This window comes from Amblyomma maculatum, chromosome 3 (assembly GCF_055883805.1).
Source record: "Amblyomma maculatum isolate TAMU_Amacu chromosome 3, ASM5588380v1, whole genome shotgun sequence".
In the NCBI taxonomy this organism is placed as follows: Eukaryota; Metazoa; Arthropoda; class Arachnida; order Ixodida; family Ixodidae; genus Amblyomma; species Amblyomma maculatum.
The window spans coordinates 128,118,437-128,239,403 of NC_139346.1; the positions used below are offsets into that span (position 1 = coordinate 128,118,437).

A 120,967-nucleotide genomic window follows, 5' to 3' on the forward strand; every position below is an offset into this window, starting at 1 on the left:
ATTACAAGCTCGTAACCATCGTGGGATTTATTCTGCAAGCAGACGCGCATGCGCTCGCCTGTGTGTTTGTTCCATAGGCTATTGCTGTAGTCAGCAACGATGCCGTTTCTGTACTGAAAAGAGTACCGCAAAAATCGGTCCGAAATATTTGGAAGCTGCGAGAAGTTGATCGCAGTGCCTTATGTCATATGAATAGGCCCGGCTCCTGGGCATTTTCGCGTTAAAAGCGACGTCGCTTCCTGAAAAGCGCCAAGCGTCAGCATGTTCTCGGGACTCACGAGTATTCGGTCTGAGGAAGGTCTGGTGCTAGATCCCTGCGGAGAGATAGCATTGCAGATTATAACAATGAGCCCCGAATATGCTTGAGTATCTATTAAATTGTGTTGCCCCGCGAATACATACATCGGATTCTCATGTGGGGCATATCCAGTTGGGCCGTAGTGCATGGTGACTTCTGAATTCTTGGAGACACAAAGACGGCAGTCCGGTGTTGGGCGACGTGGACTTCTTCTCAATCCTCCTCCTCCTCTTCTTCAATCGTCACGGAGCAGTCGCGTGTGGCTTTGCTTTTCTTCAGCGTTCTTTACTGTACTTAACTTTCCGGCCAGGTATGCAAAGTGAGCATATGTCCTAGTATTATATGTACAAGAATGCTGAATTGGGCGAGTTGGTGCGTTTGCATTTTAGGAAACGTAGCGCAAAGAAGACAAGGACAAAATAAGGGATATACACACACGAGCGCTTACTCACAAGTGAGTTTTTATTAGAAATGCTAACAGAATATATTATGTGCAAAACAAAAAACTATCAAAGACATGAAGTAAAAAAGGTGAATTGACAAAAATTGTCGAAAAAGCAAGTCTGGAAAGATGCACAAAAGACGTGAAAAAACTACTTTACAACTGATCAAGGTAAGTAATAAATGTAAACAGGCCAGAACATCTTTTCAGCGATAATGATGCATCGTTATTGCTGCTAAAAACAAAAGCACTAAGACATACGAAACTAAAAAAATAGCAGTCGCAGAATCTTCACCTAAAGAGATTAAAACACGTGGAAAAAGCTGTTTAGCAGGGTTTGGCATGATTTTGCTTGCCGCTCTATAGCATTCAGGACTGACGCAAAGAGATGGAGAAGGTATAATACGTCTTTAGCATAGTTTGGGTTTTGGGGAAAGAAAAGAGGCAGTATATGTGTCAATCATCGGTAGACACCTACACTTGCAACACAAGACAAAGAATTGGATACAAACATATCCTCGGTTCGAATCATTACAGCAACATGACTAGCATTTGAATGCAAATGTGAATCAAAATTGTATGACACGACTCTGAATACTACGCACAAAACGGCTGCCTCAGAATTAGGATCTAATGCCACGTTAGAGTTTTGTTGCTGCTTAAATGTAAATTGATTTACTTGCATCCACGGAAAACGTTACGTGTCAGACGCCACTTCCCAGCATAAACTAAGATAGCCGTCCGAAACGTTGTGCGCAGCATGCATTGAGCCCAAGAAGTAATTCGCTTCGACGTTCTCTGCGGATTAACTCCGCACGTTCATTTTTGTCGTTTCTCGATCAGATCGATTTTCAAAATCTAGATTTCTCTACAATTGCCTCGTGCTGTTGCCTCATCTGAGCAGCATGAAAAGATGGCATGGGAAACAGCGAACTGGCTGCACTTGATTTAAATGTGTATATTCGTTAACATGCGTTGACGCTTTGAATTCACAAAAAAAAAACATGTTTTGACGCCTCTTGCGGGGCTCAAGTCGCATTCATCATTTAACACAGCACTGTGGGCATCAAGCAGCCCTCATAATATTTTTCTGTTTTTATAATCCCAGAGCGATGCATGACAAAGCAAAATATGGTAAAAGACGGTTCATCAAAGAGGAACTTGATCAAAGATCCTCTGCCACTCGCGCTAGTTTACGTGCACTAATCTGCAATCGCAGGTCAATTCAAGTCTGTGTTCGATGAGAAACAGTTGCATATTGTGTGATCGCAGTGACTTAAAGAGGTTATCAAGTGTACAACCCAGGACGCCACCAAGAGCTCCTTGCAAAATCCTCTACCTAAGACTTCTTTCTCGGTAAATAAAGCTCATCCTAGTCTTCCTGAATACAAGAGGAGGCAGCATATGAATATGAAGTGCTGTTTTATTACTTCGTTTCAGTTTTTAAACAAGCAGGAATTTTTAAGGGAAGGACTTGAGGGAACGTGAGAGAGGAGGGAGCGATGAAGGTCGAGAAAGGAAGGCAAAGAATAATCTTAGAAATATGCCCTAGTGACTCGCCATCTACATTTTCCTTTCAACAAGAGTTTGCCGGGCTAGTTGGTTTAAATCTTGTAATGCCATGAAAGGCTATGGGTAAGAAAGGACAACACAAAACAGAGGAAGAGACAAGAAGAGCCCAATCATGTTGTTTCCTCTGTTTTGTGTTGTCCGTTTTTTTTTTTTTTTTTTTTTTCACATAGCCTTTTATGGCATTGTAAATTTTTCTTTCCCGCGAGCTCATCCAATACGGGCCAGTGCTGTGCGCAAAACCACTTTGAAAGTCGTTAGGTTGAGTGAGACTGTCAGCCACCCCAGCACATTAGCTGCAAAAATAGTTGCCGAGAGCAGCCATCAATTAAAACAATATAAACAAAGCACTCAGGTTTCAATGATTGTGCATACCAAGCTAAAGCATGTGATTCTAACGTGAATATGGAACACTGAATTAGAGCATGCAAGGTAAGTTGACAATTGGCGACGATGAAAGGGGTGCTGGTGAAACGCTTTTATTTGCCTGTATTTACAAGAGCTGCTCAGGGAGAGGCCACTATGTGGGTCTCACCCCCTACTTACGAGGTCGAGTCCCTCGTACCGGGATACCGTTGGACTTGTCTGCCGTTGGACCAGGGAATGTTGGGCTGATAGTTTTTGGCAGCTGAGCAGGGCGACCTCCTTGTCCTTTCAGGTAGGGAAGGGGGATGAGATGAGAGATAATTTTGCGTTTCCAAAGCCATGTGGAAAGCCATGTGGAAAAAAAGGTGAGCAGATTAGCGTAACAAAATTTAGTCGATCCAAGTAATATATATACATACGACTGTACGAACAGTCTTATGATTTATGGAAATGATGAAAAAATGTCATTTATATTCATGTGAGGTGCTTCTCCGGTTTGAAAAATGGCGCTTCTTAGCGACCCTCGACATTGTTAACGGGCATTAAGTTCTCTGTTACAGCAAAGGCGCAACGCTTAACCTGATATAGCGGGAAGGATAAAAATGTTTGAAAAACCTCTTGCGAAACCCTTTCCTCAGAGACGACCAAATCGAAGCCGCCACTGTGTCGTCATATTTTTATCGCTTGTCAAACAGTGTCACATCAGACTCAGACAATATGGGCGCCTAGCTTGGAGATATGGCAAGAAAAGCAATGGCCATTTCAGCTACAAAGGGTTCGAAATAATGGCCAGAAAATGCATTCTACTGCAGCAAACAATAGATCAAGCTGAGGTCCAATTTTTTTCGTTTTGCTGCGTGAATAAGGCGTCTAGTTGCCGATTTTCGCCTCAGGTCTACATTTTTGTAGCGCTGACATCTGTACCAGGAGCACCGGCTATTGACATGATTTGTTTTTTTCTCTCCCGCAGTTCCCATGTGAACACAGCAATCCACATCACAGCGGCGAATGCGATGAGGGCGCCGCAGATGACGAATAGCACATCATAGGCGCCGACTTGGTCCCGGAAGTGTCCTGTTTGAAGCAAAAAAGAGACAACCAACGATTAACGGTATAAGGCAATGAACGTTCATCAGCGAAAAGAAGGTAAGAAATAAGGCACTGTTTAACTCTCCCTAAACCGATTAAGACCTGCTAACCTACTGTTTTTTATGGTTTGCATGATTTTGCATCCGCGGTTTAGCATACAAAGAGTTTATCAAAAGGCTGAAGTCCTTTAGTTGGCTTGGTTTTTGGAGAAAGGGAAGGCGCAGCATCTGTCTTTCTTCTCGGTGGAGACTTCAGTTAACGGCATACAATCTTAAAAAGATGTGTTGTCAGTTGAAATCTCAATCACCTACTACTCTCCGACTTCACTGTCGATGAATGCTATATGGTAAGCCAAATGGTATGACACTTTCCTGAACGCTGCAAAAAGTAAGGTTGCTGTACAAGTTTGATAGGGAATCAAGTGAAAGTTTGGTCAAAAAATTAAATGGACTGCTAAAGCTAAGCTTAGCAGCTTAAGGCATCAATCAGTCTTTTGTAAGTATATTTTGCCGAAGAAAAGCGTTGAGTGAAAAAAGGTTGCTTGCCCAGGGAGGAAGCACAAGACTTAATTCGATATCCTGCTTCCTGCCACAGTAACCTCGTAGTACAAAAGTCCTTCTTGTCGAGATGCCACCAACTGCCCCTCTCCCCCGTCCTCCGAACTAAACTGCAAGTGCATATAAGCGGCTAATAGCTCGTATGTATCCAACCAAAACGAGCCAAAAGGCTATAAAAGCTGTGCAGTATTCTAAACAAAATTTGCAAGTTGAGATCACTCGACAGCCTTCCTTGAAGCCACTTGGCTGCCAGCGGGTAGACGTTAGAGAGTAATTATTTATTTGAAATCTCCACCTACTTCGAATATTTCCCTCAGGCATGTCAGAATGGTCACTAAATCATTTTCGTAAAGCATCCACGTGTTAAAATGAATGTGCCAGCTTGGTCTTGTTTCGGCGCTGACATGCGCACGAATGGATGTTAATAAAGACCACGATGCACTCAACGAGAAGGTGACTGTTTCACACGCGCTTTCTCGGGGGGTGAATTGTCTTCCTCAACCCCTAATCTTGCGCAGATGCGTCCTAAAGCAAGAGGAAGCAAATATCCGCAAGGCAATATTTTAAACCGTGGCCGCTTCACAAACAGCTGCGCCACTACAATATAGTTAATTAGAATATATAATGCAGTTGGAGAGGCCTTCCGCTTGTCCCCCAGAAAAGGGGCCTGTTTCGGGCTAATTTTAATAGAATGCTATCGAAGCGCCGCCATAAGCCTATAGTTTGCTATGGCGCTTAAGTATTTGCTGTATTGCTCTCAAAAACAGGTGTCCGCCAGATCTTTTAACCAAAGCTGATTCTTTTGACTCAATGTTTTCTTCACAGAATTTAATTTGAGAGCCATTTATTTCTGCGTTTACTTTTTGTATTTTGCATCTGAGCCTTGTATTTATTGTTGTATTTTGTGTTACAACTTGTATTTTAACATTTTTCAATTTTGCTAATCCTGTTCTTTTTGCATATATTATGTATTCGCCCCTCCTGCTTGGGCCTACTGTAGGCCTGCAGTATGTTCTAAATAAAATAAATAAATAAATAAAATAAAAAAACTCTCGGCGTGCTTACTATGAAGCTAAGAACAAATACTTTTTTTTAATGCTTCGCGCACTCGGCGCAACACAAGATATTATTCTTGTTTGCAAACAAAGTCGGAAACGCTATAGCCACTCGTATAAACGCGTTAAAGAGTGGTAGACAGCAGCACACCGCTTCGTGCCTCATTTGAGAGGATAGCTCATCATGGAGAATTCCCCCCGTCCACTGTACCGTGTATATTTAGTTCGCTATAACTACACCTTGTCCAATTTCCAAAGGTGGCGACGTGCAATGTTTTAAAAACAAACAACCGCTCTTACAATGTAAATAAAGTTCCAGTGATGGCGGAATTCGCATAACCCTTTGATAATGCGGAATCATGTCACGGCGTAAGTGGCAGGTGCTCTCTTAAAGTCCTGTGCAAACTTTCCCAGAGAAATGCTTGATTTCAGCAGTGAAGGAAAATGTGCGCTATGGTTTCCAGTTTACGGCAAATCAAGCACTTCACTGACCACGGGACAAGCAAGCCTTTTCTCCTAAACCCTGGTTTGAGATGTAATGTACGCCTGTATGAAGGAAAGTGAAAACTTCTTTCTGACCATCGCGTTGCCGCTTTTTAACTCTTTTACCTATTTTTAATGGACGCTTAGGAAATTAAGAGACGCCTGCTTCCGGGAAAGAGAGCCGTGGCTAGCCTTGACCGCCTACTAAAGCAGAGACATTACACTACCAACCAAGATCGGTATAACTTGTGCAATGGTCTTTCCAGTTGTGATGTATGGATGCAAGAGTTGAACTGTGAAGAAGGCTGACCGCCGAAGAATTGACTCGTTTGAATTGCGGTGCTGGCGGAGACTCTTGAGAGTTCCTTGGACTGCCAGAAGATCAAATCAGTCGATAGAGTAGACCATAAACCCTGTCTGCTCATTGGAGGGTCAAATTCTAAAGTTAAAGCTCAGCTACTTTGGTCATCTCATGAGAAGAGAGAAGTCGCTAGAGAAAGATTTGATGTTGGGAAAGGTCGAGGGTCGCCGGAGAAGGGTTAGGCAGCGAACGCGATGGTTAGATGGCATCCTAGAAGTGCTCCAGATGAAGTTATGTGATGCTAGGAAGATAGTGAGAGACCGGAAAGCGTGGCGTGATATGGACCATAGAGTCCCGAACAGTCGGACACGACTGAACGACTGAACTTAACTGACCTGCCTTTGCACAGTGCAATGCACAATATACAGAGACAGGCAAGATTACATCAAGCAAGTCTTTATACAGGTGGTTTTGGGTTACTGCTCTTATCCAATCCAGAGCACATCTCACCTTTAAATTTTGAAAAAGTAACCACAACCTTGGGCAAAAAAGACACTCAGCATCTGCTTTTATTGATTTTAGAAGACACTGAGAATTTTGGTAAGACATGACGCAGTCGAACTTACAAAAGCGCTTTGCTGCCACAGCTTATGAAAAACGAAAATTTCTTTAGGACATGCAGACGTGGATAATCGCTCTACGAGAAAATAATTCATTTAACGTGTGACTTACCCGAAAGCAAGCTATGATATTCAAAGCGAGAAACCTGAATAGCTGCCAGTTTTGACCCGACTATTTATATTTAGGCGTCTTTAAAACACCGTGCAGCCTTAGTATTCATTGCTGCTCTTTGTGATATTATACTTTGAGACTTATATACACGGTATTGTTCATTGCGACAGGTAATAAAAGAAACAGCGGCGATGGCTCTCTTTAATGCAGCTGCCAGAGAAGTTGCCCTGCGTGGTTCGAGTCACGTTACGTGCTCCATCTTATTAATATGTCTTGCATATCATTATGTCATATCCCCAACTCTGGCACGTGACGTCATACTGTGACGAACGCAAATTGACTTCAGTGCCTCGGGGCTTCGCCGGGAGTTCGCTGGCGCGCGATATTGCGCCCTCTGCATGCACTATATCATCGCACATGCGCAGAACACAAGATCGCACTTCAGCTAATGTTATGTATGCGTCAGTGCCTCACTAGTTTCCACAAAAGAGCCTCTACAATCACACGCTGCAAAGAAATGTTATTAGTTGATAAGAAGGGAGTACCAGAGTACTTCTCACACTTCCCTGTGGACACATGAACCATGCCGTAAGCGAAAGGAGGAAGGTGGGAGTGAGAGAAAGAAGAAAAATTTGCTGTAGTGAAAGGCTACAGCTAGAATACGCTGCACCTCGAAGGGATCTTTAACATGCACTGACTTAGCGCAGCATGGGGAAACCTTTACTTTTCTCCTGCCTGGAAACGCAGAAACTGCTGTTGGATTCGAATCCGGGTGAACCGGTTCAGTAGTCCGTCGTCTTAATCACTGCGCGAGCGTTGTGGGTGCTTATATCACTTCCCGATCACACTTCCTGCTCATGCCGGAAATGAGGCAAGTAAACCCTCCGTCTTAATATTAAATATTTCGTTACAGGCAACGTGTTGACCGTGCTCTCCTAACACTTGGGGAAGCGTAACTTCGTCGTCGACCTTGTCATCTGCTTTGTGCGTACAGTGTTCAGAAGCTTTACAGGAAAGCGCTATTCGTCGACTAATCACGCTGGTTAGGCACATGTGCTCCACATTTAATTCAGCATTGCTTTAAATCATAGGAATCTGCTATTTGAGAGCACATTGCAGAGCTCTCCTTTACATTGGGCGAATTTCATCTGCCGTTTGCTATATGAGGAAAGCGTTTCATAACCCATTTCTGGCTAAATGATGAAGTGCTGTTTGCCGCAAGTTCTTTCTTTCTGATAGCAAAAATTCTTATTTGATTTTACTCCTCATCTCGAGTACCAGACAGCAAACGTACAAAAGGAGTGAAAGCATGTGGGGAAGTGACCGCTCTGTTAAATAATTTATGAAATATGACTGTACTCGGAGTGGTCCCTCTGTCATGCAATCAAATTCATCATGTCTTGCCTGTGATTGCTGTCAAAATTTATTATAAATATGCTACACTACGGACATGTGGCGTGTAGAAGTTCAACCAGGGCGAGCGGTCATTGTGTTGTGCTACTGTGCGTTGAACGAAGACAATCGGTTTGGCCACTACGTCCGCCTTTTTTTTTTGGCTCTTCCTCTTCGCCTCCATTGCTATTGCAGTCCAAGTTGCTTGGAGTCTTTAATCACTATGACGTTTGGTGTTAGTCTTGGTGTATCCCTTCTTTCAACGGGGCAGGGTCTCTGGTGTTAGGGTTTTAGCTTAGCTGTTGCAGTTGGTTCGACATAATTAATCGCCTTTCTTTCTTCAGAAGAACCATTGCATCTAGGCTTAATAACAAGGTAATCCCCATAATTTCGCTGCCTGCTCATTGTTTTGTTTGAAGAGCAAAGACCGCCTATTCAGGATGCTCTTTTTCAGGAGTAATAATAATTTCGTGGTATCTTAGGTGGCTATGCAGGCCCATTTTGTTTTTTAATGAACACGTTCCGTAATCATGCGTACCTACGACTGAGGGCTTTATAAAGGACAGGATGCCCGCAGAGGCGATGACCATTCCGTAAGACATGGACATTCGCTCCAGGCCCAGGTACGTGGCGAGGATGACAGGGAAGAGCACCAGGCCAGTGCCGATGGTGTAGGCGATGACAACCGCGACGGCAAAGATGAGCCCGTGGATGTAGAGGAAGGGGAGAAGAATAAACATACAACCTTGGACGCTGAAGATGATCACTATGAGCTGCTTGTTTGTCAACCAACCACGGTCGACAGCAGCCGGTAGGGTCAGTCTTCCGAGGGCCTCGGCGATGGCCCCCAAGGAAACCATAGTGACAGCACTGGACACAGCGACTCCTCTGTCCACGGCAAAGTCGACGAAAAGAGATATATAACACTCAAATCCAAAGCTGTGGACGATGAAGCTGTACATGACGAGGTAGAATATGGGGTGCTTGAAAACGGTGAGGCCATGGCGTAGCGTCCCGTGTTTTTCAGCACCAGTTGCAGGAGAAGAGCCCTGTTTCTGTTCAGGGGGTGCACTTCTCCACTTTGGGGTGCGCGGAAAGAGACTGAAAGCGAGGCCGTTCATCACGATGGCTCCGAAGATGAGTAAGGCACCGCGCAACCCATATGACTTTGTGAGGTACTCAAGAAGCTTGGGGAATGCGAATGTGCCCATCGTAACGCCCGTGAAGTTGATGCCCATGGCGAGGCCCTTGTGCTTCACGAAGTGCTCGCTTATGATGGTGGGGGAGACCACGAACACCATGCCGGCACCTATGGCTGCAATAAACAGAAAATTACAGAAAATGTCAAGTATATATATATATCCATGGAAATATTCGATAAGTACATGCTGATACCTAATCAGGAAAACAGGCAACCTTGATAAAAGTGATCATTTTGGCTGAAAGCAAGGATATGACCAGATTAACAGCCCGCCAGCAAAGTTAGTTTCGAATGACGAGGTTCCTGTGGGATGTAAATCTGTCCAGTCAAAATGAAAACTATGGCTCTTACAAAAGCATAACTGTAGGGCTTGTAATATTTTTTATTGTTTGGTATTATTCCCAATATTGTTTTGCTTGTCATACATTGAATATATATATATATATATATATATATATATAGAAATATATATATATTTATATTATTTATATATATATATATATATATATATATATATATATATATATATATATATAGGAGAAATGAGGGTGCTCGTTATAATACATGAAGGAAAGAAGCCAACAGTCGGCGAGGCCAAGGAAAGCGTTGGGGATGGTTTTACGTCTTTTTTTTTAATGTTTACTTGGATAATAACAAAAATTAGTAATGTAATCTGTTTAGGGGAAAGATAATTAAACACAAATGAGAAGAAAAAACAACGTGCCGATGGTGGGAACCGAACCCACGACCTCCGAATATCGCGTCCGGTGCTCTTTCAACTGAGCTACATCGGCCGCTGTCCCCCCTGCTACTTGCTTGGGTATTTATGTTATCTGTATACGAACCTTGAGATTGTTCACAACTCTCAAGGTCCACTCTCAGGGAACACTCTTTTACCAACCTTGAGAGTGTTCACCGCCGCTATGGCTGAGGGTGGCGCTGGTGAACACTCTCAAGGTTCGTATACAGATAACATAAATACCCAAGCAAGTAGCAGGGGGACAGCGGCCGATGTAGCTCTGTTGGAAGAGCGCCGGACGCGATATTCGGAGGTCGTGGGTTCGGTTCCCACCATCGGCACGTTGTTTTTTCTTCTACTTTGTGTTTATCTTATTCAAGTAAACACTAAAAAAAAGACGTAAAGTACCATCCCCAACACTTTCCTTGGCCTCGCCGACTGTTGGCTTCTTTCCTTCATTTATATATATATATATATATATATATATATATATATATATATATATATATATATATATATATATATATATATATATATATATATATATATGTGTGTATAGTCCAGCACAGGATTTGTGGCATGTTAGCTACTTAATTCCTCTAAACAAGCTGTGAATAGTACTGGGGAGATTGTGTCTCCTTGCCTAACACCTTTCTTTATGGGAATTTTATTACTTTCTTTATGCAGAAATATGGTTGCGGTGCAGCCACTATATATATCTTCCAGCACTTTCACGTACGGCTCGTCTACCCCCTGATTTCGCAATGCCTGCATCACCACCGATGTTTCAACTGAGTCAAATGATTTTTCGTAATGAATGCTATGTATAAGGGCTGGTTATATTCCGAGCATTTTTCTATCACCTGATTGATGGTATGGATATGATCGATAGTAGAGTACCGTTTCCGAAACCGTGCTTGATCCTTTGCTTGATTGCAGTCTAAGGTTGTCCTGATTCTATTAGCGATTACCTTAGTAAATACCTTATACGTAACAGACAGTAAGCTGATTGGTCTGTAATTTTTAAGGTCCTTAGAGTCCCCTTTCTTATGAATGAGGATAATGTTTGCATTCTTCCATGGTTCCGGTACCGTCGATGACACCAGGCACTGCGTATACAGGGTGGCCAGTTTTTCTAGCACGATATCCCCCCCCCGTCCTTCAGCAAATCTGTAGTTATCTGATCCTCTCCAGCTGATTTCCCCCTTTTCATAGTTTCTAGTGCTTTCTTGACCTCGTCCTTTGTCAGTGGTGGAACGTCTGACTGTTTTTCCCTACCGCCAATCTCATTACGGTCCTGACTACTTTGGCTACTGTAGAGATCTGTATAGAACTCCTCGGCTACTTTGGCTATCTTGTCCATATTAGTGATGATGTTGCCCGCCTTGTCCCTTATCGCATACATCTGGTTTTTGCCTATGCCCAATTTCTTCCTGTACTCACCTATGGGGCTGAAACGTGGAGGCTAACCAAGAGAGTTATACTTAAGTTGAGGACAAGCCAGAGTGCTATGGAAGGAAAAATGGTAGGGGTAACATTAAGAGATAGAAAGCGTGCATAGTTCGTCAGAGAAATAACTCAAGTTACCGACATTCTAGTGAAAATTAAGAAGAAGAAATGGACATGGGCAGGACATGTAGTGCGAAGGGAGGATAACCGATGGTCGCTGAGGGTAACAAACTGGATTCCAAGGGAAAGAAACGTAGGAGGGGGCGGCAGAAAGTTAGGTGGGCGGATGAGATTAAGAAGTTCGCAGGGGTCAAGTGGATGCAGCTAGCACAGAACCGGGTTAAGTGGAGAAATATGGGAGAGGCCTTCGCCCTGCAGTGGGTATAATCAGGCTGATGATGATGATGATGATGAGGTACTTAATTAATCAAACGTCCCATATCCACACTCGTTATACTGGTGAATGTTTTTTTACTGTTTTAAACGTTTACTTTTACTTTAAAATCTCTATGATACCTGAGGAAGGCAGAAAACATATGCTTGGTAGCGCTCAGGTATTGGACAGTTTATTAGATAAAAGTTATCAAAAGTATGTTACGTGATTTTAAAGGGAAATATTCTGTTAATAAATTCATTGCCATAAGCATCGAAGTTTTGAAAGGGCATTTTTAAATTTCCTTAACAGGTGTTGTGGTGTGAAATATCGAACGACAAAAACAATCGGTAGAAAGGTCTTCAAGGTATACACAACAAGCGCTTGTTGTGTACCCTTCTCGTCTTTGTTTTGTGTGTGCGCAGTATACCTTGAAGATATATCTGACCGACTCGCCCAACAACGCACTCTTTTAAACGGTAGAAAGATTGTTAGGGTGTACATTTCAAATATTGTTCGGCTGTGCATAATATCGTCACTGGAATCACGTTACTGACTTAAGTGTACTGACGAACGCAACCAGGGACTACATTCTCTGCATTAGAAATACGAGAAAGCTGTTTTATACGTCTGCAAAGCAAGAAAGCCAGCTTTTCAGTCTTTCAAAGACGCTTTTCGACGTGCGATATTCTGGAACTCACTGACTAATAAAAAATCTAAAAGTAGGCCTGAGAATAGATCGCCACTTTGATATTCATAGCCATGAATTTCACAATAGAATATTGCTCTCTAAACTAAAGAAAATATTCATCGCGTATTTTAATTGATTAGCTGTGAGAATATTGATCACTATGGCGTGCGCATATAATATCCGTCTTGCTGTACAGCCTTGCTGAACAGAGCGCACTGATGTGTCTCGCATAGTATTGAAATACAATGTGTCAGCGTTAAAGAATTATCCCGCAAATGTAAATGCAAACTAGCGTGTAAACACAATAACCCACTTGAACTATTTGGCCTTATGTTGTAATTACATTAGAAACTAACAAACTAACAACTGATATCAAAATGATTAAAATAAACGTAAAAAAACAATCCTATCGCCAGAAGAATTATACGAAAACTGATTTAAATATCTCCTTATGTTCTTATTCTGCGAACGTCTGAACCACACTATTCTTGACAAACTGTGCTTTATGAGCGCAATATTTTGATACCGTATGAGTGCAGTATAGTAGTAAATATAGGCCCAGATTCACCTCTCGGGACATCTCTATTTTTCAGATATGGTTTAATAAATCGCAGCTGTATTTTTTGTAGTTTAACGGCTCGATGCGAGCGCTGGGCAAACAATAAAAGCACGACTTTGCTTTCATGAGGAGTCTTAAACATTCCCTATAGTCTGTTCACAAGGCTACCTTGTGATATTACAAAGTGTCTCACGGCTAAAATGATTCCCAAAAAGCTCGATTTAGGTAATGATGATCAATGTAACTTTTTACAAAACTGTAAAGTTACGTGAACAAAACGCATCCTATGGAGATAGCGTGAGAGGACGAGTTTTGCGAGAAATCCGGCATCGTCGTTTTGAGCGAAAATGTAAAGGCATGCCTATTACAGTTGGTGGGTGACATGGCCAGTCTCTGATTGGCCAACAGATTGCGTGAAGTCAGACAATCACAATGACACGGCTGCCAACGCGATCTGCTGCTTTGAGGTAGGAATGCACATTCCCTTTTTAAAGATGGGAGCGTACACTGTCAACCTAAAGTAGCAGGCTATACCTAAGTCATGCGTGCCTGTTCCTACGGCTTGGATAAGCGAAACCTTATACCAGTGTCGCTTGGTCATTCACATAACGTTGCAGCTTGCGACTCTATGGCAATGAGTATGTGTAAGATAACGGAGGCATTAAATGATACTTTACTGATTAGGCGAGTAGCACTGTGAAATGTACGCGAACGAGAATTCTCAAGCGGAGTCGCTGACAGGAACCATCAAAGATATTGCACCATACTTGTGAACACAGATCTTGGGTTTCATTGTAAAGTTTTGATCTGGAACTGTTTTATCTCTCTTCCGTGGATGTTTGCCTCTTCAGTATTAACAGGAGGGTGCCTATACATTATTTTTATAAGAATATAAACCCATATATGGCGAGTTATTTGCTTTGCGAAATAATATTCTGAATCATTCTCCTTTTCTTCCATATAAATCATAATCATTTACTTTCGAAGTTTTACATGTTTCTGATAAGGTGACAAAAGCTCTTATGCATTACTGCAATGATCTGTAAGATTTGAAGCCAAAGTACATGTTCAAAAGATTCTTTCGTATTCGGCTCTGCCTACGAGTTCGTGCCCCATATACGTAAAATTAGAACGCTTCCTTGGCTGCTTGCCTGGGAAACTTTAGCTTATTGAATTGTGCAAAGGCTATTGAGCCCACTTACCGCAAGCACACAGTGTGCACTCTTCTAGATATTCGGCAGTATGTTGAACTGATTATTAATTAATTGTACCCCCTATTTCGGCAGTAATCTTCGCGCGTTAGGCAAACAGCACTCAAGTGGTATGTACAACGACATTATAAATTGGTATTGGATTCATGAATATTCTGCTTGCCTTGGCAACAGAACTAAACATCATGGAGATAGATTTAAGTCGGAGCAGGCTGTTATTATTTTTTGCAGCTCTAAGTTGGCGAACACGTAGAAACAATACCACTGGCAGGCTTATAGTAGCCCCTTCGTCGAGATGGCAATATATTTTCACTTCAATATGTGTTTACCTAATCGCCCTCTTGTATTTTCTGCGTTCTACCTCAAAAAGTATAATTACCAGAAAACGCGTGGAAAGAAATACATTCAATCAGTGACCAACTCACAGCAATGTGTTCTTTCTGCCTTAATAAGCGTGCAAAGGAAAACGTAACCATTAGTTGAGGTCACTAAAGAATTATCGTTCCTGGACTCCTGCTCTCGCAGAAATGTTACTCCGAACTACAGATTGAAGAGCATCCAGCTCAAAGAGAGAACCTAACCTACAGTCCTTTCTCCCCAGTATGAGCCAGAAATGTGTATTGAGCAGTTACAGTTTCCTTGACAAACACCTTAAACAGGCGCAAAAGGGCACACATCGGCGAGCATTTAAATCAGAAAACTTTGCCATTGCACCAAGAATTATTGGGTTTGGCATTGGTCAAGAATATATATTTGCTTTATGAATATATTTTTTTGCCAACGGCACAATGCTAAATACATTTGCGGCAATTACAACTGTTTGCGATTAAGCCTTACCGTGTATTGCGCCAAGTGTCACCGTCATGGCTGTGATGGTGACGGGAAAGAAGCTGAGCATGGCGCCGACGCCAGATATCACCGCGCCCGCGATTATCACCGGCCGTGCATTGAATCGGTGAGCCAAAGGACCCGTGATGAGGCCTGAAAAAAAAAAGCATTTTGTCCGCGTGAACAGGCGTACATTGCGATGAAATAGCTTCATTATGGACCTAAATTGGCTATATTAAAGACTCATTAAAGGCCTAAATTGAAATATGCGTCTCCTACTTGGAGACCCCATCAAGGATATCGCATCAATGTACTTGAAGCCATCCAAAATCGCTCAGTCCGTTTCATTCACTCCCAGTATTCATACGAAATGAGTCTATCATTCTTGAAATTACAGTCTAGGTTACGAATGTCTTTCTTTTTTTTTCTCTTTTTTTTTTGGAATCTCCATCAAGGATATCTCATCGATGTACTTGAATAAAACCAAAATTGTGCAATCCGTTTCATTCACTCCCTGTATTCATACGAGTCAGTGTATCATTCTTGAAATCTCAGCCTATCTTACGAAGTCTTGTCGTCGAAGCACCGCCACTTTATCTCTTTTCCGCAAATTCTATTACAGCTCACTCCGCCAAAAAGCATACGTCTGCGCACCTCCGCCACGCATATCCCATCGCACGGGCCACACACTTCAAGACACTCATCTACGCGCCCTTACCGTAACCTTTTCCTCTTCCTTATTTCCACGGTCCGCGTCAGACTGGTAGGACCTGTCCCACTACATCGCTGCCATAACCTGCCCATCATTTTTCAACGCCAGCATTGGAATGCTTATATCACGTGAAAATCTGAAAAAAGTGTAACATTTGATAGTTTTCTACCACACCCCTTATGCAATAACTCGAAAGGGGCCTTCAAAGTTAATAAATAACATGAAACGAAATGAAATACGCTGGAGAAAGAAAGCGCAAAGATGTCCAAGACAGAAAGGCGGTGTTCCCACTGGGCATACAGAAAAGGCAAAGCAGATATGAAAAGAGGGACAACAATGAGAAAAAAGCTCGTCATCTCTCGGCAGCACCCACTTGACGATGGGAGTGGTATCTCGTGCGCCACTCTCCTACATTGCAATGCATCTCAGCACGTATAGGCCTGACATTTATGGGTTTGTCTTTCTCTTTTTAGTCCGAAGTAGTCAATAACCGAGCTTTTTCTGCCGCAAAGCGTCCCACCGAATGAACAGGTTGCCACAGTATAAAACTGTGACTTTTATCTGCCGTTAAAACTGATTAAATTATTGTAAAACTAGCGTACGGTGAAAAATACTATGTGTTGTCGCTGATTTATTTCAGCCGCGGCAGGTCGAGACGATGCCGATGCGGTTTGCCGCACGAAGGAAGAGCGGTGCAGAACTGCAGGACTGAGCTCGTACATTTTTGTAGTTGGATGCCTGATAGAGATCAATTGGAGTAACTGCAGTTATACGGAGTCCCCAGCGATTGATGACCAACATGTAAGTAGTTCTGTACGCGAAAAGCTGAAAGACGATTGGTGAAGCATAATTTTAGGTAATATCCTGAGTGAACAGATCTTGGTCAGCGTCCCATATCATAATATCATATTGCCAGGGGGCGCTCAGAGTGAAAGACGACGTTGAAGTGAATCGGCTCCGGACTCGCAGGACGTATCTAAACCTTGGACCGTGTGATTCTACCTGTACCGGCTCTGTTAATCTACCCCCTGTCGCCAACACCGTGACAAATCTGGTGGAGGTGCGGGGTAGATTCTGCTAGAGAATCTAACCTGGGAGTATGTAGGGCGGTGACACTCTGGTGGTGCAGGAGGAGGAGTAGGGCCAGGTTCACCGATTGCAAATGGAGGCCGGAGCGCTTGCTGTACCTCGTCGCGGACAACGCTGGCGATGGAGGAAGGAGCTGGTTGAGGTGTGCCATACATCAGTCGGAGTTCGTCGCGCACAACGGAACGTATGAGCTCCCGTAGCGCCGATGTGTCCATGCTGTGCGATGGGAACTCAGCAGAGACGGAGGCGGCGTGGATGGTGGGATCCCGTGCCGAAGCTCGCTGTTGAAGCACTTTCTCTATAGTGGATGTTTCAGCAAAGAATTCTGCAACAGTTTTCGGCGGGCTGCGCACCAGGCCAGCGAAAAGCTGCTCTTTGACGCCACGCATGAGGTAGCGCAGCTTTTTGTCCTCGGACATCGTAGGATCCGCACGCTTAAACAGGCGCGTCATGTCTTCGATATACGCCGCTACAGTTTCGTTAGGCATTTGGATCCGAGTGTGTAGAGCGCGTTCGGCCCGTTCGCGGCGATCTGAGCTTCTGTAAGTTGCCGCAAGATGACGTTTGAACTGACTCCAAGACCAGAGCTGCTCTTCATGGTTCTCGAACCACGTCCGAGCGCCATCTTCGAGGCTAAAATATACATTTCGAAGCCGTGCAGCGTAATCCCAGAGGTTAAATGTAGCTACCCTTTCGTAGTGCTGCAACCAGTCGTCGACGTCTTCATAGGTGTCCCCGTGAAAGGTCTTTGGGACGCGGGGGTTTTGCAACGTTACGTAGGTGGGGGTCGTGCCAGGCATTGCGACGACGTCGTGGCTACTGGTAGTCATGCCCGAGGGGGAATACTCAGGTGGTAGGCCTCGTTGCCTGCGGCTAGTGCGGTGAACGGGCGTTTCCACGAATATATGACCAGCACTCCTGCTTAGCGTAAGGGTACGGGACATCAGACCTGACCTCCACCAGATTCCACCAGAGAGATGTCTAGTGCCAAAACCTAATTTCACGTATTTTGTTTGTTTCATTGTGCGATCTATGCCCGAGCAAAATACAGCACTGCCCGGCCCATGTGGGTCAGAACATGGTCCAGGTACAGCGATGCATTCAGAAAAGCAGGCATAGAGCAGTCGTCACTGCAAAAACGTCGAATAGGTGTCTGATGCACCCTCGACAGCACAGACTTTCCATAATGAAGCATTTCATAATGACAGGTGTGCCTTTCGGCTCCTGCAACCGATGTATAACATTCCAGTTAAACTATAAAAGATTTGCAAGTGCCGTACGTGACGGCATACTGAAGACAACTCCGTCAATTCTTTCCTCTAGAAATGAAATTGACGACCAAACATGTGTTGCGCTCTGTCCAGGTACAGCGATGCGTTCAGGAAAGCAGGCATAGAGAAGGGCTATTGGTCGTCACTGCAAAAACGTCGGATAGGTATCTGCTGAAACCTCGACAGCACAGACTGTCCATAATGAAGCATTTCATAAAGACAGGAGTGCCTTTCGGCTCCTGCAACCGATGTATAACATTCCAGTTAAACAATAAAAGATTTGCAAGTGCCGTACGTGACGGCATACTGAAGACAACTCCGTCAATTATTTCTTCTAGAAATGAAATTGACGACCAAACATGTGTTGCGCTCTGTCCAGGTACAGCGATGCGTTCAGGAAAGCAGGCATAGAGAAGGGCTATTGGTCGTCACTGCAAAAACGTCGGATAGGTATCTGCTGAACCCTCGACAGCACAGACTGTCCATAATGAAGCATTTCATAATGACAGGTGTGCCTTTCGGCTCCTGCAACCGGTGTATAACATTCCAGTTAAACAATAAAAGATTTGCAAGTGCCGTACGTGACGGCATACTGAAGACAACTCCGTCAATTCTTTCCTCTAGAAATGAAATTGACGACCAAACATGTGTTGCGCTCTGTCCAGGTACAGCGATGCGTTCAGGAAAGCAGGCATAGAGAAGGGCTATTGGTCGTCACTGCAAAAACGTCGGATAGGTATCTGCTGAACCCTCGACAGCACAGACTGTCCATAATGAAGCCTTTCATAAAGACAGGTGTGCCTTTCGGCTCCTGTAACCGATGTATAAAATTCCAGTTAAATAAGAAAATATTTGCAAGGACCGTACATTACGGCATACTGAAGACAACTGCGCCAATTCTTTCCTCTTGAAGTGACACTGACGACCAAACATGTGTGGCACTATGTCCGTCGACACTCTCTCCATAGCACGGAAGAGACCAACGCTACCGTAAACAAAGCCTGCATAAGCTAGAAAACAGCAAAGAAGAAAAAAATATAAATAAAGGCGGTGCCGGTGGCCGCTCGCTTTGACAAGTAGGTGACTTGCTTGGGTACCGAATTTTCGGGAAGGATCCCAGAGATAACTCTACATCACCATTCATTTTAATACTGCGGCAAATAGTAACTCACGGAGGGGAAGCGAAAAGTTGGAAGGAGCAGAGAAAAAATTGCGGCACTAAAGTTTCTCTGGCAGCCATTGTGCGTCTTCTGGTGCCTATTGATAACAAGAATTGTACAGAGTTAGCCTACCTTGTCTTTGAATAAATAATTATTGTTAGGCTCTTTATACCATCGTTGACCTTTATCCAGAAGCAAGAAAAATATTTTGGTGAGAACATTCGGTTTCAATAGCTGTTTTTTATCGCACTTACTAGCTGGATCCCGCATTGTCAAGAATAAATAGTACTCAGTGACAGTATACACCATATGAACTGCAGTTAGATAACCCAGCAGTCCGCATCTCAGAAAATAAGAAACGTTCTTAAGACATCTGCGTTACTTGCGAAGACACCACAAGTGTTATTTTCTTCATGTCGCTTTTTGAGAAATGTCCATTTCGGCAGCTTCAACGATATAGCACTGGTTGGCTCTACGTGAGCTTTAGAAAGCTAGAGCCTATCTTGTTGAGTGACAGGTGGTCCAATCCTATAAAAGAATCTTTCAGAGTGCGTATAGTTTGTGTATTTTGCTTTGTATTGTAATAGTCTCGAGCGCCCAAGCCGTACACGGGTCCGAGTTAGGGCCGATAGTAGGAATAAATGAATCAAAGCGACAGATGTAGATAAGTCGGAAAAGGCGAAGTCAGGGCAATAACGGCCATTCATTCATTTCCTGATTTTGTTCACGTTGTGAGACCATTGTTTTAGTCGAAATGTTTCACTTTCATTAGAACAACCGCCAATACAATGTACACATACACTCGTAGTTCGCTTTCTTCTCCACCGGCACCAGTGTCTTACCTGCTAGGTAAACAAGTCCACCCATAAGCATAATGGGCCACGACCCTTCGCTCCTGTTCACTTGGAAGGTGTCCAAGATGGCCACGAAGAGGAAGCCCGCAGACCGGCGTCCCGCCATGGCGAAGAAGCATGCCAGGGCGCAGGCGCCTGAATTCAAATAAAGGCAGTTAAGATACCGGCATGAATTCGCGGATTGAAAACTAAATTGCGGTTAGTAGTAGTATATATGCACAAAGCAGTAACAGCACGGAATTGATGCTTCAGTCGAAATGTCAAGCCTTCAAAGTTTAAATACTGGATAACTTCACACTCCAAAAAAAAAAGAAAAGAATAAAAAGTGTCAAAGGTGCTGCCCAGTGGAGAAGGAAAACATTTTACGGTGCACTACTTGGCGAAATTCAGACCACAATGCATGTGTTTCGGGACGTTGCCGGCAGCGTTGAATAAGTTTCTGGAGAGAACTTCTCAGTACCTATAGTTCATGAAGTCACTGTCGCTGAAAAGAAACCTGCGCAGTGCAATAAAAATCGCTCTTTAGAAGATTGCTTATTAGAATATGTTTTCGTAGAACATGCTAGAAAATTTCTTATATTTTATTCCGCAGTCATACACCGAAGCGTGGCCTTGTGGTATTGCATCTGCCTCGTGTTCGGGAGGTACCAGCTTCTATCCCTGGTGCCGCTGGATACCCACCGGTTTTCAATGGGTACAAGCTTTTCCCCGGCCTGGTGTTCGGCTGTTTGGGTCGAAATGTTTGGGAAAGTGGTCATAGGTCTCAAATAGTTGCTTCGATGTGGCAGTGATCAGTTCCGTCATCGGACAACAATAAGTCCGTCAGTTTCAAAAAGCTACTTCAAAATTTAGTATTCAGCATGTTTTCGTCGAAAAAATGTTTGTATAATAATAGCCTGCGTTCTGTTCTTGTATCACGCTGAGCGCATACAGCTTGTTCGGTCAAGAAAGCATCGGTGGAGTCGGCACCACATTTCGGAAGTATTCGGGCGGAACTATTCTGATTGGTCGACGTGATTATAATGTCAAAACATCCTGACCCCGTGCGGGAATTTCAAACGCCCTCCGTCAAAAATAAAGAAACATAATTGAGGAAGGGTCCAAATGAAGTGAAAAATGGTGACTATGTTCCTCTGATTGAGGTATTTCAGAGTTTAGAAGCAATTGAATGAACCGAAATGTGTCACCCTTCGGGCTTGAACACAGGTCCTTTGAACGCCAGGCGGGCACGCAAAACCAGGTGGGGCGAGGTTAAAGGGAACCTAGTGAACGCTTTTTGACGCGTATGAGTTACTGAGGTGTGTTTTGGATGTGAACGGATATTACATTAATAATAATTTTGAAATTAAAAAATTTTAAACCACAAAAGTTAAACATTCGCGCAATAAAAATGCGGTGCAAAGGCTCTTTGCTTCTACTCTTAAGGTAAAGCCACCCTTTTTTACCATCCGCTTAATTCTTAATTTATTCACCGCTTGTTGCTTTATTTCCAGTGTTCCCTGGCATATTACTTGTCATTGTCCTGTCAGAGTATATTTCGATTTGTTTTATTCTTTATTTCTGGGCTGCTATCATTAATTCATTTCCTCTTGCGTTATTTTAATTGTTGTATTATGCTATATACTAAAGTATTGCTGTGCCAAGCTACCACTGCTGAAATTTCATAATTCATTCTACATACATCAAGAAGCACTGACAATAACAGGCAATGGCAGTAATTATGTGTCACAATTTATGCGATGTTTGATGCACTTTCATTTCCGTGTGACGTCGCAACGCTGCGTGGCCCGTCCAGATATTACCTGCGTTCTATTGAAAGCGAGTTCTCCATATATTGTGAGCTTGAACGTTACCAGCTTACTGTATGCTATAAATAGACAATTCACCATGATTTTCTTCCGTTCGTGCAGCGTCTGTGTGAATGCTAAATTTTAACGGGCACCATGAAGAAACCTAAAATGGTTTTAACGGCATTGTAAAAATGAATCCTAGAGCCAATTCTGCTGGGCGAACCAATATGAGCCGTCGACATGTGTTTCCTAATTACTCAGAGGAGAGGAATTTTACCGCACATTGCTTTGACGGCAAGCACGATGTTCCTGAGGGTCTCTTCCGCATTTGATATTACATTAAAGGATACTCACAAAGTCATTACAACGACAGAGGAATGAAAAAAAAAACATGCGAATGCGAAGAGACCGCCTTTGAAAGTACTCCCGCCTCTGGTGTCTTCCTTTGTCCCGCGTGTTTTCATGGCACAATGGGCTACCGCGATTCTGAATTTCCCTTCATAATCCGCGGGGTCCTTGCGTCAGCTCCGCTTCGAAATATGATTGCGACTTTCATAAATGCAAGGGCCTTAGCGATCGCATAGAGGGCGCTGACCCTTCTTTGCAGTTATAGGTCGTGCAGCAGCCACTCCGGCAGGAGCTAAACAGACAAAGCTAGCTAGGTGAGCGTGAATATATCATAATTCATAATGTATCCGGCGTGCGGCCAGAATGGTAGCTATCATCTTCATCTTCTCGACGCGTGACTCACCGCATTCGTCCTTGGCCCGGCATTACTAAACACAAGTGTGGCTACAGAGCTAGCTGCCCCACTATGTGCTAGAGAGTGCTTCCTTATGTGACAATCAAACCAACGGTGCCTAGATAACGTCTTTCACAGTACTTTCACAGTCACTAAAAAGCGGCCTGAACGCCACTACGATTTTGTCTGTTTCCAGCAAAGCAGGTAGTAAGTATAATTGGGACCGATATTGGTAGAAAAAATATTTCTGTAAAAGAGTTACTTCCGGAGCAATTTTTACTGGTACCGCAGTCAAGTCGGAGTTGTGAAGAACTGATCACTTATATTCGGACCGTCAATTATGGCCATCGTAAACAATTGAATTGAAGCAGGTATAGTTTGAAAACAAAACTAAAACAATGGCTGGCTATTTTTCATCCGCCCGAGCCTTAGAACGCTAGTGTCAGTTTTAAATTTGACCACATTCAGCGCGATATAACGGTAAAGGCCACTTTTGGACAAAATGTTTGGGCCATTTCTAAATGTTTTCTTAGAGTGCCATCTGAAATAAGCTTCAGTTTGAAATGCCATGACCGACGAAACAACACTGCACTACACGAACATTGTGATGTTAAACGCAATATACAAAGATTTTAATCTGCTAAAGGTAATGTTGCACAGCTACAACGCCTTTCACTTGTAGTGACAATTTTGATGTAAAGATAAAAGAAAATATGTACGCTATACTTCAGGTGAGTAAGGCGACCTCTTTCTTTCAGTAACGAAACATTTGTATGCCCTGCGCCGCATTTTCAGCAAACCCGTTGATTTTAAATTCCATCAATGTTTGTAAATATAACAGCAGGGCGTAAAACCGTTTCTATTTTTGGTACAAAACCAGCCATCACAGTTACAATTTAGGCACTTCAGGGCCCTCCTAAAAACCAGTCATTTATTATGCATTTGGACACTCTCAGTGCGCATTTCGCATAAAGATTTCTCCATTTTTCTTTCGCTTCTTGGCACGACTGTCAGCACATACCCAAGGCGAGACGCCTTGCGTGATAACCACCTGCTAATCGCTAAGCTTGCAATGTATGCCTGGAGGAGCTTCTTGAACACAGCAAGCCAAGGTCGGGTCAGGCACACAATGGGACCTCGTGATGCCACGGACATACCCTCGCCTGCTTACCTGCCACAAGCCAGCTGTGAATGCTATCCGGTCCATGCTGCGGCACATGCGCGCAGCCGTGCCAACGACGGCGGCCTTCTGGCATGGTGGGAACCGTCCTCCGGCTGTAGCGGTGGCTGCATTCGTAAGCAGCGGAACGACAGATTCAATTAAAAATTATTCTTTATCAAAACGTTAGAGTAAGATGTAAGCTTCCTTTGCATTGAACAATGTTTACGGAGTATGAATGAACAATGACAGCCTGCAAAAATTGTTGTTTTGCAGAACTGCACTTTGGTTCTTCATGCAACACGATCCGTGCAGCTCCAATCCGGAAGAAGCTAACATAATATAGACGTCACGTGCTCAGGTTTTATATTTAGCACGATTGAAACCATTACCGGGATAATGAGAAACCGGATATTGAGGTTTGCCCGTCCAGTTCTGTTCATTAAGCCGAGTGATTTGTTTTTGCAAGAACTTGTTCATACATTTAAAAGAAATGTGCCTAATAGAAGGCGAAATATCGTAATACGGGGCTGTAGTCTATCCTCATAAAGCGCACTACAGTCAACAGCGGTCTCTTAGCCCCATTGCGTGTTGATTACAAAGCAGCTCTTCGCGCATTAGAAGATTAAGCAGAATATGTACACCTTTACATTTATGGGAATACGAAATAAATACAACTCCGGTAAAATAATTCTATTGTTATCCTCATCGACATTTTGTAAATCTCTGCAGAAGCTTCAAACTGAACCACTGTTGTCAGCGAATGAACAAATATTAGTAGAGGGAAATGTCATGCCACAATATTTTCACAGCTAGGTTGAATGAAATATTGGGAAAATGTTTCAAGTACTGTGTATACACTTTCCGCTTTTGTTGATAAGAAAGAGTGACCCTGAAAGCTTTATTTATTCTCTTTAAGATAGAATTAGAGAGACGTATTCGACTATTGAGACTCGGCCTTTGCGAAAGATTACAAAGCATGATGAATGTACAAGGCGCAAGCGCATTTATTTCACGCCTCGTCCTTAGGAACGCCAGATTGCGTAGATTTATTAAGAACTTGGGGCTTGTTTAAAGAATCGTAACCCTGGAACGGTCGCATTGAACGACAGCATTCCTGCAACAAAGAACAACTGTTTCAAGATTGGGCTAATTACCGCAAATTTCAGTTGAAGTTTATCACTGCATCACCAAACAAAATGAAAAACATCTAAATGACATTTCTCAGATTTTTCTACAGCTGCATGCAACCAAACCATCAGAGCAACGATAAAAGAAGAAGGATTCTAGAGCGAATGAATGAAACTAGAGCGAATGAAATGCAGGAGATAGGCCGCTAGGACAGAAAAAAAAAAAAGGACTCGTTCCGCACAAAAGTGTGTACTTCACTTACTGCACGCTGTCCTCTTCACAAGCTGAGCAGTTATTTGCTCACTGATGAGCGAGCAGAGGTTGCTGTTTAGAGTCCATGCGGGGTACGGGAGGTGTTCTTGTGCTGCAAAACGTCGCGCAATAAAAGTTATGCTTTGGGATATACGATAGCCTTCGTCAGCGTTACACACTATGGAGCATATATAAGAAAATTCTCGTAGTCGAGTTCGACGGTACAGTGAAGCAAGTTAGTGGATTAGTCGATTTTTTGGGCTTAAAGCAATGAGCGAAATAGAAAGGGAAAGGCAAAGTGCAAGTAGAGGGCAAACACTTACCGGCAGCTAATTTTCAGTTACAAGTACAACGTGTGCAAAGTGCGCTGCTTTTATGATGTAAGCAAGAAAGCACTGATTTATCGATGTTTATGTACTATTTATTACGGCTGCATTGAGCAGATTGAGAAAGAAATGTGCAATAAAGTACTGAAACATTCGTCAGCCACGCGTGGATTCTACAGACATTAGGAGTCTGAACAAAATGCATGTGTACAACAGGTCTGTCGAAAGAGACCTGTTGACAAGGCAACTGACGACCTAAACCCAGGCACAGCGGCAGTTAAAGCTGCACTGTGGTCAGCAATATATATGCTGAAAGCATAGGAATATTTCTGCAATTTTTAGCATACATCTTTTCAAAGATTCTGCAGTTTCCTTTGAAATTAGTTCGCTGCTGTATACATCGCTTGATACACCTTTTTCGATACATTGCTGTTAGCCATTCTGGCTCATTAATGCCACTACCGAGGCACGAACTTTTCTTATCGTTTCGTACGTTTTGTTTCTTCAATTTTCTTAGTTTTTTGTTACATATTCCGTTTGCATAATTCGGTTTTTCTTACTTTGTAAATAAAAATTTCTTATTTCATTTCTAAGCTTTGCCCTTGTATTACTTTATTTTAGATGTTGGTGCAATAAAAATTAAGGAAGTAGTCTTGTTTTATTTAGAAACCACTTCATATACGAAAAAAAAGAAAAACAGAAGAAAGAATTCTGTAGAAAGAACTTTAAAGTTTCCAACAGTTGTTTTCCGCTGCAACTCTATTATCATTAGCATCGACTAGGAGACGACAGCGAAGACTAAGGCTCCCGCACGGTTATGGCATTGAGAAACAGGGAAAACCTCAGATCAAATTAAGCGCTTTACGTTGCATTACTGAGACGTGCCAAGAACTTCAAACCACGTACACGCAACGCCTCACGCTATCTGATGTACCCACAGCATGAAAACATTAAAGAGCACTGCAAAATCTGCATTGGAGTAGAAAGCACGGATGCTGCTGCTGGTTGCTTCTAGTTGCCTAATTCACTTCTTGTTTGCCGATTTTAGTCTTTGGTACTTTCAAATTGCGCGCACATTCCTTCCTATGCCTTTCTTCGGCTGTACTTTCGGTTGAATGACGTCACATATTCTACCTCGCATTATTTCACTTCTCGTTTAACCATTTTAATCTATGGTACTTTAAAATTGGGCGCCAATCTCTTCAGATGCCCTTTTTTCGGCTCTACTTCTGGTTGCGTGACGTCATATCCACAACGGCATTCTTTTTTCTTTTTATGCTTTCGCTCCCACCTTCCTCCCTTCCCTTACGCGCGGTTCAGGTATTCACAAAACAAGTGTGGCAGGTTCTGCGCTTTTCCTTTCCTGTGAACCAATTATGTTAATTATTACCTAATTAACTTATTGGCCTAACTATTTTTTCGGCAACAACATTCCATCACCCTCTATCGATTGACATCATTCATTAACCTCTACCACTTCTCAACTACTCACAACTGCTGCGGACACGTTCTGCGGACACGGTCTGCGGACACGGTCTGCGGACACGGCCTGCGGACATGGCCTGCGGACACGGCCTGCGGACATTGTCTGCGGACAGAAATCTGGGAACATAGCGAAGTAATGCTTTCGCATTATTAATGGCAACCTCGAATACTGTGCCGCAGGATGCGGGATAGAATCCCGACCTTGGCGGCCGCTTTTCTGTGTAGGCGACAATCTTGTTGCCCATGCGCTGTGTGATGTCAGTGCATGCTAAAGAATTTCAGGTGGTCGAAGTTTCCGGAGCCCTCCACTACGACGTCTCTCATAGCCTTAGTCAATTTGGGACGTTAAACCCCAAAACGAAACCAAATAATGGCAACACTATCCCCGCCCAAAAGAAAGACAAAAGGGACCTGTTGAATTCTACACCGATTAGCTACTGCGTTCGCGCAAGGCGGCAAGACATGTAATCGTTAGTACAAGAAATCAAGTGCAAGCCTTCAGTACACAAATATACTAGATGTGGTTTTGAATGTATGCTCGCCAGACGCTACTAATTAAGCTGTTCAGAAATGTGCAGAACGCATTTGTATATATCCTTCATAAACACAGTAATCCGTTTATATAAATAGAGACAGCGCGTAGCTTCACTGCGAGAAGGCGTATTTGAGGCGCTAGAATTTATTTAGACGGACTGTAAAGAGACTGCAGACTTGCTACGCGGATGTGACAAAAAGTAAATAACACTGGAGGAAAGCGAGTGAACATTACCTCCGTTCTGTTTTTCGTGGTGTCTAACGATCTATGCCGAGTCCGGTGGGATATCAATGTGAATGAAATCGAATGGATAACCATCTACTGTTTCTCGTCGCCCTGATGAACTGAGGAGCTTAATTGCAGCGCGGAATTGAGGATTCAATCAATTTTAAACGATAGCTCGGAAGTTCGTGACACTCGGCTGTGAGCGTGTCACAAGACGTCCTGTGTACCCCCCCCCCCCCCCCCGCATCTGGCAAATGGCCTGAAGCAATGACTAGCATGCATGCTGAAACCCGGGACGTGGTACATGTGCATCTGAATGACATGAGCTGGTAGGCATTCCAGCAAGCACTCTGAAAGCCTTACCTCTCTGGAAGGGTGCACGAGTCGGTAAGAATTGGTTCCGCTAAAATACATCGACTGATCGTAAATTTGTTATTATCCAAACGTATGTGGCTACCACTAACTTCCAACTGCAAAATGATAATTACAACCAGTTGTGGAACGACAGCAACGAACAGATGCAATAAATGCGTCAACTATAATAGTAAGTCAAACCATTGTCGTTGGAAGTGTTTTTTTTTCTGCATTTTACCAGCTCTAGTACTGCGGTGCCTCAAAAGAAATATTCATGCACACTCTGCATAAAAGCATATTTTAAAAATTTTCTGCTGGGCTTGACCGATACACCAAACAGAGGGTTTGGCCGCATCTTTCAGATTTTGATATGATCTGGCTATTGACGAAAACTACCTAATTCATGCAGCATTTCTTAAAATCACCACCTTGTCTTGGTTGAGGATAGTACACGGTTCCTCTCATGATGATCCCACAGATAATGCGATGAGTTTGAATGCATAACACATTGATAATTTAGAGACCACTTTCTGGTTGTTTACTGCTGACGAAGCCATGTTCCGGTGTAGCCAAAGCACGACATATGCACTCCATTGCCCATTCATGGGCGAAATTGTTTGATGCATGATTTGCCTAGCAAGCTGCCCAGTCTTGGGCAGCCTTGCTGGTACATCGTAGTAGTAGAGGAGTATTTTTTACTGTAAGGTAGTCTTATGTAGCTGCACAACCGCACCTCGCGCATGTAGCCAGTGGTCGAGAATCTGAAGTGTCAACATTTGCCAAGCGTGCATTCAACGTCGTCTACAATGAAGACGCGTCACTTGTGTAGCGATAACGTTGGCTGAGCGTCTCGGTTTGAAAGCGGATACTAATGTGCGAAATTTATTGGAGAATATAACAATATTGATTGAATTTAGACATATGCGGTACAATATTTCTAGCTTCGAATTTTTAAGCTCTTCGAATTTGTTTGCGGCTAACAGCAAAAGAGTCAGAATAAAATGAAAGTATTTGCGCATAGTTTCTTTTATAAACTTAAAACATATGACCTTATCCACCCAGCAGAGCGCATAGTTCCTGCAGGAGATATTTGCGACACCATCAGCACAATTTTTATATTTTCTAAGGAGCTGAAATTATCACCTTGTAATATCGCGGCCAGATATCACAGGTAGCGATGGATCCCGCGGATATTTGCTGAATCCATGCCATTTTTATCTGCGGCTACCATCATTAATATTTTGTTGAGGTAGCAAACACCCTCATCCACACAAGCTTGATCCTTAAGTTTCAGGGGTAAGTTCACTATTCTGGTGCTAATATTGTGACTTTTGTCATTATAAAATTGTGATTTCGACCTTGAGGTCATGGTCTCCCCGGACCAGATGTTATTAATCACTGTGTCTTTCCCTATCATAAGCTACTTCCAGACATACAAATTCAACATTCCGAGCTGCTCGTCTGCTGTGTAAGCCACAATCTTCGACTGGTAGACTTCTTCCAAATATACAGTGCCGTCTGTGCAAAAAAGATATTAGCAGAGTTTAACCCAGGTTTCAACCTAGTTTTACAAACAGCAACTCGGGATCAACAAAGTGAGATGGCAAAGGTTAAAGGTTAGGGATTAAGTCCACAAAAATAATATTGGCGACCTTGGAGAGCTGATCAGTAAACAGCGTGCACTGCTACGTACAGCCTAGAGTAACATATAGAGGCACTCTAAAGTTATGGTGTGGCTCTCAAGGTTAAATCAGTGTCAAAGCAGACATATCCTGGGGAGGAACTTTTGCATTGAGTAGAGCACTAATTTCAAAACGTTTTTCACAATTTAGAGGCCTCCCCAGGTGAAAGTTTGTTCCGGAAATACAGTTCAAGCAGGGCTCACGAAGAATTTATTCATTTTTTGACACTTTTATTTCATGCCTGAAACTACTCACCCGGCTAAAATAAAGCAATGCGGTGGTTACTTCAATCGCTCGGTATTTGTTTTTCCAATAACGTGATTTAAAATACATTGAGGAGTTTGGACGCAGCCGCCGGAGTATCCTAAAATCGGCACAATATTTAGGTGTCACTTTATATTTCGCACAAAAAGAATACTTTAAAATAGGGTAAATACATGAGTAGAAGGAAACACAACGTGCAGACGGTGGGAACCGAACCCACGACAACCGAATATCGCGTCCGGTGCTCTTCCAACTGAGCTACATAGGCCGCTGTCCCACCTGCTACTTCCTTGGATATTAAATTTGTCTGTATACGAACCTTGAGAGTGTTCACCAGCGCCACCCTCTAACAAAGCGGTGGACGTGGAACGCCCTGTGTTACCGCCAGCGTCACGTATAACGTGATCAAGCGTGAGGGCGCAAGCTGTGCTAGAACCCTCTTACATTACATATGTTGCCTGTAACCGAATCTACAGAGTGTTGATCACGTCCCCTGTTGATCACGTTCCAAGCGACGCTCGCGGTATAGAGGACGTTTCACGTCCGCCACTGAGGAACGGTGGCGTTGGTGAACACTGTGTAGGTTCGGTTACTGGCAACATTAATACCCAAGAAGGTAGAAGGTTGGACTACCGTCTATATTGCTCAGTTCGTAAGAGCACCGAACGCGATATTCGGAGGTCGTGCTTTCGGTTCCCATCGTCAACGCGTTGTTTCTTCTGCTTTGTATTTAATTATCTTTCTTCCTATAATTCACCGCAGCAATAATTCAGGTCTCTAGCGAAGCTGTAACTTGACAAAATCCCCAAATTATGTACACTAATCTACACAGGTTATTGGTTTGATATATATATATATAAATATATATATATGGTTTGGTTTGGTTTGAGGGGTTTAACGTCCCAAAGCAACTAAGGCTATGAGAGACGCCGTAGTGGAGGACTCCGGAAATTTCGACCACCTGGGGTTCTTTAACGTGCACTGACATCGCACAGCACACGGGCGCCTTGCTTTTCACCTCCATTGAAAAGTTGCCGCCGAGGCCGGGATTCGATCCCGCAACCTTGGGAACAGTAGTCGAGCGCCGTAACCACTGTGCCACCCCGGCGGGAAATATATATATATATATATATATATATATATATATATATATATATATATATATATATATATATATATATATATATATATGTATATATATATATATATATATATATATATATATATATATATATATATATATATATATATATATATATATATATATGATTGGTTTTGTGTGTGGGGTTTAACGTCCCAAAGCGACTCAGGGTATGAGAGACGCCATAGTGGAGGACTCCCACACACAAAACCAATCATATATATATATATATAGTATATATATATATATATATATATGTATATATATAATATATATATATATATATATATATATATATATATATATATATATATATATATATATATATATATATATATATATATATATATATATATATATATATATATATATATATTGTTACGATGGAATAAGCAGGGGTGTTTATTTACAGTGCTGATGTAGCGGAACAAGATGAAGCCTACTAGCGCCCCGAAAACCAACGCTTCTTAACTTCTGCCACACCATCACCATCCTTCATCGTCGTCATTAGCGTGACATTTCCCCCTTACTCAGACGAAGCCCTCTGGGCGTGTTCGTGAGTCGTGCGAGGCTGACACGGCTTCAAGCGGGCAACATGACATAGTTCGGCTTTGGCAGACCGGCGACCCGATGCTGTCATGTGGGCTATTCCATAAGTTAAATCACTAATGCGTTTGACAACCACATATGGGCCGTCATAGTAGGCCAAGAGTTTTTGATGTAGGCCACGGCGCCGAATTGGACGCCATAGCCAGACTAAATCACCTACAGAGTACGTGACCCGCCGGTGACTGGCATCGTATCGCACTTTAGAACGTTCTTGTGAAGCACCAGACCGTAATCGGGCGATTCTCCGAGCTTCTTCGGCGAGACAGAGGGTCTCAGCCAGGCAGGGGTCTTCACAGCTTGTGAAGGGCAGGATAGTATCCAGAGAGTAGCGTGGCGGTCTGGCATAGAGCAGAAAAAATGGACTGTACCCAGTCGTCTCATGCGTGGCGGTATTAAACGCATATGTGATGAAGGGCAGTATGGTGTCCCAGTTCTTATGCCCTGCGTCCACATACATGGCTAGCATGTTGATAAGCGTTCTGTTGACGCGCTCAGTCAAGCCATTTGTCTGGGGATGGTATGGCGTCGAGTGTCGGAAAGTTACAGCGCATAAACGCATGAGCTCTTCAACAACATCAACAGTGAATTGTCGGCCCCGATCAGTGATGACAATTCGTGGCGGCCCGTGTCGTAAGATGACTGAGTGCAGCAAGAAAAGCGACACCTGATGCGCCGTAGCAGATGGAAGAGCGGCGGTTTCACAGTAGCGTTTGAGATAGTCCACGCAGATTACAATCCAGCGATTTCCATCCACAGACTTCAGAAACGGACCTACGAGGTCAATGCCTACTTGATCAAACGGTGCTGTCGGGGTCTTCACAGGGTGCAGCAAGCCAGACAGAGTTGCAGTTGGACGTTTGTGGCGCTGACATTGCTTGCAACTGGCAACGTAATGTTCAATCGTCGAGCGCATTCTGGGCCAGTAAAATCTTTCTTGAGCACGATGGAGTGTTCGAACCGATCCCAAATGCTCAGAAGTTCGATCATCATGCATAAAACGCAATACATCTGTGCACAACGTCTTGGGAACTACGAGTAGGTATCGCTGGCCGACAGGCGAATAACTTTTTCCATAGGAGGCCATCATGCACACAAAACCGGCTTGTAGGTACGTTGGCTTGGGCAAAGAGAGGCTGCAGACTGCTATCATTTTGCTGTTCCGTTTTGAAAACATTCGTGTCGGGGAGCGCTGGCTCGAGGGTCGATATATAATTGTCGAAATCGTCGCTTTCAGGTCCAGTCGTGACCATTGGCATCCTAAAAAGATAATCTGCGTCTGCATGACGCCTCCCGCTTTTGTACACCACGGCAAAGTCATATTCCTGTAACCGGAGGGCCCAGCGTGCTAGGCGACCACATGGGTCTCGAAGATTCCGCAGCCAACAGAGTGAATGATGGTCAGTTACGATAGTAAACGAACGTCTGTACAAATATGAACGGAAACGCTTCACAGCGAAAACTACAGCTAGGCATTCCTGTTCGGTGACTGTGTAGGTTCACTCCGGCTTGCTCAGGGTACGACTTGCGTACGCGATAACATGCTCTCGTTCATCGTTCCGTTGGACGAGGACTGCACCGAGACCGATTCCACTGGCGTCCGTGTGTACTACTGTCAACGCAGTAGGATCGAAGTGACGTAGGATGGGTTTCGATATTGAAAGAAACTTCAGTTGACGAATGACTCGTCGCAGTCTGGTGTCCAGTCAAAAGTAGTGTTTTTGTGGAGAAGGCACGTCAATGGGTAAGCAACGTCAGCAAAGCGATGTATAAAGCGTCTAAAATAGGAACACAACCCTAGAAAACTGCGCAACTCCTTCACTGTCTGCGGGGGTTTAAAACACTCAACAGCGGCAGTTTTCTGGGGATCCGGCATTACACCATCACCATTGACAAGGTGTCCTAGCACCAGCGCTTGGCGCTCTCCAAAGCGGCACTTTTTAGTGTTCAGAATTAGGGCGGCATTGTGCAGACAATTCAAGACAAGTACTAGACGGTCATTGTGTTCTTGCAAGGATTTCCCAAATATGACGACATCGCCCAGATAGCAAAGACAAATGTCCCATTTTAAGCCGCGCAAAACTGTGTCCATAAAGCGTTCAAATGTGGCTGGCGCATTACACAGCTAGAATGGCATAACATTAAACTCATAAAGGCCATCTGGCGTTACGAAGGCTGTTTTTTTCTTATCAGCAGGGTTCATTGGAATTTGCCAGTAGCCAGATCTGAGATCAAGACAAAAAAAAAAAAATAGGACGCACCAGAGAGGCAGTCGAGGGCATCGTCTATGCGAGGAAGATGATAGACGTCTTTTTTCGCAACAGAATTTAGACGCCGATAATCGACGCAGAATCGCCCCGAACCGTCTTTCTTACGTACAAGAATAACAGGGGCAGCCCAGGGGCTAGATGACTCCTGTATCACCTTCTTCCGTAGCATGCCCTCCACTTTCTCATGAATGACTTTGCGCTCAGATGGGGACACGCGATATGGCTTTTGACGAATGGGACGAGCCGAACCAGTGTCGATGCTATGATGGGTCCGATGTGCAGGGCGAGAGGTTGGTCCATCTGTTTGATAAAAGTCAAACATAGGCGAAAAAGGTAGAAGAATATCCAAAAGAGTACGGCGTTGAGGTGAGCTGAGATCTGCGCTGATCATGCGGATGATCGAAGTTTCATCAGCAGGCAGAAGTACGGTGGCACTTGTAGTATTTGTGACCAAAGCAACGACGTGGGGCGCATCGAGTCCACAGGAGGCAAGCTTCAATCCCGTTGGTAAAACTGCGGGCTTGGACGATGGATTGATGGTCCATAACGAGGCACTACCGTGATGCACGGAGATCATACAGTGAGGGATAATTACATTTTTCTTCGGGCATGCTGAGTGAACTGGGTGCACCACGGTCTGGAATGAAACCTTCTCTAGAAGTGGAACGGATACGGGGACGAACATGGGAGACAAGTGTGGAACTACAGTGTCTTCGGTAATACTAAAAACTGTTTCTTCATCACGGCCACTTTCAAAAAGTGTCGGCAGATGCGAGCCATCAAAATGAACCTCTTGACTTCGGCAGTCCACGGTAGCGCCACAAAACTTCAAGAAGTCTATTCCTAGAATGATGCTATGCATAGAGTGAGGTAAGACTATGAATTCGGCTTGAAAACTTGCACCACCCACAGACACTTGCGCACTACACACACCCAGTGGTCGCAGCGCCTCTCCACTCACACCACAAAACGTTGAAGCACGGTCATATGCAAACATCACTTTGCGTCCCAACAAACGCCTAAACTGATTACTCATCACAGACACAGTCGCACCCGTATCTACCAAAGCTAATGTACACACACCACCAATGAACACACGAATTTTGTTTTTGAGCATTGCAGTTGGAGGGATGTTGGCACACAGCACATTTCCAGCGGCCTCACCCCCATCGGTCGCGCTGGTTAGTTTTCCGGATGGGGCGGCCTGGGGCGCCGCCGCGGTGATGGAGAACGACGTGCACGGAAGGCGGGTGGAGGAGTAACACTTCGCTCAGGTGCTGGGAAATGGTCGCGGAGATTCCCGTTCTGGATGTTGCCGAAGTACCCACGGGGAGTATTGGATTGATGGAAAACGGGGCTGTATTGCCGATTGTTGGGTACTGCTGGAGGCACCGGGCGGTTATAGCGTGGCGGGAACCTACTGCGGCAGTACCTGGCGATGTGACCTTCGACGCCGCTGCGGTAGCATATCGGTGGGGAAGGTATAAAATGCTGTTGTGGATACGAGCCAGGCACAGCAGGGCGCACCGTAGGTCTGGCTGAATGCTCACACTGCACAGCAATCCTTGTAGATCGAATAGAAGATCTAGGTGCACTTGAGGCGACGTCATACCTTGGGGCTTCAAGCATCGACGCAGTCGGGTTGGCAAAATGCATTGGCGAGTAGTCAATAGAGGCTGCAATTTCAGGAACTTGAGAAAAATGCTGCACTTGAATCGCTTGTGGTGGTGAATCCGGCCGTCTAGAGGCCCTCTGGACAGAAACCTCAGCAGATTCATGCAGGGGAAGCGTGTTGATCCGCAGAAGTTCTTCGCGCACGATTTGCCGGATAGTTGACGGAAGATATAGTTGGGCATGGTCATCAAGACTGGCCACGGTGGGCGCGTTGGCCAGCCGCCCAAATTTCGGCGCAATACGACGTGTTTTAAAAGCTTGAAACTCGCGGATGTGTCTAATGACATCAGAGACAGTGTCAAGGCTGCCTTTGGCGATTAAGAAGTTGTACACGTCCGCCGCGATACCCTTCAAAATGTGACCGACTCTGTCTTCCTCGGGCATGTTGGAAACGATGCATTTGCGGATCTCTTCTGTGGAGGATCTCTTCTGTGTAAGTTGTACAAGTTTCATCGGGCAATTGAGCTCTTTGTGCAAGGGTCTGCTCAGCCCTCTTTTTGCTGGGAACAGAGTCGCCAAAACGCAGTTTTAACTCGGTTGAGAACCGTTCCAAGTCATTAAGTTATCCTCGTTATTCTCAAACCAGGTCATAGCCATGTGAGTGAGAAAGAAAACGACGTTTGTTAGCATGGTAAGAGGGTCCCACCGGTTGTACCGACTGACTCGTTGATAATGGAGTAGCCACTTCTAAACGTCCTCACCTTCTCCTCCGGCAAAAGGTCGTGGTTCCCGGTAAGGCTGGAAAGGAATTGGGGTGGAGTGGGCAGGCATGCCGCCAGCCTGGCTTGCAGCGTCGCGGCTTGCATGGTTTGTGTCGGTGTGGTCCATAATGGTCGTGAGCGGTGGCAGTCCAGCGATGCGGCGACTACGTTGAAGCTCCAGTTGGTCTTGCAGCGCTGTAGGTAGGGATCGAGGGGATCGTACCTCCACCAAGTTGTTACGATGAATTAAGAAGGGGTTTTTATTTACAGTGCTGGTGTAGCGGAACAAGATGAAGCCTACTAGCGCCCAGAAAACCAACGCTTCTTCTTCTTCTGCCACACCATCACCATCCTTCATCGTCGTCATTAGAGTGACAATATATATATGATTGGTTTTGTGTGTGGGGTTTGGTTTGGTTTGGTTTGTGGGGTTTAATGTCCCAAAGCGACTCAGGCTATGAGAGACGCCGTAGTGGAGGACTACGGAAATTTCGACCACCTGGGGTTCTTTAACGTGCACCGTGGGGTTTAACATGTGGGGTTTAACGTCCCAAAGCGACTCAGGGTATGAGAGACGCCATAGTGGAGGACTCCGGACATTTCGACCACATGGGGTTCTTTAGCGTGCACTGACATCACACAGCACACGGGCGCCTTGCTTTTCGCCTCCAGCGAAAAGCGGCCGCCGAGGACGGAATTCGATACCGCGTTCTTGGGAACAGTAGTCGAGCGCCGTGATCACTGCGCCACCCCGGCGGGGTGTGTATATATATATATATATATATATATATATATATATATATATATATATATATATATATATATATTGGCCTCGCCGACTGTTGGCTTCTTTCCTTCATGTATCATAACGAGCACCCTCTTTTCCCCTTTATTGATCTGCTTGTAGCTTACGGGGGTCTCGGTTCTGGCAGTCTTGAAGCCATAGGTAGCGTAAGAGGGGTCTAGCACAGCTCTCGCCCAAGCACTTGATCACGTTCTACGTGACGCTGGCGGTAACACAGGACGTCCCACCTCCGCCGCTATGGCTGAGGGAGTCGCTGGTGAACACTCTCAAGGTTCGTATACAGACAACACAAATACCCAAGAAAGTAGCAGGGGGGACAGCGGCCGATGTAGCTCAGTTGGAAGAGCACCGGACGCTTTATTCGGAGGTCGTGGGTTCGGATCCCACCATCGGCACGTTGTTTTTTCTTCTACTTTGTGTCTAATTATCTTTCCCCTAAACAGATTACATTACTAATTCTTGTGATAATCCAAGTAAACATTAAAAAAAAACGACATAAAGTACCATCCCCAACGCTTTCCTTGGCCTCGCCGACTGTTGGCTTCTTTCCTTCACATATATATATATATATATATATATATATATTACTGCACGAGAGATCAAACTGTCTAAATATTTGATATTTCAATTTCTTTTCGGGATATATTGTGCACGTAGTATGTGCATTGCGTCACTGGCATTAGTGGATACATTTGGGAGGAACGGCAACATACGAATGAGTATCAGGAAACTCAAAATAGAGGCAACATAAATAGATGTGAAAAGGAAACTGCAGTAGTCTGATATACTATCAGTATACAATGGTAGCGACATGTTGGATATGCGAGTTCCAGCAAGTATTCCACTCTTCTCAAGTGCTATAATGTACGCCAAAGTCACCGCGCTTATAATTACGGGTGAATAAATAAATATTCAGGTAATTCAAGCAATGGCATAGACAATACTGGCTTCCTGTTTCCTCAAAAATCGCTAAACGTTTAAGCTAGCCAACTTTAAGCAAGTCACTTTTTACTCTAGGCACAACACATCATTATATTTACACTTACTGCTCCTCCTTTTTAATATACAGACGTTAAATTTTATTCCCATTTTACACTGGAAAGAATAAATTTAGAAGAGATGCAAAAATTTGCTTCTGGGTGTCAGATGATCAATAATGTGCTGTACTAGTTTCCTTAAAACATGCAACATTCCCTCCAATCTGCGTTCTTCCATTCACATATCAGGTTGCTCAATTAATCTTGGATCAAACATATTAATGATATTTAGCACCGTCTTGAAAAACGGGCATTGAAAGGAATAACTACAGACTGGTAATTCTGATGACTGTAGCAGCAAAACGATGCTAGTAACGTACTATCCTACCTATATCCTTGCTGATCTGTAGTTTCGCTTGTAATTAGCTATACAATTAAAATATCTTCGATTTCATTATGTATCATCATCATCATCATCATCATCATCAGCCTGACTATACCCACTGCAGGGCGAAGGCCTCTCCCATAATTCTCCACTTAACCCGGTTCTGTGCTAGCTGCATCCACGTGACCCCTGCTACGCTTTCCTTCCCTTGGAATCCAGTTTGTTACCCTAAGCGACCATCGGTTATCCTCTCTTCGCACTACATGTCCTGCCCATTTACACATATCCAATATACACTATAAGATAGTCAAAGTAGCCGAGGAGTTCTATACAGATCTCTACAGTAGCCAAAGTAGTCAGGACCGTAATGAGATTGGCGGTAGGGAAAAACAGTCAGACGTTCCACCAGTGACGAAGGACGAGGTCAAGAAAGCACTAGAAACTATGAAAAGGGGGAAATCAGCTGGAGAGGATCAGATAACTACAGATTGCTGAAGGACGGGGGGGATATCGTGCTAGAAAAACTGGCCACCCTGTATACGCAGTGCCTGGTGTCATCGACGGTACCGGAAGCATGGAAGAATGCAAACATTATCCTCATTCACAAGAAAGGGGACTCTAAGGACCTTAAAAATTACAGACCAATCAGCTTACTGTCTGTTACGTATAAGGTATTTACTAAGGTAATCACTAATAGAATCAGGACAACCTTAGACTGCAATCAAGCAAAGGATCAAGCAGGGTTTCGGAAACGGTACTCTACTATCGATCATATCCATACCATCAATCAGGTGATAGAAAAATGCGCGGAATATAACCAGCCCTTATACATAGCATTCATTGATTACGAAAAAGCATTTGACTCAGTTGAAACCTCGGCGGTGATGCACGCATTGCGAAATCAGGGGGTAGACGAGCCGTACGTGAAAGTGCTGGAAGATATATATAGTGGCTGCACAGCAACCATAGTTCTGCATAAAGAAAGTAACAAAATTCCCATAAAGAAAGGTGTTAGGCAAGGAGACACAATCTCCCCAGTACTATTCACAGCTTGTTTAGAGGAAGTATTCAGAGACTTGGAATGGGAGCAGTTAGGGATAAGGCTAGATGGAGAATACCTCAGTAATCTGCGATTTGCTGATGACATTGCCTTGCTAAGCAACTCGGGAGATGAACTGCAAATAATGATTGATGACCTAGACAGGAAAAGTAGAAAGGTAGGCTTGAAAATCAATATGCAGAAGACTAAGGTAATGTTCAACAGCCTCGGGAAGGAACATGAGTTTACATTAGGTAGCGAAATACTGGAAGTAGTAGGCGAATATATCTACTTAGGACAGGTAGTAACCGCAGATCCGGACCATGAAAAGGAAATAACAAGAAGAATAAGATTGGGATGGAGCGCATTTGGCAAGCACTCGCAGATTATGACTAGCAGCTTACCGGTATCGCTCAAGAGGAAAGTATACAACAGTTGCATCTTGCCTGTACTCACCTATGGGGCTGAAACGTGGAGGCTAACCAAGAGAGTTCTACTTAAGTTGAGGACAACCCAGAGGGCTATGGAACGAAAAATGGTAGGGGTAACATTAAGAGATAGAAAGCGTGCAGAGTGGGTCAGAGAAATAACTCAAGTTAACGACATTCTAGTGGAAATTAAGAAGAAGAAATGGACATGGGCAGGACATGTAGTGCGAAGAGAGGATAACCGATGGTCGCTGAGGGTAACAAACTGGATTCCAAGGGAAGGAAAGCGTAGCAGGGGGCGACAGAAAGTTAGGTGGGCGGATGAGATTAAGAAGTTCGCAGGGGTCAAGTGGATGCAGCTTGCACAGAACCGGGTTAAGTGGAGAGATATGGGAGAGGCCTTCGCCCTGCAGTGGGTATAATCAGGCTGATGATGATGATGATGATGATGATGATGAATATACACATGTCATTAGTATATTGGTCCGTTATTGACGTAACATTAGGCAAGCGTAGACCTGAAGTTTTAACGTCCTAAATTATGAATAAATAAGGTGGATGGCAAATAGGAGCTGATTGGAGTTAAAATACAATAAACTGCCGGTCATGGTAAATGCAGCCAGCAAGTTTAAATTAACATGCACATTGTATCCCAAATCTAATAAAACACTGCCGGAATAGCTTGCTTAGTCAATTTCTTGTTTAGTAGGTATTTTTCAAACCTTGTTTTACAGAGTTGTTACATGAGCGTCATAATTTTTTGGTACAGCTTACCTAATTTTATAAGGTTACTATATTTCGCTTGCACTTTGTTGTGTTTAATTTGTAACAAAATTTTGTCTGAATATTTTGTTTTGCGAATTTCGCGTATTTCGCATTTTTGCTTCATGGTTCTTGATATGCTAAACACTTTTGATTGATTCTACCTAGGTAATCATGTGTTTCCTATATCATATGTACATCTTTGTGTGTTTTTCCACACTTGTGCCCTTGTAATAGTGGTGTCATGTATGATCAATGAACCTTCAACCCTTAATTCTGGTGGCTCAATGTGCAAGTAAACTTTGTATTCGGACCGGCGCTTTGCCTTCTCAGCTATAGCTAGAAGTAGTGCTTGTACTTATAATTTGGTCTCTGTCAATAAGATATTTTAAGAATATGACTATAAAGCCCCATTTTCACCGAGGTGTACGAACATGCCAACGTGGCCTAAGGATCGTTACTCTGATTCAGCTCAAATGGCCTTGCAGGGTTCGATCTCCATGTCATATAAGCTGCGCAAGTTAGCAGCTGTCCCACATTACAACTAATTAATTTCCATTCTTGTAAACACAAACCAGAAGCAGACCCATAATCCGAGGTTTCATGTCCTGACGTGATGGCTTTTTACTACCAAGGAGTTAGTGAAAACGCGCTAAAGACTCGGCTTGCCGATTGCAATCTAGCGCAACAGGCATAGAGTGCGTTGCATAGCTAGCTGCAGCGCTCTACGTGCCGATGGAATGTTTTGATCTGGAGGCGAATGAAAGGTCGTAAAAAGTACTGGAGGCCTACTGAATGTTTAAGGGATAGGGCGCCAACAGCGTATTCTTGGCCGTAGACAAGATATCACTTCGCAATTCTTTGCCAGGACGAAATGACATAAAACTTGCATGTGAGCCCTCACTGACGGGGCGCAAGCTTGGAGGGTAACGAAAACTCTTCAGAATGAATTGAAAACAATGCTGCGAGCTTTGACGCGAGATCACCGGCGTTGCTTTTACAGAGGGTTGCGAGTACGAAGATAACGTCATAACATGTTAAGTATGATGCTGAAAGGAATACGGGCCTAGGAAAGCATTCATTGGGGAAAGCAACCAACTGTCTTTACGATAATGTACTAATTGTACGGGAAGGCGTGCGTCGCAGATGAAGCACCAAACCTTTTTTGTAGCAGAGATAGCCAAGCTTTAGAGTACACGTAGTAGTAGCAGCACTTGCAGGACAGCATTAGTGGTAATTAATTGGACATACTTTCCCGCGAATTAGACATAGTGTGCTAGCGACAAACATTACGGTTTCTTAGTTATCACGCACAGTGGGCAGCTGAAGCTTAATCATTTGCATAATCTCTGATAACGAGGACTGCGCGCCGCATATTGCCTCTGGCACTTTTCCTTGCGATTTCTTCCCTTCAGAAAGGAATACGTGCCTTGGCAAGCATTCATTGGAGAAAACAACCAATTATCTTTAGGATGATATAATAATTGCATGAGATGCTGTGCGCGTAGGTGCCGCAGAAGCCCATGTTTGTACCAGAGATGGCAAAGTTTGAGCGTACACATAGTAGTTGCAGCAGGTGCCAGGTAGCATAAGTGGTAATTAATTTGGCATACCTTCCCGCCAAATCGACATAATTGGTCTGCTTGTGACCAACTTTAAGGTTTCTTAGTTATCACGTACAGTGTGCCGCTGAAGCTTATTCGCTCTCATAATATCTGATAACGAGGACTCCACGCCATATATTCCCTCTGGCACTTCTCCTTGCGATTTGTATCCTTGAGATTGAAGATATGTGATTAACAACATATGTTGGATCAGGCCTGGGCGTCACCTTGTCTAAGAAGTTCAGACAAGAGCAGGTGTTTCCGCATGAAAGGAAATTTGATGTAGGTGGAAGATTTCAAATTTGTAAATGGGGATGCTCAAGTTCGGGGATAAGCAGCGCTTATTTCTGCTTGCTATCAGATTAAAAAGATAAATATTTTACGAATGAAAGGGGCCCACACTCCAACAAAAAGCGGCCTGTGCCAAAGCAGTGGACCGAATCCAAATAAGAGTCGTACTTATAAACGAAATATAGCACAGTGCTATGGCGTTCAAAAAGGCCCGCTCTTTTCAAGTAAAGTTTGCAGCACATCTCGTAACATCACTGGCAGGAAAGTGTCGCCTCTACCTTCACCTCAAGCGCCAATCCATCACGCTCAGCGGAGAAAACTCCGCAGCAGAAAAGTGACGGTAATTAGTTGCGACAGGGTGCCTGACTTGGAGGAGCGACGCAAACAAGGTGTGTCAGAGCCTGTGTCTACTACCGCAGACACTGTCCACGCAGCCTTAAAAGCAAAGCGGTGAATGAGGCACGCTTGAGCCTTGTCGGCAGTCGCTGGCCGATCATTGTTTTGAGCTAGTGTGGTTCGGGCTGTTTCGAATATTTCAAAAAATTGTCACCTTGTACGCGCATTTCTGAGTGAAGTGTATCTTTAGAGTGACTGCATTGCGCACCTTCCTGACCCTCGTTGGCAAAGAAGAGCTCACTTTCATGTTTGGTGCAGACCGAGATGGCAGCATATGCCGAACTTCATATCTGCTCTATTGTGGAATGTTGGTAACATCGAGGTTTAACAAAATAACTTGAATTCAGTGTGATCTCTGATGACTTCGGAAGGGGAAAAGAACGGCTACGCGGAGTGGTTATAACCATATTGAGGGGACACAGCGTTAAGTATTTTGATTTGCAGTGACAGATGTTTCGGGACAAAATGCAACCAGACCATGTTTTACAACACTGAGGACGTGCACAATATCTGCAAGAATATCACGGAGAAGGCCGAGCGTCTTTTAGTGCAGGGTGCGATGCCACCCAATCAACACTGGAATTCGTGGTAGTCAGCTGCCCTCCATATTGTGTATGGTTTGAGGATGCGCAGCTTATGAACTCGGAGGCCAGTATTCCAGGTACTGGTCACGCACAGTTATAGTTCCTTAGGCAGATGTGTAAATTATGTTTGCACAACAGGAATTTATCGGGCACTGTTAACGCAGTAGTTCTCGCGTCTTGCTTGGAAACATGTAATTTTCAGCTAAGTGTGTTCGCGTCTCTCTGCCATGTTTTTGCTTTACACTTGTAATGAACTACGTGCATTTGGTTAGGTTTGAGAGGTTCAACGTCCCAAGGTGACTCAGGCTATTAGAGACTCCGTAGTGGCGGACTTCGGAAATTTCGACCACCTGGGGTTATTAAACGTGCACTGATATCGCACAGCACACGGACACCACTCCGTTTCGCTTTCGACGAAACGCAGTGGCCCAGGCCGGGATTCGATCCCGCCTCCTTGGACAAAGTAGTCGAGCGCCTTAACCGCTGCGCCATCCCGACGGGGCGCAGCGGTGCGGAGATTCTAAAAAATTAATCTTCAGCTGATATTCCGTTTTCAATAATTGCTTTTCAGGGAAAGCAAGCGCGTATTCTTCTTCTGGAAACCCATTGAAACGCATGTACACAGCGATTAGTGCTCCGGGCACCGGCTGCGGAGCCAATAAAGGATGAGAGAGGCGTGCCTTTGTTCTCTATTTGCTCTGATGGAGCCCACTAAACTCTCTTTGACGACCGACGGTTTGAGCGAAACATCAAACAAGCGTTGCCAACCAAGACTGATCATTTGCCTCAGCAGGGTGACGACTACACAATATACTACCGGTACCGCAGTGCCTGTCTTCAGCGCTGTTTAGACGTGTCCCCTCCAATGTCACAATACGTACCACTTTACCCTTTGATAATTACCGACAGCTGCCGTAGGGATTCAGTTATGCTGCTGCGGCGGTGCTGTCCTAAATCATTGCTTTATATTCCTTTAACGACGAGCGACTTCTCACAGCCTGAGTCTTTGACTGGAAGCCGACGCGGGCGATTCTTGGGCCGGTTTTCTCTCTCCGTGAAACGAAGAGCGAGCCTGACGACTTTTGATGCTGGCGGGAACAGCTCTCCCAGGAGACCTTCATCTTCCTTGCATTAGACCTAATTATGATATGCAGTAAGCAGATGACCTCGTATCTGTTTGTCTTAATAAACTCCCGTTCATCTACACCTCATGTCGAAATTTCAAAACATACTTCTATCTCAAAATCTAAACAATAACCAGTTCTAAATTAAAATTCTTCCCTGCGGACTGTACCCCGAAAAATGGGGTAGCATTATCTGCGAATAACTGTTGTCAGGAAAAAAAAAGAAATCACAAGTGACAAATACACAAGTTTAAAATGAAAACGTGCTCAGGATAAGAAGGTACGGAACGGAGGCTACACCTTTGTTCACTCGCACTACTCCGAATTGATGTTGAAGTCATTTTCGGTACTTCTTGTCAAACTAGAGATTTCTTAAGAACAAATGAAAACAAGCTTCTGTACTCTATGCACTACATTGAGCCTATTCCTGCTCTTTGTGTGTGTAGTCGAACTTCGGCCACTTACTCTCACATACTGCAGTGGAGGCTGCAAAACATGGCAGCAACCTCCTGGAACCAGGAAAAGTGCCTATTATCTCTTCACATGAAAACATATAAAAGTAGCACAACATATGCATGTGTAGGAAACAGCCAGGATAAAGGCAGTTTGCTGTTTCAATGCAGCTATACATTTTTATCGTGGAGCTTGGCTCTGGTACTGGCGTGCACTTAAGTTTCGCCGATATATGTGTAGGCCGCGATACCGTTAATAAGTTCCTCTGGATCCCAACGACGCTATTCAACAGAGTGCCTGACCCGTCTGTGTTTCGGATGATGATCGAGGGTCGTGGTAGCTGCGCACAATCTTGAGCTCCGGGTTTTCCAGTACGAAACGTGGTGGGGTGACCCCTGATACTCTATCAACATCAAGTTGGCCTCTTGAGGACAATTATGGGTGCCCATCGGTTACACAGACGGCGATATCATTAAAGCCAGAAATGAGCACTAAGACGTGTTCACTAACATTTCCTGCTTTCCTCGATAAACAGGTTTTGGCTTTCATTTAATTAGCATAGGCTAACCTTCATGAAGCAGCTTTCGGGTTATTTTCTCAGGTAACATGTCCTTTTTATACCTATGCCTTAAACAATTTGTGCTACACGTTATGCACAACTGAAGGTTCGCAGTTCTTTGAAGTGCTTTTTGTTGAACATGTGCTCAGGGCGTCCATAATCAATTCGTAGATTACCGGCAAACACTAAATGAATAAATTAGCTACTTGAGGGAACGTTTCATGATTTTTCTTCGAAATAAGCAATGTTCGAAAGCCTAGAAGTATCATACTTTTCTATACAAAATGAACACCTTTATTTTAGTTGTGCAAAAATATATAAATGATGAAGTGAAGTTTACGCATGTTCTATAATGTAACACGTTCGTCCCCATCCCGTTTTTCTTTCGTGTGTCTTCCTCACAATGATGTCAAACATTTAATTCGTTCTCTGTATGTCACGAATTCGTAACACTCGGCATTAAAGCTTTAATGGCCGCTGACACTGCATGGACGCACACTGAGTACTGCACACTGCGAAAAGCACGCTGCGTGTGCTTTGGAATTTAGTTGCTTGAAAGTGATGGCCCCAGTGAGAACTGGATTTCATCTCACGAGCCTAGGAGCGCCTTAGACACCGAGCTGCTACGGAGACGAACTGGAAGTAATTCAGAATTAGATAGGAAAATCTGTTGGCACAAGCGATTAAGCGTACTTTTGACGACGTGGAGGGCAATCGTATAACAAGGCGCATTTAAACTGGTAGCTGTAAGCCATGGTGCTATGCTGACCCCTTGCCTCCCTCCGCCCCCCCCCCCCCGTCCATCTTCTATTGTCTGTTACGGTACTGTCGAAGTCCCTCATCACTGCTTTCATGTCGGATGCCGGTGTACGAGCGCACAAGGGAAGACTGATTGGTTTAAAACAAGAGGAAAGAAGAGGAAATAAGCAGGAGGAACCAAAGGCGGCCCTTGAGCTCTTATTTCAGTAATTCGCCGGCGGCGCTGGCTTTAGTTTGGGTAGTCAAAAACAGTTAGTGAATGTATAAGGAAACGTTATTCCCCATTTTTGCTGCTTCTACCTTCGCGTTTAAATGAATAAATGAAATTTTATTTCAGTATTCCAAATAGACCAAAAGCATTACTAGTCTTGACGACAAATGCGCTCACTCACAAGGAACACATCATAAATGTACATACGTTTACCGCAATATAGCAGGCATTAAATATGCAGTATCATTCTAACTAAGAAATTACCATTAAATATAAGCATATATATGCTGTAATTTTGGTTTGGTTTGGTTTCGTTTATGCTTTTTAACGTCCAAAGGTGACTGAAACATTTTGTTAAAACGTACAGAGATTTTTTGCCAGCGGTCCTGCCAGATATTTTCTGTTCTGCTTTGTTTTGTTTTTGTAATTTGTCTGTGATTTTACAGTTTTTTTGTTTGCAACTATTAGAAAATGTTTGTAAATTGACAAATATGTTCTGTTGTGCGCCATTTTCAGTTCTTTGTTTTTCTGCTTTGTTTTCTGTCACGGTTAAAAGAATGATGCAAATATATCTTTGTTTATTCGTCTTTCATTTAACATGTTTTTCAGCCTTTAAGAACTATAAAATTGCGTTCAGCGCCAATTCCTTCAATGAAAACCATATTAAGGCGAAAGCCTTGCTAACTCCTTCTCACGAATATCTATTCGCTGTGGCAATACTCGATGGCACTCATAAACGTGGCCGCACAACAGCCATTGTTTAATTACTAAAAAGAGATACTGTAGCAGGGAGCCAATTAACCAACAACGGACCTCAATGGGATGCCACTAGGTGTCTTGTTTCGAATTTAAATTATTACGCAGCCGATCGTGGGAGAGCGCTTTCGGAGTTGTCATACCTTTTCGCTTTCTACTCAGCATTTACCTACTAATAAAATAAAAATCAATTTGTGGTAGAAATTATAACAGACGACAAATATATATCGAATTGCTTAGCTTCCGATCAAGGATTCGGCTGGAAAACAAAAAAAAAAACTGATGTTTTTTCGGTGAACATAGTTTTGTCAATAAAGTAGAACAGATATTCTCTGTACGGGGAGGGAATTGTCTTTAAATATACCTGCAATTTCGCACACATTTTTAAAGTATATGAGAGCCGCCGTAGGGATGGCTCCGGAAATTTCGACCTCCTGGGGCCCCACAACGCAATCGCAGACCACACAGGTGCCTTGCTTTTCGCGTCTATCGAAAATCGGCCACCGCGGTGGGATTCGATCCCGCGACCTTGGGCACAGCAGCCGAGCGTCCTAGCCACTGCACCACAGCGGCGGAGCATATACTATAATTTACGCCTGCAGAAAACGTTTGTAGTTGTATGTAGAATGTCCAATACTGGATAATTTAACAGAGTTCGTAGTTTAGACGATAGCAGCAGTTGCCAAAAATTTGTGCGGACCCTAGAAGGCTGCATGTGCACATCCACTCGCAACAGACATGCTCCTTCACAATGAGACCTGAAAGGAGCTATAGGAATGTGTCAATATGTTTATGCGATGCTTCATAACGCTTAAGCAGCTTTGAGGGTTGTATGAAGTTACGTGTGCAAGGTTTAACTCCTTGAAGAGAAGTTCTCAATGACCGTCGCAAGGTTTGCCACAAGGCGTGCCGCTTCCTTCTGTAGTTGGTACAATTCGACTTATTTTATTGCGTCGTTGTGCTCACACCAGTAACCAATTATATGGCATCGATAGAAACAAAGGCCTGTAGAGAAACAGATTTATGCTTTTTGGACGCAGAAACGTACCTTACCCAAAATACGAACTCTTTTAGAGAACTAATTTGGAAAGGCTAAGATTTCCCTGTTTCAGATATGTGTTGCTTAAAAAGTACACTAAGGCCCTTCAATCGTGAGCAAACTCCATATACACAGAGTGAAATTTTCAATAAAATGTGCTGTTCACCAAACGTTGTTTCAGCCGCAAGAGACGATAATAGCGTACAAACCACAAAAATCGAACCAGATATCAGGGACATTTTCATCGTAAGACCGCTGCCTAGGGACATATATACCCAGCCAACCATGACGGCGAAATGAATGTCAGAGCCAAACCCCTTGACAAACACCAGAATTGAAAACATATTGTGATGTAAGTCAATGCAACGAGATGCAAAGGCAGAGATGCGACCACAGCCGCAGTCACTGACTCGCGTGGCAAGCTCATATAAAGAACAACTATATGAACCAAATACATCCGGGCGGCGGAAGCGGTGGCCATAGCCCTAGTAACCTGTTAAGCAAACCTATGGCAACACCGTCACTATATAGTCTTGGACTCACAAGCTTCCTGTCGAGCCTTCCAAAACAACAGGATTAGTCGCATAGCGATGAAATTCCTAGCTGCCGTCACTAGATTAGATGCCGTCGTCCGAGGCTTCATCAGCCGGGCAGCGGAGCCATCGGTACAGCCGCCCACATCAATAGAAACATTCGGGGAAACAATACAGGCGTGTAGGCAGAGGCGTAGAAAGAACGCACTTCCACATGACGCACTAAGCCGAATACAAGCCTCTAAACTAGGCGCCTACAGATAAACACACCAAAGCAGATACCTGTACCACAGGTTATGGCCAACACGATAAAAAATGAACGCGTCTGGTGCGGAGACATTGCTACATTAACCACAAAATGTGGGGATGTAGGGCTAGCCTCATCATGCCTAAAATTAGCCCTAGTCCTGAGCAGTCGGGGCACCATCTGACCCACTTGGACGGGCAATGAACTTATGCTAGTGCCGTGAGCCAGACCCACCGCTGATGCCAGCGGACTCCCGGATCGAGGATTACCGACCATTGCTCTTTACTAACGCAGAAGCCTTTACCCCCCCCCCCCCCCCTCCTGCCATCCCATTTTTTTTCAAAATAAAGTTTTTTCATACAAGTAAGGAATAGGCCCGTATTATGGGCACAAATCCCAAGTATATAGGTACTATCAACTCTCTCGACATAAGCACTGGGCAGGTTAAGCGCAAAAAAGAGCTTAATATGCTACCTTTCTCTGCGCCTCCACGTATAGCTTGAGATACATCACTTATTGCTGCCATTATACAGCGAAGTACAGGGCGAGGAGATTAAAGAATGTCTTACGAGAGCCATACGAATTTAGTTTTGCTGATAATGTAGTGCGGTCAATGCAAACAAAGGCCGTAGAAAATCAGAGTGGGGTCCGTTTCTGACTGCACTTTGTCTGGTTACATGACATCTGAAGCTATACACCTTCGTAATAAAAAAAAGCAATATTATCCTAGCCTGTTTAAATCTAGAGAGACGCACTGACGATGTTTGGAAGGCACCTAGCAGTGTAATTAATAGTACATCCGAATCTGTAATTAAAATTGTTAAATATAGTGTAGAAATTCAAGGGGCTCAGTTAGCCAACGCATTCAATGATTCTTTCTTTCAGTCGGTGACACTAGCACCTACAGCTTTGACCTAAATTATATTGTTACGTGCTTTGTACGCACGGGGGGTTTATTTACAGGGATCGGTTCAAACAGGACTGCGTACAAACGTTCCTCTGCCCTTGCTCTTCTCTCTTCTTCACCGATCTACCCGACCGTTCTTCTTCATCTTCCGTCGACGTTCTACGAAGGCGCGTGACATTTCCTTCCTCATAGACGAAGCCCATCGGGCGAGTTACAGAGATCCTCTGGAATGAAATCGCTTGAGACGGGCTACATGCACCACCTGCGACTGCCGTGACAGTCGACTATTCGCCGTTATGCGTGCTATGACGTAGTTAAGGTCACTGTTGCGTTCTAACACAACAAACGGTCCGGTGTAGTGTGACAGCAGTTTTTGACAAAGACCACGCTTACGGAGAGGTGTCCACAACCGCACATAGTCACCTGGAGCATAAGAAACTTGTTGGTGGCGGGCGTCGTAGCGGTTCTTACAACGTTCTTGTGAAGATAAAATTCGAACTCTGGCCAGCTGGCGGGCTTCTTCAGCTCTGCAGAGTGTGGTAGCAAGAGAAGGTTCGTCATGAATGAAAAATGGCAGTATGGTGTCGAGGGCACAGCGAGGCGTGCGAGCATAGAGAAGGTAGAAGGGACTGTAGCCTGTTGTCTCATGTTGCGCTCTGTTATATGCATGAGTAATGAACGGTAGAACGCCATCCCAGTCCTTGTGGTCTGCAGCGACGTACATAGCCAACATGGTGGTAAGCGTCCTATTAGTTCGTTCTACCACACCGTTCGTTTGGGGATGATATGGCATGGAGTGGCGAAAACTGCAGGCGCTGAGGTGAAGATGTTATTCGACAATGTCCGCTGTGAATTGGCGTCCACGGTCACTAATGGTGACTGCAGGAGGGCCGTGCCGAAGAATGACGAGTCGAAGTAAGAAATTTGATACTTCAGACGCAGTAGCGGATGGTATCGCGGCTCTCTCACAGGAGTGGGTTAAATAATCAAGGCACACAAGAATCCACCGGCTTCATTTAGAGGACCGTGGAAAAGGTCCAAGAAGGTGAATGCCAACTTACCCAAACGGGGCTGTTGGAGGTGTGACTGGCTGCAGTTTTCCATATGGGCTTGAAGTCGACATCTTAAAGCGCTGGCATTGCACACAGCTGGCTACATATCGCTTGATCGTTGAACGCATCTTCGGCCAGTAAAATCGCTGCTGTGTGCGGTGGAGTGTTCGGGCCACTCCCAGATGACCAGACGTGGCGTCATCATGCATCGTTTCTAGAACTGTGACACGTAGGCTTTCCGGAACGACAAGAAGCATACGTGCTCCTCCAGAGGCGAAATTTTTCTTGTAAAGCACTCCTTCGCGAATGCTAAATGTATTCTTCATAGCATCGTTGGCGGAATCAAACAGTGAAGTTAATGTTTTGTCTTTGCGTTGCTCGGTTCGGAAAACTCGGAGACCGGGGAAGGTTTGTGAAATTGGAGCCAAATATTCATCGAAATTGTCTGAATCGTTATCAGTCGTTTGAAGCTGCAAACGCGAAAGACAGTCAGCATCTGAGTGTTTATGGCCGCTTTTATGCACCACAGTAAAATTAAACTCTTGTAGGCGTAAAGCCTATCCAGTGAGCCGCCCACAGAGGTCACGAAAACTCACGAGCCAGCAAAAGGAATGGTGGTTCGCTTGTAAAGATAGCCCATGTACTTAATGAATCTTCGTGATTATCGAACCAGCAAATGCAGTGGCGGTAAGGAAGAGAACCACATTAGCCAGCTTAGTAGCGGCGTTCCAGTGATTGTATTTACTCACTCTTTCGTAGTGTTTCAGCCACTCATCAACGTCCTCCTCAGGTTTTCCGGAAAAAGTACGCGGTTCTCGATGATGGGGCCATTTGTTCGCCGTGGATGATCATGGCTGCTCGGTACTGCCGTCTTCAGTCATGTCTGATGGCATTGGTGGTAGGCTAGCAAGTCTACGGCTTCTTCGGTAGATGAAACACTCCGTGGTCGCTACCCCGCACCTCCACCAAGATTTTACGTGCTTTGTACGCACGGGGGGTTTATTTACAGGGATGGGTTCAAACAGGACTGCGGCGAAGCGTACAAACGTTCCTCTGCCCTTGCTCTTCTTTCTTCTTCCCCGATCTACCCGACCGTTCTTCTTCATCTTCCGTCGACATTCTACGAAGGCGCGTGACAATATGAATAACCGAAATAAATCAACCATATTTTTAGAACCAGTTTTAAATAGTGAGGTTGTAGCGACATTTTAGCCCGGACTAATAGTAAAGCCGTAGATGCCATCAATATTGAATGAAGCCTGTAAAGCACGTAATCGATCTACTGGCACCTTATTGTATCCATATTTTTAATATTTGTTTGTCGACAGGACATTTTCCCCGCAATATGCAAAAGTTAAAGGTAACTGCTCTATTTAAAAAGGGTGATAAAATGGCATGTCCAACTAGCGACCTATATCGATTTTACCCGTGTTTTCCAAAGGGTTGGAGAAAATAATTTTGAAACGCCAGACTTCTTTCACTGACCGCCTCAACTTGATAAATTCTTCACAGTATGGTTTCCGCAAAAACAAATCTAAAGAACTCCCATTACTTGACCAAAAGAAATACATTTTAGAAAACTTTGAATGCAGAAATATGGTGCTTGGGCTTTTTCTGGATTTTTCAAAAGCCTTTGACCTAATTATTTACAGAATTCTGCTTAAAAAGCTTTATCACTATGGCGTAAGAGGTACCGCACACAAATTAATTGAATCCTACTTGCAATATCGTTTTCAATTTGTCACCATTGGAGGAAAACATTCCTCGATAAAATACATTAAAATGGGTGTCCCTCAAGGAAGCATTTTGGGACCGTTTCTATTCATCCCCTACATCAATGAGATAGTCCGCATTGATGAAACCGCACATTGCATAATTTATGCTGATAACACTATTTTTTTTTGTTTTTTTCAGGTAGATCATGTGCCGATTTGTGTAGTCAAGCCAAAAGCGCTTTCCAAAATTAATGCATGGACTCCAATGAACTGCCTAAAACTAAACAATAAAACAAAACCTGTTTTATTTGCCCCTCGCCACACACATGTACAATTGCCCCATATTTTGTTTAATAACACTGATATCAAAGTGGCTGAAAACTTTAAATCACTCGGAGTGTACTTTTCACAAAACATGACAAGGGATGATCACGTGAACTACACTATTAATAAAGTGTCGAGGACGATCGGCATTATGCGCCGCCACTGCGACTTCTTCCCTATCTGTGTTAACATTCTCCCATATACAATTCTTTATTCTCTCCTTTATTAAGTCACGCGTCTCTGGTTTGGTCAACAATTCAACAGCGGGACTCATTACTAAACTAGCTGTATTACACACAAAAAAAAAGCTTTAAGCGTAGCGTGTAGAGTTCCATATCGTTTTCACACTGCAGGTTTATTTAAGAACCACAAAATTATTACTGTATCACCAATGTATGATTACAAGCTATGCCGCATGTATAATCTTGGTCTATTAAAAAATAATGATCCCATAACAAGCCTCGCACAGCTAACAGAAAACTTCCCTGTTGATAATGTACGCCATCCTGAAAGGTGTCATGTAGCCAAATGTAGAACAAATTTTGGGGCATCAGATGTTGAAATTCCAATTACTCCCATTTCTAAATCGAATAATTCAAGAAACTGACAATGAAATCTATCGTATATTGCTTAGAGAACTGCGCTCAATATATCTACAATGATGTAACATAGCGACTTCACTTTCTTTGCTTTATAATGTTCCTTTAATAAACAATGTTACGTGAATCCTGTATGCTTTTGTCATTATACTGTTTTCCCTTAGCTGCACGTTCCTCTGCTGCCCGTGCGGTTGGGGGTCAGGGCTCCTCAAGCTGTTCTGACAGCTTTTTCCTGTCCTCCATGTAAACATTTGTTTGCAGAAAAAAATTTGAATTTGATTTTGAATTTGAATTCTTAACAGAGATAGAGAGGGAGAAAAAGTTTCAATAAAATAGACTAATGTAATCGGACGACATAATCACGCAGACAATGAAGACCGCTGCATTGTGCTTGAGGCACCAACTCCTGTCGCCGCAGCAAGTCAGAGCCGGATAACAAGCACCGCCCTTGCGCAGCTATCAGATTGTTTAATTAAAGCGGTCATGGGGTGTTTTCTATGCAGAGCAATATTTCAATAGTTGATGCAACAGTCGTACGACCCACTTATGTAGGGGACAGGGACGCAATGCACCGGCCCACAACGCCCTTTCTAAGAACCTAAGAGGCAGGACCGTCGCGTTCAGGAGTAAAGCTGCCCTTCCAACACTTTTGCAGTGCGGACGCTATCTACTCTCGCTCCAAATGCACATGATCAGATAGCAGGCGCGAAACCTGAAATCAAACGAATGGAGCGTCGCTCACTCTACGTAACTTTATTTTTCATATCGAAGTTGCGCAAAGACGCGAGAGGACACGGTTCCTACATTTCCTGTGCCCACACTGTCGCAAACCAACCGCTCTTCCTGTTAGCCTTTTAAGATATCCTATCTTCCCACCTTAGTGGCGCAGGTTGCTGAAAGACGCGTGTTTTCGTTTGATGCGCTGTTTCTTGCTTTTTGTTTTCTAATATAATCCCTGGTTGCCTCATTTTCGTAAAACACAACACTAAAATGTCCGCGGAGCCACTCAAGTTTTGAAAGCGAACCCCTCGTTGGAGTCGAAAGAATATTTTGCTTGTTCCGCAAAAGCGCGTCGTGCTAGTAGCGGCTGGACGTGCTCGGGACCGGCTTCGCATCCGAGAACACGTGCCGTGCGATGCATGCCAGGGGCGTATCCATTTCTCGCGCAGAGCGAGAAACGCAAGCGCAATGCTGTTGTGTGTAGCGGTCTCTGAAAGCGCCTTGGCGGACGCACCGGCTGGCCCCAAGGTTGCGGCTCAATACCTTCGACCGGTTCGGTGCAGCTGAAAGCTTCGCTCGAACTGCTGGGCCGGTTCGGCGACGAAAGACGCGAGATAAGTTTACTCACGAAAACAGCGGCAGCGCTTGCCAAGATTCGACCGTGAAAAGGAAAAGATTGGCGCCCTACGGCCCGTCCTAACGTGCCGCTCGTTAAAGCTGTAGAAAGCCCCCGGTGTTCGCTGACGGGAGGCACATTGGTATGTCTTTGGGAGTGGCTTTTCGCTCCTCGGACAAGTGGAAGCTCAACATGGGCTTGTTTATTTGCTGAATATTTATGCCAAGTTATTACGCCCTGAACAGCCCGATCAAAATAGAATGCAGCGCCTGTGATAACACAATGAGTAAAGGCCACTTCGCGTAAACCAAATGAGCGTACAAGAATATCTTAAAACATGATTCCTGACTGAATCCAGGATAAGGATCGGAATACAGCGTGACATTGCTCACTGTTGGCGAGAAGAAAGCTCCTTTTAGTGTGGTCATACGGCTGATCTATAATTATTGCTGAGAGCCTTTAGACACAGCGGATGGCAGTGTTTCTAACTATGCGGATTTTTGTTTCCAGAATGGCGCTCGACATTCGACTTACAATATTCGCTAAGGAACTTCCCTGATTCTACTCTTTATGACTCGTCTGAATTTGTTATATATATAGAAATATGATGACCGTAACGCTTTAATACCCAGATAAGAACACTACTATCTCCACCACAGATCCGTGAAATGACCAATGTTGCACAGCCCAAGAAACTACCCGCTGTTCTTCACTGCATTTCCTTGTCTTTTGTGTGCCTCGATAGTTTAGGGCTTTCCAAATCTTAACAATTGCATTTTACCCACAGATATTCCACGAATGAAGTTGGATTATTCTCTACTATCGTGGCATCCTGCTGAGAACACATAAAAAACGATGTTTTAACCGAAAACCAGAGAAATATATAGAACACTAAGTTGTAATTCGCTCTAAAATATGAGGGAAAATAAGACATTGCAGGAGAGAAAAATTAGACGCCCCCTCTAAACTCGACATATTTCTACTCCTTGCAACTCACGTCAGTTTTTCTCTCGGATATCAAGTAACATTAACGAACCTTTTATAAAGGCATTTTGCACACAGAGCCAACACGGCACCGTTTTGTTCCATGGCCCACTACAGCCTGATCATAGTCCGGCTAAGCGATGTTTTCGGCTTTCTTGCTTTCATCGTAGTCTTTTTTTTTTCTCTTTTAGTGTCAGAGTTCCACTCTTTCGCCTCAGTCGTACGTATTGAATGAACATGTTATGTATGGTGGATTTATAGCACATGCTATCACGCGCAAAAGCAAGAGCCCCTCACCTCAAACTTTTCAACAGTGCCACTCTGCCTGGCGTCGAGATCGGCAAACTCAGCCACAATTGCATCGTCCTATATGGTGCCGGCAGGCACGCAATGCAGCATTGTTCAGAACATTCCCTTGCATCTGTCCTTTGTATCTATTGTGAGCTTTGTTTTTGATATATTCTGTGCTCTTCTTGACATTTAGTGTTTTTATATCGTATGTCCGGGACAGGTGTTCCAATTTCTTGTTGTCCCACTTTTACGCTGAAGATTGGACAACCATGATACAGTCATCCATGATTGTACTAAGAAATCTGAACAGCGTAGCAGGCAGGCGCCATACGATTCGCTTACTTTTACATGATCGTATAAGTTCGCACTTTACTATATTATGACAAATCAAAGGGAGAGCTATCGATTAAGCAAGGAATCTATAGATTAGGTTGATGCCTCCAGAATATTGTAACTTGGAAATGCTACTCTAAGGAAAGGACACTTTGGCGAGGGTGAGAACGAAGAAAGTGATGCAGAGACAACGAGGGTACTCGCCTCCATTATTTGCGTGTTATCTAGTGATGCGGAACAGCATAAAAATTAAAAACACGCTACAGGATCAGCGCGAGTTGTTGTTGTTGTGGCTCTAGAAAAGAAAGAAGAAGGAAAAGAAAATGCACGGGCCTGCCCATGGCTCTGTAACTGAGCCACCTCCGCTGCCTTGTCAGGACAGAAGAGAAAATAGAAAAGAAAGGAAAAAGAAGAGGGAGAGAAAGACGCGCGCCGCCACTACAGCCGTCGCTCACCACCTAAGCGGTGGCGGGTGCAATGACAACCTACAACAGATAAAAAGTCAGTGGATGGCTAGCTCCCGCCGCAAGCTGCGTTGACCTACCGTCCCAGCCCGTAGGGCAAGGAACTGCCACCCTTCACCACATCCTCCGATAAGGGCGAGTAAACGTACGTGTGCATATCGCAAAATGAGACGCTGAGAACTGTGGAGTACCGGTTGGATTTCCATTAGAAAGTAAAACTCTTAACGTCTTATAATGTTGCAAAAGAGTTGTTCAGATTTTCTAACATTATGGCCAAGTATTATGTGGGAGAGAATGACACAGGAATGTAAAAACCCGCGTCATGCCATTAGTGCGCGGTTTTTCTGGTCTCTATGAACCACGTCAACAATCGCCATTTGAGACGCACTAGGACTGCATGACATGATTCCTATCAAATTTTACTGAATAAACACGCTACATTATGTAGCCAGTTCTGGCTGACAGTAAGTAAAGTTGATGAGTGCTAGGGGAATTCGCGGTCGCTGAGTATTGCCTTAAGTAAACCAAAGTAAGTTCATTGCATTTAAAAGGAAGGTGTTGAACGATAGTGCGTTCTATAGAGCAACTTTAGGTTCTCGAGCTGCAGGAAAAGGTTAAAACAAAACCGGAGAGAGATGAAGCGACCACGACACTCTCTCAAGCGACGCTGGCAGACCACACCCGGTTGATGAACTCACCCGATTGACCGATGCCCCGTGAATGGGGAAGGGAAGGAAGTGCTCGCTGGATGCTGTTCCCAATGCTGCCAACAGTCTGGCTACCAGCGCATCGCCAGGTGGGCGACAGTTCTTCGTCTTCAAGCGCACTCGCCAAAAGACCACTATTCGCGTCTACTCGGCCTCGGAATAGCAAGTATCCAGCTCATAAGCGAGGTCACTCCTTTCTTGTGGCGTTACCCCAAACCAGCCCGCACGAAGCATCAAGGTCCACTGCAAGCCTTTCTTCTTCCTGCACTGCAGTGCGGAGAAAAGACGAGGATGATCCTGCGCCTCACCCTAAACAACGCTGAAGTCGGAGTCGCACCGACAGCGAAACAACTCTTCGCCAACGCGATTTCCCGAGTTCTGAGAGGATTGAAAGAAAGGGAAAGGCGAACGTCAGCTTCCCCTCGCTGAGATAATCGGCGGCCTTGGTGCACGCGGAAGAACTGCTCTTCTTGATCTCGACTTGTTTTTTTCAGCATCTTCCATCTCCCACTAGACCGAAAGAAAGGAGCTTGAAGGAGACACGGTGGCCTGCTAAAAAGTCCTACTTCTGCAAAGGCCGTTCGTTGTGCGTGGTCTGTTTTTGTCTTTGTTATTGTCGGTCTGGTAGGTTCGCACGTCCACTGTCAGCTTCTCGCATAACCGCGCACGCCGGCGGTGAAGCGAACCGGTCCTCGGCGGAGCTCCCTCCTCGCCGAGGCTGTACAACCACTTGATGCTCGGGACGTGGCCCGAGGCGAGGGGGAGGAGGACGCCGGAGGTGCGCCGCGTCCGCAGCATTCGCGCGGAAGTGTGCGCGGCAAAACACGATAATTGGAGGGAAGAGATGCTTTTGTTTTTCGGTCTAAGCGAAGGCCGCGGAGGAATGCTGTAGAAAGGCTACACGCGATGAATAGGGTGAAAGTTCATATTTTGGTTACAAATCTACTGCAAACTAAAAGCGCTGGAATTGATTACAGCCGGCTTCTTACTTAAATAGAACAATGGATTTGAGTACCGCTGTTTATTCTTCTTCAAAAGCGACGTATATTACTTGACGCAGGCGCATATGCTGATAGCCTGAGTCGCTTTGGGACGTTAAACCCCCCAAACCAAACCAAACCAACGCTTGAAATGCATATTTTTGTAAATATTATTTCGTCCCTTCCAATTTGACCTCTTTTATATTTGTTTAACAAGGTCAGCAGCAAGCGGTTCCGCTGAACGACAATGTGCGGTGTGAACAATTGCATGATTCGAAGTTAGTGCATTGTATTAACGTGATGATGCATGATAGTAGCATGGCCCAGCCAGCCCACCACCGCTAATAAAAATAATTGCTTCACAGGGAGAAAAAGGCGCAGTATCTTTCCCACTTGTGCTGTGGACCCCTGACCACTCCGTAAGGGAAGAGAAGGTGAGAGTAAAAGTGAAGAAGAGAAAAGGGAGTCGTAGTGGAGGGCTACGGAATAATTTCGACCACCTGGGGATCTTTAACGTGCTCTGACATCGCACAGGATACTGATGCCACTTCTTTTAGCCTCCATTGAAACACAGCCGCCACGGTGGGATTGAACCCGGGAACTCCTGCGCAGTAGTCGGGCGTCTTAACACTGCACTACCGCGGCCACCAGCTGCCAATGATCTGCCAATGATCTCATTTTCGAGCGTCTGGTAACTCGGCGTGGTGAAAGCATGGGGCATCACCTGTGATAAGTTTGTAACAGGGCACGCTCGACATGCGATTACATGCCGCTTTTGCACTGAAGTTCTTGCTCTTAAGAGAGCTGTATGTTTTTTCATTGTATTTTTGCTCTTCCACTGGTGCTGTCGAGAAATAACGTGACACTTCCATTCGTATTTCATTCATGGGAAACTAAAGGTCATAAAATGCGAAATGAGTATACTTTTCAAGGAATGTCCAGTATTGTTTTTGACAAGTGATGACATATATGATTGCCGGCCGTTGGCGGGTACCTTTCGCTTGTTGGTCATGCATTAGAGCGCGTTTTGTGAACAGAGAGAGGTAAGAAAGAGGGAAAAAAATTGAGCAAAGACTCAAGAAAAGCTTCAGCTTTAGTTAAAGTGTGTATGATGTCTGTAAATCCGTTGCTTTTATCACCATTGGGGTTGTGGCACGCACCGTAAAATGGATTAGGATGAATACTATTCCTTGTCGCACTATAATACGTCCGCATGATAATAAGTGTGAAATATACCAAAAGGGAGTTTTCCAAATTACAGGCAACCGGCTATGACGCACAATAATAAACCAATTATTGTCAATTTTCACATATCCTCGGAAAGTGAAGAGGTGCTAGGAAGACAAATGAGGAGTTTTTATATCATTTACACCTTTCGTGCCTTGTGCGCGGACGTTTTATCATCAGTACCCCTGCGCACCATTATTATGGGGTAATTACCAGACATCTACAATTTTACGATATTGAAAAACACTTTCAAGGCTCGCTAGTGAGTTATGCTCACGCCTCGGATGCGGTAAGCTCTACTTGAACATGGACGTGAATGTACACCGACGGCGCAGAGAGAGAACATTAAATAGCGTTGCTTGCCACAACGTATCGTTTAAGACACCCTAATCTTGCGTCGCTTGCGCAAAGACATTGAGGGTTACAAACGCGCATCCAAGTCATAATGGGATAATGTGGGTAGCGACATTATTCGCGTTTTATATGACGATGCACTGCGCGAATGTACCATTCTTAGCTCCTTATTTCCTCGGTGTGAGTGTAGAGGTATTGTTGGAGCTGGGCTTCATTGTGCTTTCTAACGCTGTCATTCTTCCTGTGCCATTCATAATGTACAAGGAATAACCACCCCTCTGCTATTGGTTAAAGCAGAGAAGACTTGTTCTACACGCGGGCGAGCGGGAAGGCGACCATCGCAGGCTGAAGACGGCTGCACACGAAAGCGAACGCCGTCAATGACACAGACAGCGAGAGGATGCGGCCTTGGTCGCCCCTCGGCTTCAGCGACGGACAGCAGCGTTCGCAGTTTAATCACTATCGCTGACTAATGCACAAAAAGGAGAAATTTACCTTTGCTCAACGGCTCTTTTAACAGCTCGACGTAATACCTTGGACCTGCTTCACCACCGACGCCGTGTCAAGTTGTTGAAACGAAACAAGGTTTTTACAACGCGCTAAGAACAATGCAGTAGAGGAAGAGGGATGTCGCATCGAGCAAACTAGAGATTTCAAGCCTGTCATAATTAAAATAGCGTAAATGAGGTGACAGATGGAAATGTTACAAGAAGAAACGAGCGCTCAGTCTTCTGTCTCGCATCCTTTACACTGCGGCTGCATGTGGCCTATGTATACGAACAAAGGTCAGAACCGCAACCTTTTATTACTATCGATACTCTGTTGTCTACAGGGGCGAACACTAGAAAACTCCATTGTCATCTTAAACGCAAGCCAGCCACATTGTGCAGACTTCCGGCGTTCTCAAACCTCAATATACCCGCTTTTATTAAACCGCATTCATTCATGCATCTCGTTAATGTGTGCAGCGCGATGCTAAAACATGGTCGTGCCTGCTTTATGGATAATGTAAAGATGGATATGCTATGGCATAATCTCAACTACCTGCGAAGTGCAGCTCGTACGCCTAGATTGTCATTTCTCACTTCGATCACTCAAAGGAAAGAAAGAAGGGCGCACCTTAATTGGGTGTAGCACGCGAAGAGGTGGCATTAAGGCTTAATTTTAACGGTCTTTAACACCACTGCTCATTCTGTATTCGCTCGCTGTACTATGCGATATTCAGATAAATTGACATTAAGGGCACCAGCGTTCCCGCGAGAAAAGCATTCAAGTGACTATTGTGTGACTATTGCGTGTTCGTCAATATCCTGAAGCGCATACCTTGCAGATAGCTATTAAGCAGGCTAGTAGCCGACTACAGTTCCTAATTGTTTTGATGTTACAACCCACTGGAGGCATAACTAAAACATTGCAACAGCCACACCATAGACAATCAGAAAGTTCATCTGCGCGTGGTTTGTCAACAAACTGGCAATAAATGACAGCACATGTCCCATTTCATGTACAGTGGGTGAAAGTTTCTTCTCGTATGTTTATCAAGCACGCAAAAGCTGAAATGCTGCTCATATTCTGTATAGAATCGCTCAAAGGTTACGTGTATAGAGGAGAGTAGGCATGCCTAAAACGCTCAAGTAACATCGGGAAGAAAACCTACAAAGGAACTGCTTCGCTATAAGAAAAACGCGGTTATGCTTGAGTGGTTTCTTCTTTTCAGCTTCCCTCGAATACATTATTGAGCCGTCTAACACGATGCGTGCTTTAAATATTCAGTTCATTGCTTGCACAGAGCTCGGTTCGAGTGCCTTAGACAAGCGTGCTTATACCGTATACAATACCCGACAGCGCAAGGCACCGAAGGCCACACGTTAGCGATAGCGTCTGCGTTGTACACGCACCTGATCGCGATCAGCACTTTTCTCTACTGCAACCTAGGTGACTTCAAGTGGCTTTAATGCGACAGCTTAGAGGCTATCATTCAATCGAGAACTCTGCGTCGCTGGTGTGTCGAAAACATCAGGACTGGCTAAAGAGGTTAGACAACTCACACGGACCTGCCCCAATTTACACAATAATTGAAATATTGCTTAAATTGTGATTACATGGTCGCAGCATGATTTAAAAGTCCCCACACATGACATCCAGGCCATAGCCGCCTATATTATTCTAGCCCGCTAACAGGCGCAGAGATGAAAGAATGCAGGCCCTTGTGTCCAAGGGCATGAAAGAAGAAATAATAGTGCCACGTCAGTGTGCTCGCGCTGCAACGACATTGCAGCCCCAGTGAGCGTTGCTACTGGCACCAGCGTTTTGTTTAGGGATCTATACTTTCTGCTGATTCTGCGGGCGTTACTACGGAGAAATGGGCACGCGCGCAGACATTTCGCGACCTCTGTCAGCAATAAAGCAATGCAACACTCAAATACGCCCGTTTTACTAAGCTGAACGTCTAATATTCCAAGCAAGTAAGATATTTCGTGCCGCTTCTTATTGCCTAAATTATTTTCGTAACACAAAGAGCTTAATATGCTCAAGCAGCGATGTGGATGGTACCGCAGGAGAATTTGATTGGTAGATTGCATCGTTTGACAAAGAACTGCCCCCAAGAATAATCTCTGGTTGCATAGTCGGCAACTCAGCTGACCAGTATAGGAATGCGCAGGGACCGACTCGTGCACTTTCTGCAACTGCAGTGACACAGAATCTCTGCCCGCTGTCTTGAATATTTTGTCTGTTTTGCTACTACAAGAGGGGTATAATGATGCGCTCCTTGGGAATTAGTGCTTTACACGTTGCTGCAGTCGAATGCGGCCTTCAAGGAAGGTACCATTCTCTCTCCCCCCCCCCCCCCCCCCCTGTATCCCGGAGTTCGAAGCGCAGGGTTATAAACTGACGTCTCTGAAGCATGTAAACAAGTTGCTCAAACTACTATAACATGTTGTATTCATCAATATTAGGCGTTAGTGCCAACGTTATCGAAAAAAAAAAAGTCTCTCCTGTGCTATTGCTGCTCGTTGTGGCTGCGCTGTGCGTACAAAGCAAACTAAATGGGTCTAGCGATGCTTTCGAACCACATTTTCCACGGAGCATTGGCAACGGGAGGCCGCGTTGCAAGTGCCGCCTCTCATCAAGTGACAAAACTAGTAGCTGGGTGCTATGAATGAATGCTTAGGCGCTTCTCCGCAACGCGGCGCGTGCTGTATAGCAAGAAAGGCAAGCGCAAATCGCTACTTGCGTATAAGCGCAGCGCATGAAACGAGAATGTTGCCATGCGACCACCTCATGGCGGGCGCTGTGATATACAAAAGTATACATCGAATTGCCTTCAGATCCGCCGGTTCCCTTCTATTTCAGGATCTCTTAACACTCAAATATTCAAAATATTTCGCGATTATCTTATTAGCTGACGGGACAATATAGTAGCAATATCGTGCCGCAAAAAGTTTTGTATCATCCCAAAGGGTGTGTTGCCGCCAACCTCTGGAGTCATTATTTCATGCTGCCAACAACCGCTGGCATGCAGCGTTATCACGTTTGCTCGTAGCGCGCAAAAGGATGTTGTGCTCTTTAATTGGTCACGAGGGGTCGCTGAGACGCGGCTTTGTCTCTTCCTGTATACGGACGGTTGCGCCGAGATTTATCGCGAATGATGGCAGCCATTCGCACGTGCGTCGACATTGCTCCCGACTGTTCCAGTCACCCTTGGTGGCCTTAACTAGAACTTCTTCTCCGGCTTTAAACTGAGTGCTGGAAAGTGCATCAAGGATTAGTAATTCTAACACCGACGAGCATGCTTAGTGTTATCGTCGCGCTCAGTTAAAAAATTGTTTTGCTGGCACCAGTGACACGAATAAAGAGCTCATTTCAGTGCCAAGTCAGTCTCCATCTGTGGCCTTCGGCATTGCCACTATCACATGAAAGAATAATCAAAACGAACAAACACGTTTATACGGGACCCCGTCGGGGTGGCGAAGCGGTTACGGCGCTTGACTACTGTTCCCAAGAGTGCGGGATCGAATCCCAGCCTCGGCTGCTGCTTTTCGTTGCGGGCAAAAAGCATGGCGCCCGTGTGCTGGGCGATATCAGTGCATTTTAAAGAACCCCAGGTGGTCGAAATTTCCGGAGCGAGTCGCTTTGGGATGTTAAATCCGACAAACCAAACCAAACATTAATACAGTAGCTTGGGAATTGCTTTTACACAGACTGGTTACGGCTGACGTGATTTATATTTATGAGCACCCAAATTTGCCAATGTGCAGGCTGCGCTATGTTGCTAACTGCCCGACAGGAGATCGGAACATCGCAAATATGTGGCCGGCGAGGGGCCGCAAACTTCTTGCGCATACAGCTCGGCTAGCCATCGCGGAGCTAACGAGGTTTGTGTCATGCAACGCAGCAAAGTACTCACAGTGCGTGGCACGACAATCTGCCTCACAACATCCCGCGGCGCGTACAAGCTCCAGAGCAGCTCGCGACGTCGGCTACCTGCACGGCGGTGAGCCTTAACTATCTTAACTGCTGCTGGCACTTGCAGTGCGCCAAGTGGTCATGACGGCGGCGACATCTGGGCCGCGCGTTTCTGTAATGCTCGCGATGCATGCAGAGTGTCTGGAAATCGCCGAGTCAACGACCTCAGGGCAGCGCGCCGCAGCACATTGGTCTTTTTTGTGTAGTGTGACTAGCGGTTGTGGAGTCGGCGAAGCGCGGACAGCACGTATAGTGCTCAATGCAGCTGTTGCGGCTTACGCCTTCGTATCGTCCGTAGTTTCGCGGGACAGTGCACGGGACATCCAAAATTTGTCCCACTGTATACAATGCATTCTGGCCGGAAATATTTCTAATTCGGATTATTAGGGAAATTCGTAGCAATTGGATTCTTATCACCGACACTCTACTACATGTTCTATTACTTATTTTTGAAATGTGATGAGCACCTTCCAATATGCGTTTGCAAAAGACATGGATGTCACACTGTAGCAGAGGTTAGGCGAGCAACTAACTGTACGGTGTGTTAAGACCTCAAAATTAATCTTTTTTAAATGGATAACATTATAAGACAGTGCTAACGCGTTTTAGAAGAACGGCAATACCGTTCATTTTCCTTCTGCGGCCACCTTTCCTTTTCTTGTCAATAAATATTGTGGGCGCAAGCAAAAATGTTACCGCAGTCAGGGTTCCAAAGCAGGGAAGTTATCCCTACTCTAAAGATGTGGTGGGGGTGAAAACATTTACTATATTAGAGAAAGGTATATACACTAGGTGGGATGCCTAGACAGGCACTCCACTGGCGTTCGTCGCAGCCCGGGCGCGCTGCGTTAAGACCTTTTGGGCCTCTAGGGTGCAGCAGCCGGACAGGGTCGCCTTCCAGTTCTCTCGGGTGGGATTGGGGATAGGGAGTAAAGATGGGTTTTTGTGGCAGGCCCACACCATGTGGTAGATGTCAGACATCTCCCCACAGTGCAAGCACAACCCGTAGAATTGTGGATCAAAATGTTTTAGAGTAGCCGGGCACAACATTGTATTGGTCAGCAGGCGCAGGAGTATCCGCTCGTTAGCCTTCCCCAGTCCATTGCACGGGGTGGGAACAGTTTGGTGCGTGGATCTGTAATATTCACATATTTCTTTAAATTTGTAAACATTACGCTGATACCGTGTAGCACATATGGTCAAAAAACGCATTTGTGTTTGTTCTTTCCGTTTTCATCCTACACCTTGGTGACTGCACGACCATGAAGTGAAAGCAAAAGGCCAGCGTTCGCTTGTGACTCAGAAATGTTCCTTACTTTCTACCAATCAACGGTCTTCATGGCTTTCACTTAGTACCATCTTTGAATCGGTACCGCCGCGCAACTTTTACGGCTTTCGTGGCGTTCGCACCGACATCTGCTGCCAGCTTTTTTCTGCTACCTGTTATGTAATAACCTTATTAATAAGCTGGCTGCTTCAGGATGTAATGGCTCTCTATTCCCTAATTGTGACCGAAGTTTTCTACCGGTAAAAATGAAGTAATTGTCAGGTATATATATATATATATATATATATATATATATATATATATATATATATATATATATATATATATATATATATATATATATATATATATATATATATATATATATACCATTGAAGTCGCGGTTATGTTTGGGAAGGGAACCTAAAGTAGTTAGTTCAGTTGTCAACCATAGATTTTTGTGGCACCGTGATTGTCAATTAGTTACCGAACCAGCGTTATCTTAACTTCATGTGGTATCAACAAACCTGTGAAATTTAGGGCCGTCAGCACAGAAGCCGTGCACCGTTTTCATGTTCTTCAAATAGGTGTTGCAGTTCAATATATAAAACTCCAAAACCACGCATTTGTCTACATTAGCCCTAAATTAAGACAAACCTCTTAAACAATTGTTGTCAAAATTTAGCTCATCCTTCTTATTATTCATACTACTAATCAAATTATCTAATCAGCACTGAGAAAAAATCTATTTACCTGATCTAATTTTAATAATAGAACTCTTGACGTATATATTACTACCTTGATAGCGACTGCAAGTACTAAGAACAATGCAGTGACATTTGCTTTCTTTAAAATGATGTAAATCGAAATTCGTTTAATAAACTTTATCCATCACTGAAGCAATTATATTTTAAAAAGTTTACTACCTCCAGAAAGAATCGGTAGAAAATACCTATGGCAAAGTTTGCTACCCACTATAGCTGAATTTGGGGAAATATTTTCTTGCCATATAACTATTCGCTTTTAATATGAGACTAAGCGCCAATTGTAAGCATTCATCCGCTAATAATGGTTAAATTTTCTCCGAAATAAAGTACTTTTGCTACTCTTACTAGAAGAGCCCGAGTTGTACCCCCGCGGCAGCAGTTAGTAACAGGAACCTGATTTGCAATGGTGTCACTAGGGGTGCGCAGCAAAGTCGGACGACACCGGGTGCATGGTTCGGGGAGGGAGGAGGTAGTTGGAGAGACGGGAAAGGTTCCGGGTGAATTGATGACCAATCACTCTATGAACAGATTAAAAATGGCGCCATGCCTAACGCTGTAAAAGAGTACAAGTCTCAGGCCACTAAGCGCCGACTGCAAAAGTGAAAAAGTAGAAAGTAACGAAAAATAAGAAAGTATACGGCGAGATTTAAGAAATTCGCTCTGCTTTAGGACGTATGCTTCGAAGACAAAACATGCGCAAATCTATTCGCGTGCTGCATTATGTGTGTGAATCCTTCGTGTCTCAAGAAGAAAAGGTTACTGAAAATAAAAAATACATATTATTTCGTCATAAAATCGAGCCCACAACGCCTGCTGTCACTCAACTCCAAATTGCCCTTTCGTGGCTATTGGTAAGGCATCAGTACGCGCTGGCAACTTTTCGGTCTGGATGCAGGATAAAACTCACACTATGTTAACGTAATGAAGATTTCGGAAGTTAAACCTAGAGAATGCGAATTATAAAGATTTCTCCTTTGTATATCTGTCAGAGCTTGTGGTCTGTGAAAAGCTCTGCATGGCAGTAATTGATTGATGAAAAATATTCAAAGGGTTGCATGGCTGAGTAAGCTTAAGGGGTGTAGTACTGTGAACTCCCGTCATAAGGCCGGGCTTTCGCGACCCCCGTTTTAATATCAACGCATGCAGCCCAACGCCCCAAGTTACCACATGACGAGAAGTTGTTGCTGCGGCATGTCAGAGGCGCGTTCATATTTGAACATGCCTTCAAACAGCTAGCATTGTTCAACAAGAAACTGACTCGTATTTGGTGACTTATGTACACATCGGGGCAGATGTGACGCAACACTTGACAGAAGCGCAAACTTAAAACTGTTTATTTCTTATCGAAAGTGCATGCATATACCAAGGCACTGCCGCAGTGGGGTAACTGTTGTCTGGACTTGGATCTAGCGCACGTTTGTGGCCTTCGCCGACTCTCGAGTGAACCGTAACGTTTGCCTTAACAAAAGTGGTTTACTTTCGCACACGGGCCGTAGAAGGCGCACAAGCACCACACGTGAAGACAGTACGCAGCGGCGGGAAGTCGGAGATACGCGCTGGCCCGGAAAGCCCAGCTAGCTTGTACGGAGGTGTCATGCTCGCATAAGGAGCTGTCTCTGGATCACACATGTAGTGCTTCTTATGGGCCTCTTAACACAACATCTGCCGGACAGTTAGGTTCTTTTACAATACTCCAAGCAGCACGTGTGCGGCAGCGTAATAGAGGTGACCCCTGGAAGCCTAGAAAGAACATAAAAACGTTTACAGATGCACTCGCGTAACGACGCTTGACGGAACTGCTTCTGTGTCGCGTATGTGAGACCAGCAGTATTTCTAAACAAATAAATAAATACTGTAATACGAGTACTACCATTGGGCTATATAATACAAAATTTGGCAACAAATATTGTCGCGCCTTCTTGGACCAGAATTACTGCCTGCCATTCGTTTTCCTCTCCGAATATTACATGCTTCCGATATCCAACTCTTAAACTCACCTCTGCAGCGCGGATAATCCTGCTCACCTCATATCAGGCACAGTTACAAATATGCTCTTAATTTATATCCAAGTAGGGGTTATTTTGTCCATGTGGTCTATGGCGCAGACGTATGGTTCAGGCGCCCGATATCAACAACTTAATTCTTCACTGAAAAACAGGCACGAAGCGTAGTGTTCGCACCGCCTTATGAAAGAACCTGGCGGACCTCAGCTGGACGGATATTCATCGCTCGACAACTGAGTGATATTTTAACAGCGAGCTACAGCCGGCCTTTGATTCTTTGCGGTATTCGCTCAACTGTACGTCGCTATTCGATAATCGGGAACCGAGCCGTTAGATGGTCTGGTCCTGCAGTCGGAGAACTGAAAAGGTGTCGAACAGAACCGCGCACACCAAACCATGCACTACGCAGGTCAATTTGTTGCCTCTTTTTGCACATCGGCCAGTTGTTGATCGTTTATTGGCAGCATCGAGGCGCATGCCTCTTTCGCATGTGCAGCAGACTAACTTATGCCTTTGTGCCTTTTACAAGCTTAGTTCTGGTTTAGCGGTGTGGCCACCGAAGGCCTCGAATGGCTGCCTGTTTTCTTTTCCTATTTTCATTTCTTTTCCCTGTGTTAGAGCTGTCCTTTGGCTATTAGCCTGTTCAGCTCTCAGCCGCCACTTCTATGCATATCCTTACTAGTGAGACCACAGCCATTAACATTGTTCTGGTTCACTATCCGTTCATTCTTTGTTTTTCCTGCGAATGCAAGTGGCAATGCTTTGTGCGTATTAAAAACAATAAATAGGCTTTAAGCTGAGCTTGTGGAGCCAATGAACTGAACAGAAACTTCAAGACGGCATGCCTACCACTTCTCATGGTTTTCGCTGGTTTCTCTGTGTCACACCTTCACGAAATAGCCCATATTGACATCCCCTTATAATCCTGGCACCCTCTTCTAATTCACATATTTTTCAGTTCTTTGTGCCCGCTTCGCTCAAAGTATTTCGAGACGCTCGGTTTGTATTTCTCATTGTTTATATATGGTCCTTATTGTTATGTTCGCAATTCGAAAATATATCTGTCGAAAACAGCTTGCTCTGTTTTTATTTACAAGGCACCTTTCTTTAGGAAAAAAAAAATACGCACATCCTTCCTTTTTGAATTGTTGTTTCTGATATTAATGTGAAATTATGATGTTTTCAGGTGGTGCTTTGTTGAAATACCATTCAGTTTCTGAGTCTTACAAAAATGTCTTCGCTTGCCCCAAAGCACGAATTATGCAGAAACAAGCTCCCACCTGGTCTCGAAGTGAGCAAGCGGATGAAGATAAAGGAAGTGGCTGTTAAAACACCATGCTTCAAAATTCAATGCGCCGTGTAGTCTAAGAAAGATGGGAACGACAGCTGGTTTTCGAATATGCCGCTGCATTTCAATGAACGATATTGCTTATTAGGTAAACGCACGGCAACTTCGGAGCCCTGTGGTTCTAAAAGAAAAAAAAAAGCATGCTTCGGTGAGCCTTTAGGTTAAAAAGTGTGAGCTTTGGAATCACCAATTCTTTGCTACGAGGAGTACCATACCATATGTGCTTATGGCGCGCCCTTCCTAACTGCAAATCGTTTATGATATTTGTTTGCCATAATGGCAAAAAAAAAATACGCGGAAAGAGGGTGAAGGAAAGCATCAAAATAAACGATAACTTTATTTTTAAGGCAAGGTCCAGCTTTATTTCCAGGGACTAAGTTTCAAAAATTTATATCTAGAGATACGTATGACACGTATGTCTAACATGAGAAAACAATATTTTCTAAAAGTGTTTTACTGAACAGTGGAATATTCTGTTCAAGCTTGCTATCCGACAAATTGCAATAATATAATTAAAGGATAGTTTCCGATGCGCGGCCCATATATCATTTACTACATCCATCGCAGGTGAGATAGCAAGGAGACGATAACAAGGCTGCAATCGTTCAGAAGAGGTAGTAACGGAAGCAGCTCACACACTTTAGTTTGGCACTTCATGGGAGGTTAGAGTATTATATTGAGTTAGAATGGAGATAGTAACAGCTTTTCCCACCTTTTACTGCATTCACAGCACTTGCAGTTTTTGGCTGTAACGGAGAAGTATGAAGATACCAAACGACAAGAAGTCACAGCAGCAACTTCAACATTTTTCCAAGTTTTCACTCTTACGCAGGATGCGACATTTTAGCGTTATAACGAGGTAGTAGGTAGGTGCAAACCGTCAAGTAGTCACACAAGCAGCTCCAACATATCGCGTCCTCTGCTGCATCTGCATTGTAACTTTGCATACTGGGAGACAGTAGTACCCGTTAAGAAGTCTTACCCGCAGCTACTCATATATTGTAGTGCCCCAGCTGCACTTTACGTTGTAACGCTATATTGATGTAGCAATCGTTAAGATTTCACAGAAAAGGCTGGCACATTTGTTCACCTTCCATGCATACGAGATTGTAACGCAAAGGAACGGTTACAAAAGCCACGGCTTCAAATATTTCGCTCTTTGTTTCCGCTCAAATGACCAAAGTGACCAAATCAGATGACCAAAGTAGCTGAGCTTTAACTTTAGAATTTGACCCTACAAATGAGCAGTCAGGGTTTATGGTCGACAATATCGACTGATTTGATCTTCTGGAAGTCCAAGGAACTCTCAAGAGTCTTCGCCAGCACCACAATTCAAACGCGTCAATTCTTCGGTGGTCAGCCTTTTTCACAGTCCAACTCTCGCATCCATACATCTCAACTGAAAAGACCATAGCACGAGTTATACGGATCTTGGTTGGCAGACTAATGTCTCTTTTCTTTACTAGGCGGTCAAGGCTAACCATTGCTCTCTTTCCCAGAAGCAGGCGTCTCCTAATTTCATGGCTGCAGTCTCCTTCCGAGATAATCTTGGAACCCAAGAAGAAAAAATCTGTCACAGCTTCCACTTCTTGTCCCTTGATGCTCCAGGACTTGATAGGGCAAGACGCCATGATCTTTGTCTTTTTAATGTTCAGTTTAAGCCCAAACTTCTCACTCTCTTCTTGTACGCGCATCAGAAGTCTCTTGAGTTCCGCTTCACTTTCTGCCATTAAAGTGGTATCATCCGCATATAAGGTTGTTGATACGTTTTCCAGCAATCTTCACTCCAGCTGAAGACTCGTCCAGACCGGCCTTCCTCATGATGCACTCTGCATATAGGTTAAACAGGCAGGGCGACAGTATGCAGCCTTGCCTCACTCCTTTTTCAATCGGAAACCAATCAGTAAGACCATGCCCAGTTCTGACTGTGGCCTCTTGCCCTTCATACAGGTTCCTGAGGAGACAGATGAGGTGAATTGGAACTCCCATCTCTTGGAGAGCTTGCCACAATCTGCTGTGATCTACGCAGCCAAACGCTTTCGCATAATGAATAAAGCAGAAGTAGATGGGTTTCTGGAACTCTCTTGCTTTTTCCATGATCCAGCGAAGGTTGGCAACTTGGTCTCTAGTTCCTCTGCCCTTGCGAAACCAAGCTTGCACGTCCGGAAGCTCTCGATCCACATGCTGCTGCGGCCTACCTTGGAGGATTTTCAACATCACCTTGCTAGCATGCGAAATAAGCGCGATCGTGCGGTATTTGGAACAATCTTTGGCACTGCCTTTCTTTGGAATGGGGATGTAAATTAACCTCCTCCAATCCTGTGTCCACTGCAGGGTTGTCCAAATCTTCTGACATAACGTATGCAGAATGTTAACAGCGTCATGGTTGAGGTTTTGAAGCAACTCAGCTGGAATGCCATCAATTCCGCTAACTTTGTTCTTGGCAAAGCTGGCTAAGGCCCATTGAAATTCACTCTTCAGGATGCCCGGCTCGAGATCAGTAATCACAACCGTATTATGTTGGGTTTGCACATTCGGGTCCTTCTTGTACAGTTCTGTGTATTCCTGCCACCTCTTCTTTATCTCTGAGGCTTCGGTGAGGTCCTTGCCTCGTTTGTCCTTTATCACGCCCAGCTTAGCACAGAAGCTTCCTTTGATATCTTTGATTGTCTTATACAGAGCTCTTGTGCTCATTAATTGGCTGTTGTCCTCAACTGCTTGGCACTGTATGTTCAGGAAGGCATTCTTATCTCTCCTTGCTATTTTCTGAAAATCCGCATTGAGAACTTTGTATCTCTCTCTTCGCCCCTTAACTTTTGCCATCCTCCTTTCCTCAGCTATTTGCAAAGCCTCTTCAGATAAGCAGTTTGCTTTCTTGCATTTGTTTTACTTTGAAACTACCTTAGTAGCAACTTCTTGTATTTTATCCCGAGCATCAGTCCACATCTCTTCGGGGTCTAATTCTTGAAATCGATTCCTCACTTCCACAGCATATTCTAATGGAATTTGATCCAGATCATACCTGAAAGTCCTTCTAGTTTTCTGCGTTTTCCTCAATCGAAGCTTAATTTTGGCAGCAAGAAGCTGATTATCGGTGCCACAGTCGGCCCCAGGCCTTGTTTTTACTGCTTGTATAGCGCTTCTCCATCTCTACCGGCAAATAATATAATCGATCTGATTCCTGTACAGACCGTCCGATGAAGTCCATGTGTACAGGCGCCTCTTGTGCTGTTGAAAATGAGTATTCGCTATGGTCAGGTTGTTTTCTTGACAAAACTCTATAGCCTCTGCCCAGCTTCATTTGGCTCGCCAAGACCGAACTTGCCTATAATTTCGGATATTTCTTCACTCCCGACCTTAGCATTCCAGTCTCCTATGAGAAAAACGACGTCTGATGATGGGGTGCGGTCTAAAAGGCATTTTAGGTCCGCATAAAATCTCTCAACGTCAGCTTCTTCAGCAGTAGTGGTCGGTGCATAGACTTGGATAACTGTTATGTTGAAAGGGTGACCTTGGATCCGAAGTGAAATCATTCGGTCGTTTATGGGGTTGTACCCCAGCACTGCTTTGCCCATTCCTCTGTTTACTATGAGAGGGACCCCATTCCTTCTCTTGGATTCGTGCCCACAATAAAAGACATAATGGTCGCCGGAGTTAAATTATCCCATTACGGTCCAGTTGAGCTCGCTGATACCCAAGATATCAATGTTCAATCTGTCCATTTCTGGCTTGACGACATCCAGTTTATCTTGCGTCATAGATCTTACATTCCATGTTGCTATTTGATATATCTCCTTGCAACATCGAACTTTCCGGTCGCTTCCCGACACATCCACAACTGAACGGCCTTTTGGCTGTAGCCCAGCCGCTTCATTCGTCCTGGAGCTACTAGGAATCGCCCTTTGTTCATCCCCAGTAACATGCGGGACGCCTTCAAACCTGGGGGGCTCATCTTCCGGTGCCATATCATTAATGGTATTGTGACTGCCCATAGGGTTTTCTTGGCAGGAAATACTGGAGTGGGTTGCCATTAACTTCTCCAGTGAAACACATTGTGTCAGAACTCTCTGCCGTGACCTGTCTATCTTGGGTGGCCCTACACAGCAGAGCTCACGACTTTATCGAGTTTCGCAAGCCCCTCCGCCACGACAAGGCAGTGATCCATGAAGGGGCTTTGCAAATTAGTCTTCCTCTATATAAACAAAACGGCGTGTCATATGAAGGACGCGCGGGGTAATTTAATGTCGTAAATCGCAGCCGCACTATTGCGCTTTTCCTGCATCTCTATGAGGGTGAAAAGAAGTCTCAGCAGCACAGCCGAAGACTGAGCAGAGAAATGAGATTCATTCTGCGCCTTTTACGTGTTATAGTTAAGGCCATTCGGTCCCTATGAGTTCAGTGACACTGGCTTCAGACGTGGCCAGGTAGCACAGAATGCGGGGCCCCAGTAGGTCCGATGTGGGCAAGTGGGGCTGGAGCAACCATCATAAAACCTGCATCTGTTCCCGAAGGGGCAATAGTGGGCAAGCCCCGTTTGGGCTTGCCCCTGTTCTCCTGCATGGGTCCCATAGCGGCGTTGCTCGGGCTAATGCAGAGCACATTCCTGCATCCAGACCAAAAGGGTCCCTTGTCGGATATTTGAGGGCAATTCAAACAAATGTGGGCTCTTTATGGGAACGCCCTCATAGACCCGAAATGAGGCCGCCCCCAATCAATCTGTATGGGACAAACATCGCCCTTACTGGGTCAAAAAAACAGACATACCCACATTCTGCCCCAATCGGCTCCTTGTAGGCTACTTGAGGGCAGGTGAAATATGAATAAGAGACCAATATGGGCAAGCCCTTGTGAAGCCCAAACGAGGCAGCCTTAGCTAAACCGCTTTAGGTCCCACATAGGCTGTTATGAGGCTGGAAGGCGGGCGTACCCGCATAGTACCAAAATCGGTCCCTTGTGGGGACTTTGAAGGCACTTGCAACAGCAGGTGGGCTCTAGGTTCAAAAACAACATCCATCCCAATTGGGGCTGCCCACACAAAACTGCTTTATATCCCACATGGGCCGTAGCGGGGCTGGAAGGCGGGCTGGGCCCGCATGATACCAAAATCGGCCCCTTGTGGGGAACTTGAAGGCCCGTTCAACAGCAAGTGGGCTTTAGATTCAAAAACAACACCCAGACCAATTGGGGCTGCCCACACAAAACCGCTGTAGGTCCCACATTGGCTGTAATGGGGCTAGAAGGCGTGCGTGCAATTGTATAATCATTCCTTCAAACCTTTATTAGTATTAGATGTGGCCCTAAAATACTATTATAGATGATTTGTATAACCGTTATTGCCATATTTAGACGGTTAAAAATATTACATGGCTTTAGTTCTCGCGCTCATGCAAATTTAGCTAAAAATACTAAAACATACTGATTGCTGACTGGTGCTCCTTATGTGGTTGCTGTGGACAGCCTGCAACTCTCGGCAATGTTCAGAACACACATCTCATAGCCTGAGAAAGATGTACATGAAGTCATTTAGGCTAGATTAATGTTATGAATTATTGTAAAATTTATTATTGTGGCTGTTTAGAAAGTGCTGACATGAATAAAATAATTACTTAATTATGTGCATAAATATTGATTGGGAAAACTTGGACTAGGGCTTCCCATCAATTTCCTGCGTCGGACCCCTATGGGAATAATGTGGGCGAGCCCAAGTGTGGCTTGCGCTATAGAACCAGCATCGGTCCCATGTCGTTATCAGAGGGGCTAACCGAAATAAGAAAATAATGTTCATCCAGAGCGGCTGCCCGAATCTGTCCAAAATAGGACCATCGGGCGGAACTGGCGGGATGTGCCCTTTTGTCAATGCGGGAAAAAGGTGGGCAGCCCCGCAAGGGCTGCCTGCATCGATCCCTAGGGGGGCCCATCGAGGCTTTGTCGACAGCCCCCTTCAGACCTACGTCGGCCCCTCTTGCAGCACCCACATTGAGCCCACCGGGGCTGTCCTGCATTGCCTACATCGGACCCACCGGGGCCCACCCTTCATAGCCTACTTTGTGCTACCTGGGTGTGTCTCAGCAGCATGTTCGCTTATACAGGGTCTTGAATATTTGGGGGCTGGGATTTAAACATTCCTATGCAAAATCTACTACACTATTCGAGCTGAAATAACGTTCACAAAGTAGCAAAATGTCGTCTACGTTATCTGATAAGTGATTCAACATCGGTACTTGCCTAGATTTTCCGAAATCGAGGAAAAACTGCTCTTGGCGGCGTGCAGAATTTTCGCAGAGGAGAGTCGAAAAGCTATTTTGACATGATGCGTCATCTGTCGGGCAGCGAGGCAAGCGCGCCAACGGCCGGGATGGAGCTTGTCTCACTGCTCGACAGATGACGCATCATGTTAAAATAGCTTTTCGACTCTCTTCTGCGAAAATTGTGCAAGCCACCGACAGCAGTTTTTTCTCGATTTCGGGAAATCTAGAAAGGTACCGATGTTGAATCACTTATCAGATAACGTAGACTATATTTTGCTACTGTGTGAACGTTATTTCAGCTCAAATGGGGTAGTAGATTTCGCATAGGAATTTTTTAAATCCCAGCCCCCAAATATTCAAGACCTTGTAGAAATCTGATAAACCTAACTTGCATTTTGCTTTGAGACCGACATCTTAGAAAGAAAAATGTTTAGTTTTCTATAGCCGCAAGGGACGTTTGAAAAATACTCACCATTTTCATGTTGTGCCAGCATCACTCTCGCCCCTTGCGTTACCGCAAAATACCAACGCTCAACGGCGAGAAACAAGGAATGACGCACTCAAAAATGCGCTGCTCGTTTGGAATGAATTCTTACAAATTAGACCAGATAGCTAATTATTATCGTGAGCATTGAAAGAGAGTTTGCTGCGACAATTGCGATGAAGTATGGTTTGGTTTGGTTGGTGAAGTTTACCGTCGCAAAGACACTGAGGCTATGAAAGACGCCGTAGTGGAGGGCCCCGGAAACTTTTCGACAACCTGCAGTTCTTTAACGGGCACTGACATCGCACAGCGCACGGGTGCCTTGCCTTTCGCCGCCATCGAAAAGCGGCCGCTGAAGCCGACATTTGATCCCGCATCCTTGGGTATAGTATAGTCGAGCACATCAGCCACTGCAGCGCCACGGCGGGTCAGTTGCGATGAGGTCCTCAGTATCTACAAAGGCTCAGCAACAACTCTCCTGATGTTCATGAATGGTGAGGGGTAATGCTGATCAATATCTAAAAATATGGGAGTCTCAGAGTTACCTACTGAAGTGCCTCTTTTGATGAGGAGCAACTCAACGAAACAATTTCTGAGCAAGTTAGAGTTCGAGCCCTGTAAGAATAGGTAATTAAATGCTCGCTATCAAGTTCTGAAGACAGCGTTAATGAAATGATGCGCTCACTGGAGAGAAGCAGGGCTGTTCACGAAGCTTTGTACATACAATTCAGTCTGCTTACATTCTATTATTCCTGAATATGCTGCCTTAAACGAATGATAGAAAAAGGCAGTGTTTCCACAAACAGGAGCCGATTTATGTAAAGAACCTTACTGCCTTTCGTTCGACGTGTGTATGAGCCTCAAACGGGATTCCGCTCGAGTGTTGAAGAAAGAATGTCTAGATGATCCTGGGCCTTTACGAACCGGACCATCAGTGCTTGAAAGATGCATTCTCCAGCGTGCCCCTAAGTCGGCTTTAGTATTATAACTACCTATGAACACTTGGATTCAGAGAGTAAGGAAGTGCATAATCACAAAAGAGTACATTGGAGCATTTCACACTAGAAGGAATGAGCGAGCGGGTATTCGTCACATGTCTTTCGTAACCAGCAGCTAGCAATAACAGCTAGCTATTGATTAGGAGCAATAAGTCTACGGGAAGGAAACAAGCTAGCGCGAAGGGGAACTCACCACCTTCCTTACAAAAAAAAAAAAAAAAAGCGTCTGCTGAATACTTCCCCGCAGTCGTGTCATGTTTTTTTCTTTGTGTCTCTGAGTTCTCTTATGTTCTTTTTACCTATGCTTTCATCAGCCTTAGAATGTCTCAACAATATGTCGTTATTTTCAGCTGCCTTTGCGCTTTTATTCTCCCTTTCTTCAGCTAGCTCAGAATTAAAGGCTAATCCTTAGTAACGTTTTGTCTAATGACTAATGGAGGCGGGCGTTCACTGCCTGTCCGTATTGAAAAAGTAACATAACAAATAAAATAAGAATAAAACAAAATAAGAATATTAAATAAAATAAAAAATAACGAATAAAATAACATTGCTTAAGAACCATGAATGAGAATGCGGTGCTTAATGCCATATAAATTGCAAATGCTACTGATAAGACCAAAGCAACGAAAAAAAATATAACAGAATGGGGCGTTATCAGTGTGTATAAAGTTTTCGACAACACTCTGGTTGTGATGCGTTTCCTTGCTGTAGTTCGAGAAAAACGAGCAAGGCATGTAAATGTCCCGAAATTACCCGTTTCAGTTTCTGGAGACGTTCTGAAATGTTATGGTTTGTTTTGAAACCGAACACACAAAGTTAACGAATAAAGAAAAAAGAAGATAGCGTTTTTTCGTAGACTAGAGCAGCTTTGGCTGAGTGGTTTTCTGGTGCTCAAATACTGAGCGTGATGACAGGGGCGAAGTTCTTGTTGCGGCGACCGCATTTTGACTGAATGAAGAGCAACCCACCCGTCTACTGTGCAATGTCAATGGAGGATAAAGAACAGCAAGGGTCTAAATCATTACAGTGCTTTCCACTACGCAGTCTTTCATAGCTTAAAAAGTTATGAAAAATAAGATATCGTTTCGGGACGTTAAGCCATACATATCTATGCACTATAGCGCTAAATCTTTTCGCTCCCCTTTCGATGATATTAACGTCACGAACACTCTCGATAAGGCAGCTTGTTCAGAACGGACACTAGGCAAATTGGTAGCAGTTATGGATTTTGCGCGCCGGCATAAAAGACGGAGACATAACAAGAGCTACGTACAAACAGTGGCTATCGGGTGATGCTTTTCTCACACTAAACGTACCCTAAAATGTACGAAGAACGGCGCACGCTTATTGTGAGTGGCTGTACCGGTATTTTAGCTAATGCTTTCAAATATTCGAGAAAATTCAGATCAAAGTACAAACCAGATATATGCGCGAATAAAGTATTATCAGCTGCAGGTAGTTGCCTGCAGAACTCTCTTTATTTTATGCATAATTACCATAATTTCGTAAAGTAGCTGCACATTTAGCGGGGCTAAGGCTATATTAAAGCGATTTAATCAGGGGACAACACATTGTCTTATAGTTTTTAATAAATTGAAAAAACTAATTTTATAACGCCTTTCAACGTGAGGGGTACCGGCACATTATTTTAGATCAAAGTGATGTCGAGAGCATTAAGCATTGCTTGGAAAGAGGCCAGTCGGCTCTGAATCTCGGCTTCCACGCGCTACAACAAAGAAACCTACGAAGAAATAGAGCGCGAACCAAGATGAATGCATTAAACACACAGATGTATCGGTGCAGAGAAGTACAGCTGATGATGTGTCAATTGCAGTAGTTACGGCGCTCAGAAAGACGTGGAAGTGCAAGCGTTGCAGTTCATAGCCTTCTAATTTTCTTTCCATGTAGCTCGATGCAAGAACAAGGTGATGCAAACTTGAAACCGACTGAGTGGGTCTATGTTTTCAGATCGATACTACAAAATAATGCACATAAGGCGGTAAAGTACATAGCAGGTATTTAGACTTCAGCCGTGGTCACTGCAACAGGTTATCAGCGGACACCGCGTCTAACCGAAGCTTCATGAGCCTTCAATGTGTTGCGTTTCGTTTACACGCAGATAAAATAACGCCGCAATTTCTGGAGCCGCAGGCCTTTGCAAAATGAGTTTTTATTCGTTTCAGAAACTGATATAGCGTTGTTTTGTTGACGGCTTCCAATTTCTTGAAACAAGTCACCGAAATGTGTCATTTAAAAAGATAATTCGTGAATTTTGCGCAATTAACAATATAATTGAAAGATTTCGCGGCAAACTGCAACTGTGAGAGTTAATGTTAACTTGTCAAAATTATACCATTTTTTTAGCCTGTTTGCTGTAACGAAAGGCAGATTTACTGTTTTATTCGACCATAGTAGAACCATTACCGCCACAATTTGCTGAAACAATTTTGTTACACCACACACACACTGCAGCAGGCGAGATTCCTGGGGTTGACACATGAAAATGTAGCATGGTAGAAGTGTCCTGATAATGGCCCCTTCCGCCAGCAGGTTGATTTCCTCAGCAATGGAATCTATATAATTTACAAGCAACTCCTCATGGAAGTATAAAAGTGTCCGTGAAAAATAAATTACAAATATGAAGAAGAAACAATATACGCTGAAATGAAGGTGATGCGTTGAAAGCGAGCTTGAGAGACTACTATAACGTTTCACGTGATGGAGGGGAAATGGCGAATGAAGGAAGGACTGAGCAACTGCTGCTTTCCAACATCTCAGGGCATGTAAACAGCAGGATGATCAGTTTTGCTATAGATGCACTTTGGTGACACGACAGCAACATCGCCACGGCCGTTGTGGTCCGGCTTGGTCAGTATCCACCTCTTGGTCCGCCTGGTGCTGTGCACAAACCGGATGGCCATCCAGATGATGCCGCCAACGATAACCCCCGATCCGCAAATTATGAACAGGTTGTCGTAAGCTCCAACCTGGTCCCGAAAGTAGCCTGTAAAATGGCAACAACGTCACAAGAGATGTGAAATATTTCAAAATAATTCGAAATTTTAAGTCTGGCAAAATTGGATTTACTCTAGTTTCCTGAGCAAAAAATGCGATTCATTTTCGACAAATTCTGAAGGCAAATTCAAGCGAACTTTGGTTGCATGGGATGAGACATTCAGAAAAACATTACGAAGTATACAAACGACATGAATAGAAGGCTGGTGTTATGAATAAGTCATCGAATGACACTGACCAAAAACACGAAATAAGGGCCCCTACATGTTTTTACAAGTAATGCGACACTATTAAGGGCTCGCCGCCTGCTTATGTCCCCTAAAGGTCGTTTGCCTTAAAGATATCTTACCCCAAGAGTCCTTCATATCCAGGATATTTACTCCGAAGGTTCTCTACCTGCAAGTTTATTTACCTGAAATGTCAATTACCCGAAATGTCTTTTGCCTTAAACGTTGTTTTCCAGTGAGGTCTTCAATATTCAAGGTTATTTGTTCCAAATGTCACTTCTCCCCTATTTTCATGTTTTTCATTATTTTAATCGTTTTTTTTTATTGCAGCAGCCGATGGTCTGTGATTGGCGAGTTAGGACCGTTTTCTTCCGAATAGAGGTGTACCGTATATATTAAAGTGGTTGCTGCCTTCATCGGACTTAGAAAAACTTGGAGGCTCGCCCAGGCCACTTGCCAAATTTTCGTAGCATCTAATGATGGCTTTCCAGCCTTAGTTCGCGCTCCAAAATGTTTGTGTGTCAACGTTTCGGGGCGCACTAGCAGAGTTCCCCGAATTTTGTGATGACAATGAGCCTTTCAGTGGCAAAGGCCTTTGTGTGACTTTCAAATATTGTGCTAGACAACGGTCAATCGAAAGAATTACTGCGCATATTTGATTAAGTATCGTTTTTCGGCTATTTTTCGGCGTTCCTTATTTTAGAGGAATTTCGAGGGACCCCATTTTCAAGAGGACCACTTTAAATTTGACGGTCCTCTTACTTCATGACCGCATACACTACTTTTGACCAGATTGCGCTGCGTAGCGAACTTTATGATATACCAAATTTTTTGTTTGTTTATTTCGTCTTACACAAGGAGAAGCGGCATCGATATGGACTAATGCTTTTGCTTTGATCGCAATTATTTCTCTCATGTTCAGTCAAAATTCGACATTTAAAATGCTGGATTTACGTTTTAAATGAGCTTTATTTTCTTCTTTGCTTTGTTGTTTTCCCTCTTAACGCAAAAATAGCACTTTGTTGAGCTAACGACATGTTGGGAGGAAACATAACAGCGCAGTCGAGACAGGAGGTTTTCCGTTGGCTTTTTTATTGCAAGCGACATGCACGGCGACGCCAATCTTAGCTCTCCCAGGTGTCAAGTGTGTACATGAATTCCAAAACTTACGTATCCCTGCACTAGAGCAGCTTCGGGCATTATACGCATGGCTAATCACACCAGTGCCCTACAATAACCTCAACTTCAACTAGAGAAGGTGAAGGAGCTAAACAGACACAATACTGACTGACAACGGAGGAACTTTCTTGCTTTCACACAATGAACAGACGAAAATGAGAGTTGAAAACCTTTGTCGCTGTATCAGACTGATGATGTTACAAAGGAAAACTGAGGACGATACAAATTATGAACTTATTAGGAGATGATGTGGAAAGGCCTGGAACTGTGCCGTCTTTGCTGTCAAGACAGTCTTTTTTTTGTGTGTGTGAGCGCGACCGAAGGCATGACGATGCTCGGATCCTCCTCTGAGTGAATCACTAATGCTTCGGCGAATTTCTGCGTGGGCTGATCCTTTTATGTCTATCGTACGTTGGTCCACCTGAAAGAAGGTTAGTGTCCTTGGCAGGAAAGGCATATAATAAATAATTGTTCGCGCCCATCCTAACCAAATTGCTGCTTAATGGAAGAGCCGTCCGTTGTGAATCAGAGCCATTCCTGTTTTCTTTATGGTCGACTCAGTTTCGCTGTGCTTCACATTTCCACTCACACTACTGCTGTCCGGCTAAGACGGTAAAGTGCGAAAGATAAAAATGAAAGAAGAAAGTTTTTATGACGAGTGCCGAAATAGTGACTAGGTGATCACTTTCGCTGAGAATTGTTCCTATAACTTTTTTTAAATGTACAGTAAACATGACCAAAACCACGTTCCGTTTCAGAATAGTCAAGAAAACAGATTGAAATCGTTTTAAAGCAAAATTGAAAAGAAATTTTGAAAAAGGTTTGAAGAAGACAAATAGGAGAATCTTTTTTTATCATGATGGAAAGGAAACAGCGACAACAGGAATAATATCAACGAGATAACGACATTTTGTCACTGATTCTTTGGTAATGTCTTGGCTTAAACGCAATACAAGAAATGGGGATAAACTAATCGAGGCCCCGTTTCCTCTAGATACAGAAATCGGCTTCAACACGGATAACAACGCATTACATTCGGAGTATGATAAAACTTTTAGAGTACTTTAGTGCTTGTTTTCCTTCGATAATATTTTTAAATCGTTGCTATTAGTCTTTTCTGCTACAGCGCTTTTTGGTCGGTCGCGATCCGCATTGCTAAAGCTGCTTTCATGATTAGGAATTTTTCCTTTCCATTTTTTCTGTTATTGCGAAGCCTCCTAGGGGGACCTCTGCAGTGGTTGTTGCAGAGGTAGTCAAAAAGTGTCTGTGCCGCCGAGTGCGATCAAAGGCGACAGCTTCATAAGGCGAAGGATTTATTAACACGGTGTGCAACAGGACGGAGTGTGACTTTGAGCTTGGTAATAAAACTTCTTAAACGAACACAGGGGAAATTTTCCTGAATGGCATATATGTATTAGCTTTCATTTTGCATCTTTATTGCCGAGTACGAACTTGTGGGATTGCTGGGGCAGAGAAGATGGGCCGAGATCTGCACTGGCTCGATCTTTCTTCCGTAATCATTATCACATGCCAGTTTGCGCCGATTTGTCACATTGGTAGTTTTCTGATTGCCATTAAGTCGCTTTTTTGAACAATAACGCGGGGTTCTTTTAAACGTAATTTTAACTAGCCTCCTCTACTCAATTTCTAGACAGTGCCTTTTACTGTGTTCAATGCGAGCCTTGCAACTGTACAAGTAGCTTGTATAATTCGAAGATAAGTTTTGTGTCTTTCCTATAATTAGACTTAGATTCAGATTTTAACATTTTTCTTCATACCAGTTCTGTTATTCGTTGAATATTAAAGTAGAGCACAGCGTATTCGCAGTCTGCACGTACTCACCAATTATGAGTGGCTTGAAGAGTGAAGTGACACCGGAGAACCCGGACACCATGCCGTACGCCATGGAGACACGATCCAGCCCGACATACTCGGCAAGCAGCACCGAGAAGAGGCAGATGGCGACGCCGATACAGAAGGCAATCGCTGTGGCAAAGGCGAACACCGCCGCGTAGCTCGAGGCGAGCGGTAGGAGAACGAACAGGGTCCCAAGGTTCAGGAAGGTAACGGTGAGTAGCGTCTGCCGGGTGATGTAGCCCCTATAGAATTGGAAGCGATGTGTGGCGTAAATTAAAGTAAACCAGTGTATGCGACAGCGTGAGCTGTACTTCGGGATGTTCAAGAAATAAGTATTGCTGGTGACAGAGGGGTGAAGGAATATCATAGAGTATTGTATCGCATTTCATAATATTGAAGCACAGGCAAAACGCTGCGTGGTACCCCTAATCTACCGTTTCGTTCAGCTAAATGACAGCATTGCTTTTCTTGGCCATGCTCTAGTGAAAAAGAGGCGTGGAAAATAAATAAAAAGAGCTCCATGGAAGAGTGAAGAAAAGGATGCTAGGACTCAGGGGGGACATTCGCTCACGAGTGTAGAGGAAACACAACTAGGCTTGCCCCGGAAATGCATTTCAGGACAATTTTTAAGGCGAAAGCCTTTATTGTCTCATCTTTGTCGCACAGCAAAAGTGTCGCGCTTTTGCGGCGGCTCTAATTGCCTGGGATGAGGATGAATTCATAGAGGTCTCGATCAATCACAGGGCACCACCGCAGTATGCGCGAATGCGTGCTTTATATGGCCATATTCCAATCAATGATAAATTACAAATGACTGACTGATTAATATAATTATTGACTAATCATCAACTAGTAATGAGCAATAAATAATTACTAATTATTCAGTAATTTTAAATAATCACGAACTAATGAATTATTACTAATTATACCTAATCATTTTAATTAAAGTCTAGTTAAGGGACTACTAACTAATTGGTTTGGTTTGGTTTGGTTTGTGGGGTTTGACGTCCCAAAGCGACTCAGACTGAGAGACGCCGTAGTGGAGAACTCCAGAAATTTCGACCACCTGGGGTTCTTTGACGGGCACTGACACGTGCGCTTTGCTTTTCGCCTGCATCAAAAGCGGCCGCCGAGGCCGGGATTCGATCCCGCGTCCTTGGGAACAGTAGTCGGGCGCCGTACTACAGCGACACCCCGGCGGGGTTAGTAATTAATGAAAAATTATCTATTAGCAGTGTCTAATGATCAATTACTAATTATTGACTAATTATTCATTTAAATATAAACGTTTCTAGACGTTGTGTAGAGAGTGCTTGGAACATTTTCGACGCTCGTCACCACTTGACAGCTCAATGCACTAGCAGAATGTGACACATGTAGTCGCTAACTTTACCCGTAGCAGAATGCGTAGCAGAATACGGCACTCAGGCTTTAGCATTAATCCACTTCAGTCGCCAAAGTGTCTCGTAATTTTTTTACCTTGGACATATTAGTATGATGCCCATGTCTTTCTTTGGCAAGGCTCCGTTTTATAATTCATGCCAGCGTGCGAGCAAAGGCATCGCAAGAGTGGTAATATAGAACTATGACCTAATAAACATTCCAGTTTTCACTGGCGTCACTTTTTAGTGCTACCAGAAGAAACCAATATGAAATTTGACCTTTATTTCGAAATGTAGATAACACATCACTGTCTTGGTCGAGCCGGTTAAATCTGATAAGGGAAGATACCTGCCTATATTGTGTCACCGTGAGTAATAGGAGGAGCAAGCCAGAAGAATTGCGATTACAGTTTTGTGAGAAAAGTACGACAACAAATAAAAGGCGATACACACAGAAACAACTCTGTAACCAATATTGCCTAGTTACAAGGAACTCTCGCAATGCAATACAAAATCAGTTGGAGTAAGAATAACCTTCTCATAAAACTCTTTCGTTTTCCATCAATCGCACAGGCGTAAAATTCATGCTAGGATTTTAGTTCTGTATGGGGATCAGCGTTTCAAAGGCTACCTATAACCTGCGCGATAGTGAAACGCTGAGAATAATTTGGATCGTCTGGAGTTTTTTCTATTTTTTAAGTGCATGGCACTTAGGTGCCATGCACATTGCCTCCATTGAAATGGAGGTGCCGCGACATGAATTTAAGAGATGTCAGCCAGCTTTGACCTCTAAGCTATAAACCACTATGGTAGGCTGAAACCGAACTTTTTAAGCAGGTCCAAAATGGGGCTGACGATACGATATCTACACATACTAAATATGCTTACATGATTCTAATACATATGCCGCCTAAAAATTTTAGCCAACACCAAAAAAGGTACCGACACCATCACCTAGTTTACATGTGATCAAACATAAGCTATGTTTGATAAGATGAATATGATATGCCTGCTTTTTGGAGCATTGCAATAAGCAGCACTTCATAAGCTAAATAATTTAATGCTAGCGATTTTGAGGTTAGAAATTTGCCAGCTAGAGCAATCCTGTGATATACAATAAAAACTAGCGGGTCCACGTCAATGGCTGTATTTACTCTACCACAACTTCTTTTATCTGCTCTTCATAGTCATAGCGTTGCTGCAAGCATATTTAGAGACATAAAGAAAGCTTTGGACACTATTTCACACTCCATTCTTTTAATGAAACTGGAAGCATAGGGCGTCATATGGTGTCACGACAGAAGCAAGTCAAGTCTGCATATTAAAATACGACATGTGCTGTACTCTAAGGTTCATTTCTGGGACCTCTTTTGTTTTCGCTTTTTATTATTGACACCCTGAATGCAACAATACAGCGTTGTCAAATTTCGATGTACGTGGATGATACTGCACTTGTCTTTACTGGCAACACGCTTCAGTAATTGCAAAATGCTATAAACAATAAACTAGTACACGTCTCCACTTGATTATATAATATTCATCTAGCTTTAAACACTGAAAAAAAAAAAAGTGTTATTTTTGTTCAAAACAGAAGTGTATTGATTCGTGTTTTTTTCTATATTGTAGCGTGTGCAACAGCAGCCGCTAGGCGGCAGCTCATCGAGTCTCGTGCGCGGACTGGAAGAAGTGGTCTCGTGGCGTTTTGAGAAGAAGCTGAAGTCGGCTGCTGTCTCTCAGTGCTCTCTGGACCTACTCTTCTGTGCCTTCTAGGTCAACCCCCCTATTAAAACCAACCTTCTGGTTACGGGCCTAAACGGCTACGTGACACTGGTGGAGGTGAGGCCTTGAATTACATGTTTCGGGCCTCTCGCAGCCGCTCATCGAGTCCCAACCGGCTTCCGCTCGTGTCGACACCCGTTCATCGCCGCAGCCGTCGCCTCCGAGGTCTGGCGCCGGAGTTCGCTCCTCTACCTGAACCGACGCCAGCTGATCAGCAGTTCGAGACTTCTGTAATGGCACAGGCAAGTCAGCACCAGTTGCTGCTTCAGCAGCCTCGTACGCCCCCCAGTTTCCATGGCGCTACTGGGGAAGATGTCGACGACTGGATCGACCAGTTCGAGCGAGTGGCGCAATTCAATCAGTGGAGCCCTGCTCAGAAGCTGCACAATGTGTATTTCGCCCTTGAGGACTGCGCAAAAACATGGTATGAGAATAGGGAAGCCAGTCTTCAAAGCTGGGATTCCTTTTGCCAGCAGCTGCGGGACACTTTTTCCAGCCATGACCGCCGTGATCGCGCACGCCGCCTCCTAGAAGCTCGTGTGCAACTACCAAACGAGAGCGTGGTCATGTTCGCTGAGGACGTGACGCGTCTTTGCCGACGGGCTGATCCCGACATGACGGAATCAGCGAAGTTGCGCCACCTGATGCAGGGCGTAAAAGAACCCCTCTTCGCTGGTCTGGTTCGGAATCCACCTCAAACCGTCGCGGACTTCATCAGTGAAGCTACCCTCATTGAGCGAGCCCTGCAGCAAAGATACCGGCGCACGGAGTCTGCCTGTGGTCAGCCCTTCAGCAGTGTGGCCACATTGAACGGATCCACTGACGATCACTCTCTGCGTGAGCTCATCCGCGAGGTAGTTCGCGAGGAGCTCCTCAAGTTCAACCTTGGATCACCTAACCCGACTGCCGTGGCTGTCACCGAAGCCGTGCGGGAAGAAATACGTCAGACATTGTCCCCGCCTGAGTCACCGTCGGAGCCACGTTCTATGAACTACGCAGCGGCTCTTCGTCGGCCTGCAGTGCCTCCTGCGCAACAGCTTCGATTCGAAGCACAGCCGCCACCCACTTTGCAGCCACCGTTCTACCAACCGTCCTTCCAGCCACCATACCAGCAGAGCCTCGTCATACAGCCGTTCGCTCCTCAGCCACTATACTACCAGCCTTCCTACCAGCCACCGCCCCAGCAGAGCCCCGTCATGCAGCCACCGGTTCGGAAGGCAGACGTCTGGCGCACTCCTCGCCAACGGCCGCTGTGCTACCACTGTGGAGAACCCGGCCACTTGTACCGTCGTTGTCCATACCGTGAGCTCGGTCTTCGGGGTTTTTCTCGGGATTCCCCGCGTCCCCGGGTCGGCGAACGCCCTCCAGAAATCGAGGAATACCTCGCAACCCGTGCAACCTGTTCAAGCAACCGTACACAGTCTTCTCCCGCGCGCTACTCGTCACCTACCCGCCGTGATTTTAATGATGCGCCGAGGCGCCGGTCGCCAAGCCCACACCGGGGAAACTGAAGGCGGCGACCTCAGGGGGGCAGGTTGCTGACGAACGGAACCGATATCCCGAAGACCCCCCCGTGAAGACTCAGTCCGATGCTGTGACCAGGATGCCGCCGCCGCCACATGAATCCGAAACTCCCAATCACCCTCAAGCCGATCAAGTTGTTAGCGCCGACCTTTCCGTTCTCGTCGACGGACACCCAGTAACAGCTTTGGTAGACACCGGAGCAGACTTCTCAATAATAAGCAAAAATTTCGCAGATCGGCTCTCTAAGGTGAAAACTGAATGGCTGGGGCCGCAAATTCGTACTGCTAGCGGTCACCTTATGACGCCGATCGGACGATGCACTGCCCGAGTAACCATCGCCGATTCAGCCTTTGTAGCCGTTTTTGTTATCCTGCCACACTGCTGCAAGGATCTCATACTCGGCATGGACTTTTTACGTGAGCATGGGGCGATTATTAATGTTCCTCGCCGTACTGTAACGTTTTCGACGCCTGAAACGATGACCGCTGACTCAGAAAGACGCCACGCACCTTTACGCATCGTTGACGCGGATGTATTCATGCCGCCGCGTTCGTCTGCTCTCGTCGCAGTCAGGTGCGACGATCAGTCCTGTGCTGCCGGTGTTGCCGAACAGAACATAGAGCTTCTGTTACATCATGGAGTCTGTGTTGCACGCGGTATAGTTCATCTGACTAAAGGTCTAGCTCACGTACTGATTACGAACTTCGGGAACGAACGGCAACGCATCGCTAAAGGCACCACGGTAGCTTACTTTGAAGGTGTCGGAGAAGCAGCCCACGGCTGCTTTGTTCTTGAGACCAACACGTCTGCCAGCCAAACGCCCAACTTCAACCCTGATGTGAATCCCGCTCTATCACCGGCAGAGAAGGACAGACTCGTTGGGCTACTCTTTCAGTTTCAAGACTGCTTCGCTCGAACTCTGGCCCGAATTAAGAAGAGTTATTATTGGCCAAACCTTGCGGCCGCAGTACGCCATTACGTGAGAACATGCCATGATTGCCAGCGACGAAAAACACCGCCTGTGAAACCGGCCGGTTTACTACATCCTGTTCAAGTGCCAAGATACCCATTCGAACAAGTTGGCATGGATTTGTTGGGTCCTTTTCCAATTTCTGATTCCGGCAACAGGTGGATAATTGTCGCTACAGATTACCTTACGCGTTACGCTGAAACGAAGGCCCTCCAGCGTGGTACGGCAATCGAGGCAGCGAAATTTTTCATCGAACGCATAGTCCTCAGGCACGGCGCCCCGAGAGTTATAATAACGGACCGAGGCACTGCTTTCACTGCCAAGCTACTGGAATCTGTCATGCAGCTAAGCGGCACTACCCATCGCAGGTCAACAGCCTACCATCCACAAACTAATGGCTTGACAGAACGTCTGAACAAAACTCTCGCCGACATGATGTCCATGTACGTGGATGTTGAACATCGGTCTTGGGATGACGTCCTCCCGTACGTCACGTTCGCGTACAACACGGCGCAGCAGGAAACAACGCAAATGACGCCTTTCTCCTTATTGTATGGCCGTGAAGTTTCGACAATGCTCGAAGCCATGTTGCCCCACGACGGCCGTGACCTCGAAGTTGGCGCCGAGGAGTTCACTCAACGCGCAGAACAAGCGCGACAGCTGGCGAGGGCACGCATCCGAAACCAGCAAGGTCGAGACGCCCAGCGGTACGATCACCGCCACCGTGTAGTGACTTTCGAACCGGGCGACAGGGTGTGGCTCTGGACTCCGATTCGACGTCGGGGACTATCCGAAAAACTTCTGAAACAGTACTTTGGCCCATACAAAGTGCTCCGTCAGCTGAGCGACGTGACTTACGAAGTGCTTCCGGACGGCTTTTCTTCTACTCGTCGTCAGCAGAAATCCGAGGTTGCTCATGTCGTGCGCATGAAACCGTACTTTTCGCGAGAAAATTAGCGCACCGCCTACCGCATGTTTCTTGCTTTACCGCTTTATTTTTTTTTTCTTTCTGCTTTTGAATTCATCAAACTCGCATTTATTTTTTTAGAGAGGGGGGTAATGTAGCGTGTGCAACAGCAGCCGCTAGGCGGCAGCTCATCGAGTCTCGTGCGCGGACTGGAAGAAGTGGTCTCGTGGCGTTTTGAGAAGAAGCTGAAGTCGGCTGCTGTCTCTCAGTGCTCTCTGGACCTACTCTTCTGTGCCTTCTAGGTCAACCCCCCTATTAAAACCAACCTTCTGGTTACGGGCCTAAACGGCTACGTGACAATATGCATTGAAGAATCTATTATTGATAGTGTGTTTCCTTGAAGTATTTAGGGCTTATGTTTGATTGCCACTTGTCTTGGAAGCAACAAGTACACAGAGTGTGTAAAAAGGTTGCGCATTAAACAGGCTTTCTTTTTCTTGCTTTTGACTGACTTGCATATTAAAAATAAAAGAGACACATTAGTACATTTTATGCCCAAGGGTTTGGCAGCAAGGATGACAGTATGCATGGCGTAGAGTTTGACAATTAGACGTTTATTTAGCTAATAATTGCTCGAGTTTTGATTTTGAACTCTAATACAAGTGTTGTATTGTAGAATTGAAGGCCATCAGCGTGTAAGACAATTCATCTGCCTATCTTTTGTGGCCGGAACAATCAAAGTTTCAAAATACGGATCCTAATGTTCGTTAAGCTGGATTTCCCTCACTGCACAATTGTAAGAAGGTAACGCTTGCATTTGATTGGCCGAACAGAGACTTTGTTATTGATTGCGAGCTGTACAAGAAGGTAGCATGATTATGATACGTTTAATGTTTGCAATTTGTGCAGTACAATTTAACGTGCTTTGAAATGCTTATTTTTCAGATGTTTCCAACAACTTTGTCGATCAGGATAATTTTAAAAGGAGATTAAAAGTCTTTGTCAAACGAGAAAAGCCCAGGGACTCGCTTTCCAAGTCGCGTAGTGGTGCTCCTTTAGCATTGATTTTAGTTCGTTATGCAAAGTAGGACAAAAATCTCCTTACCTCCAAGAGATCTCGGACAATGGGATTACAATACGGGGCATACGATCTGGTTCAGGAGCCTGTTTTCGACAATAATTGGAGTCAACTTTCGGCAAAGACTGTACCTCTCATAATGGCGGCTTTGAACGTTGATTAGCATATTGCATGCAAACAATTAATTATTTGTTTAAAATAAAACGTAGAAAACAACTGCACATGCCGCAGCCTGGTATGTATAGTTTCTAAGGATGCATATATAAAAACAATATCCAGAATACCTTAGAGCAGTTTAAAATCTAAGAAAGAAATATTTAATAGCCTCGGCCTGTATTTATGAAATCTTTAAGGTACCATCTGTTATGAATTTTAAAAATATTTTAAAAACTACGACTACTAAAATAAACTGTCGTTAAGGATTGCCCTTTGATTCTCTCCGTCTCCGATAGTTCATCGAGCATTGCCTCAACACTGTCCTGAAATACTGACCTGTCGGCGGCGAGAGGGAGTGTCAGCCTCCCCACCAGGTCTGCCACAGAGCTCAGAGAGAGCATGGTGATGGCCTTGGAAAAGCTGACGCCCTTGTCAGTGGCGAAATCCACCAGCAGCGAGATGTAGCACTCGAAGGCGAATATGAAGGCGATGTACGAGTAGGCGACCACGTAGAACATGGGACACGAGAAAATCGTCAGCGCATGTCGCAATGAGCCCGGTGTCACTGGTTTGCGTTGTTTGCCGGTTTGCCTGCAAAGAATGAAGCCCTTGTATGAACAGAGCAAGTTCTTGGCAACAGTAGAAAACCCAGTTGACTTATTTTTATTTCAGATTTTGTTCGAGGTTACAGCGCAGGCTATGCGCATCGATTGTGTTTGGGTGAATATTTTGGATGTAAGTATTTTTCACAAACTACCTCAATTATGTCATTTTAGTTTAATCTATTTAAGCTCAAGTTCATGTTCAAGCGAGATGTGGTTTGTGGGGTTTGACGTCCGAAAGCGACTCAGGCTATGAGAGACGCCGTAGTGGATGACTCCGAAAATTATGACCACCTGGGGTTCTTTAACGTGCACTGAAAGAACCCCAGGTGGTCAAAAGTTCGCACTCACTTTTCATTTACACCAATAAAAAGTTATAATGTTTGCTAATATACAGAATTGTATGATATTTGTCTGAAAGCACCAATTTCTCTGAAACGACCTCTTCTCTCTGAAGCTTCTCTCAAATCTTTTCCTGAATAGAGAGTGAAACTCTCCTACAAAAAAAGCTAGTGTGCGTATTTTCACAATTCTATTTCAGGAGCTTTCATATTTATTGTTTCATCCAAAGAGCGCCAAATTAATACCAATTAACATTTTAAGTTTATATTAAAGGCAAGACACATGTTTGATTCATTTTATTGTTGGAAAACCTCTTCGACAATCTGCATTTTGTAGCCATCAGCAATTTACTCACTACCAACGTTAATTTTATTTTATTTTATTATCCTTAAGAATTTAGTGATTTCGTCTCTAACTCTCCGTTGAAAGTACTTTCGACGACCCTGCTATCGCCGCAGGCACACACGGTGTAGCTTCCAAGTGGTACTTGAATTCACTTGAGTTTTCACTTAAAATATCAAGAAATTATTAATAACTGAATTCAGGCTCTAAGTTATTAATAGAATGTTATCGGAAGCATGTACATATGTATGTGCTTTCGAAAAAGGCTTCTAAATTAAACGATATTAGGGAGTGCACTCCAAAACTGCGTGGTTAGCCGACTACTCGCTGTTCTCACTTCTCTCTTAATAGCAGTTATTGAAAAACTTTCTTCGTTTTAATAGCTAAAAACCAAGCTTTGTTGATCGATGCATAGATAGATGTATTTATTGAAAGGAAAAGGCAGAGAGGTTGGCCGGAATAATTCGAATCTGGCCTGCTACTCTGCACTGGGGAAGGGGAAGGAGAGAAGAAAGAAGGTCATGATGGGTGACGATGTGGGAGAAGGCATATGAAATATATATAGAGATACAGTATCTTGTTTTACAAGCGCTAATCAAGCCCGCTGGCGCACAAAAAACGGCAAAGAGCAGCCGCTAGCCCACTTCTTTCGCGCGCATACGCTGGGCACACCAATAATATATGGTCCACAGTCTCTGGGATGCCACAAGTTGAACATTCCGGCGAGTGCATCTGTCCAATTAAATGTAAGTACTTGTGCGTGAAAGCCTCGTTTAAACGAAGTCTATGTAGTAAGCATGCCTGATGACGCGGAATATCACACGGAACATAAAATTTTAATGTTTGATCGAGCCTTCTTAGACGAATGTGTCGGGCGTCTGGCTGGGCCCAGTAAGCTGCTGTAGCATTCTTCATACAACTCGTAAGAAGGCACGTCGTGTCACCTCTTGAAAAAGGCACAGCTGTTTGGAGGCCATTGATGAGTCCGTTTTTCGCTTCAACATGGGCCTGTTCACTCCCAAGGAGCCCGCAGTGGGCAGGGACCCATTGAAACACCGAATTCAAGTACTTCGCATTCTAGGACAAAAGATGGATGGTGAGTTGAATCTTGTTCACACGCTAAACGTTGCCCTTTTCTAGCACAGCAGGTTATAGACTCACCTCTCAGTAACAAACTAATGAAACCGTATGCCCAAAAACAGACTTTTACTCAGTCTGAAATGAGCTTCAAAATAACCCCACAAGTGGGATAGAATCGCGTGCCCCACAGGTTAACAAAGGCGCCTGAATATAACTTCTCAGTGTTCACCAAATGTTCCATGCGCCTTATGCCATGGGCACTAAGTTTGGAGCTCAAGGGTTCTAAAACTATCTTTGAAGCAAAACAATGCTTAGTCTGTTTTAAGTCCACTTGTCAAAACGTTGGTTCCGCTTGCTAACTGAGGCTGCCCCTAAAACCTTGTTCAGTGCTCTTTCATAGCATGAATATTGATTATACAGCTAGATCCAGCCCACCGCGTGCATTGTATTCATATATTTAAATGCATAACAAATAGAATTCGTGGTATGGCCAACAGATAACACAGCTAAGGGAAAATATCGGTCACCGACAGCTGCAGGATCTTTAATTGGTCACCCACCGCAAGCGTGGCGCGGCACAACTTGCTCAAGGCAGCATCTGCAAACACGACTAGTATGGCGCTTGCTCTCCACCCAAATCATTTGATTCTCGCATTTTGTGATTTCTAATCCCTCTCTACCTCTCCTCTTGTAATGCTTCCACGATGGTATCTACTGAACTCATGGACGGGTTAAAGACAGGCGCTCTCTGGTAGCACCAGAAGCTTAATATGAAGCGTCCACGTGGCAGTCAGGGTTGTGCTTTCCACGTGGAGAGGGCTCTTTATATTTGTTCTAAAGACAGGACAACACCAAATAGGACCACGTATCTTGTAGCATTTGTTGCACTTCTTTTGTCTACTGTTTTACATTGCAAGGAATAGTGTAAATGATCAATGAGCCGTTTTCAATTATGCACATATCGCGGCACAACCCCCAACGATGTCGCGCATGTGTGGAATATATATAAGCTGTATCGAAGTTGTTGTATATAGTGTGATCAGATTCAGGCACCTTTCTCAATACACTCGGTGCCGTAGCCCTACCTCCACCTCACTTAGATATTTATCCTTCCGTTAATTTCTCTTTCTCTATCTTTTATGGTTGTTTACATGTGTTGCCCAGTCCTGAAATATGCGTTCAGAAGCTACGCTGGAAAAAGGAAAAGCGGCCCTTGTAAGCTTCCATTTGACCTTTATCCTTTCTTAGTGGCTTATGCTTTTATCTGGCAAATGCATGACAGCAAATATTTGTCACTCCCCACGTAGGCAGTGTGGCCGTATGCGTGTTCTCGCCCACGATTTTGATTTTGCCACTTCTCACTATTCTTCGACCTGGCTACCACGTCGTCTATCGTTAGAAGTCTCGAGAATATTGTGGTATGGGCGAGACCGAGCGGTAACCCGCGTCAGCGCCCGAGTTAACTGCCTATAGGCCCTGCCATGACACTTGAATTCACGTTACCCCGCTGCCAACGCGGGTCGCTCCTTTCATATGGGATGGTGAGATCAGAATCAGACTACCAGAACCATTTGCATTCTCGTTATCCGACACGACACGCAGGCACGTCCATATGGCTTGGTTGAAACGTGACTGTATATGTGGGCTGGTAGCTTACGCTCTCACGTCATACCCATAAAGGATGAGCTTAAGTGTGCCCAACAATGTAGCACCTTACATGATAGGACGTGATAGGGGAATAAGGTAGCAGGCAAAAGAAGCTTCCGCCGTTGCTTCAGTAATTCAACTAAGCTTAATCAGAGCTAAACCATAACCAATTGTTTGTAAATAGAAGTCACTTCTATATTTTTATATACGTTGGTGTACTCCTTGTTGCTAATGTTACAGGAAGTTCAGTTTCGTCTATTCCTCAGAGTGCATTGTCTTTCGTGCCCAGTATAAGAAGAAACGTCTTCGAGCATGTACTGTTCCTTTGGCAAATAATATAATTGAGAAGTCAATACGAATCTGCCACAGGATTTTCTCCTGACAGCATGGAAGAAAGCAACGTCTTACAAATAGTGACGCTGTTCGCGAGGCTGTTGATTCAGGCACTTGCCCATTTTATTGCTTCATTATTTGCTGAAGGCAGCGGCACTCGTTAAAAAAAGAATCTTTTTGCGCGGGTTAAGAGAGCGCAAGCTATACATTATGTGCTGGCACCGCGACAAAACTTCATCAAAACAATACAGCTCAAGATTAATTATGTCTTCAGCTATCTGCTGAAGAATAATATACGCTGCAAGAAAACGACGATGCATGAATTATTTGTTGCAAGACATCATGGCACGACCTAGAGGTGTTTGGTCGCATATGTCAGGAAGATGAAGCTTAGACATGGAACTCTATGCAAATCTGCAGTTTGCTTTTCCGTGCCACTCCAGAAAGCAAGTGGTAAACATATGGGGTGCTAGTAGGATATAACCTGTGATTAGCCACACTTGCACCTGTGTACAATGCTGACAAACCTACTTTCCTGGGCTGGATGCGGACGGTGATCAAGTATCTATCTAGTTCAAAAGGCTTCTCTGCCATTGGATGGTAAAATACCTTTGTTGGCCTTAATTATTCCGGCACCCAATCGTATCATTCTTAGTGATTTTCATTCCTTACGTCACCTTTTTCCTCATAGCATGGCTTTGGTCAAAAGCCGCAAGTTGTTTCATCTCCCCTCGTTTGCTTGTAACAATTTTGTTAAATGTCAACCAAGAACGTACTACGAATACACCTTCTCCACGAAGAACATGTACGCTTTCAAAGAGCGTTCAAAGTCGTAAATTGTGTCTTTTTGGCTGTTCATATTCTGACATGCTTAAAAGGAAAATAATTTGTTTCAGCCTCTTACCGGTTATCATTGCTGGAGGCGTCCCCGGAAGCCTTGCACACGGTAGATCCGTTCGCTGCAATCTTAGCGGCTGTTTCCGACGCCTTGGCTTCGGCATTCAGGCGCCTTTTGAGCCAGGCCGGTTGCCTCAGGAACAGGCTGAAGGCGACAGAGTTGAGGCTTACGGCCCCGAAGAGGAGCATCGCCGCCCGGAAGCCGTAGGCATCTGTGAGGGCTTCCAGCATCTTTGGGAAGACGAAAGTCGCCATTGTGGAGCCGGCGAAGTTGATGCCCATGGCCAGACCCCTGTAGCGGACGAAGTGCTCGTTGATGACCGTCGGTATTACCACGAACACCAAGCCGCTCCCGATGGCTGAGGTTTGAACAGATGAAAAAAAGCGATAAAAGAAACCTAAAAAGCTCCTGCGATAGCTCATCTTTAAGCAAAAGGCATACGTTCTTGCTTTGTATATAATAGACGCTGCACTTGAAAAAAGGAACATGAGCGGATTAAAGTTCTGGGCTAGTTCGTAGGTCATGATTTACAAGGAGGCTTAGCGCGAGACGGACGAAGACAATAGAGGGACAAAGGATGAGCTCTAATTTTTAACCTCTATCCAAGGACAAGAGAGGGCGAACTCTCTTGTAAAACCCGTAAAACCTCCTGTAAAACCTTAAGCAAGGCTTTGTCGAATTTGGACAAACGGAAACATTGTAGCTATGCCCGATATGTAATCACGACTTGAAGTGTCGTTTTTTTTCTTTTATCCCGTCTTGGTTTGCCGCTGTTGGCGGCTTAAAATTGGATTGCAAAGCCGCCGATAGTTATTTAATGCGACCACAATTACGGGGTGTGTCACGTAATTTGAAACAATGATTTAAAAAAGCGGTATAATGAAGCTTGGTGAAACCAACGGCATATGATGCGCATATCGAAGCATTCTTACATTCCGCTCAATATGTTATTTACCCAGGATAAATTTTGTAAATATTTATTATTCAGTTTGGGGCCATGTTGGTTTCATTATGGTGTAGAGGGCGGTTCGGATACAATCTATCCAGTTTTTTCTGCCAATGTACCTACGACTTGGCCGATTTTTTCAGTATTTTTAGAAACGCCGCAAAATGTAAAAAAAATGTCGCTTGACTGCGCTCGTGCGTTATAACATCGTAGTATTCCCAGCAAATTTTGGACGAGCGAAATCCACGTGGTAATCATGCCCAAGTAAGCAGCCATTGCTCGCTTCGACGGGCAGCACAGCAGCGTGAAACAAATAAAAACAAACCGAGCCTGGCGTGAATTAGGTCACGTCAGTGCCCTCTTTTTATTCTGTCACTATAAATATAGTGATACAGGCCTGTGGCAGCAATGAATGCTAACAGCTCTCGGTAGTGTGGGCCATGTTTCCTTACCCCTGTGTCGGGCGGTCTGGTAAGGTGGTAAGAGTGGCCTCTAAGGTGTACTTTGCGGGCCACGCGAAGACCTGGACAAGTTGTTAGGAAGTGGTCTAGTGTGGCCTCCATAGCAGGGGCTGTCCAGAAACGGCACTTCATGGGAGCGGTCTGGCTGGTCCACGAAGATTTTACAGCAGGCGTTAACGCAGCACCCACTTGGATTCTTCTCAGCGCCACCTCCTCACGGCGAGTTAAATCGCTCGGAAGGTTTGATCCACACGGTGGAATTAAAGCACGCGTGGAGCGGCAAAGAAATTATTTTGCAGGCATTACGGCGTCTCCTGTGGACAACTTTAACATAGGCAGAGGATATGTCACTTTCTGGGAACAGGCCGCATCATTAGTTTCTGTGAGACGGAGCGTAGTGCGGGGAGCCCACACCACACCCACAGGGCAAGGATATGTTTGCACAATATTGCAGACGTGCTTGGCAGCGCTGCAATATGGTAGTGCAAGGCCGCAGTCGCATGGTATTTTTTTATAATTCGCGGGCTTTCCCTAAATGCTGAAGGTGCGTTAGTAAAACAAAAACTAGATGTTGTATCTGAACCCTCTCTCCAACTTAAGAAAGACCACTTAAGTCAATAACAAAGATTTTGCATAATTCATTACAGTCAATTACCTAATTGAGGTGAATATAAATAGATGATGCGAGGAGCGCTACATGACAACAAATAATCGAACGTTGGTTTAACTAGACTGCAGTGCACCTGTTAATTTAAATCCTTGGTTCAAGTTACGTGAAGCACCCTGTACAACTCATTTTGTCGAAATAGCGTCACCGTCACCGTCGCCGTATCGTATCCATGTTTTGATTAAAATACGTCGTAAAACGACATTCACATTCTTTTGTGTCAAGACTGTGACTCAAACGTTTGCACGCCGTTCAGGTAGTGGCATCCCATTTCGCTTGTCAATTAACTTCGATTGTGCTAATCAGTCTGAAAGCTAGTTTGTAATAGGAACTAGAACAGACAATATATTTATCCTGAATTGAAGGCGTTCATTGTAAGTGCAGATGTCTGCCGAAAAAGTGCAACACGGTGGCTTCCTTTCCCCAAATACCAAGCCAATTAAAGACGTTCAATACTATGTCAAACTCCACGCTAGTTTTTAATGCAGAAAAATCGCGAAATCGAAGGCTAGGTTCAACAAGCTATCGCCTTTAGTTTTCACGCGATGCTTAAGCGTTATCCAATTCTTTTTTATAAAAACGTTTCAATTTCTTTTACGCAGGTAATCTAAATATTTACCGATTGGAGGAAAACACTGGATGACGACCTATAAAGTAGCGTTTCAAGCATTTTAACTATCAAAACATATTTACGTTGGGCAAAGCAAAACATTTACACTTGTTTCCCTGACATTGCTTTGCACGTCACGCGTTTTAATGTTACAAATTTCTGAATTGAAAATGACCTTCAAGGCAGGTTCGTGAACGTTAACGTAATCTTCCAAAGCTCGACCTGAAATATTACTTGGGTGAGTGAGAACATGAAGACATTGTGCTAGTTCAAAATTTTTGGCAGCTATAAATTGTATCGTATTGTAAAATGTTTATAAGGCCGCCTTGGTGTACACATCTCTGCGCGAAGCAGGTCAATGAATTTTTTATAGTTATTTAAGCAATAATGTAGGCAATGAAATAAATTCATTTGTATTTATTCCACAGCTTCACAGCTTTCCCGAACTGTCTTAATAGTGTCAGAATATTAGTTGTTAATACCAACAATTTATTATTAGCACATGTAGCCCTGGATCCCGGTGATCCCAATTCCACTGCCCAAGGAAAAGGGAAAACATCGGGGGTGTAGCCGGGGAAAACATACCGGGGTAAGGCCAGATCTGGGAGAGGTTCGTTTATATATCAAAATATGTAGTGAGATTAGAAGTTAGAGGAGGTAAATAGCTATAATCTCAGATAGAGTGCGAGACACATGAGGGGAAGATTAAAAAAAAGCAAGAAAAAATAAAGACCGAAATCTTCATGATGTGTTGGTATTTTTTGTTTTATCCTGACTCGCTCTAATCAAAATCCCGGCTGTGAAATTAAGGCTTCTTTCCCCGTGTCAGATAACTCGGGGAAAGAAAAAAAGGAATATTTTTCTCGTGTTTTCACCCTGGAATAACAAGCTTGAATGCTTCGGACTCTTGACATTGGATGGCGTTTTGAGTGTCATCTTTTTAACAAATGTTTCACTTTGTGAGTAGTAGACGGCATCGGCGAGAAGTTTTATCACTCGGCCTTGTATGCCCCATTTTCTTTTGTTGCTCTCTAACATTATTTCCTTTTTATTATGAATAATATTCGTCACGTTAATAAATTTCTTTTGGCGATTTGCCAGTTCACTACAGTACCATATTAGCATCTTCAAATATTCCACGTGGGATGAGCCAGGAGAAATGAATTTCAATACTTTTCATTTGTGATAACAATATAAGTTCAATTTCCCGCGTGTTCCGCATAAATCCGTGCGGCTAATATAAGTGCTCGCTGACCCGCATCACACCAAGATTTCATATAATAATACTCTTTTTCAACTTTTACAGAACGAACTGACAATAAATATTTTGTTTCAGCAGAACTCAAATTCCCAAGGACGCGGAATTGAATCCCAGTCGAGGTGACCGCTGTTTTATGAAAGCAAAAAGGAACACGCCTGCTTGATGTGCGATGACAATGCCTGTTAAAAATTCTACGTGGTCGAAATTATCTGAAGTCCTACTCTACGGCATGTCTCGTAGCCGGAATCTCTTCGAGAAGTTAAACCCTACAACATGAGCCAAAACAGTGTGTTCTGAACTTTAAGCGACACTCTATCTGACACAAGCCTGCGAGGCATGAGTTGGTTAGAAATAGCTTTCGCAAAAAAGGAAACTTCGCTGCTCGAGAAATGCATGGAAGGGATCATTTAATATATGAGGCATGAAATCCTAACCGATACATAAACCGTTTTTGGCATTACCTAGGAGCAACAAATGCTACTTTTGACTGAAAATGCCGCGCTATGAGATCCGCTTTCAAAGCGACATTTTGCGTTTACTATAAATAACCATATTTACTTAGGAAATTTAACAAAACTTGAAGTTGGGCTAGATGGTGCATCGCGTGTCCTGTGTCTTCTTCTCTTGTGTGTGTCTTCCCGTGCGCTTTATCTTCAGTCAAGTTACTTAGGAAACGAAAGCAAAAAGCTACTTCTCCTGCAATGCGCCGCACTCACAGCAACACTTACCGTGGAATATTCCCAGGCTCATGATGAGGTGTTCTATTCGAGTGGCAAAGTAGCAAAGCATGAGCCCCAGCGCCGCTATGATGCCGCCGACGATGGCTACCGGCCGAGCAGTGTACTTGTGTGCGATTGGACCAGAGATCAACCCTGAAAAAGTGCCCGACGGCAACATTCGCTAAAAAAATGGACAGATAGCAAACAATATTTCAGTCACGCAAGCCGAATAGCAAAAAGCCAAGTGCAGCCTGCGCAGGGAACAGCCCAGAAGTCACAAGAAATGTTTCAAGCGATAGGCTGTGTACATAAAACTATTGAACATCGTGGGCAGCGCTTCATTCATGTTCTTTTTCATAAAACATAACATAGACGTAACATAACCAATTGCTTTGAAAGTGTATTGATTATTATCAATACACTTTCAAAGCAATAGGTTTCTGCGTTTATACAATGCACTTTGATTTCCTTGACGGTTGTGGTCAAACTTCTCGTAGTAGAGGAGATGTTTTGACTGACGTCGAAAATAAAGAAGCAAGAGCTAAGGGGGAGCCTTTTACAGACGCATAGGCATCATCCGCAGTCGTAACATAGCGTACCAATAATCCGAATTAAGCGCTTTTGAGCCTTTCAGTCTGGTTTTTAATCTCCCTGCACGCCAAAGGGTTTTAGTCACTTCCCAACACATCAGCAAAAAACTAGTGGAACCTCCACTACTGCGCAAGCTGCAGCAGCCCCATATATTCATACGCTCTGTTCTGGTGTAACTGAAAGTTATTTGCAGTTCTCTTCAGCGCGGACCATGGGGTCAATATGCAAGTACATCATAAGCGTCAGAGCGACATAGGAACTTCGGAGATTCGACGAACATATAATTATCCACTCTTGAAAGCTCGGGAGTATGCTGGCGCCATTATTAGCAACAAGGAAATGCTTATTTTCTCGAGAACACTAGATCAGTTGTCGCAATTATGAGTGCTTTCTGCGGTCTACATGCAGTTAGAAAGAAGTGTGTGGTATCGAAGAAGGAAATATTTAATTTAGGCACAGCATACTCGCTAGAATACGCACAGGGCAATTTTTACCAAATACAAAAGGGCTTTGTGCCTCTAAGACAGAATTCATGATGCACCACGCAGAAGAGTAGGCGCACAGGAGAGGCACACAATACACACATACACTTAAACAAGGACAATGCTGCTTATGCGTATGTGTGTATTGTGTGCCTCTCCTGTGTGTCGTCACCTACTCTGCTGCGTGGTGCATCATGTCGTCTGACCAACTAGCTCGTCTTTCAACGGTAGTAAGACAGAATTCCATGCAAAGAGAAATTGTTCAAGCGGCCAGTTACCGATCATAGGAAGTACTATGGCTAAAGTGTGATTTTCACAAGCATCTACAAAATATTCCACACTAAAAACAGTAGCGCTGTCTTTACGGCTCAGTACATTTACCAGCGAAAACTGATGGCCGATGTGGGATTGAAACTCATCCTCGGCGGTCGCTTTTCGGTGCAGGAAAAAACATGGCGCTAGAGTGCTATACGATGAGGGCGCATGGTAAGGAACCCCATGTGGTAGAAATTTCGAGAGTCATGCACTACGATGTCTCTGATAGCTTGACTCGCTTTAGGATGGTAGACTCCACAAATGAAGCTAAACTTGGTGCCCATTAGCGACTGAGAGGTCTGGAATAGATGCGCTCTTTTAGCTCTTCACAGGCTCCCGCCTGGTTTGTCGTCTCACATGCCCGTTTCACCCTCTGTGACTTACATACTACACCTTTCTTTTGCGGTATTCGGTTCGATCGTGTTCCCTGCATACTTGATGGGCTCAATGAATAAACATCGCTGTTTCTATAAGGTGATGTTTATTCATAGGTTCTATAAGAGTCTATAATATATAATAATAATATTAAAATATAATAATATAATAATAAAATGTTCTATAATATAAGGTTCTATAAGAGTCCTGCAAAAACCCTATCGCAAGCAAATGGACCTCGATGTCGGGAGACCTACCCTTTGAAAACGACAAACGTGTACAAGAAAAAAGATTCGACATCTGCGCCAAGCATACGTCACTATAACGCCATGCTTTTTGCTTTGCGCTTAGTAGCACTAGTACTTAGAAGAGTTTGCAGGGCTGCGTTGCGTTGCAAATAAACTTGTGCCTCATTCAGTCGGTCTCCGCGAAGCTCTATGCAAGTTTCTCCATCAGGGATTTACCTTGGTGAAAGCTTGGCACGGCTTTCTAGCTCTGCAACATGCTCTGCCGCGGCGATGTGATGGCGAGCGTTGCTTTAAGGTTCGCGTACCTCATTAACGACCACAAAAAATTATACTATTATGGCTTTCCTGCAAAATGAGTGATCGCGATAGCCCACCCTTTTGTCCCAGTGAGTAGGCTTTCTTATAGTTAAACTGAGTTGCGAATGCCAGGCGTCATGCCGGGGTGTACATACCTGCAAGGGAGATGATGCCGGTCATGATGATGACTGCCCAGGCAGCCTCGCTGCGTGTCGCGTTGTAAGTGTGCAGAATGGCCACGTACAGAAAACCCGCTGACCGGCGGGCTGCCACGCCGAAGAATGTCGACAGGCTACACGCCACTGCATGGGAGAGGAAAAAGGAATGCACCGGCGCTGCGGTACCCGTCATCCACCTGACAGCATTTTGCTGCGTGCTCCAGTGCGGTGCTTTTTCAATGGTTTGCCAAAGATTAGAACAAAACATCTTGGTTCTCTAAGCTGCGTCTTTAGGAGACGAGGCGATAACCTTATTCGCTCCCGCGTGCGGCTGCTCTGATGGGGTTACGCTCACGTAACTAACCATGTTAAATTGTGATTTCGTATTAAAGTTTTGCATTGATCAAGAATAAGTATTGCATTGAATCGAAGCTTTCCCATCCATCGATCTCTCTATCTATCCATCCACCTATACATCCGCCCATCCATTCATCACTCATCAACCTGCCCACCTTCCATTGATCCAACATCCATCCATCCATCCATCCATCCATCCATCCATCTAATCATCCGTCCATCCATCCATCCACTCATCCATCCATCCATCCATCCACCCGTCTGTCCGTCCGTCCATCCATCCATCCATCCGCCCGTTCGTCCGTCCACACACACACACACACACACACACACACACACACACACACACACACACACACACACACACACACACACACACACACACACACACACACACACACACACACACACACACACACACGTGCGCGCGCGCACGCACACATACATACATACATACATACATACATGCATACATACATACATACATCATACATTCACCCAACCATCCTTGTTACTAATTGAATTTTCCTCAGTGAAATGCCGCATCACAAGCCCCTATCACGGCCCCAAATGATGAAATGCAGCCAAAGTAAGGCACTACGATTATACTTCTCAGCTCCTACCTGGCACTTTTTCGCTCTATGTGTGTTGTGGATCTTATGTATTCTAACATGTTTATTGTGGCGAGCACTTTTTAAACTCTTTTTGGCGGCCTAATACAATTGCTTTTATTTTTATGACAATACGAAAACCTGCAGGATGCAAATGTTTTAATTTTATCTTGGGGCGTCTATAATAGCCAAACAGCAGGTGGCAGGACGCATTGAGGGCATAAAACACAAGTGTGGTCTTGGCATTAGACGTCGCTTCTCATGGACACTTTCTTAATTTCAAACCAGACATGGCTACGATATTAAATTTTGTTCGATGTTTCATGTAAGCCTTCGCATCCTTTTCATATCATCGTGAAATCCCTACGCCTGCTGCTGCACTCGAGTCAAGGACAGTCGCTCTTGCTTCCCTTTATTTTTGTCGTGAGGAAAGGGACGCCTTACTCTATTAACTATGGGTCGATTACGTTGGAAGGGCTCTATTGAGAAGCATGACATCAGCCGTTGGCAGACGCCTCTTTTTGCAAAGGGTGGCAATTTGCATGCCCAAATGTGCCTATGGTGAGCAGCAACTCTGAATTAATAAAAAAAGCAATATAGAAGCAAACGTAGTAACTTCCTTGTATACGAGACTTTGTAATACCATAATCGTTACTACGAGGTTCTCCCCTATCTCTTCAATTAAGATTATCGTGGTCAATTACAATGTACAGAGTCTCTCTCAGAGTGAACGTGTGAGCGTGTGGCCGCTAAATTCGCGGGGCTACACAGAGAGAAAAGGCTATTTACTGAACTGAGAGTGACCCAGGCAAACATGAAATTGGAAGTGGCATTTGGCGTCAGTCCTGTAACTCTATACGAAGTTATGACTAATCGAGCTTTCGTAGAGTCCGACCCTGAGATCACTTGTTCACTCTAACAGTGTACGGCTTTATAAGTTTTATTATAACTTAACATTCTCGACGCACTGATTTCGACTTCCGTTACTCAGAATGAAACAATAACATGCTTTTATTACGCGTTGCCCGGCCTGCTGTCATGTGCAGTGACAATAGACCTGTACCTTAGTAGTGGCTTGAAGCTTCCGCTACCGTGGCATTCCAGAGCGCAGCTGAGGCAATAATTTTTATTATTTTCAAGGCTTTTTTCAGTACTATAGAACTCAATCGACACTTCACGGATACGATAAAAATATGTTCTCGTGCAAACATTCACACGCATTCGACTATCAAAAATAATTTTTGATAAAAAGGGGCGTTACACTGCCATTCCATTCAGAGACTACGCATAGTCTTGTTTGCGATTACCAACTTTCGTACATGGCGGGATTTAATTGCGTGATCGCAGGCAAAAATAGAACAGTATATTCGAAGATAATTGACACCTTACAGGCTGCACAGACGGAAGGTCCGGCCATGAGCTTTTGAGTAGCTTTCGCGAACTCTCTTTTCCTATGTATAGAAAGAGGAGGTTAACTTCAGCGAAAAAAAGAACATTTTTTTTTATTTGAGAAGTTTGCCATTAGGCAGGGTGAGAAAAAAAATGGAGACGTGGGACAACTCTAGAAGTATTCCAGACCCCTATTGCTTAAAAAGTCGCAAAAGGTTGCGATAAAGCGATTCGCCAAGGCCCATTGACAATGATCGCCTCAGATGGGATCGCGAAGGGCAGAACTTCAGCTGCAACTAGACTATACATCAATTGCGCTTCTGCGCTAGTACCCCAAGCGCCCGAGAGAGTCGCTCCGAGGCTTTCCCGATAGCACGATGGTATTCCTGCGAGGTTTCCTCGGTGCGGAGCCAGAGCAGCTTCCTGGCTGCCCTGAAGCAATACAGGCAGATATAACTGAACGGAATTTGGCAGCGATAGCTTTAATAGCCTCCAGCTACCTGATGCAACAGGAGGATGCGGCTGCGGAGGCTGCCTTGTATACGCGGGACAATTTCCACTTGCTTATTCGATACAAGGCGATCTCTGAACCATTAATGGCTGCAGCACTCGAAGCACGATGGCTCGAAGCGTCGTAGCAGCGCCGGACAGACGCACTAGCAGCCAGGGACGATGGCTCGCCTGACCGCTACCCGGCCGAGCGATCCTCTTATGGAGGGTTGCTCAGCGGAATGCTCGCAGATCATATCAGAGGTGCATAATGAAATAAATACCCAGCCAGTAAGCACCTCCGTCGCTGCGGCGTGGTGCTTGTCCCGGCTTTAAGTAATAATTTTGGAAGTGCTGAGGCAGACATACACGATAGACGTGGACGGGATTTATTTTTTTATTTATTGATACTGCAATCCCAGTGTTGGGATTTTAGCAGGTTGGGAATGTAAACTAAGCAATTAACCAAAACAGGCAAAAATAAACAATATTTACAGTTCAAGTTGAAGCTCTTCCGCACAATTAGGAATAAAACCAAACATATACAACACAGCAGTGAAATAACAAATGCAATAAAAAGAAACTACGTGATATGTTGCGAGAACAATGCCAGTGACGGCTGCAGCGCTTCATTGTTAATGAGGGTATTCCAATCGGAAATAGTTCGTCGAAGGTATGAGTATTTAAAGCAGTTATTTCGAACGCGAAAAGGAGTTAAACGCGTTTGCCCCGTCCACTTCTCTTGTATATGTCTGCCTCAGCGCTTTCAAAAGTTATGATGCCGACGAACTAGCGAGCCGTTTGTTTTGCGACAGCGTTAAAAGAAGTGGGCGGGTGCTCAAAAAGTAAAGAACCAAACGAGCCTGAAAGCATACAGTCTTTAGCACCAGTGTGTAAAGTGTGGTTCGAAGCATCACTGTGATGCTTTTTGGAAAAAAAGAAGTTCATGACTTGAACCTTTACTTTTGTCGCTCGTACACTAGAGACACTGCATGTATGGCATAATTAATGCATCTCTACTAGCACAAAAGTACACGACATTTTTTGTATTAAAATATAGTTTCAGAGCTCCCTCAACTTTTCGGCGCTATAATCAGAATGAAAGCATTTTTGCCCAAGTGAAGACACATACGATGGTTTAGGGATCCTCTTCTTCTGCAAGCGTATGTGTGCAAAGTCAGTTCTGTGTAAAGCATTTTCTCATATTGTTTATATGATCGGCATACATTCTCGGTTTAACCAAGATAATTATCGCGAGGACACGCTGCAACTGTTACTGCTGCTGACCACGCTCCTGTGAAAACGGTGCGCCCATGGCCCTGACTGTACTGCGTTAGGGTCTTGCTTGGCTGTCACGTAAGCGTGGTGACAGTTTCTGAAGTTCTGGTCAAAACGGGCCGAGTATGTTTTGTTTTCTCTGTTTGCTATACGTAAGGCAGTGCACTCTATAGAGGCGCATGCGCAGTAGCCATCTTGATCCACAGCTTTGCATCTGTGTCTAAATACGAGGTTTCAGTGCATATATTTATTTCAGTAGCGTGCATTAGTGTCATGATGCATATTTTTTCATCTATTTCAAGCAGGCACTCCTCAGCTTTCTTTTTTCAGTCAGTGGGAGAGATTTATGTATTTTATTTTTTTTCCTAATCAATACCTGAATATCGGATAGTTCATTTTATAAACTGATCTTATCTCAATTATTGAAATCGCATTATCGCATTTGTTTATCAAAAATGGAACCCAATTAAAACAGTTTCCTTTATAAACATGGACAGGCAAGCACGCATCTGCTGGATAGGTGTTTTGCTCATAGTCTGCATTCATTTAATTAAGGCTATGGACATGTTTCCGTCAATCAAAGAGGTTTTTTTGAGAGCAAATTTGTTTCAGATACCTAAACTGAGACAATAAGGATTTAGCATAGATGATTTTTCGAACCTCACGCAAAGAGGTTTTTCGGCTGCTGAATTGTTTTGAGGAATGTCGCCCGTCAGCTTTTTCTGTCTACTAAGAAGGATTATTCAGTACGGAAATGGTGGCGATATCGTTTCACCACCTCTACATCATATGAAAGTCAAATGATCTCAATGTTCTGTTCAACATGATATTTATTTTTATTCTTTTCTCCTCTTATACACACCTGATAGATAGCGAATAAGCGGCACCGACTCACCTGCAGTCACCCAGCTGTGCACGCTGTCTGGACCGTGTCTTGGCATGGCTGACTTCCTTATATGGTGCGGGAGGGCTTTCTTCTCGGTCCCTGACGTGTCCTTCAGGACAGATATCTTGCCGTTTCTCGTGGCTGGCATTGCTAGAAATAAAATGGCAGCTCGTGTAGCTTGATAACTTTGTGTCTGCTGAGTTTAAATAAATACGCTATATAAGTGGCGGACACCGATCATCAGGTCGAGAAAAAATTTATTCAGGCACATATTCAGGCAACGTTTTCAAAGTATCTTTGCACAGAAACGAAAGAAAAAAATATTATAAGTGAGCCGAAATGCTCATGAACTAGGTTGCGGCTCAAGTTTCTCTTTTTTTCATTTTCAGCTGCTGAACCACTTCTTCCGTAGACGTGTCCATGTGCCCGAGCCTTGAGTGGTTGATAAAATCACATTACATTCCGACTCCTGGGTTAGGCTTACTAGCCGCGTGATGCGTGTTAACTCTGCCTAATCTGTGACGCGTTTATTATTTGTAGATCAAGGATAAGTGGACTTACGCCAATGCATGAATATGTATTCTCAGTTGTGATTAAATTGCATTGCTTGGGGGTTATTGCACTGGAGTTCGGATTAAACAGAATGAAGCATATTTTAGTACTGAATGTATACTACAGGTGGAAAGCTTGTGAGCTCAAAACGAATAGCTAGAAGAGAATATTCATCTAATTAAGAGCATGCTGTCATTTTACCTTTTCACTGATGGTCCCACGCACTCACATTATAGTGTGCGCTAAGGCTTCAGTACCAAAACTGTGACGGTTTCCTTAATTAGGTCACAGCGCGCTTGAGTTTGAAATATGGCCCAGCAATTAAATTTACAACTGGCCTATCTGTGCAACAAATTCGACAGCGACAGAGGGCGTTGGTGGATCGAGGTGAGAGCTCAATAAATAAGTCTTGCTTAAACTGCGTTGAAATTCGCTACAACGTGTTACGATACGCAGCTGCAGCCAGTTTAAAGGGGTCATTGCAAGGCGCAAGCTTAGTTCTCAGGACTGCTGCCGCGGCATAGTTTATCACAAGGACACAAAGTGTTCAATGCACAATAATTAAAATGGAAAGGAATCGCGTTTATGGCAGAATGGGGTGCCGCTGCTACAGCTCTACATTTTTCTCGACATATCTTGTGGAGCCAAAATTGCGGTTCTACTTATTGTAACAAGCTTTAATCATTGCAGGTTTGCCTCGCGTACAGAAAAGTCAGATGCTGTTCGAAGCTCATAGGCATTTACCCATTTCTCGAATATATTTTATGCTGTACTTCAGCCTACGTATAAGGTTCAGCGCCGTCAAGTCACACAATAATATCACTGGGTGAAGAATTTGAAGAGTTTAAGTGCAAGTAAGGATGTAGCTTTTTTTAGCAATACGAAAGGTGTGTATGCGGATAAATAAAACACGCGGTGACCTCCATTTAGAGTTTAGAGATACAAAAGAGAGATACACTGCAGGCGACGACATGGAAAAACAATATATTTCGATACTTTATATTTTTGAATTAGGATCTGAAAGCTATTTACGAACCATGCAGTGCGAAGAATAAAAACAGCGCAGGGACCGTTTTGCCTATTCAATATATTTCTCTGTTGCAGTAGATATCGGTAGAATCTAACCAAGCCATCGTTCCTTCGCCTCTTATTCTTGTGTTTGTGCCCACGAAGGCCTCAGTGGAAGATGAGTTATTTGCGACACATCCGCGCGGACCGCCTCTAAAGCTAAACGACGCATTATGACACCAATAAAGTTCGAGCTGATCTTTCTGTAGCAAGAATTACGTGTGTTCTATGTTAATTTATGAACTATCTAAAATTAAAATAATCTGAGATTCTTCTGCAAAAAAAGGTTTATTAATAATAGCAGAGCATCGATAATATGTCCTAATATTTGGAATATAGAATAAGTACGCTCTAGACTATTCGAGAACGTATGATAACAATTTTGACACTTTTGATTTTATCTTTCGATTTTAATGTTTACAAGCACGAAAAAGCGTAGATGTGATTGCCAAGAAAACGTATACCAACGCATTAAGTACTCGACGTGCTGTAGTGGATAGCGTGCTTAGCTGACGCTACTGTTGAAAATGGTTCTAATCTTCTAAATACTTTGTTTTTGTTCTTGTCATGAAATAAACAGAAAAAAGATAGGGGTAAAGTACCGAACCTAAGAAAAGGCATGTTAATTCAAACATTGTACTTGAGAGAAAGAGAAGAAAGAAGAAAAGGTACTGGAGTGGTAATTTTGGGAGATAGAGAAGAAAACGACGAAGCCGAAAACGAGGCGAAAGAAGAAAATGAAGTAGAACGGAGCAATGGCGACGCAGACAATGTATTAAATTTCTAGCGGCACAGGTTGGCGCACAGCTGTCAGCTTATGCAGGAGGTGTGTGTTCGTAAGGCCTACCAACCAGGGTGGTTCCCACTGGCTCACGCCCCGGCATAGAGGATCACGACGCTAACCCCGTCTTCGGAATGCGGGCCCTGTGACAATGCCTTCTGAATGCCGACTCAGTCAACGGCTGTTGCTTGCTCCTAGACCGCGTCACCGATAAGGGGAAGCTCCAGCACCAACATCCAGCTAAGGAGACTTGTCAGCACCGACGGCCTTCAACTGGTCGTCCTCAACGCTCCTCTTGTGGAACAGCAGCTTCTCTTGAGACAACATACCACGTGGTGTTTTGCCCGTACTCCGCATCCGGGATTCGTGCGAATCCCCCGAGTTTGCTGACGGGATGGTATGAGTGTGGCTTCTTGGATTGCGTGTGAGGACCATTAGTGTGGTAGGACTGCGGTAGTTTCTGTAGCGTTATTGTCGTGTAAACGTAATGCGATGACGTCATTTTCGCTCAGTCATGTATAAAGTGTGACGTCTTGAACTTGTTCTACGAAGCCTTCTCTCTGCTTTTTAATCTTTCACGCTCACAGAGCGTTTATCATTTTACACCGTATGCAGATTTGTTTGACAATATCTGGCGAGCCTGCCAGGCTTCTATTTCGGGCCCATTGATCATCGATAGCTCTATGGGCGAGTTGCCTTATCAGCAGAGATGAACTTCACAGATGTTTTAGAGTTAGTGGTTAAATTAGGGCTGACTAAGAAGGAGGCTAGCTAGTCTGTGGGTTTAACGTCCCAAAGCGGCTCGAGCTATGAAGAGACTCCGTAATGAGAGACCTGGGGTTCTTTAACGTGCACTGACATCGAGCACACAGGCGCCACCTTGCTTTTTGCCTCCATTTAAAAGTGGCCGTCGCAGCCGGAATTCGATGCCGTATCCTTGGGAACAGTAGTCGAGCGCCGTAATCACTAAGCCACCACGGCGGATTAACAAGGCGTTAACTAGCTTTCAAGAGGGCGTAAAAAGATGGCGAGAGGAAAGATCATAGCAGGCAGCACGTGCTAGAGAGGAGGAGGAACGCCGAGCAGAGCTCTTTAGAGAGGACGAGGAAAGATGAGCAGCGTGTGCTTGAGAGGAGGAAGATGACTAGATTAAAATAATGACTCATTAAAGAGAGTTGATAGATTTAGTGGCAGTTAGCGGGCGCGCAGAGTTCATAAAAGGAAAGGCGCCCTGTAAGCTGAGATGGAGAATGTTCCAGAGCGCTTAAGGTTTGCCGGAAAAAGCTAATGGTGTCTTTTGAGGGAAAATGATGTGACTTAGATGCATACGTCCATCGTTTTTCTAAGATAGTGCTAGGACAGGGTCGACCAAAGAGTGAACGGGTTACGGCTCTGAGCATGTACCTGGTAGGAGATGCTATTAGCGTCTTTGGACGAATTTCGGCTTCTGAGTCGTTGCAGTGCGACAAGGCGAAAATACTTTGCTTAAAAGACTTCCGCTGACTGCAGGTGAGTTTCGTAGAAAGCTTAGTTCTACAAAACATAAGGAGTCTGACACTGCCAGTCATTTTAAATCTCGCCTCAGCGGTTATTTAGATTCTTGGATGGATACGTCTAATGCTGAGAAATCTTTTTAGGGGGTCATAGACCGCGTAGTTACTGAAAAATTGCTGACGCGCTGCAGCTCCATGCTTGCAATATTTTTGAAATAGAAAATGGAAGTCATTAATCCAAGTTGCTGATTACGCTGACCAGTTCATAGAGGCACAGTTCATAAACAAATTAGCCAGCATGAAGGATGAAACGCTCAAACAAGAGTCTGATGTTTCTTGCTCAAGAGCCTCTGGTGAAGTGTCCAGAAGTTCAAAACAATATTTTCTGTGTAATGTTGTAAGACAACGCACGGCCTACTGCCGGTCATGTGATCTGGGTGAACTGGGTCAGCCAGTGCTCAGAAAATGAAGCAGAAGGGGACCAAACGAATGAGTGCAGACTGCGGCTGTGATAAAGAGCTGCTTGCGCATATATACCGAAGAGAGAGCAGGTGGAGGAGTCGCACGACAGCAAACATGAAGATCAGGTCTACGTATTGAAGGGACTAAGTGAGAATTGATGGCAAGCTGATTACAAACACATGCACGTCATTGAGGGAGAGGTCGACGGTGAAGATGTCTATGTGCTGGGAGGCAGTGGGGCTAACCTGGTTTTAGGGAGGAAGTCTTATGCGAGATACAGAGCTCACGGGACATGAAGCTAGTGTGGTCATTGTTGAGAAGAAGCTCTAAAAAGGAGCTCCCTTCGGTTGTGCTAGCTAGATTGCGTCACCCGGACCAAAAATGAAATTGCTGCAGTTGAATGTATCAATTACTAAATGTCACTTCGGTGGTCCTTGCAAAACAACAAAGAGGGCAAATCGCTGCGTATCTCCTTCAACAGAGTTGGTAACTTAATGCAAAGAAAGCGGACTTATTGTATAGACGATGTGTCTTTAAACGAGGAAGAGAAATAACGCACTACGCTTGGGTCATGTCTAGATTTTAGCTGGTCATTTTTTTTAAATACACAGCGCAACAAACATAGGACAAGCGAGTAGACGGGAACAGCGCTGACTATCAACAGCATGATTTATTTAAAGAACACGTATACAAAAATGCTCTGACAACCAAGTGCGCATGTTCGCAGATAAAACAACATTTCACTTTAACCAGTTTCGTCAAGATATGAGATTTGTCGGATAAGAATGATAACAGATGGGGTGCTTACGCGTGTGTCAGAATTCTTGTGAATGAGATAGGCCTCTTTTAATTCTCGTGTTAATTTCTCTATGTGTTTGTACAACACTGTAGTTTCTTTGAACAGGGGAGTGCATGGAGGGTGCAAAGAGGGTTTTTGGCTACATTCCTTGTGGTGTAGTGCCAGGTTCGATGACGGGGCTTTTTCTAGGGAGTTTTCATGTTCACTTAGCCTTATGTTAAGACACCTTCCTCTTTGACCAATGTAATCTTTGCCGCAAGTAAAAGGCACTCTGTACACCACTCCTTCTGTGCACGGAAGAAATGCTACATTATGTTTTACCTGGCATCCCCCACGGCCTGCACGTCGTTTTTTGTAATTTATTTTTCGGTATACTTTAGCGCAAATGCTGCCAAGTTTTATGGGCGCAGAAAACATGACCTGTACTCCATACCTATGTCCAACTTGCCGTACGCGATGCGAAATTCCATGCAAATACGGTATGACGGCAATATTTTTCTTTTTACGGGGTGTCTCAGGATCCTGTCGTATTCTAGACGTCTTTACTTTTTTCAGGACCTTGTTGCAAGCAAGCAAGATTACGTCATCGGGGAAGCCTGCTGACCTCAATCTGTCTATTTGATCTTTGAAACTATACATGATGGCATGGTGGCAGGATATGACAGTTGATGACCCTATGCATGACACAGCTATACCACACTTCACTAATTTCGAATGGCCAGATTTAAAATTGAACAAAGGCTTCGTCGATTTTGGTGCAAACGCCCAGCAGACGTGATTTTGCTCTAAATTTAACCTTAAATCAAGAAAGGGGAGAATATCACAAGACGAGGTTTCGAATGTGAAGTTTAGACCATTTCCGCAGTCTTGAAAAACTTTTAGAACGTCTTCGATGCCCCGTCCGCACTTTGAAAGGTCGTGCGATTCTACAAACAGAAGGAAATCGTCCACGTGTCTGAATACTTTTTTTACAAAGGGAGGAACAATATTAATGATGGCTTTGTCAATATAACTTAAATTTCACTTAAAATTGGGGGGGTGCCACACTCGACCCGATGCACACGCCTGTTTTTTGTGAATACAATTGGCCCTCAAACTGAATAAAGGGTGGATTGCAGGTATACTGACAACAGTTCCAGAAAAGATGCCACAGAACATTGCGAATGAAGTTTTGCTCGTCATTGTCATCTGTTATACATTTTTGAACACAAACCCCCGACAACGCCGTAAGAGGCATTATTTACAAAGCCGTCTACAATCAGACGCAAGATGAAATCTTCCAAGACCTTGTGGCCCTTAATCAGAGCAAGTACTTCACCATCGCCGACGCCCGGCAGCTCGGCAGGACCAAGTCAATTTTAGTCACGTTCATCGACACCGCGGAGGTACCGCGTCAACTGAACTTCTACGGCACTATTTATTCTTGCTACCCATTCAAGGCAAAAGTTGAAGCTTGCTTCAACTGTCGGAAGCCTGGACACCGTGCCGACGTCTGTCCCAAGGAGAAGACTGACCTGTGTTCCCGCTGCGGCGTTGCCCATCCACCCAAGCAAACGCCGGACTGCACGCCCAGGTGCATCTTATGCGGTGAAGCCCACTTCACGGCGACCAAACGCTGCAAAGTGCGCTTCGAACGCTCAGGAAACTCCTCCAAAAAATCCACACCGCCGATAAGGCTTTCGGACGCTCGACCTCCTGAGACAACTCTCAAGTCATCTAGACCATCAAGAAGCCGGTTTCGATCGTCTTCGAAGTCGCGCAGCCGCTCGAAGACGGGATCCCGCCATCGCCACAGCAGAAGCCGCTCGAGGTCCTTCCCGCCACTCCCGGACCAAACAGTCCAGGAATCCACGAAACAGGTGAGCTGGAGGCCGCAGTCTTCCCCGCTCGAGCGAGAGAACGCGGAACTTAAAGCTCAGTTAAAAGCACAGTCTGAAGAAATTGCCGAGCTTAAACGGCAGCTGCAACTCCTTTTAAGGCGAGAGCAGTCCCCTGCAGTATTGCAAACCCAAGCACCTCCCATTTCCAAAACTCCTTCAAACTCTCCCCCCTCCGCGTCCTCCTCGCGCGCTACGTCGCCTGCTCGTGGCGTTCCCGCAAAACGCAAGATAGCCACTGGGGTAGTTCCTTCCGAGCCATCAATGCCAGACCAGACTGCCCTCCTTATGACGGCAATGCAGTCCCTGGAACGCTCGGTACAATCTTTCCGCGCCGAAACCCAGAACTGGATGACGAACGCCGCAAAACGAGGCTATTGAGAAGCGTCAAAGTGCTCAAGAGGCCTCGTTTTCTCAAATCCAAACCCAAGTTTGTGAGCTTCTCCCCAGAGGTTGCACTGTACTACCCATCCCTTTAGCTATTACTGATAGTACCCAACATGGCGGCACACCCCAACAGAATTAGCGTGTGGCAGTGGAACTGCAGAGGTTTCCGCACAAAGCGGAATAATCTGCAACTTCACTTATCTACCCTATCCCCTAGCGAGATACCGGCAGTGATAGCGCTGCAGGAGACGCTTGTTTCGGTTAAGCTCCGCGACTATACTACTTACGAGCCCTCCACCCAGCCTCAATCCAGGGTAGCGTCGTTGGTGCACCGCAACTTTACCGCGGTCGAACACCCTCTTGAGGTGGATGACGTGGATGGTCTCTTGCTGGAACTCCTGCCCCGCACACGAAATGCACACACCCTTTTTATTCTCAACCTCTATAGCCCGCCCAAGAGCCCTCCTGCCCCCCTCACTGGCGCAATCAAGAAAGCCCTCACAGTTAGCGCGGGAGGATCCCTACTAGTGGTTGGCGACTTCAATGCTAGCCATACCAGCTGGGGTTACCGAAAAAACTGCCGTAAGGGTACGGCAATTTTGTCCTTCGTTCAGGACGAAGGGCTTTCTATTCTCAACGACACCTCCTATCCCACCCGAATCGGATCTAGCGTTCAGCACGACACAAGCCCTGACTTGACTCTCTCAAAAGGCGTTCGAGAAAGCCGCTGGACTAATACCACTCACTCATTAGGCAGTGATCACTACATTTTATGCACTGAGCTCTCCATCTCTTCCCTCACCCCACCCAAACACAATCGGGCCTGCGTGGTCGATTGGGATCGATTTCGCCGCATCCGGCAAAACGCACCGGGCACCATTGTGGACTTGGAGGCCTGGGTGGCTTCTCTCACACAGGATGTGGAGTCGGCGACATCCACTATCCCGGAACCAGAGGACACTTCGGCTGCGGATAGTCGCCTTCTCCATATGTGGGAGGCACACGCCAGCCTTCAGAAACGCTGGCTGTCCCAAAAGCATAATCGCACCCTCAAACGGCGAATTTCCCGCCTTGTGAAAGCAATTTAAGCTTATACAAGGGACCTCGCTCGCCAGCAATGGGGGCAGGTCTGTGACCGCATGAGCGGTAATCTAGGCCTTAAAGACACCTGGTCGCTTTTACGCTACCTCCATGATCCTGGGCACACCAAGGCCACGCAGCGTAAGAATATTACCCGCATTATTCATCAGCTTCCCCTAGACGATGACGCCCTCCTTCAGACCTTAAAAGATCAGTACGTCCCTACAACCCCCTCTACCCCCCTCCCTTCTTACACCGGTTCTCCCAACCCTAACCTTGATGAGGAAATCTCTTCAGCTGAAGTCAGGGCGGCGATGCACCGCCTCAGGACGACATCAGCTCCGGGGACGGACCGAGTCACAAATAAGATGCTTTCGTAACTTGGATGACCCGTCTGTCGATGCGGTCACGGACCTCTTCAACCAATGCTGGCGCACGGGAACCCTTCCGGCCCAGTGGACACACGCCCGTATCACGTTTATCCCTAAACCCGGCAAACCACTCGACATCAAGAATCTCAGACCCATATCTCTAACTTCCTGTCTTGGCAAACTCTTTGAACATGTTGTGCTGGCACGCCTCCAGAACCACATAGATGACCACAACCTCTTCCCTGAAACAATGATCGGCTTCCGGCCACATCTCTCCACGCAGGATGTTATGCTGCAACTGTCAGAAGATGTCCTTCACCCCCGCCACGCAAAGCGCACCCGAGCAATTCTCGCCCTAGATCTCACAAAGGCCTTTGATAATGTCCGTCAAGCAGCCATTTTAGATGCTCTCTCATCGCTTCAAGTCGGCTCGCGTGTCCACCAGTACATATCCGCCTTTCTTAGTCATCGCACAGCAGAAATCACCATCGGCTCGCTCTCATCTCCATCTTTCAAACTCGGTAGCATTGGCACCCCACAGGGTTCTGTCCTCTCTCCACTGCTTTTTAATATTACCCTTATCCCCATGGCACACGCCCTCAACCAAATCCCTGCCCTGTCCCACTCCTTATACGCCGATGATATTACACTGTGGACCACCACAGGTAGCATTGGCGCCATGGAAGATACATTACAGGCCGGAGCAGACATTGTTGTATCTTTTGCAGCAAATGTCGGCTTGGCTTGTTCCCCTACCAAATCGGAGCTTCTCATACTCCGACCTCCTAGGTGTCGTACAGACAAAGGCCCTCCTCCCCCATCTTCTTGACAATTGACAACACCCGGATACCAGAAGTGGACAACATCAGGATTCTTGGTATTCTGATACAAAACAATGGCAAGAATACCGCAACCATCACTAAGCTGACGGTGATGGTTCATCAAACAATCCGCCTCATTCGCCGCATAGCCAATCGCCATCGCGGCATGCGCGAGCATGACCTCAGACGCCTGGTACAGGCATTTGTCCTGAGCCGTGTTGTGTACTCGCTCCCCTACCTTTTCCTCACGCGGGTGGAGGAAGACAAGGTTAACGCCCTTATCCGTCAGGCGTACAAGGCCGCCCTCAACTTACCCCGCTACACTTCCAATGAACGCCTTCTTCACATGGGCATCCATAACTCCCTAGCTGAGCTCACAGAAGCCCACCGCTCAGCCCAGTTGGAGCGATTATCATCTACCCTCACCGGCCGGAACATCCTTGCTCGCATCCATCTCTCACCTCCCGGTCACTGCTCTACACAACATACACTTCCCCCTGCGATACACCGCGTTCTTAAGGTGCATCCCCTGCCAAAGAATATGCACCCAGAGCACCATGTCGATCGCCGCAAGGCACGCGCAGAAGCTCTTCACAAAAACTATGGCTTCCAGCCAGAGACCGTTTACGTAGACGCTGCTTCCTACCCCTCCCGCCCAGCGTTCGCCCTCAGCGCTGTTTCCAACTCTTTGCAACTGGTCGCGGCCGGTACAACTTTTGCCTCCACTTCCCTGGAGGCGGAGGAGGCGGCGGTTGCCCTCGCCATAGCTACCACCCGAGCCACAACCATCTTTAGCGATTCTAAATCCGCCGTACGGAACTTCGCCCGCGGTCGGATCTCTACCCCAGCCTTCCGGTTCCTCGCCTCCCTCTCCCCACCCGAACACCCTATTCAACTAATATGGGTGCCCGCTCACACGGGTCACCCAGGCAACGAAGCAGCTCACTCTTTTGCTCGAGGATACGTCAGCCGAGCAGGGACTGCCACTGCCTGGGGAGATGCTCGCGAGCGCATGGTATCCTATCACGAAATCTCTCTCCATTACCGTGATCAACGAACCATCTACCCTCCTCCTCATAAATCTATGACTAAGCTACAACAGGTGACGTGGCGCCAGCTTCAGTCCCGTACATTCCCATCCCCCGCTTTCTTATCTTTGATCCATCCAGGACTGTTCTCGCCGCAGTGCACCCTGTGTGGGGCACCTAAAGCTGATTTTGAGCATATTATGATGAAATGCTCGGAATTCCACC

The 120,967-nt window shown here is 44.7% G+C and overlaps 2 protein-coding genes and 1 non-coding gene across 3 annotated transcripts; 1 reads left to right on the plus strand and 2 right to left on the minus strand.

Moving 5' to 3' along the window:
- Positions 1 to 760: 760 nt before the first annotated feature.
- On the minus strand, positions 761 to 59,104 carry LOC146195985 (monocarboxylate transporter 12-like). Its single transcript, XM_084597987.1, has 7 exons — positions 58,414 to 59,104; positions 25,506 to 25,607; positions 24,125 to 24,240; positions 20,410 to 20,556; positions 15,345 to 15,488; positions 8,823 to 9,599; positions 761 to 3,749 (listed from the first exon to the last, which is right to left on the minus strand). Exons 3-7 carry the CDS (start codon positions 24,207 to 24,209, stop codon positions 3,571 to 3,573), a joined length of 1,332 nt encoding a protein of 443 aa, XP_084454113.1. The 5' UTR covers positions 24,210 to 24,240; positions 25,506 to 25,607; positions 58,414 to 59,104; the 3' UTR covers positions 761 to 3,570.
- TRNAK-CUU (transfer RNA lysine (anticodon CUU)) lies at positions 37,886 to 37,958 on the plus strand. The gene has a single exon. It is a non-coding gene; the product is annotated as a tRNA-Lys (tRNA).
- Positions 59,105 to 80,527: 21,423 nt separating the features above from the next.
- On the minus strand, positions 80,528 to 110,166 carry LOC146195987 (monocarboxylate transporter 12-like). The gene is made up of 7 exons (XM_084597988.1): positions 110,033 to 110,166; positions 105,011 to 105,157; positions 102,557 to 102,700; positions 97,890 to 98,241; positions 92,976 to 93,230; positions 84,829 to 85,085; positions 80,528 to 81,569 (listed from the first exon to the last, which is right to left on the minus strand). The coding sequence occupies exons 1-7, from the start codon at positions 110,076 to 110,078 to the stop codon at positions 81,340 to 81,342; spliced, it is 1,431 nt and encodes a 476-aa protein (XP_084454114.1). The 5' UTR covers positions 110,079 to 110,166; the 3' UTR covers positions 80,528 to 81,339.
- Positions 110,167 to 120,967: the final 10,801 nt, after the last annotated feature.

What these genes read in the sequence shown, in the direction of transcription:
- LOC146195985 (XM_084597987.1), bottom strand. Translation starts at nt 24,209, where the DNA reads ATGCCAGAAGGCCGCCGTCGTTGGCACGGCTGCGCGCATGTGCCGCAG. An exon ending in TCACAGCTGGCTTGTGGCAG is followed by an intron (nt 20,557 to 24,124) that starts GTAAGCAGGCGA and finishes ATTTGAATTCAG; the next exon opens with GCGCCTGCGCCCTGGCATGC. An exon ending in TGGACTTGTTTACCTAGCAG is followed by an intron (nt 15,489 to 20,409) that starts GTAAGACACTGG and finishes TTTTTTTTTCAG; the next exon opens with GCCTCATCACGGGTCCTTTG.
- LOC146195987 (XM_084597988.1), bottom strand. Translation starts at nt 110,078, where the DNA reads ATGCCAAGACACGGTCCAGACAGCGTGCACAGCTGGGTGACTGCAG. An exon ending in CGGCATCATCTCCCTTGCAG is followed by an intron (nt 102,701 to 105,010) that starts GTATGTACACCC and finishes GCACTTTTTCAG; the next exon opens with GGTTGATCTCTGGTCCAATC. An exon ending in CTTCAAGCCACTCATAATTG is followed by an intron (nt 81,570 to 84,828) that starts GTGAGTACGTGC and finishes GCCATTTTACAG; the next exon opens with GCTACTTTCGGGACCAGGTT.